General features: G+C 45.3%; 1 long non-coding RNA gene across 1 annotated transcript; it reads right to left on the bottom strand.

The window, feature by feature from the left end:
- Positions 1 to 44,876: 44,876 nt before the first annotated feature.
- Positions 44,877 to 105,145, bottom strand: LOC138680928 (uncharacterized). The gene is made up of 3 exons (XR_011321838.1): positions 105,024 to 105,145; positions 47,217 to 47,326; positions 44,877 to 45,817 (listed from the first exon to the last, which is right to left on the bottom strand). It is a non-coding gene; the product is annotated as an uncharacterized lncRNA (long non-coding RNA).
- Positions 105,146 to 144,179: the final 39,034 nt, after the last annotated feature.

Genomic DNA, 144,179 nt, shown 5'->3' with positions numbered 1-144,179 from the left:
AGGTATAGTACAATGCCAAAGATTTCACTTTTTTCTTACATTATATAATTGATAGCAATAGCTCAGAAATCTATCAGATAGTGCTCTATACAGAATAATGAGCCCCATATATTGCTCCATACAGTATTATTGGCACTACATAGTTCTCCGTACAGAATTATGTGCTCCATACAGTATAATGGACCCCATATATTTCTCTATACAGACTAATGGACCCCATATAATGCTCTATACAGTGTAATTAACCACATATATTGCTCCACACAGTATAATTAGCCTCATATATTGCTCCATACAGTATATGATAGGCCCCATGTAATGCTCCATGCAAAATAAGCCCCAAAGAATGTGCCATATGTAATTGGTCCCATAGGATGCTCCATATATAATTGGCCCCATAAAATTCTCCATATGTAATTGGCCAATAAGATGCTCTATATATGATAGGCATATTAGGCATATATAATAGGCCCCATATACCGTTCCATATATAATTGGTCTCATATATTGCTCCAAACATTAAAAAATGAAATACTCACCTCTCCTCGCCGGATACTGCTCTGCTCCGGACTCATTTGGTGTCTTTCGGCTCTCTGCATTGTGACTGCTTAGGAAAAAGGGCGCACAGATGAGATGACAAAGCGCCCTCTTGCCTGAATGCCACAGTCAGAGGAGGCGGAAGACGCTGCAGGAATGGAACAGGGAGAGGTGAGTATTGCAAGTACCGTACCCCTGAGCAAGCTTGTGGGGGGCCCACTAGCGGGTGCTGGGCCCCAAAAGCGCACCGGTGTCCCCAACAGCGAGTGGGACCCCCGCCCTGAGCACTTGCCCGGGTGCTGATGTGACACCCATGGAATTCGGCTGTCACAGTGGTATTGCCTTCCTCACGAGAAGGGTGATGCCATGCCTGAAAGTGAGGAAAAATCCCTTTAACAGGTAGCACATACATACAACACTGTTCTGACTCCAGGCCAGACGGGGGAGCTCTGATCCAGTTTGTGGGTGGCTTCCCTATATACTCTGACTGGAGGAAGAGTTAAGAGTTCAGTTAGGAAGAGAGCTGGAGCCGTGCAGACACGAGGTTCTGCAGCTCCTGAGAGGAAAGCTGGGGTCATGCAGACAAGTGGTTCTGCAGCTCCTGGAAAGAGAAGAGAGGAACAGAGCAGATTGTAGGAAACTGTGAAGGAGGAAGGAGCAAAGGAGAAATGAAGAGCTGGAGGGGAGCTGCGACTGAGCTTCCTCCATGCTGAAGTGCAAGAAACTGGTGGCCAGAAGACCGAGGATGTGGGGGTAACTGTATGCCCCATAGCAGAAACCATCGGACAGGAGATTGCAAGTCACCTGTCCACCATTACACTCGAAGGCACAGCAGTAGTTAGGGCCCGGAGTCATCCTAGAGACACCTGTAAAAAGGCTTGAGTTGCCTGCCATGTAGCGTCTTACCTAAAAGGACAGAGAGAAAGTGAGGACCTTGTCTGTTATGATTAGGTAATTCAGAACCACAATGGACCTGGTGGTTAAGAGCACACAAGTGACCTGATAGTTACAAACAAAATAGGACAAGCTCTGAGACGTGGGAACTCTGCTGACCGCAATCCCTAATCCTATCATACCACACTAGAGGTAGCCGTGGATTGCGCCTAACGCTCCCTATGCAACTCGGCACAGCCTGAGAAACTAGCTAGCCCTGAAAACAGAAAAATAAGCCTACCTTGCCTCAGAGAAATTCCCCAAAGGAAAAGGCAGCCCCCCACATATAATGACTGTGAGTTAAGATGAAAATACAAACACAGAGATGAAATAGATTTTAGCAAAGTGAGGCCCGACTTACTGAATAGACCGAGGATAGGAAAGAGAGCTTTGCGGTCAACACAAAAACCTACAAACAACCACGCAGAGGGGCAAAAAGACCCTCCGCACCGACTAACGGTACGGAGGTGCTCCCTCTGCGTCTCAGAGCTTCCAGCAAGCAAGAAAAACCAAAATAGCAAGCTGGACAGAAAATATAGCAACAAAAGTAACACAAGCAGAACTTAGCTTATGCTGGGCAGACAGGCCACAGGAACGATCCAGGAGAAAGCAAGACCAATACTGGAACATTGACTGGAGGCCAGGATCAAAGCACTAGGTGGAGTTAAATAGAGCAGCACCTAACGACTTAACCTCATCACCTGAGGAGGGAAACTCAGAAGCCGCAGCACCACTCACATCCACCAACGAAAGCCCAAAGACAGAATCAGCCGAAGTACCACTTATGACCACAGGAGGGAGCTTGACCACAGAATTCACAACAGTACCCCCCCTTGAGGAGGGGTCACCGAACCCTCACCAGAGCCCCCAGGCCGACCAGGATGAGCCATATGAAAGGCACGAACAAGATCAACCGCATGGACATCAGAGGCAAAGACCTAGGAATTATCTTCCTGACCATAACCCTTCCACTTAACCAGATACTGGAGTTTCCGTCTCGAAACACGAGAATCCAAAATATCTTCTCCACTATATACTCCAACTCCCCCTCCACCAAACCGGGGCAGGAGGATCAACAGATGGAACCATAGGTGCCACGTATCTCCGCAACAACGACCTATGGAATACGTTATGGATGGAAAAAGAATCTGGAAGGGTCAACCGAAAGGACACAGGATTAAGAACCTCAGAAATCCTATACGGACCAATGAAACGAGGCTTAAATTTAGGAGAGGAAACCTTCATAGGAATATAACGAGATGACAACCAAACCAAATCCCCAACACGAAGTCGGGGACCCACACAGCATCTGCGATTAGCGAAACGTTGAGCCTTCTCCTGGGACAAGGTCAAATTGTCCACTACATGAGTCCAAATCTGCTGCAACCTGTCCACCACAGTATCCACACCAGGACAGTCCGAAGATTCAACCTGCCCTGAAGAGAAACGAGGATGGAACCCAGAATTGCAGAAAAACGGTGAAACCAAGGTAGCAGAGCTGGCCCGATTATTAAGGGCGAACTCAGCCAACGGCAAAAAGGACACCCAATCATCCTGATCAGCGGAAACAAAGCATCTCAGATATGTTTCCAAGGTCTGATTGGTTCGTTCAGTCTGGCCATTTGTCTGAGGATGGAAAGCCGAGGAAAAAGACAAATCAATGCCCATCCTAGCACAAAAGGCTCGCCAAAACCTCGAAACAAACTGGGAACCTCTGTCAGAAACGATGTTCTTTGGAATGCCATGTAAACGAACCACATGCTGGAAGAACAATGGCACCAAATCAGAGGACGAAGGTAATTTAGACAAGGGTACCAAATGGACCATCTTAGAGAAGCGATCACATACCACCCAAATGACCGACATTTTTTGAGAGACGGGGAGATCCGAAATAAAATCCATAGAGATATGTGTCCAAGGCCTCTTCGGGACCGGCAAGGGCAAAAGCAACCCACTGGCACGAGAACAGCAGGGCTTAGCCCGAGCACAAATCCCACAGGACTGCACAAAAGAACGCACATCCCGCGACAGAGACAGCCACCAAAAGGATCTAGCCACTAAATCTCTGGTACCAAAGATTCCAGGATGACCAGCCAACACCGAACAATGAACCTCAGAGATAACCTTATTAGTCCACCTATCAGGGACAAAGAGTTTCTCCGCTGGGCAACGATCAGGTTTATTAGCCTGAAATTTTTGCAGCACCCGCCGCAAATCAGGGGAGATGGCAGACACAATTACTCCCTCTTTGAGAATACCCTCCGGCTCAGGCAAACCCGGAGAGTCGGGCACAAAACTCCTAGACAAGGCATCCGCCTTCACATTTTTAGAGTCCGGAAGGTACGAAACCACAAAGTCAAAACGGGAGAAAAACAGCGACCAACGAGCCTGTCTAGGATTCAACCGTTTGGCAGACTCGAGATAAGTCAAGTTCTTGTGATCAGTCAAGACCACCACGCGATGCTTAGCTCCTTCAAGCCAATGACGCCACTCTTCGAATGCCCACTTCATGGCCAGCAACTCTCGATTACCAACATCATAATTTCGCTCAGCAGGCAAAAACTTCCTGGAAAAGAAGGCGCATGGCTTCATCACCGAGCAATCAGAACCTCTTTGCGACAAAACAGCCCCCGCTCCAATTTCAGAAGCATCAACCTCGACCTGGAACGGAAGCGAAACATCTGGTTGACACAACACAGGGGCAGAAGAAAAATGACGCTTTAACTCTTGAAAAGCTTCCACAGCAGCAGAAGACCAATTGACCACATCAGCACCCTTCTTGGTCAAATCGGTCAATGGTTTAGCAATACTAGAAAAATCACAGATGAAGCGACGATAGAAATTAGCAAAGCCCAGGAACTTTTGCAGACTCTTCAGAGATGTCGGCTGAGTCCAATCATAAATGGCCTGTACCTTAACAGGGTCCATCTCGATAGTAGAAGGGGAAAAAATTAACCCCAAAAATGAAAGCTTCTGAACACAAAAGAGACACTTTGATCCCTTCACAAACAAAGAATTAGCACGCAGGACCTGGAACACCATTCTGACCTGTTTCACATGAGACTCCCAATCATACGAGAAGACCAAAATATCATCCAAGTATACAATCAGGAATTTATCCAGGTACTCTCGGAAGATGTCATGCATAAAGGACTGAAATACCGATGGAGCATTGGCAAGTCCGAATGGCATAACTAGGTACTCAAAATGGCCCTCGGGCGTATTAAATGCAGTTTTCCATTCATCGCCCCGTTTAATACGCACAAGATTATATGCACCACGAAGATCTATCTTGGTGAACCAACTAGCCCCCTTAATCTGAGCAAACAAATCAGATAGCAGCGGCAAGGGGTACTGAAATTTGACCGTGATTTTATTTAGAAGGCGGTAATCAATACAAGGTCTCAGCGAACCATCCTTCTTGGCCACAAAAAAGAACCCTGCTCCCAAAGGCGATGACGACGGGCGAATATGACCCTTCTCCAAGGATTCTTTTACGTAACTCCGCATAGCGGCGTGCTCAGGTACAGATAAATTAAACAGTCGACCCTTAGGAAACGTACTACCAGGAATCAAATCGATAGCACAATCACAATCCCTATGCGGAGGTAGGGCATTGGACTTGGGCTCATCGAATACATCCTGGTAATCAGACAAGAACTCTGGGACCTCAGAAGGGGTGGATGATGAGATAGACTGAAATAGAACATCACCATGTACCCCCTGACAACCCCAGCTGGACACAGACATTGATTTCCAATCTAATACTGGGTTATGGACTTGTAGCCATGGCAACCCCAACACGACCACATCATGCAAATTATGCAACACCAGAAAGCGAATATCCTCCTGGTGCGCAGGAGCCATGCACATGGTCAGCTGGGTCCAATACTGAGGCTTATTCTTGGCCAAAGGCGTAGCATCAATTCCTCTCAATGGAATAAGACACTGCAAGGGCTCCAAGACAAACCCACAGCGCCTAGCAAACTCCAAGTCCATCAAATTCAGGGCAGCGCCTGAATCCACAAATGCCATGACAGAGTAGGAAGACAAAGAGCAGATCAAAGTAACGGACAAAAGAAATTTCGACTGTACCGTACCAATGGTGGCAGACTTAGCGAACCGCTTAGTGCGCTTAGGACAATCGGAGATAGCATGAGTGGAATCACCACAGTAGAAACACAGCCCATTCCGACGTCTGTATTCCTGCCTTTCTGCTCTGGTCAAAGTCCTATCGCACTGCATAGGCTCAGGTTTATGCTCAGATAATACCGCCAAATGGTGCACAGATTTACGCTCATGCAAGCGTCGACCGATCTGAATGGCCAAAGACATAGACTCATTCAGACCAGCAGACATAGGAAATCCCACCATGACATCCTTAAGGGCTTCAGAGAGACCCTCTCTGAAAATAGCTGCCAGCGCACATTCATTCCATTGAGTGAGCATGGACCACTTTCTAAACTTCTGACAATAAATCTCAATCTCATCCTGACCCTGACACAGAGCCAGCAATTTTTTCTCTGCCTGATCCACTGAATTAGGCTCATCGTACAATAATCCGAGCGCCAGAAAAAACGCATCAATATTACACAATGCAGGATCTCCTGGCGCAAGGGAAAATGCCCAGTCTTGAGGGTCGCCACGTAACAAAGAAATAATAATCTTAACTTGTTGAACTGGGTCACCAGAGGAGCGAGCTTTCAAAGCCAGAAACAGTTTGCAATTATTTTTGAAACTCAGAAATTTAGCTCTATCTCCAGAAAACAAATCAGGAATAGGAATTCTTGGTTCTAACATAGAATTCTGAGCCACAAAGTCTTGAATAATTTGTACTCTTGCAGTGAGATGATCCACACATGAAGACAGACCTTTAAAGTCCATCACTACACCTGAGTCCTGAACCACCCAAATGTCTAGGGGAAAAAAAAGGCAAAACACAGTGCAAAGAAAAAAAAATGGTCTCAGAACTTCTTTTTTCCCTCTATTGAGATGCATTAGTACTATAGGCCTCCAGTACTGTTATGATTAGGTAATTCAGAACCACAATGGACCTGGTGGTTAAGAGCACACAAGTGACCTGATAGTTACAAACAAAATAGGACAAGCTCTGAGACGTGGGAACTCTGCTGACCGCAATCCCTAATCCTATCATACCACACTAGAGGTAGCCGTGGATTGCGCTTAACGCTCCCTATGCAACTCGGCACAGCCTGAGAAACTAGCTAGCCCTGAAAACAGAAAAATAAGCCTACCTTGCCTCAGAGAAATTCCCCAAAGGAAAAGGCAGCCCCCCACATATAATGACTGTGAGTTAAGATGAAAATACAAACACAGAGATGAAATAGATTTTAGCAAAGTGAGGCCCGACTTACTGAATAGACCGAGGATAGGAAAGAGAGCTTTGCGGTCAACACAAAAACCTACAAACAACCACGCAGAGGGGCAAAAAGACCCTCCGCACCGACTAACGGTACGGAGGTGCTCCCTCTGCGTCTCAGAGCTTCCAGCAAGCAAGAAAAACCAAAATAGCAAGCTGGACAGAAAATATAGCAACAAAAGTAACACAAGCAGAACTTAGCTTATGCTGGGCAGACAGGCCACAGGAACGATCCAGGAGAAAGCAAGACCAATACTGGAACATTGACTGGAGGCCAGGATCAAAGCACTAGGTGGAGTTAAATAGAGCAGCACCTAACGACTTAACCTCATCACCTGAGGAGGGAAACTCAGAAGCCGCAGTACCACTCACATCCACCAACGAAAGCCCAAAGACAGAATCAGCCGAAGTACCACTTATGACCACAGGAGGGAGCTTGACCACAGAATTCACAACACTTGTCTGAAGCCTTAGGCAGCAATGAACTACAGCACAGCACAGTAAGGAAGGCTTCCAACCCCACCTGGCTAGGGGGATCTCTGAATCGCTTCCAGGCTGGCTGGACTGCACCATCACCTGTGATCTGTACCCTGGACTGTGGCTGCCTACTACAAGTAAAAGGTAAAGAGACTGCAAACTTGTGTCCTCTAATTCTTTCCGGCACTACACCGTCTGTCAGCTGTACCCACTTCACCGGGAGCCCTCGGGACTAAGCTTCACCTATGGGAAGTCATACCATCCCTGCTGCAGTACCATCATCCCTAGTGGACCTTTTTAAGCAGTGTTGGTCACCCCTGACTGAATGCCACAGGTGGTGTCACAAACAAATAACTTTCATAAACTTTATTCCTCTTTTATTGGACGCACATGACCACGGACCGGGTCACTGCCACTGTGACCACCCCTTAAGAACCAGCCCGGTTTCAAGTACCCCACGGCCCTGGTGGGCGCTCCACTGATTCCGGCCCTGGGTTTATGTAACAAATTAAAGACAACTTTAAAGAGGACCTGTTACCGCCACAAAAGTGACCAGTCTTTGCTCTAGTTTTAATATTGCTGCTTTCTTGAGTATTCAGCTTTTTTCTTTTTTCAAATCAACCATACGGTTCCAGAGATATGGGAATTTTTATTTAGTGTCACTTCTTATGGTCTTTATCAACTGGGCGTGACTCACATGGTAATAATGCAGAGCAGTCTAAAGACATGCCCCCGAGGAATCCTGTGAGTCATACCTCTTTGTTAAGGCCATAAAAATTAGCACAAAATAATATCTCTGGACCTGTTTGGCAGATTTAAAATAACAAGAATCAGAATACTCAGGGGAGGAGAGGGAATAAAGCAAGAATAAAATAAAATGAGAGCAAAAAATGGATACTGTTGAACTGGTAACAGATCCTTGTTAAACAAAAGTACTACTACGATGCTCATGTATGGGTGTAAGTAATGAATGCAGAGATTACGCAGTTTCCAAAATCTGAGTTTAGGTTGTGTATATTGTGCCTGGCATCCATCAGAAAAGGACGTTTGATAGGAGGATAGGAGCATTGTGAAAAAGGTCTTACCTGACTGCCAATCAACATTGCTGGAAACACTCCTCCATGGAAGAGACGGAGACAACATGCAATCTCCATTTTACTAGGCTCCCGTTTCGGTAGCTAGTTTGATAGCTACTGTATAACGGCATCAAATGAATATATTGCAATGAAAATATTTTGCACTGTATGAGCCTGAGTGAGTGTTATCAGATAGCATCTTCGACAGGGAAAAGATCTACGCCCCCTAAAGTGAAAACTATCTGATAACACCCACTTGAACTTAACTAAAGTTAACTCATTATGTGCCAAAAATGCGCACCTTTGTTTTAGATTCTACCTGCAGTTGGGCAGAGCAAAGTGCGCAGGCACCAACTGGAGATGCCTCTGCGCAGGCGCTAGATTTCGTCCCGACATGTGGATGATGGTGGAGTCATCATCCACATCAATGAGATCAGGAGGACAGAGATCAGAAGCCAGGAGGAGAGATTGACACCTCAGCAAGGATGCCTATCGAACCAGACCAACAGGATTAACAAAGAGTGCGGAAGAGTTTCAAAAGGCTTGGGGGGATATCCAGGGGGAGTCAGGGGGTTATATACCCCTTTATGTAATGCAGCACAGGTGCTGATTAAGGTGCTAGTTTTAGTTCAGACATGAAAAAAATGGTTTCAGGTTCCTTTTAATATAGTGCACAGATATTGCTTAGCAGCAGTTCAAAGGAACTTCTAAAGGAGCATGAACCGGGCATTGAAACAGCACTACAGTTTAGTGTTTTGGAGAAAATAATATAATGAAGTATATTACATAAATCCATAGCTTTGTAATGCCTAGATGATAAATAAAATAAAAGTGTAGTTACTCTAACTTTCATGGACTGTAGTACTTTTCAGCACTCTTGTCCTCCTCTTGTTCTTTTAAGGAGCTACGAAAATATTAGGATAGGCCATTAATCTACTAGTTTTTCTAAGTTTGGTGAATTAACTTCCAATACGTAAGACGTGTTGGGAGCAATGTTCCCAAATATAAGCTATGCTTCATTTGTGTTAGTTGTCTATATTTATAAAACAGCAATAGAAACCATTTACCATTCCTCTTACCTTAAGGATCTTGGCGCTCTACGGTAACTTTTTCCAGCAGTGCTTGTCAGGATCAAGTTCTCCGCTATGAATGTGAACTTTTGCGATTGTATTTTTGTACAAAGACTTGCCATTTCTATATTTACCATTTCTTCAACCGAGTCTTTAATTGTCACAAATACTGGGGTCTGGTGCTACATAATTATTTTTTTGGCAGTTTAAGAGCTATTTGTCTATATTTGCCACAGACCCAGTGCATCTGTTCTTTAGAATATTGGCAGTTAGCAAGGAGGAACATGCAAAAAGTGTAGCTAGCACAAAGTTGAAGCTTGGAACGGGGATTTAAATAGAGTGGAAGCGGTAATGCTGCATCAACGATGATTTACAATTGATATTTCATATTTTTATACCGAGAACTTAACTCTTTCAGCATTGCAAGTATTATAAAAGTTATTGCATGTACTTGGTGCATGTGTAGTAGAATTTGGTTTCATTGTAGTATCCCAACTGGTACAATTGAAGGATCAAATCTACTCTCTTCTGTCTACAGCGCCAGTCATCTAGCTGCAAAGGGCACTTCAGGAGAGCGCTGGGAGCTCCAGACTGTTAAGGGTGTATTCACACTTCCATACAAATAGGTCTGAGATCGGACTGCAATGGATGGGTTGGCTGCGGCTTCCCGACCTGAGCATGACTGCTTATTGGATGCGATAAGCTAATGACTCTCGCTGGGCCGGATTTAAGAGGTGGGTGGCCCGGGGCACATTTTGAAGGGAGGCCCATTTTTCAAGGTGTTGCAATATGTCATGCAAAAACAAAAAAGTAAACGAACGCAAGTTAATTTACAAAATTCATTTACGCAGATTAATTCAGGTAAAATAATTATTTTTTTACAATCTAGGCACTTTCCTTGATTTTCGTGCTGCAAAATCACTAAAGTCCAATTCACGCAGTATATCTGACTCGATGCTCATGATAGCCAAATTTACAAGTCGTTCCTGCTTCATGGATGTCCTTAATCGGTTTTTCAACTAATTTGAGTTTTGGGAAGGAACGCTCACTCACCACTGCAGTTTGTTACCATCAAAATTAGATATATCCTAGAGCTATCTCAATATTTGGGAAAGTGTCCTGCACAGCCTTTTCCATGATAAGCTTGCACATGAAAAGTTCAGTGCTGATATCTTTTGGCTCCTCATCTGTGAATAAGTTGGTAAATGTTACAAACTGACTCAGTTCATCGATAAATGTAATGTCCAAGTCATCTGAATAAGATCTGACGAGTTGCTCTGCTGTGGCCTTAAGCTCGTCTGAAGACAATTTTTTCAGATGGCTAAAAAAGCTAAATTTGCTTGATATATCTTTATAGGCTTGAAGACATTGGTCAAGAGAAGCGGTAAACTGATCAATGATAGACAAGAAAGTTTCTGTTCTGCATTTTTCCGAAGGACTGAGTTGTACTTCTTCCGTATGGCCATAATCCAATGGATTGAGACACACGTTTCGGCGCCTGTGTCGAGTTATCGTCTGAACATACTCAGATGAACCAGACAGCTCTTCGCCTTGCTTCTCATAAATTTTGAAGGAGTCACGCTTTCATGCCACATAGTTTTTTAAGCTGGTCAGTGACGCCACAGCAGTGTTTAGATCGAGTTTTGCGTGTTGTAGATTTTTACTAGTAGCATCTGTTCTTTGCAGGATATCACTCCAGAAGCAGGTGTTAACCCATTATCCACCAATGTCCTTTTTTTGGGGACGCCTAATCTTTAGCTTCTAGCAACTAAGATTTTATAATTTTTATAATTAGGTCCAATTTTTTGCGTTGTGTTTGTAAAATGAATGTTTTCAAAATAGGAAATCATGTAATTGTCATTTTTAATTTAATATTGGGACGCCCTTTTCTGAAAAATCCGTACTTGAAAAATTTTTGCAAATAATGTTTCTGATTCATTAGGACCCAAATCATTAAAAATCTGTCATTTAAAAAAAAAAAAGAAAATTGCTAATTTGGCAAATAATGGGTTAATACTAGTGTTGAGCATTCCGATACCGCAAGTATCGGGTATCGGCCGATACTTGCGGTATCGGAATTCCGATACCGAATTCCGATACTTCCCGCGTATCGGATACCGGAATCGGAAGTTCCCAGAATTCAAACTGAACGCAGCAGCCAATGAGGAATGAATGGAAGTGTGGGCACATCCTGTTTAGCATGGTGGGCATGTAAGTACTGGCAAGGCTGTGATTGGCTGCTGAAATGATGTCACTCTGCACTATAAAAAACGCTGCCGCCATTTTGCGCTCACTCTGCTGTGATTTCAGTTAGGGACAGGACGCTGTGTTCTAACTGAGGGCCAGTTGAGATAGCTAATTGCTTTATTTTGCTTTTCCAAGGCTAATTTAGCAAACGCTGTGTTCACTGTTCAGTTCACCTTGCTCTTGCCTTGCAGCGCTGTTTTAACAGCGTTCTGCAAGGTCTCAGTGTGTGTGTGTGTGTGCAGCTCACTCTGTAGTCTGTGTGCAGCCATATACCCGGTTGTATTCAGCTCAGGGGGGGTTCACACTGCCTCACACAGTTCTATCCATTGTCCTTTTTGCTCATAGTGCAGCCTGCTGCACATTTTTTCTATAATTTCCTATTAGTGTCTTTCCACCCGTCTCCAGCCAAATAGTGGAAATCACTAGATAGGAGAACCTAGAGGAGGGTTTTTGGGCCTTGCAGCGCCGTTTACGGCTGTCTGCACGGTCTCCGTGTGAGCGCAGCTCGCCCTGTAGTCTGTGTGCAGCCACAGCCCGTTATATTCAGCTCAGGGTTTGTCACTGCCTCATACCGTTCAATAACTTGTCCTTTTTTTCAACTAGTGCAGCCTGTTTAAAAATTATTTAAACATTTCCTATTAGTGTCTTTCCACCCGTCTCCAGCAAAATAGTGGAAAAACACTACATAGGATAACCTAGAGGAGGGTTTTTGGGCCTTGCAGCGCCGTTTACGGCTGTCTGCACGGTCTCCGTGTGAGCGCAGCTCGCCCTGTAGTTTGTGTGCAGCCACAGCCCGTTGTATTCAGCTCAGGGTTTGTCACTGCCTCATACCGTTAAAAAACTTTTCCTTTTTTTGAAATAGTGCAGCCTGTTTAAAAATTATTTAAAAAATTCCTATTAGTGTCTTTCCACCCATCTCCAGCTAAATAGTGGAAAAACACTAGATAGGATAACCTAGAGGAGAATTTTTGGGCCTTGCAGCGCTGTTTACGGCTGTCTGCACGGTCTCCGTGTGAGCGCAGCTCGCCCTGTAGTCTGTGTGCAGCCACAGCCCGTTGTATTCAGCTCAGGGTTTGTCACTGCCTCATACCGTTAAATAACTTTTCCTTTTTTTTCAACTAGTGCAGCCTGTTGAAAATTTTGTAAACAATTTCCTATTAGTGTCTTTCCACCCGTCTCCAGCAAAATAGTGGAAAAACACTAGATAGGATAACCTAGAGGAGGGTTTTTGGGCCTTGCAGCGCCGTTTACGGCTGTCTGCACGGTCTCCGTGTGAGTTAAACTCGCTCTGTAGCCCGATCTGCAGAAAAAAAAAGTAAAGTTCACCAAAGACCACTTAACACTTGTGTAGGCCACATTTTATGGGCAGCACGGTGGCTCAGTGGTTAGCACAGCAGCCTTGCAGCGCTGGAGTACTGGGTTCTAATCCCACCCAGGACAACATCTGCAAAGAGTTTGTATGTTCTCTCCGTGTTTGCGTGGGTTTCCTCCTGGTTCTCCGGTTTCCTCCCACATTCCAAAGACATACTGATAGGGATTCTAGATTGTGAGCCCCATCGGGGACAGTGATGATAATGTGTGCAAACTGTAAAGCGCTGCGGAATATGTTAGCGCTATATAAAAATAAAGATTATTATTATTTTATCAATAATAAAGTCTAGTCCACACTTTACAACATTAGTGTTTCTTACACCTGTTAGGAGGAGCATTTCAGGAATAAGCACACTAAGGCCTTAGTACTTTTCTGCTTATCTTTATCTGTCAACCAAGATGAAGAGGGCAGGGAGTAAGGCACGTGGGCGTGGGCGCGGAGCAGGGAGAGGAGCAGGGAGAGGACGTGGTGATTCTGTGCCTGCTGCGGGCGCCGGTGACTCGTCGTCACTCAGTTTCAGCAGGGAACAGTCCTTCATGCGCAGCTTTGTCGGAGAGCGCCGTGCACCGCTGCTGCGTGAAGATCAAATTGAAGCCGTTGTCGGATGGATGGCAGCTAACGCCTCGACTTCAATTAGTGCCACATCCTCTCAGGCACAGACCACTGGAGCAGTCATCTGTCTCTTCACCACCTGCCAAATTGGCCAGGCAGTCAGAGAGCCCAGGACAGGAGCCGTCTCTACTTTTGTTCTCTGAATCTCTTGGCTTGGAAACAGGGGGCCAGCCAAGCAGTATTGGAGAAATGGAAGAAGAGGCAGTGTGCAGTGATGCCCAACAGCTTTGTCTCTCTGACTCTGAAGAGGTGGGTGGGTCAGTGCCTGCGGTGACCACAGCGCAGTACGCATCTGATGATGAAACTCAGGTGCCGCTTTCTGGTGCGTACTGTGCTGCCGAGACTACCCAGGAGGAGCAGTTGGTGGCAGAGGGTAGTGGAGATGATGAGGTCCTTGACCCATCGTGGCGTGAGGAACAGGAAGGTGGTAGGAGCAGCTCAGAGGAAGAGATTCCCCTAACGGGCCAAAGAGGGAGAGGGAGGGGGAAGACTGCGGAGCCTGTAGCCTCCACTTTGGCACCAGTTAGGAGCCTGTCTCTTTCAAAAGCCAAAAAGGGCGCTCCCAAGACTTGCAGTGCCTGGTCCTTTTTTGACACAGTTGCAGATGACATTTGTTTTGTCAAATGCAAGCTGTGTCATCAGAAAGTAAAAAGAGGTAAACGTGTCAGCAACCTCAATACCACAAATATGTGGAAACATGTGCGGACCAGGCACGCGGTGGAGTTCCAAAAACACACTGAAGACCTAGGCCAACCAACAGCGGCAGCTACCACCTCTTCAGCTTGTGTAGCTTCTTCCTCCAGCTCACGCACAGCTGGTTCGGCTTCCTCCTTGGATCGCCATGGAAGAACCTCTGGCACTGTTGTCCAGAGACCTAGTGTAATTCCACCCACAGCACCACGTTCCCAGTCATCCTCACACTCCCAGCCTAGTCTACAGCCATCGGTAGTACAGGCATGGGAGAAAAGGCGGGCATTCTCGGCAAACCACCCCCGAGCACAGGCTCTGAATGCAGGTATTGCCAAACTTCTGTCCCTGGAAATGCTCTCATTCAGGCTGGTGGAGACTGACAGCTTCCGTGACTTGATGGCATTGGCAGTCCCACAGTACAAGGTGCCCAGCCGCTTTTACTTCAGCAGGCAAGCTGTCCCTGCCCTGCACAAGCATGTGGAGGGACAAATCAAACATGCGCTACTGAACGCCGTCAGTAGCAAGGTCCACCTCACCACCGATGCGTGGACCAGTCAACATGGACAGGGGCGATACCTTTCCGTCACTGCCCATTGGGTTAATGTTGTTGAGCCGGGTACAGACCGTGCGAGTGGTGCAGGATGTGTCCTGCCCACTCCAAGGATTGCAGGAATCCAGTGTGTACGCATTGACTCCTCCTCTTACACCAGTTCCTCAGATTCCTCGCTGCAGGATCCGTCACAGTCCACCTCCACATGGACCCGTGAACGTTTACCTGTTACGACTGACATGAGCACAGCCGTGGCCAAACGTCAGCAGGCCGTCTTGAAATTAGTTTCTTTGGGGAATCGAAGCCACACAGCGCAGGAGCTCTGGAATGCCCTAAAGCAGGAGAGCGATGTGTGGTTTGTGCCAGCGAATCTCCAGCCAGGCATGGTAGTGTGTGACAATGGCCGAAATCTGGTGGCAGCTTTAGGCCTTGGCAACCTCACTCACATCCCATGTCTGGCACATGTGCTCAATTTGGTTGTGCAGAGTTTTCTGAGGGACTATCCGGATCTTGATGCACTTCTGCACAAGGCCCGCCTAGAGTGTGCTCACTTGCGGCGTTCCAGCTTGGCAAGATCCCGCATTGCTGCTCTGCAGCGTCGGTTTCGCCTTCCTGAACATCGCATCATATGTGACCTACCTACCAGGTGGAATTCCACGTTACATATGTTGGAGCGGTTGTGTGAGCAGCAGCAAGCAGTAATGGAGTACCAGCTGCATCAGGCGCAAAGAAGTCGCAGTCAGCGCCGCTCAGACTTCACAACCACAGAGTGGGCCACTATGAAGGACGTATGCCAGGTTTTGCGTCCTTTTGATTATTCCACGCGGATGGCAAGTGCAGATGATGCACTAGTCAGCATGACTGTCCCCCTTATCTGCTTGCTTCAAGAAACCCTGCAAGGGATAAGGGATGATGTGGAAGAGGTGGAGGATGAGGAGTCACCCTTTCCATCAGGTTCTGGACAGTCAGCGCCACGTGGTTCCTCACAAAGGGGTCGGCAGGAGACCCTTTGTGAGGAGGATGAGGAGGAGTCAATGGACGAGGAAGAGCTACGTCCAGAGGAGGGAGTTCCACCATTGTCCAGTGGTCAGTGTGTACAGCGAGGGTGGGGTGATGAAGAGCGGGCAGAGATCATGTCTCAAGCAGGGGACAGCGTTTCTGGGCCAGTTGGCAGTCTGCAGCACATGGTTGAGTTTATGTTGCAGTGCCTGAGAGACGACCGCCGCATCGACCACATTCTCAACGTGCCTGATTATTGGGTGTACGCCCTCCTCGATCCTCGCTACCGTGACAATGTCCAAAACCTCATCCCGGCGTTGACACGGGAGCGTAAAATGCGGGAGTACCACGACACACTGGTGAATTTCATCATCTTCTCCAGTCCAACTGAGAGGAGTGCTGCTAGTGCTTTACAAAGCAGCTCAGTGCGTCGAGGCAGTGGAGGAGGAGGCTCTGCACAAAGAGGGAGCAGAAGCAGTGCCTCTGCCCAAGGCAAGCCAAGTATGGCACAACTGTGGAAAACTTTTGTGTGCCCGCCCCAAATGTCTACACCATCACCGGCGGCTCCAGTCAGCAGGAGGCAACGGTTCCGTCAGATGGTGACAGACTACATGGCTTGCCCTCTTAGTGTACTCCCAGACGGCTCTTCCCCGTTCAAGTTTTGGGTCTCTAAGCTGGATACATGGCCAGAGCTAAGCCAGTATGCATTGGAGGTGCTGGCTTACCCTGCGGCTAGTGTCTTATCGGAACGTGTCTTTAGTGCCGCAGGTGGTGTACTAACAGACCTTCGCATGCGACTATCCTCCGATAACGTTGACCGGCTTACTTTCCTGAAAATGAACCAGGCCTGGATCTCGCAGGAATTTGCCACTCCTCTGCCTGATTAAGTAATTGGGTGTCATCCAGGTCTCCTGCTGTGTTCATCTTTCTACCACCTGAACTGCTATTCCTGGGCTCCAACACCGCCAGTTGCGGCTCAGAAGTGCAGGCTGCACAGTAAAAACATACGACCCAGTGTTATTGGGTTTCAGTAACGTCTGCTGATCCCCAGCTGTGTAGCCGGCAATGTGTCCTGCGACCGCCATGCTGGCACAACAACCTAAATGTAAGCTAACCTGTCCCCCCCCCTCGGCGTTTGTTACTGAAAGAGCCATCTTGTGCAGCAGTAATGTTGCACAAGGAAAAGGTAGCTCTTTTATTTTAGCTCCTTGCACACGCAGAACTTAACACTTATAAAATGTGTTCACTGATACCGTTATACCGTCCCGGAGCTGGGACTTTCCTTCATAATGTGATGCAGCACAGCCGTCATTCCTACCCCCTTGGTGCCATGCGCTGCCTCCTCAGCGTTGTTTTAAGCTGTCACGGAGCCTGCGCTGTTCTGTTATCCCTTGGCCATGTCCAGTTTGCGCTGCCTGTCTTCTGACATAATTTTGTGTCAGGATGGCTGCACCTGTGCGCCCGCGCTGCCCGAGAACCCGCCTCGCAGTGTCTTCTGATTGAATCACACTGCGAGCCTGGGATCCATGGGCATGCGCAGTGCATATCTTCACCTCGGGCTCTCGCCCATCTCCCTCCGCCTTCTTTAGACTGTGCGCCGTCAGCTGATCCCTAATAGCATGCCACGGCCGTGACGCCTCACAGTCTGAAGAAGAGGGAAGGAGGGGAGTGAGAGTCGAGGATATGCACTGTGCATGTCCATGGATCCAAGGCCCGCAGTGGGATTACAGTAGACGACACTGCGAGGTGAGACCTAGAGCAGCGTGGACGCACAGGCACTGGCAGCCTGACACCAATTTATGTCAGAAGACAGGCAGTGCTAATTGGGCATGGCCAAGGGATAACAGAACAGCGAAGGCTCCGTGACAGCTTAAAACAATGCTGAGGAGGCAGCGCACGGCACCAAGGGGATAGGAATGACAGCTGTGCTGCGTCCCATTACCAAGGAAATTCCCACCTCCGGGACGGTTTTACGGTATAAGGGGACACATTTTTAGTGATTACTTTTGTGTTTGCAAGGAGCATAATTAAAAGAGCAACCTTTTCCTTTTGCATCCTTAGTGCTGCACAAGATGGCTCTTTCAGCTACAAACGTCTTGGGGGGGGGTTAAAGGTTCCCTTTCAACTTGCTCCAATCAGGCTTCGGCCTACACTCTGTTCCTCTGCTCCTCCTGCTGTCCCTGGGCTCTAACACCGCCAGTTGGTGCCTGGAAGTGCTGTCTGCACAGTCAACAGTCGTTCCTCTGTTATTGGGTTCAGTAACGTCAGCTGATCACCAGCTGTGTGTGCGGCAATACCTCCAATCTGCTCCTCCTGCTGTCCCTGGGCTCTAACACCGCCAGTTGGTGCCTGGAAGTGCTGTCTGCACAGTCAACAGTCGCTCCTCTGTTATTGGGGTTCAGTAGCGTCAGCTGATCCCCAGCTGTGTGTGCGGTAATACCTCCAATCTGCTCCTCCTGCTGTCCCTGGGCTCTAACACCGCCAGTTGGTGCCTGGAAGTGCTGTCTGCACAGTCAACAGTCGCTCCTCTGTTATTGGGGTTCAGTAACGTCAGCTGATCCCCAGCTGTGTATCCGGCAACGTGTCATGCGACCGCCACGCTGGCACAACTAAAATGTAAGGGGACCTGTCCCCCCCCCCTAGGCGTTTGTTACTGAAAGAGCCACCTTGTGCAGCACTAATACTGCACAAGGAAAAGGTCGCTCTTGAAATTATGCTCCTTGCAAACGCTGAACTACACACTCATGTAATGTGTCCCCTCACACCGTCCAACCGTCCTGGAGGTGGGACTTTCCTTTGAAATGTGACGCAGCACAGCCGTCATTGCTACCCCCTTGGCACCGTGCGCTGCCTCCTTAGCGTTGTTTGATTCCGTCATGGACCCTGCGCTGTTATGTTATCCCTTGGCCATGCACAGTTTGTGCTGCCCGTCCTCTGACATAATTTGTTGTCGTCCTGGCTGCGCCTGTGCGTCCACGCTGCTCGAAATCCAACCTCGCAGTGTCGTCTAATGTGATCCCACAGTGGGCCTGGTATCCATGGCCATGCGCAGTGCATATACTAGCCTCTCACTCCCCTTCTTCACGCTTCTTCAGACTAGGCGGCGTCAGCTGATCCCTAATAGCATGCCACGGCCGTGACGCCACACAGTCTGAAGAAGCAGGAAGGAGGTGAGTGAGAGGCGATGATATGCACTGCGCATGCCCATGGATCCCTGGCCCGCAGTGGGATGACACTGCGAGGTTGGATCTCGGGCAGCTTGGACGCACAGGCACTGCCAGCCTGACACCTAAATGATGTCAGAAGACGGGCACCGCTAACTGTGCATGGCCAAGGGATAACATTACAGCGCGGGCTCCGTGACAGAACCAAACAACGTTAAGGAGGTGGCGCACAGCACCAAGGGGGTTGGAATGACGGCTGTGCTGTGTCACATTACAAAGGAAAGTCCCACTTCCGGGACGGTTTGACGGTGTGAGGGGACACATTATATGAGTGTGTACTTCAGCGTTTGCAAGGAGCATAATTTTAGGAGCCACCATTTTCCATGTGCAGTATTACTGCTGTAAAAGATGGCTCTTTCAGCAACAAATGCCTGGGGGGGGTTAAAGGTTCCCTTTCAACTTGCTCCACTGCAGGCTTCGGCCTACACTCTGCTCCTCTTTGATTCCCTGGGTTTCAACACTGTCAGTTGCCACCTGGAAGTGTTGTCTACACAGAAAAAACACTAGCTGATGTGTCAGTGGGATTCAGCACCGCCAGCTGTTCCCCTGCTGTGTAGTCGGCATCGTGTCCAGCACAAGCCACGCTGGCACAACAGACCAAAAGCTGCCACCAGTGTAGGCTTCGGCCTACACTCTGCTCCTCTCCTCCTCCTGCTGACCCTGGGCTCAAACACCGCTAGTTTTTGCCCGGAAGTGCTAGCTGCACAGAGAAAAACACCAGCCAATGTGTTAGTGGGGTTCAGCACCTCCAGCTGTTCCCCTGCTGTGTAGCCGGCAACGTGACCTGCAAACGCCACGCAGGCACATGAACTGAAATTGAAGGAAGCCTGCCCCCCACCCCCAGGTGTTTCTATGTATAACAGCCACCTTGTACAGCAGTACTGCTGCATTTGTACAAGGTGGCTGACTTTTTCTCCTTGCCCACGTGGAACTCAACACGTACAAAATGTGTCTCATTAGAGACCATTACAATGTCCCTGAGGTGTGACTTTCCTTTTTAATGACACGCAGCACCCCCATTGTTAGCGCTAGCCCGTCTTCTGACATCATTGGTTGGCTGGCTGTGCCTGTGCGTCCGCCCTGCCCGACACAATGCCCCTCGTTGTCTAATCTATTTTGACTGCGAGGGTGTGATTGATGGGCACGAGCAGTGCATATCTTCGCCTGTCTTCACTCCCCTCCTTCCGCCTTCTTCAGACTGTGCGGCCTCATGGCCGTGGCAGGCGATAAGGGATCAGATGAGGCCGCCCAGTCTGAATCAGGTGTAAGGACATGTGTGAGCGGCGAACATATTTACTGCACAAGGCCACGAATCCCAGCACCGCAGTGTGACTTTATGAAAAGGCACTGTGGGTCTGGGATTTATGGCCATCGTTAACCGCACCGGCCAACATGAAATGAGGTCATAAGACGGGCTGCGCTAACGGTATTGCCAAGGGATAACACAAGAGCGCAGACTACTGTACTGCAAATAACAACGCTCAGGAATCTGCGACCAGCACCTCGGTGTAAATTTTGACACCTGTGCTGCGTCTTCTTAAAAAGACAAGTCACGCCTCCACTACTGTTTGACAGTATAATGGGCTAAATAGTGTACGTGTTTTATTCAGCGTGTGCAAGGAGCAAAATTAAGAGAGCAACCTTTTACTTGTGCAGCATTAATGCTGCACAAGGTGTGGCTCTTGTACCTTGCAACACCTGAGGGGGGGTTAAAGGTTACCTTTGAAATTGGTTCACCTAGGCTTCGGCCTACACTCTGCTCCTCTCCTCCTCCTGCTGACCCTGGGCTCTAACACCGCTATTTTTTGCCCGGAAGTGCTAGCTGCACAGAGAAAAACACCAGCCAATGTGTTAGTGGAGTTCAGCACCGCCAGCTGTTCCCCTGCTGTGTAGCCGGCATCGTGTCCAGCACAAGCCACGCTGGCACAACAGACCAAAAGCTGCCACCAGTGTAGGCTTCGGCCTACACTCTGCTCCTCTCCTCCTCCTGCTGACCCTGGGCTCAAACACCGCTAGTTTTTGCCCGGAAGTGCTAGCTGCACAGAGAAAAACACCAGCCAATGTGTTAGTGGGGTTCAGCACCGCCAGCTGTTCCCCTGCTGTGTAGCCGGCATCGTGTCCAGCACAAGCCACGCTGGCACAACAGACCAAAAGCTGCCACCAGTGTAGGCTTCGGCCTACACTCTGCTCCTCTCCTCCTCCTGCTCCACCCTGGGCTCAAACACCGCTAGTTTTTGCCCGGAAGTGCTAGCTGCACAGAGAAAAACACCAGCCAATGTGTTAGTGGGGTTCAGCACCTCCAGCTGTTCCCCTGCTGTGTAGCCGGCAACGTGACCTGCAAACGCCACGCAGGCACATGAACTGAAATTGAAGGAAGCCTGCCCCCCACCCCCAGGTGTTTCTATGTATAACAGCCACCTTGTACAGCAGTACTGCTGCATTTGTACAAGGTGGCTGACTTTTTCTACTTGCCCACGTGGAACTCAACACGTACAAAATGTGTCTCATTGAGACCATTCCACTGTCCCTGAGGTGTGACTTTCCTTTCTAATGATACGCAGCACCCCCCTTGGTAGCGCTTCCCGTCTTTTGACATCATTGGTTAGCTGGCTGCGCCTGTGCGTCCGCCCTGCTCGAAACAACGCTCCTCGGTTTCTTATTTATTTTGTCAGCGAGGGTGTGGTTATTGGGCACGAGCAGTGCATATCTTCGCCTGTCTCCACTCCCCTCCTTCAGCCTTCTTCAGACTGTGCAGCCTCATGGCCGCGGCATGCGAGAAGGGATCAGCAGAGGCCGCCCAGTCTGAAGCAGGTGTAAGGACGTGTGTGAGCGGCGAAAATATTTACTGCTCAAGGCCACGAATCCCAGCACCGCAGTGTGACTTTATGAAAAGGCACTGTGGGTCTGGGATTTATGGCCATCGTTAACCGCACCGGCCAACATGAAATGAGGTCATAAGACGGGCAGCGCTAACAGGGCATTGCCAAGGGATAACACAAGAGCGCAGACTCCTGTACAGCAAATAACAATGCTCAGGAAGCTGCGCCAAGCACCAAGTCGTTATTTGGGACACCTGTGCTGCGTCTCCTTAAAAAGACAAGTCACGCCTCCACTACAGTTTGACTGTAGAATGGGCTAAATTGTGTACGTCTTTCATTCAGCGTGTGCAAGTAGACAAATTAATAGAGCAACCATTGACTTGTGCAGCATTAATACTGCACAAGGTGTGTCTCTTGTACTTTGTAACACCTGAGGGTGGGTTAAAGGTTTCCTTTGAAATTGGTTCAAATAGGCTTCGGCCTACACTCTGCTCCTCTCCTCCTCCTGCTGCCCCTGGGCTCTAACACCGCTAGTTTTTGCCCGGAAGTGCTAGCTGCACAGAGAAAAACACCTGCCATTGTGTCAGTGGGGTTCAGCAACGCCAGCTGTTCCCCCACTGTGTAGCCGGCAAAGTGTCCTGCAAACGCAACGCAAACACAAAGCTGCCTCCAGTGCAGGCTTCAGCCTACATTCTGCTCCCCCTGCTTACCCTTTGCTCCAACACCGCTAGTTGGGGCTCTAGGATGACAATCTTTAATAGGCAACGCATCCGGGTTCCAGCACCGCCAGCTGGTTCTCGGCAGTGTTTTTGTCACGGGTACTCCCTCGTGCCCAGCCTGGTTCCAGCACCGTCAGCTGTTTCCGGGTAGTGTCAAGCTCACTGAGACGCCTATGCTTGCCCCGTCGTGTTGTGGTCGGGTTAGCCAACTCCAAGGTGCCTCCAGTTTAGGAGCTTCCTATGTGGGCTGCATGAATTGGTAGTCAAGGCTGGTTCTGTAGTGCCAGTAGGCCAAGCTCCCCCTGTAGGACTGTTGGGGTTCGGTAACTGCGGCTGCCTCGCGGCCTAGCTGTTCTCTCCTCTCCTGTGGACCTTCGGGTCCACCACCTGGTTCCAGCACCGTCAGCTGGTTCCGGGCCGATCCTTTGGCTTAGGTGCCTCCTCCTGGGTATCCGAGTTCCGCCAACGTCAGGCGGTCCTTGGTAGTGCTTTTAAGCGCAGGCACCTACAGCTTAGTAACCGGGTTCCAGCACCGTCAGCTGGTCCTCGGTTGTGCCATTGGCTCTTGCACACTGGGGCGACGCATCCGGGTTCCAGCACCGCCAGCTGGTTCTCGGCAGTGTTTTTGTCACGGGTACTCCCTTGTGCCCAGCCTGGTTCCAGCACCGTCAGCTGTTTCCGGGTAGTGTCAAGCTCACTGAGACGCCTATGCTTGCCCAGTCGTGTTGTGGTCGAGTTAGCCAACTCCAGGGTGCCTCCAGTTTAGGCGCTTCCTATGTGGGCTGCATGAATTGGTAGTCAAGGCTGGTTCTGTAGTGCCAGTAGGCCAAGCTCCCCCTGTAGGACTGTTGGGGTTCGGTAACTGCGGCTGCCTCGCGGCCTAGCTGTTCTCTCCTCTCCTGTGGACCTTCGGGTCCACCACCTGGTTCCAGCACCGTCAGCTGGTTCCGGGCCGAGCCTTTGGCTTAGGTGCCTCCTCCTGGGTATCCGAGTTCCGCCAACGTCAGGCGGTCCTTGGTAGTGCTTTTAAGCGCAGGCACCTACAGCTTAGTAACCGGGTTCCAGCACCGTCAGCTGGTCCTCGGTCGTGCCATTGGCTCTTGCACACTGGGGCGACGCATCCGGGTTCCAGCACCGCCAGCTGGTTCTCGGCAGTGTTTTTGTCACGGGTACTCCCTCGTGCCCAGCCTGGTTCCAGCACCGTCAGCTGTTTCCGGGTAGTGTCAAGCTCACTGAGACGCCTATGCTTGCCCCGTCGTGTTGTGGTCGAGTTAGCCAACTCCAGGGTGCCTCCAGCTTAGGAGCTTCCTATGTGGGCTGCATGAATTGGTAGTCAAGGCTGGTTCTGTAGTGCCAGTAGGCCAAGCTCCCCCTGTAGGACTGTTGGGGTTCGGTAACTGCGGCTGCCTCGCGGCCTAGCTGTTCTCTCCTCTCCTGTGGACCTTCAGGTCCACCACCTGGTTCCAGCACCGTCAGCTGGTTCCGGGCCGAGCCTTTGGCTTAGGTGCCTCCTCCTGGGTATCCGAGTTCCGCCAACGTCAGGCGGTCCTTGGTAGTGCTTTTAAGCGCAGGCACATACAGCTTAGTAACCGGGTTCCAGCACCGTCAGCTGGTCCTCGGTCGTGCCATTGGCTCTTGCACACTGGGGCGACGCATCCGGGTTCCAGCACCGCCAGCTGGTTCTCGGCAGTGTTTTTGTCACGGGTACTCCCTTGTGCCCAGCCTGGTTCCAGCACCGTCAGCTGTTTCCGGGTAGTATCAAGCTCACTGAGACGCCTATGCTTGCCCCGTCGTGTTGTGGTCGGGTTAGCCAACTCCAGGGTGCCTCCAGTTTAGGAGCTTCCTATGTGGGCTGCATGAATTGGTAGTCAAGGCTGGTTCTGTAGTGCCAGTAGGCCAAGCTCCCCCTGTAGGACTGTTGGGGTTCGGTAACTGCGGCTGCCTCGCGGCCTAGCTGTTCTCTCCTCTCCTGTGAACCTTCAGGTCCACCACCTGGTTCCAGCACCGTCAGCTGGTTCCGGGCCGAGCCTTTGGCTTAGGTGCCTCCTCCTGGGTATCCGAGTTCCGCCAACGTCAGGCGGTCCTTGGTAGTGCTTTTAAGCGCAGGCACCTACAGCTTAGTAACCGGGTTCCAGCACCGTCAGCTGGTCCTCGGTCGTGCCATTGGCTCTTGCACACTGGGGCGACGCATCCGGGTTCCAGCACCGCCAGCTGGTTCTCGGCAGTGTTTTTGTCACGGGTACTCCCTTGTGCCCAGCCTGGTTCCAGCACTGTCAGCTGTTTCCGGGTAGTGTCAAGCTCACTGAGACGCCTATGCTTGCCCCGTCGTGTTGTGGTCGAGTTAGCCAACTCCAGGGTGCCTCCAGTTTAGGAGCTTCCTATGTGGGCGTCTTGGTATTCAAGGCTGGTTCTGTAGTGCCAGTAGGCCAAGCTCCCCCTGTAGGACTGTTGGGGTTCGGTAACTGCGGCTGCCTCGCGGCCTAGCTGTTCTCTCCTCTCCTGTGGACCTTCGGGTCCACCACCTGGTTCCAGCACCGTCAGCTGGTTCCGGGCCGAGCCTTTGGCTTAGGTGCCTCCTCCTGGGTATCCGAGTTCCGCCAACGTCAGGCGGTCCTTGGTAGTGCTTTTAAGCGCAGGCACATACAGCTTAGTAACCGGGTTCCAGCACCGTCAGCTGGTCCTCGGTCGTGCCATTGGCTCTTGCACACTGGGGCGACGCATCAGGGTTCCAGCACCGCCAGCTGGTTCTCGGCAGTGTTTTTGTCATGGGTACTCCCTCGTGCCCAGCCTGGTTCCAGCACCGTCAGCTGTTTCCGGGTACTGTCAAACTCACTGAGACACCTATGCGTTGCCCCGTCGTTTTGCGGTCGAGTTAGCCAACTCCAGGGTGCCTCCAGTTTAGGAGCTTCCTATGTGGGCTGCGTGAATTGGTAGTCAAGGCTGGTTCTGTAGTGCCAGTAGGCCAAGCTCCCCCTGTAGGACTGTTGGGGTTCGGTAACTGCGGCTGCCTCGCGGCCTAGCTGTTCTCTCCTCTCCTGTGGACCTTCGGGTCCACCACCTGGTTCCAGCACCATCAGCTGGTTCTCGGCAGTGTCTTTTGCTCTTGTACCTTCTGCTCCCCATCCTGGTTCCAGTACCGTCAGCTGGTTCCGGGCAGAGCCTTTGGCTTAGGTGCTCCTTCTGGGTATCCAAGTTCCACCAACGTCAGGTGGTCCTTGGTAGTGCTTTCAGGCACGGGTACCTCCTGCTTAGTAACCGGGTTCCAGTAACGTCAGCTGGTCCTCGGTAGTTCCATTGGCTCTTGGACCTTCGGCTACCCATCCGGGTTCCAGTACCGTCAGCTGGTTCTCGGCAGTGTCTTTTGCTCTTGTACCTTCTGCTCCCCATCCTGGTTCCAGTAACGTCAGCTGGTTCCGGGCAGAGCCTTTGGCTTAGGTGCCTCCTTCTGGGTATCCGAGTTCCGCCAACGTCAGGCGGTCCTTGGTAGTGCTTTTTAGCACGGGTACCTCCTGCTTAGTAACCGGGTTCCAGTAACGTCAGCTGGTCCTCGGTAGTTCCATAGGCTCTTGAACCTTCGGGTAGCCATCCGAGTTCCAGTTCCATCAGCTGGTTCTTGGCATTTTCTCAGCCTTCTTGTACCTTCTGCTACATTTCCAAGTTGAAGACCCTAAAGTCGACGACCCGGAAGACCACCCCGATGACGACGACGACGGCGGAGACGACGACGGCGTAGACGACGACCCTGGAGACGACGACCCTGGAGACGACGACATGGAAGGCCGAGAAGCAGAAAAACAAGAGGCTGCAGAACAAAGAGCAGAAGAACATTAAGCATAACACTTAATATCAGAGCAAAAGATATTATCTAAATTATATGCAGAAGAAGACTAAGCAGTGTATGGGGGTGAGTCCGTTCCTCCTCGTGTTGCCCCTGGATAAAGCCTGATGCTGCAGGCCAAACTGAACGCGGACAAATGTAACTTTTGTGACTGGCAGAACGGAAGGTGTAATCTTCAAACTTTTATAGATAACAACTACGGGAATGCCTGTCACAAATGAGAATATGATGAAAAAGTAGAATAGGAAGAATAATAATAGTTGAATAAAATGAATATGAAGAATGTAATAAAAAAAAAAATAGGTAGAAGATGAAGAAGAAGATGAATAAGGTGAAGAAGAAGTTGATGTCAAAGATGCTGATGATGATGAAGATGAAAGTGTGGGAAAAGTAAAAAAAAAGAAGGGGAAGGGCGTGGAATAGTGAAAAATCAATATTTGACAAAATAAAAAAAAATTTACATAGTCAATATCTTTGTCACTCCGAACGTCTCTAAAAAAAAAAAAAAATCATGCTATTCTATTTGATTGGGCTAAACCTCTATGACTTTAATGTCTCCGCCACCTCCCCAAATACATCCTGCATTATTGTTAGTTGTTTTCCTTCATGTAGAATGAACCTACAAGGAAAGAAAGGGTATATTTTAATTCCGATATTTTGGTCCCATTGACTTGCATTGGGATCGGGTATCAGTATCGGCGATATCCGATATTTTTTGAATATCGGCCGATCCTATCCGATACCGATACTTTCCGATATCGGAAGGTATCGCTCAACACTAGTTAATACCAATTTCAAGCTGATTCATTTGTCTTAACAGTCCTTCTGTTTCACACTGCTGGGCTGTATATGGCTATGTGCACACGTTGCAGATTGGCGTGCGGATTTTTCCACACTGTTTTTGCAAAATCCGCAGGAAAACTGCACTGCGGATTACCCGCGGATTTGCCGTGGATTCACCTCGGTGTTTGTGCGCATTACACCTGCAGTTTTACACCTGCGGATTCCTATTGAGGAGCAGGTGTAAACTGCTGCAGAATCCGCACAAAGAATTGACATGCTCCGGAAAAAACAACGCTACGTTTCCGAGCGTTTTTCTCTGCAGCATGTGCACTGCGGATTTTGTTTTCCATACGTTTACATGGTACTGTACAACGCATGGAAAACAGTTGCAGATCCACAGCATCAAATCCGCTGCGGATCCGCAGCAAAATCCGCAACGTGTGCGCATAGCCTATATATTCGGGGCTGCTGCTGGGCTGTATACATCAGAGGCTGTTTACCTGTATACATCAGAGGCTGTTGCTGTGCTGGCTGTATATAGAATAGAGGCTGAGGGGCTGTATAAAGTGTATACCCAGCACTATACTGTAAACAGGTCCACACTACATACAGTGCCTTGCAAAAGTATTCGGCTCCCTGGAACTTTTCCACCTTTTCCCACATATCATGCTTCACACAAAGTTACCCAATGTAAATTTTTGGTGAAGAATCAACAACAAGTGGAACACAGTTGTGAAGTTGAACAAAATGTATTGTTTATTTTAATTTTTTGTGGAAATTCAGGTGCATTTATACGGAGACTTGATTACACACAGGTATATTTATCATCATTATGAATTTAGGACAACATTGGATCATTCAGAGATCCACAATGAACTTCTGGACTGAGTTTGCTGAAAGGGGCCGAATAATATTGCACGCCCCACTTTTCAGTTTTTGAATTTCCACAAAAATTTAAAATAACTAAAAAATTTTGTTCAACTTCACTATTGTGTTCCACTTGTTGATTCTTCACCAAAAATTTACATTTGGTATCTTAATGTTTGAAGCAAGATATGTGGGAAAAGGTTGGAAAGTTCCAGGGAGTCGGCACTGTACGTACAGTATACACAGACGCACTGTAATGCAGGATATAGTGTGGACTTGTATATACAGTATGGTACTGTGTAGGACAGGAGCTGCAAGAAAGATACACAAACAGACAGACAGACACATGCAGACACACACACAGACAGACACACACACAGACAAACAGAGATCATACTCACCCACCGTGCAACTGTGAAGACTGAACCACTTCACCTCTGGATCTTCAGTGACTGAAGATCCAAAGTGAAGTCCTGCCGCACTCCGCTATGGAGAATCCTCTTCTCGCGGTGACATCGTTGCTCCACCTCCTTCCTCGAAGGTAGCTGAACAAACTCTCATCTGATCTAATCCGAGGGAGCGATCATATAGCTGAATAGATAATGCCTAGAAGCTTCTGTTGGGATCGGAGAAGGCTGCCGCATGCCATAAGCTAAGCATTAGGTACAGGGAGGGTAGTAAGGAAGTCTGGCTAGACTAGCCAGGTCAGTGGATGCTGACGCAGGTCAGGTGCCATGATTCTGCCGCTCTGCACCAGCCACTGAGATGTAGGACCGTAGCCAGGTCCCTACACGTTCAATAGTTTCTCTTTTGCTAAATGTTCCTTATCATTAGAAACGGTTCACAGAAAAGAGACGTGTATTTTACATGTTTTGAGATATTTATCCCTATATTGGTGGGAGGCCCTTGCTTGGTGGGTGGGCCTGGGCCGCCCTAAATCCGGGCCTGGACCGTCGGTTCCTGCGCTGTTGCGAGCGGGAGCTGAGTGTTATGCGTCTGTGCTCCGAGCCTCTTGCATAGAGATGACCGGAGCACAGCTGCGGAGGAGGTGGAGATATGAATTTCTCCATCTCCTAAATTGACGGAGTCAGCGTATATCCCAGTGATGTGCATTGTCTCACTCGCACACATAGGCTTATATGGGTGTGAGTGAGCCGAGACTTGACCGAGTGTCAGTGACCATCGCAGCATGCTGCGATTTTACCCTCACGTATAATACGGCCGAGCAAAAAGACGGTGATGTGAGCTGCCCCATAGAGGAATACCGTATTCATCGCTAGTATGACCCGGGCCTTAAAGTATTTTCCACAGATTCTCATAAGAATCAATGTCATTTTCAAAGTGTCTTTTAAACTTTTGATAACCTTTTGGGATATGGCCCCTTAATTCCTTCCTGACCAAGTGGTTTTCCATTTTTGCACTTTCCCTTTTTTCTTTCCTTTCTTTCAGCAGCCATAGCTTTTGTATTTTTCCGTTGACATATCTGTGTAATGAATTGTTTTCTGCAGGACAAGCTATTGTTTTGAATGACATAATTCAATTTATTATATAGTGCGCTGATAAATGAAAAAAAAAATCCAAGTGGGATGAAATGGAGAAAAAAATGTAATTTCACAACTTTTTTGTCTTCTTTTTTATGCATTGTATTGCAAAAATGACTTGGAAATGTTTCTCCAGTTCAGTATGATTAAGGCAATGCCAAAATTGTTGTATTTAAATTATTTAAAAAAAATATTATTATTAAAAAATTTGCTTTGTGCTGCCATTTTCTGAGACCTGTTACTTTCTATTTTTCCATCAATTGAGCTGTATGAGAACTTTTTTTTTCCGAGGTAAGCTAATGGTTTTAATGATACCAATCTGGTGAACATACAATGTTTTGATTGCTTTTAAGGGTATGTGTCCACGTGCAGTAAACGCTGCGTGTTTGACGCTGCATAGGGACGCAGCGTCAAACACGCAGCGTCCAGATGTTACAGCATAGTGGAGGGGATTTAATGAAATCCCGTCTCCACTATGCGTGGTAACACGCACGCGGCGGCCCTGCGACTCCAGACATGCTGCGCGTCTTTTCAGATCGCAGCATGTCCGTATATCTTGCGGCGACGCTGCGGCGCCGCAAGATATAGCACAGGGCCCTATGGTGGGGAGCGATGATCCCGGATGTGTGCTATGAACACATCCGGCATCATCGCGTCCCAGAAAGGGGGCGGAGCTTACCGCAGAGCGGGTTTGCCGCTTCGACGATACCGCCGGCCATCCTGAACGTGGACACGCAGCCTTATTGTATTTTTAAGGATGTATGGTACTAAAAAAATTACTATTTTTTTTTCTCCTTACAGTGTCATATGGTTTAACTAATTTTAGGTTTTGATAAATTAGACTTTTATTGGTGGGTAGATATCAAATATGTTTATTCTTATTTTATTATTTTTCACATAAAAAAAGAGGAGGATTCGACTTTTTATATTGTTTTTACTTTTAAACATTTTTAAAGACTTAGTACCTTATTTTTTTAGTCTTTTTATGGGAATTGAGCCTCAACTGTTTGATTGCATATTCTATATAATGAGATACCACAGTATTGCACTACATAGTAAAAGTAAGGTGGCCTGTGTCTAGGTTACACAGGATTACCAAGATGGCACCTTCAGCAGGCTACTTATCCATTTAAATGCAACTGTGAGAAATGGACTATGGCAGCTAAATGGTTATTTGGCAGCTATCGGAGTTTAGCTCTGGCGCTGCTGTTAGTGATAATTGCCAGCTATGCAACACAGTTGGCATCTATCACATGTGTAGGAAGCTAAATCCCTCGGCTCCCTTCCCACAAATGAGGACCCCAGTAAAGAGGTATATTTAGTGCCAAAGGATGGAAAGCCTTCTATATCATTGAGTATCTGGGTCCTAAGCACATACCCTGCTGTGCATGTGTTCATGCGGGAGCTGAGCTCTTCGGCCCTGCAGTTTGAGCATTTGTTGGACTTAAGATAGTGGAACCCCATTGATTTAAAGGTTTTTTAAAGAGTTACAATTTCCCCCCCAAAAAAATATTCAATGTTTTGTCTTACAGTATAAATAAATGAGAAGTCCTACCAAAACCAGAATTGGGAATGCGAGGTAGGCTCTGATAAATTAGGCAACTCCAAAGAGCCTTCAAAAAAGATCGTTTGACCTCGTTGATACAGTCATGGCCAAAAGTATTGACACCCCTGCAATTCTGTCAGATAATACTCAGTTTCTTCCTGAAAATGATTGCAAACACAAATTATTTGGTATTATTATCTTCATTTAATTTGTCTTAAACGAAAATAACACAAAAGAGAATGATTCAAAAAGCAAAACATTGATCATTTCACACAAAACTCCAAAAATGGGCCAGACAAAAGTATTGGCACCCTCAGCCTAATACTTGGTTGCACAACCTTTAGCCAAAATAACTGCGACCAACCGCTTCCGGTAACCATCAATGAGTTTCTTACAATGCTCTGCTGGAATTTTAGACCATTCTTCTTTGGCAAACTGCTCCAGGTCCCTGATATTTGAAGGGTGCCTTCTCCAAACTGCCATTTTTAGATCTCTCCACAGGTGTTCTATGAGATTCAGGTCTGGACTCATTGCTGGCCACCTTAGAAGTCTCCAGTGCTTTCTCTCAAACCATTTTCTAGTGCTTTTTGAAGTGTGTTTAGGGTCATTGTCCTGCTGGAAGACCCATGACCTCTGAGGGAGACCCAGCTTTCTCACACTGGGCCCTACATTATGCTGCAAAATTTGTTGGTAGTATTCAGACTTCATAATGCCATGCACACGGTCAAGCAGTCCAGTGCCAGAGGCAGCAAAGCAACCACAAAACAACAGGGAACCTCCGCCATGTTTGACTGTAGGGACCGTGTGCTTTTCTTTGAATGCCTTTTTTTTTCTCCTGTAAACTCTATGTTGATGCCTTTGCCCAAAAAGCTCTACTTTTGTCTCATCTGACCAGAGAACATTCTTCCAAAACGTTTTAGGCTTTTTCAGGTAGGTTTTGGCAAGCTCCAGCCTGGCTTTTTTAATGTCTCGGGGTAAGAAGTGGGGTCTTCCTGGGTCTCCTACCATACAGTCGCTTTTCATTCAGACGCCGACGGATAGTATGGGTTGACACTGTTGTACCCTTGGACTGCAGGGCAGCTTAAACTTGTTTGGATGTTAGTCAAGGTTCTTTATCCAACATCCGCACAATCTTGCATTGAAATCTCTTGTCAATTTTTCTTTTCCATCCACATCTAGGGAGGTTAGCCAGAGTGCCATGGGCTTTAAACTTCTTGATGACACTGCGCACGGTAGACACAGGAACATTCAGGTCTTTGGAGATGGACTTGTAGCCTTGAGATTGCTCATGCTTCCTCACAATTTGGTTTCTCAAGTCCTCAGACAGTTCTTTGGTCTTCTTTCTTTTCTCCATGCTCAATGTGGTACACACAAGAACACAGGACAGAGGTTGAGTCAACTTTAATCCATGTCAACTGGCTACAAGTGTGATTTATTTATTGCCAACACCTGTTAGGTGCCACAGGTAAGTTACAGGTGCTGTTAATTACACAAATTAGAGAAGCATCACATGATTTTTCGAACAGTGCCAATAATTTTGTCCACCCCCTTTTTATGTTTGGTGTGGAATTATATCCAATTTGGCTTTAGGACAATTCTTTTTGTGTTTTTTTTCATTTAAGACAAATTAAATGAAGATAATAATACCAAATAATTTATGTTTGCAATCATTTTCAGGAAGAAACTGAGTATTATCTGACAGAATTGCAGGGGTGTCAATACTTTTGGCCATGACTGTACATCTTGCATATGCAATGAATTGTAATCATTATATAATCTACATCGTTTGACCTCGTTGATACATCTTGCATATGCAATGAATTGTCATAATTATATCATCTACAGTTCACCAATCTTTTATATAATCTACAGTTCACCAATCTTTTATGGTGTGAAAGAAGCTACCAACATCTGTAGAGTCACTTGCAGGTGGTCTGAGTACCTGTGGCATCGAGGCTACTGGTCGGGAAATGGAGCTATAAATTAATGGGAAATTCTAGAATTTTGTTTCTATATAAAATCTATACATAAATTAAGTTAACTCTGTATATTTTGGTTTATTAAAAACTTGTTACAAATCATATATATAAAAGGATGCAGACAATACAAATGAATAAAGGAAAAACAAATACGAGAAACCCATAGGAGAACTGTGGTACTGAGAGCAACACAGTTACCGTATTTTTAAGGTTGACCGAGAAGCAGTAAGTACACAGACTTCTGTCTTACCCCGGTGTGTGGCCACCACTTGCTGTTCTAGAATGCTTATAAGAAACATATTTTTCTTTTTGTCAGTTTTCTTGTACTGCTCAGCTGTTCCCTCATAAATGTCATAAACAGTCCAAAAGTACATGCTTCAAGTGTAAGGAACCATGAAGGTCAAGGTAGTAGGAGATGTCTTTATCACAGCCGATCTGACAGTCACCCATATCAACAATATTGTTTATGTTAAACACTTGAATTTCCAGTTGTGCCATTTTTTTCCATGATTCTGTAAACTATCTGCACTTGACACCTGGTGGCTGAAAATGAAATACCGTATATTAAATTTACCTGATACTTAGAATCTTCAAAATTTCGCTTTTTTCATATTGTTCTTATCCATTCCTCACTTTCCTACCCCTAATAAAAGTCATAAAAGAAAAGTGGTCTGTAAATATTTCCTACTAATGATCCTTGAATAAAATGATTGTTACGCCGGAGGTATAGGGAAACAAGGAGTGGACCCACTGGACCGTGGAACCGAAGCTACCCCGAACGAGCACTCCAGAGAAACCAACCCCTATACAGGGACTGTTAGGAGGCAAGCGCGAGGACCTCAAGAACCACGGAGGCCAGGACCAGGGATCGGCTCAATGAAAGCGACAAAAGGGAAAGTTGAGGACCAGAAGGAACCGAAGACCAGAGGGAAAACACGGAAGCTGAACTGAGGAGAGACACAGAGACGGAGGGGAAGAACGGTACAGGAACTGAGGGGTAACACTGGGACGGAGGTACACGGGAGCAGGTACGGAGGAGGAACACTGGTACAGGCACAGAGGGGAGACACTGGAACGGAGGTACACAGAAGCTGGTACGGAGGAGGAACACTGGTACAGGCACAGAGGGGAGACACTGGAACGGAGGTACACGGGAGCTGAGGAAAGACAAGAGAGGAACCAGGGTTAATGCGCGATAAACCAGAGGATCAAAGGCAAATATGCGGCCTAACTACAGCGAAGAAACTCAATAATCAGGCACCTCCAAGCAGGAAGGAGGGCCTGAAGTACCTGACGCTGAACTCCGATTGGAAGGAAGGACTTCCGGGTCAGGTCACGCAGGAAGAGAAGAGGAAGGAGATGCGCGCGCACAGTCAGACCTGGCAGAGCCCGTGCAAGCCACTGGCGCGCGCACCCAGACGGAGGGAGGACGCACGCCGGGACCCCGGGACCGACCCCCGGAGAGAAGAGGACGCCAAGCGCGATGCCTGGGCCGAGCCCCGGGAAGAAGAGGACGCAGCGAGGAGAGCGAGCGAGCCGGCGGCAGGAGGCGGAGCCACAGAAGCCGAGGTAACAGTACCCCCCCTCTTACATCCCCCCCCTCTGTTTTTAGACAAAAACCTCTTGAGAATGCGAGAAGCGTTAATGTTCTCCCTAGGTTCCCAAGACCTCTCCTCAGGACCGAAACCCTTCCAATCAACCAAAAAGAATGTCTTGCCCCTGACTCTTTTGGATGCTAGAATGTCCTCCACTTCAAAAACATCATCTGCAGAAACAGGAGGAGGAGAAGAACAGGGAGTAGAATGAAACCGATTAAGAATAACAGGCTTTAGGAGAGAAACGTGGAAAACATTAGGAATTCGGAGAGAGACAGGCAACCTGAGCTTGTAGGCGACATTGTTGATGCGCCGGAGGACTTCAAAAGGGCCAATATAACGAGGTCCAAGTTTGTAAGAAGGGATCTTCAATCTAATGTATCTTGAAGACAGCCATACCTTCTCGCCCGGAAGAATAGACAGAGCATCCAAGCGCCTCTTGTCAGCATGTCTCTTCATGCGTTCGCCCGTTCTCACCAAGGCTTCTTTAGTCTCCAGCCAGATCTTGGAGAAGTCCGCAGTCTCAGCGTCGGCTGCAGGAACACCGGTGGTGACAGAGATGGGCAGAGGAACCCTGGGATGCATACCATAGACCACAAAAAACAGAGACTTGCCAGAGGATTCGCTAGGATGGTTATTATAGGCGAACTCAGCCCAAGGCAGAAGACTTGACCAATTATCATGATGAGCATTAGAAAAATGGCGAAGATAGGATGCCAAGACCTGATTGACACGTTCCACTTGGCCGTTGGTTTGAGGGTGATAAGCGGAGGAAAAATCCAACTTGACCTCCAGAAGTTCACACAGAGTCCTCCAGAACCATGAGGTAAACTGCACACCTCGATCCGACACCATGTGAGAAGGAAATCCATGAAGACTGAAAACGTGTCGGACAAAGACCTTAGCCAATTCTTGAGCAGAAGGAAGTTGCTGCAACGGAACAAAGTGTGCCATCTTGGAGAAGCGGTCAACCACTACCAGGATGGTAGTGAAACCGGCAGAATTAGGCAAATCCGTGATGAAATCCAAGGCGATGTGTTGCCAGGGAGCAGAAGGAACAGGTAAAGGAAGCAGAAGTCCAGAAGGCAATCGTCTGGGTACCTTGACCTTGGCGCAGGAAGGACAGGAAGCCGAGAAGTCAACCACATCTTGACGGAGAGTGGGCCACCAGTAAAACCGAGAGAGAAGTTCAAGAGTCTTCTTAACCCCGACATGGCCTGAGATTTTGGAGGAATGACCCCAGCGCAACACTTGAGTCCTTTTGGATTCTGGAACAAAGGTCTTGCCAGGTGGTGGAGAAATCAACCTCACGGGAGCCACGGGGATGACCTTGACCGGCTCAATGACGTGAGAGAGATCCTCTTCAAAATCCTGGGGTTGAAGGGATCGGGATAAGGCGTCTGCTTTAAAGTTCTTCGGACCAGGACGAAAATGTAACTCGAAATCAAAGCGAGCGAAGAATAGAGACCACCTGGCCTGTCGAGGATTCAGCCTCCGGGCTGACTGGATGTAGGCCAGATTCTTATGGTCAGTAAAAATAGTAAATGGATATACCGCTCCCTCGAACAAATGGCGCCACTCCTCTAGGGCATCTTGATGGCTAGCAGCTCTCTATCCCCAATTGAATAGTTGCACTCTGCAGAAGAGAAGGCCTTAGAAAAGAACCCGCAGGGAACCAAGCGGCCAGAGGAAGATCCTTGAGATAACACAGCGCCAGCTCCGGTGGAAGAAGCGTCCACCTCCAGGACGAACGGCTTGTTAGCCACAGGCCGATGCAGTACAGGTGGGGAAGAAAAAGCCCGTTTAAGACTTAAATAAGCCTCTTCAGCCTCAGGAGACCACACGATAGACCTGGATCCCTTCCGAGTGAGGTTGGAAATAGGCTTGATGATGGACGAAAAGTGTGAGATAAACTGTCGGTAGTAATTAGCAAAACCGAGGAAGCGTTGGATAGCTTTCACCCCGACCGGACGTGGCCACTGAAGGATAGCAGACAACTTCTCAGGGTCCATCTCCAGCCCATTCTCAGAGACAATATATCCCAAAAAGGGCAAAGAAGATCGCTCGAAGAGACATTTCTCCATCTTAGCATAGAGGCGATTCTCCCGGAGACGTTGCAGAACAAGGTGGACGCTCCTTCTATGGGAAGACAAATCCGGAGAGAAAATGAGGATATCATCCAGGTATACCACAACGCAGGAGTAGAGCAAATCCCGAAAGATGTCGTTGACGAATTCCTGAAAAACCGCGGGAGCATTACACAGTCCAAAAGGCATGACGAGATATTCATAATGACCGTCCCGGGTGTTAAAGGCCGTCTTCCACTCATCTCCCGAGCGAATTCGCACAAGGTTATAGGCTCCACGAAGATCCAACTTCGAGAAAATCCGCGCTCCTCTCAAACGATCAAAGAGCTCCGGGATTAAAGGCAACGGGTACTTATTTTTTATAATGATGTTGTTCAACCCCCGGTAATTGATGCAAGGACGTAAAGAACCGTCTTTCTTCTTAACAAAGAAAAAACCGGCCCCAGCAGGCGAGGAAGATTTTCTTATAAAACCTTTAGCGAGGTTCTCCTGGATGTATTCAGACATGGCAGATGTCTCAGCAGGAGACAAGGGATAGATCCGACCTCTAGGTGGCATGGTCCCAGGACGTAATTCGACAGGGCAGTCGTAAGGCCGATGCGGAGGAAGAGTCTCAGCTTCTTTCTTGTCGAAAACGTCAGCGAAAGGCCAATAGGCAGAAGGCAAGCCTTCAGGACCCGAAGAGGGTTGAGAAACCGTAACCAGGCGAACTGAAGCTAAGCACCTCTCTTGGCATGGATGTCCCCAACGAAGGATCTCCCCAGAACGCCAATCCAGGACTGGTTCGTGAGTCCGGAGCCAAGGAAGGCCGAGGAGAAGAGGATGAGATAAGTTGGGTAAAACATAAAGAGCAATCCTCTCCTGGTGCATAGCACCTACTTGAAGAGTTACCTCCTCGGTAACCATAGAGACGGACTCTTGTAGAAGCTTGCCATCCACGGAAGCGATCATACGTGGAGAACTCAGGGCGACCACAGGAATCCGGTATTTCTTCACCTCCTTAAGCCGTATAAAGTTACCTGCCGCTCCCGAATCCAAATAAGCAAGTTCTGAGCCACGTTTCGACCCCTGAATTATAAGGACAGAAAGAGTAAGAGGTGGAGAGGGTTCTGACACACTTAGGGAGGCCTCTCTTACCTGTCCTAAGCGGAGGCGTTTCCCGGCCTCTCTGGACATGAGCGTAGAAAATGAGACGAACCACCACAATACAAGCAGAGGCCTTGTGCCAGCCTCTCTCTTCTGCGCTGATCCGCCATCTTGACCCGATCTACCTGCATAGGTTCAGGGGCTGCAGAAGCGGAAGCAGAAGACCGAGAAGTAGGAGTATACTGTCCAGAAGAAGAAGAAGGGCGCATAGGCCTCCTCTCCCTAGCAGTCTCTCTAGAACGCTCCTGGAAGCGAAAGTCGATGCGTGTAGCGAGAGAAATGAGCTCCTCCAAGGTAGTGGGAGTATCCCTACCTGCAAGCTCATCTTTAATATTTCCAGACAACCCCCGCCAAAATGCTCCTACCAACGCCTCGTTATTCCACCCAAGTTCCGATGACAGGGTACGAAAGCGTATGGCATATTGCCCCACAGAGAGGGAGCCCTGATGGAGGTTAAAGAGAGCCTCAGTTGTGGAAGCGAGCTTTCCGGGCTCATCAAACACCCTCCTGAAAGTGTCCAAAAAGGTGGCAACACTGGTCACTATAGGGTCGTCCCGCTCCCAGAGAGGATTCACCCAGGAAAGAGCCTCACCCTCTAAATGGGACACAATAAAAGCGACCTTAGCCCGATCGGTAGGATACTGCTGAGGTAGCAACTCAAAGTGTAAACGACACTGATTGAGGAAACCCCGACACAGTTTAGGGTCACCGCTATAGCGAGGCGGCTTACCCAAACGAGGAGGAGGCGCAGGGGAATTATCTGGAGACCGGGAGGAAGCTGTCTGCAAAGAAAGCAAGCGACCATCCACGGAAGCCATATAGGACAAGATGTGCGCCTGCGTATCACGCTGCTGAACCAGCTCTTGCTGGAGACTGGCTAACTGAGTGGCATTCCCGGGATCTGCGGCTTGTAAGGCAGACAAACGAGAATCCATGGTCTTCATAAAAGACATGATTCGGGTCTGGTTCTCTCGTAAGAAAACCAACTCTTTTAAAGCAGTGGCCCCGGCGGGATCCATGGCCTGATTATTCTGTTACGCCGGAGGTATAGGGAAACAAGGAGTGGACCCACTGGACCGTGGAACTGAAGCTACCCCGAACGAGCACTCCAGAGAAACCAACCCCTATACAGGGACTGTTAGGAGGCAAGCGCGAGGACCTCAAGAACCACGGAGGCCAGGACCAGGGATGAAAGCGACAAAAGGGAAAGTTGAGGACCAGAAGGAACCGAAGACCAGAGGGAAAACACGGAAGCTGGAACTGAGGAGAGACACAGAGACGGAGGGGAAGAACGGTACAGGAACTGAGGGGTAACACTGGGACGGAGGTACACGGGAGCAGGTACGGATGAGGAACACTGGTACAGGCACAGAGGGGAGACACTGGAACGGAGGTACACAGAAGCTGGTACGGAGGAGGAACACTGGTACAGGCACAGAGGGGAGACACTGGAACGGAGGTACACGGGAGCTGAGGAAAGACAAGAGAGGAACCAGGGTTAATGCGCGATAAACCAGAGGATCAAAGGCAAATATGCGGCCTAACTACAGCGAAGAAACTCAATAATCAGGCACCTCCAAGCAGGAAGGAGGGCCTGAAGTACCTGACGCTGAACTCCGATTGGAAGGAAGGACTTCCGGGTCAGATCACGCAGGAAGAGAAGAGGAAGGAGATGCGCGTGCACAGTCAGACCTGGCAGAGCCCGCGCAAGCCACTGGCGCGCGCACCCAGACGGAGGGAGGACGCACGCCGGGACGCCAGGACCGACCCCCGGAGAGAAGAGGACGCCAAGCGCGACGTCCGGGCCGAGCCCCGGGAAGAAGAGGACGCAGCGAGGAGAGCGAGCGAGCCGGCGGCAGGAGGCGGAGCCACAGAAGCCGAGGTAACAATGATTGGGTGACTGGAAGGTATTTATTACCAATTAGTCCAATTTGGTATCTATTTATGGGTCCAATTTATAACATCTTTCTATTAAAACAGTTGCCCATCTAAATATAGTTTTCACCTATTCACATGATCAGTAGGACCCTTTTTGTTGGGACGATGTAGTCTCCATGATTTGGACTTTCAGTGATCATGTGTTTGTTATCTATCCCGTGGATGAGTAAAAAATGTATTTAGTGAGAAAATTCCTTTAAATCGGACTTTGAAACTGCATTTTCCAAAACAGAGCTAACTTTCAATACACATGATTATTAGAGATAAGCGGATCAGGCAACAATCGTATTTGCCTATTTGAGCAGATTTTGCCGGGAAATTCATTTACGGTAGTCATTTTCCTTAAATTGAATGTCCCTTACTATGCTCTTGGGTTTCTCTTCAGAGCAAAATAAATATAAGATGTAAATAATACAAAAAATACTTAAACTCACCTTACCGCTCACCTGGTCCGCTGCTCCCTGCCCGTTGTCTGATCCTCCAGACCTCGGTTGTTTTGCAGCTCCAGCCCGCTGCTCACTCTAGGATGTGGCTTATGGCCGTGAGTAGGGCACAGTGTACTCCGGGACCTACTTGCGGTTGGAGGGTTAGAGTGAACACCCAGCTGGAGATACGATGGGGATCGGATATCGGGCAGGGAGCAATGGGGGCAGTAGGAGAAGTGAATGAAAAGCAAAATGTTAAGAGGTAAAAACAAAACAAAACTCTCGCCTCACCGCTCGCCTTTCTAACTGTACCCGTGGCTCCCTGACCACTGTCCGGTTGTCTGTTCCCCCATCTCGTCGCATCTCCAGCCCGGTGTTCACCAAAGGCCAGGACTTCCAGTTGACAGTAGGCCTCTGACCCAGCACAGCACCAACAAAAGCTGTTTTAGGACAGAACTTTTTAACATGTTCATTCTGTCTCCGTGTAGCGCGCATGTTGTCAGAAGCACATCTCTGTTTACACAGGGCAATACACTTATGACAATAATGATTTAACGAGAACGAGGTTGCCCAGTGAAAGCAAGTCATCACCTATCTCCATGGTGCACTGATAGGCAGAAAGGGGCACTTTTATCCCAGTTGGAATTGAACATGCTCTAATGCTGTGCCATTCATTCCCTATGGATCTAGTGAACGCTGTGCTCGGCTTTTTCTGACAACCTCATAGAGAATGAATGGCGCTGCATTAGAGCATGTTCTATTCCAAAGGGGATAAAAGTTCCCCTTTCTGCCTTTCGCTGCAGGTCCCAATGGTCAGACCCCTATTGATCAATAAGTTATCACTTACCATGGAGCAGCAATCATGTGTCTGACCTGCTGCTCCATTTTGGGATAAAAATGCCCCATTGAAAATATAAAAATTTCCCATTCGGTGACGGTCCCAGTGATTGGACACCTGCGGTTTGGCGATAACTTTATTTTTACTATTAATGGCCAGCATAAGTGATCCGGTTAGCTAGTGATTGGCAGCATGCATACATCGGCCAGTGATCGGGAGTAAGTGTCATCATGATAGCTCATTTGCAGCTCCTTTGTTGAAGGGAGTCTTGTACAAGCTCTATTAGGAGCAGAAATGGAAGGGACCATGCTGGGAATTTTTTTTACAGGAGCCCCACAGAAGCCACCTGCCCTGCCTGTGTAATGCATACGCTTTTGTAGGTTGTCATTTAGGAAGGTGAAAACATCTCAATATGCAATTATCACCAAACTAGAAATTCAGGCACTAGTAGCAGAACAGGTAAAAATCAAAGCAAAACAGCTCAAAACATGGTTTCCCGCTAGCAACAATTCTGCTGGTTGTTATTGAAAGCAGTTGACAATGTGCAGACTGACATACCCCCAACAGCCAAGATAAACTGTTATCCTACAACGCACTTTTATTCCGCATTACATTTTTGAAGAACTTGTTTTTTTTTTTTACAAAATTACTGTACAGCATCTAATATGAAGACTAAGGTTTTTTTAGTTTATCAATCCTCTTATCTATTTTTTTTATCTTGTGGTATTCACTGATGTTATTTTAATGTGCCAAATTCATCAAAATGGCACAACCGATTTATGGATTTTGCTCAAAGTCAAAAACAGTCTTTTTCTCTCTTTAACCATTTTTGTTACCTTTCAACACAAAAAATTGCACGTTTCGCAAAATGTTGCCTGAAAATTTTGCATCTTCTTGGAAAAGATGAATCAAGCTTAAACATCTACAAACTCTTAATCCAGTCCATACTGCCAAACAAAAAAAAAACACAAAACAGGCAAACACATAAAAAACACACTTCAAATAAAGTGCAAATGGAAACATGAATTTGATGCAAGCAAAAAAAAAAAAAAAACAGCACAAAAGACTAAAATTAGGCACAAATACAATAATGAATTGGGCCCTAAGCTTCCACAAATAATAATCAGCAGAAGATGTGTTAATGCACAGAGCTATTTTCATTGTAGAGAACAGGTAAGAAGAATATAAAAGTCATGGGAAACCTTGTGGCAACCTGATATTAAGCTCACCCACAGACCAAGCATCTTCTGTAAATGGAAGGTCTTTTAGGATGGCAAAAAATATACGTCCTTAGAAGTGATGAGCGAGTATACTCGTTACTCGAGATTTCCCGAGTATGCTCGGGTGGTCCCCGAGTATTTCGGCGTGCTCGGAGATTTCATTTTTGTCACCACAGCTGCATGATTTGCGGCTGCTAGACAGATTGAATACATGTGGGGATTCCTTAACAAACAGGCAACCCCACACATGTATTCAATCTGTCTAGCAGCCGCAAATCATGCAGTTGTGTCGACATAAACTAAATCTCGGAGCACGCCGAAATACTCGGAGACCACCTGAGCATGCTCGGAAATCTCGAGTAACGAGTATACTCGCTCATCACTAATCCTTAGTCATTGCATACAAGATTGTATTGCATTTTGTATCCTCCAGTGGGCCTGTGTATTGGAGTGGGCTCCTATCCTTATGCATAATCAATCGCACAGTAGGTTCGATGATCTATATACGGACTGGGTGAGTATACAGAATTTCATCATTTGTTTAATAGACAATGTATTGTTAATGATATAAATACATTGGCTGGCTGAGATGACATAAATGAGCAGTAGCAGTTTACACACTACCCCCCATACCTGAGCCCTGCCTTCTAAACATTGCTAGAGTGGCCCCTTCCCTACCAGTCATCTTGCAGCTTCTTGCTTAAAGGAGTTGCCCAGAACACATATTGGACATAAATATCAGTAATGTGGTGGTCCGATATCTGACATCCCCAATGGTCTTCAGCATGTCCCTCAGCAGCCAGAAGTGGACAGAAAACAGTGTGTGGAGCCGAAACACCACAGTTCCATACACTGTGCGGTGGCCATTCTTGGGTACTGCAGCTCGGCTCTTATTTAAGTGAATAGGAACTGAGTTTTAGTCCCCCCAGAACTACACAATACACAGAGCTGTGGTGTTTCAGATACATTCACTATGTACTGTTCACATTTGTCTCCTAGAGGGTATAATAATATCGTAACAGTTTTATGATCAAAACTGCTCTTTATCTAGAAAAAAAAGACGGATTGTAAATGAAGATCAGCTTGCAATCTATGCAGAACATGTTAATTTCCACTTTTAATTTCATTGTGCACTTTGCATCAGTAAAGTACTACAGGTTGCTTGTGGTAACTGATTGGGTTGTCTTCTCCTGGATTTTTGGGGACCATTTCTATGCCAGAGCATGGGCTTACCGGGCCATTAATTTGATATTTTATTAGACCAATCTACGATGTGATACGATATGATACAATACTGATCCCGGGGGGAAATTATTGAATCTGACCTGATTTAAAAGGGTTCTTCACAGGATAGGTGATAAATTATTAATCATGGGGGTCTGACCTCTAGATCCTGTACTAATCAACATATCCCACACCGTCTGTCTGCTATCTCGGAAATTGTTTCTGCTCACTATCTAAAACTGAACATGAACAAAACAGAATTCATCATCTTTCCCCATCTCACTCTATCACTCTACCCCTCCACCAGGCCTATCCATCAATGTCAATGGCTGCTCACTTTCCCCAGTCCCACATGCCCGGTGCCTCGGGGTGATCTTCGACTCTGCCCTCTGTTTCAAGCCACATATCCAAGCTCTTGCCTCCTCCTGCCGTCTCAAACTCAAAAATATTTCCAGGATCTGCGCATTCCATGACCACGACACCACAAAAACACTAATGCACACCCTTATCATATCCCGCCTTGACTACTGCAACCTACTACTCTCTGGCTTCCCCTCTAGCACTCTGGCACCACTCCAATCCATCCTACACTCTGCTGCCTGACTAATCTACCTGCCTCCTCGCTATTCCCCAGCCTCTCCCCTATGCCAAGCCCTTCACTGGCTTCTTATCACCCAGAGACTCCAGTTCAAAACCCGTACTATGACATACAAAGCCATCCATAACCTGTCTCCTCCATAAATCTGTGACATGGTCAACCGGTACTTACCTACACGCAACCTACAATGCTCTCAAGATCTCCTTCTGTACTCCCCTCTCATCTCTTCTTCCCACAACCACATCCAAGACTTCTCCCGTGCTTCCCCCATACTCTGGAACTCTCTACCCCAACACATCAGACTATCGCCTACCATAGAAACCTTCAAAAAGAACCTGAAAACTCACCTCTTCCGACAAGCCTACAGCCTGCAGTAATCCTGAACATACTGAACCACCGCACAACCAGCTCTACCCTCTCCTAGTGTATCCTCACCCATCCCCTGCAGACTGTGAGCCCTCGCGGGCAGGGTCCTCCCTTCTTCTGTACCTGTTAGTGCCTTGTTTTTTGCTCATGTTTAATGTATTTGTCTATATTTGCCTGCTTTTCACATGTAAAGCGCCATGGAATAAATGGCGCTATAAAAATGTATACGGTAATAATAATAATATTGGGGCACTTTTATTCCTATTGAAAATCAGTAGGAGTGCACATGCTTGATTGCAGATTCATTGATTCCTATGGGACTGTCGAAAGCTATGCTTGGCTTTTTCCAACAGTCCTATAGAGAATGAATGGAGCATTGTTCAGTATCCATAATGGATAAAAGTCCCCTGACAGGGATAAAAAAATCCCTGTTAGGAATAATAAATTGCTGTTCTACCAATCGGCTTGGTTCCCTGTGGTCTGACCCCATAAATCAGTAAGTTATCACCTATCCTCTGGAGGGATTACTTGTTTTCACAGGAGAGCCAATTGAATCCTTCACAACTTTATTAATTATGACAAGAGAACATGAAAGGTTCACTTATTTGGTAAAATTGGTTGAAAATCTTATCACTTGGCACATTAGTGAACTGAGAGGATCAAACGAAATAATCATTTGAATGTTACTCAGACAAGTTGCTAGAAAATTTGGAATCTGATAACTGAACGATCTCTGACAAATTAATCACACCGATGTTGGCTGATGAAGTGTGCTGAGGGTTGTTGCCCTGTGACATCCAAAAGACCAAATCTATGAATTGTTCAAATTTCCAAAAAAACAATTATCTAAAGGCTAAAAATTGTGACATTGGCTTCCAATTCATCTTAAACTTCAAACACATTTTCTTTGAGGTGTTTACAAAAGACCAGCAAAATTCTGTCCAACGATATTGTTGAAAATTGACCTTGAAGCCTCTTATCATAGTAACCTAAACAAGACATCACTAGATTCTCAGTAGTGCAGGAATGAAAATGCTCTTCAAAGGTCATGGTTCCCGCTTGAAGATTGGCCCATTATCTGTGATTTAAGTAATTTCCTTCACATTCAAAGCATCCATTGTCTAAATAAAAGTAGAGATAACAAGGTGTTAACAGTCATTTGACTTTAAGCACAGTGTTCAACCCAATCTATAAAAGCCATACAACAAAGCTTAGGTAATCACTGATCCCTAGTTAATTTGTAACTAAACAGTGCAGAAAGTGTAAAACCAGTGTTTAATAAAACTTGGACAATTCAGTGGGCGGCCATGTTATTTGTTTCCGTTACACTAAAGGTGCATTTAGACGAGTCTACATCAGTGATTTCGCGTTTGTTGTAACTAGGGATGAGTGAGTGGACTCGTTGCTTGGGTTTTCCCCAAGCACTCTCGGGTTACCTCCGAGTATTTATGACTGCTTGGAGATTTAGTTTTCATCGGCAGCTGAATGATTTACAGCTACTAGCCTGCTTGATTACATGTGGGGATTCCTTAGCAACCAGGCAACCCCCACATGTACTCAGCCTGGCTAATAGCAGTAAATCATTCAGCTGCCGCGATGAAAACTAAATCTTCGAACACTAACAAATACTTGGAGACCACCCGAGCATGCTCAGGAAAACCCGAGCAACGAGTATACTCTCTCATCACTAGTTGTAACTCTTGTTCCAAAATATCACCAATTAACAATTAATCTGCCAACAATCACCCGACTAAAGAGCTAAACATTCGATCATCAGATAATCAGATAATTCATGCCGGCATAAAAATTATTTATTCAGCACATGGCATGGTGTAAACGTAGAAGGTGTTGTCAACAGCAAGGTGACGAATGTGAAAAAAGCATTCATAATAATGAACTTTTCGTTCCCAACGATTCTCATGGATCTGTGTAAATGATGAGTAAACAAGCTGTAATCAACTTGTTTCGATTGGTTCTCATTAGTGGTCTGAGATTGTCCCTTCTATGAAGGATTGTTTAGAGTTTATATAGAATTTTATCATATAATTTTATAGTGTCCAATCCATTGTCCAAGTAGGGCATTATGCTAGATACATCAGGGTAGCTGTCTGTTGACACACGTGTATGACATTGTGCCACAATATTTTCCACGAGGGGGGCACTCTGATAATACTGTTTATGGGGACCTTGAAAATGGTCACTGTTACCAGGGTGTAACTACAAGGAATGCTGAGGTCGTGGTTGAATCATTGGCAAAAAGGTCCCTCTGTCTCAAACAAGGAGACCAGTAATTTATCAGAGTTTGGGTAATATTAAGGATTTAATGATTTTGAATTGGGGCACAGAAATGGAGATGAGCAAATTGATTCGTAACAAATCAAATTTTCTATGAATTTTCATCAAAATAATTTTTTCCTCTTGAGTCAAACATATCTAGTAAAAAGACTGGTAGTCAGTCACCACTATGATGGATCCTTTATAGATGCGGGAAGGGGTTAAAAAATAATAACATATACTCACCTGTCCTATACTGCTTCTGACATGTCCTGCAGCTGCAGCTCCCTGCTTGTTCCTCTGCACGCTTCAGATTAGTCTTCTTAGAGCACTGATTGGGACTAAATACCTAACACCTAAGAAGATGAATACAAAAACGTTTGATCAGAAGACCATTCTAGTGGTGGGAGGACTGGGTGGTCAGGTGAGGTGGCAGGACAGGTGAAGGTAAGCCTAAGACAGGTAAGTAACTTATTTTATTATTTTTACACCTGTGAAGGATATTGGAGATTTAATTCGATGTCAATCATTGGGCATGGAATGGAATAAAACCCCTTTAGCATGTGCAGTCACACACAGAGGGACCACAAGCCTCCCATGAGGCAGCCCCACCCCCGCAAGCCAGGCCTTTCATCTAACTGGTAACTGACTATATGTTCTGCTTATACCTTTTGTCCTACCACTATTGTATTTTCATTTGCACATCTGACCATTATATACAGTATGTATAAGCATTGTGTATATATAGTGTATTGTCTAGAGTACCCTTTAAGGCTATTAAATATATAATTTAACCTTGGGTTACTCTTTTATCTCAATCCACAAATCCACACTTCCATTTCTCGACCTAATATCACATGCTACTGGGCCTGGTTCCAGGCCTAATATAACCCTGTCAACGGACCAGACATATATCAAACAAGGAACTGGTGGCAGTCCTACCGGGCTGATAAGGTTCTGTTTCACTGGTGCTAGTGAAAGTGCCTTTCAGCATGTCAGGGTTGTGGGCGAGGGTGATGCCAGGTCAGTGACTGCATGGGCCACCTTCTCACACTCCCCGTGCCTCCCTGGGCCCGTTAGGAAAGGGGGTGTCTGTGTAAAACTGTGCCAAGCTGACCATATGTGTCCCTAGGGAGTGCAAAATGTCATGCAGGTACAAGCGGGATACCTTATCACTTGATCCCGCTGACGTAATATTGACATCAGGTGGGGTGGCGAGCTGCGGCTCTTCACGTTCCTCAAACACTCATTCCATTTCTAATGTTTTGTGGTCTGCAGAGACTTCAGAACTTAATAAATATCTTTTCGTGACAGATTCCATTTAGACTGAATCAAGTTAAAAGTAAATCCGCCCAAAACAAATTCTGGAAAATTCTTTACCCATGCATCTAAATTAAAACCACTCCTAGCTCTTACTTGAAAAAGGCATGGATGACTCAAGATCTCTGATTGTGTCCTGAGGTTTCTGGCAGAAAGTCATTACCAACAAATCTGTTATTTCTAGTAACTTGTGACGTGTGGCCTCCATGGGTCCTTCTAATTTTTCTGTCACATCTTACTGGTTAATTGTGTTCTGTGTATTTTGGAGTCCTAGTCAACAACTTTAAGAGAACCTGTCACCAGAAAAATGCTTTTAACCTGCACATATAGGGTAAAATCTGCAGGTTAATAATATTACTAACTTGTCTGGCGCTCACACCTACCCAAACGCTGCAGGGAGAAAATAAACTTGATTCCTCCTCAGCATTCCGGTTTCTGTCATGAGGCGGCACCGAAACTAGTTCAGTCACTGCTTTGAGTGTACAGAGCGGAGGCTGTAACCGCACTCCCGACCCTGACTGACAGCCAGCCCCAATGCAGAGTGAATGTCAGTCAGGTTACAGTTACCGCTCTGTATACTCACTGTATAATCTGGAGAGCACTGGAGAGGAAGTAGTAATGACACTTCAACCCAGCACAAAAAAATGCCCATAGAAGGACGTAACACTAAAGTGGAACGTCGGCAACTGCAGTTCGCAGGCGCTGGATTTCTGAACAAGACCTAGATGTCACAGGGACATTGTGACTCTGATGAGAGGCAATAGCTAGGGTAATCAAGTGAAAAGGCAACATTATCTTTCAGGCAGCGTCTGCCTCATAGCCTAGAAGAACACATTAACACAAAGGGATAAAAGATGATTTTTCCACAAGAGGGAATCATCAATGAGGTATACAGGTATGACTATTTTCAGTACCGTACAATCTGTATGACCATATAAATAGGTTAGATACGACAAACATGGTGACAGATTTCCTTTAAAGAGGCCATTACCATTAGGGAATACCGCTGCCGTATACAGTGGCTTGAGAAAGCATTCACCCCCATGGTGTTTTTCATGTTTTGCTACCTTATAACCTGGAATTTCACTGTTTTTTTGATGGTTTGCATCAGATCATGTAAAGAATATGCCTACAACTGTGAACATTTGGTTTTCTTTTTATTATGAAGCATATCACAAATAGGACAAACTAACTAAAAACTTCAGTGTGCATAACTATTCATCCACCTAAAGTCAGTACTTTGTAGAGCCTCCTTTTGTGGTAATTACAGCTGCAAGTGGCTTTGAACAAGTCTCTATGAGCTTCCCACATCCTGTCACTGGGATTTTTGTCCTCAAGGCAAGACTGCTCCAGCTCCTTCAAGGTTGATGGTTTCCTCTCGTGAACAACAATCTTCAAGCCTGATGGTATTGTTGGGGTGATGAGCTGTGTTGCTTTGGCGCCAGACATAGTGTTTACCTTGGTGGCCAAAAAATGCAAATGTTTTTTTGGCAAGCTGAAAATGAGCCTTACAATTTTTGTGCGTAAGTAAAGACTTTTTTCTGCCCACTCTTCCATAAAGGCCACCTGTATGGAGTGTACGGCTTATTGTGGTAGTATGGGCAGATACTCCAGTCTCTGCTTGGGTACTCTGCATCTCTTGAGGGTTGCCTTCCGTCTTCATGCTGCCACTCTGATTAATGCCCTCTTCTTCCAGGCTGAGAGTTTTGATAGGCGCTCTCTTTTGGCAGGTTTGTTGTGATATCATGTTCTTTCCATTTCATGATAATGGATTTGCTGGTGCTGTGGGGGAGCATCAGAGATTCTGGGGAGCATCAGAGATTCCAGGGGATCATCAATAACTTATAATCTTACTCTTATTTGTACTTCTCAAGAACATTGTCCGTGACTTGTTTGGAGATCTCCTTGGTCTTCATGGTGTTGTTTAGAGATCTCCTTGGTCTTCATGGTGTTGTTTGGAGATCTCCTTGGTCTTCATGGTGTTTTTTAGAGATCTCCTTGGTCTTCATTTTTAGCTTTTTGATGCCATAAATTTAATTTTTGCCTATATTTTTCTTACTTCACTTCTCCAATTTAGACTATTTAGTGCTGATACATCACACACAAAGCGGATTACAAAAATATATAAACATAGGTTGTAATGTAACAAAATGGGTAAAAAGGTGGTATGTATCAAATTAACATCAACTTGAATGTCAGGACCAAAGGCTTCCCAGTAGAGCATTGCCCAAAGCTTACACACTGCTTGTACATATATGTAAATTCAGTCATGATCCATCTGGAGTTTTCTAGTCTGTGTACTTTTTTAACAAGTTAGAATTCTGACAATTAGCAATAAAGGGGTTGTAGCAAGATTTATGACCATGGGCCTGCCGAGGAGAGCCAAGTGCCCAATAGAAAGAAAAAAATCAAAACGTTATGGATCTTGTCAAAGGACGACATAAACCCTATTTATTTACAATCTTACATTTTTCCACCACTTAAATAAATAAATAAATAATGGAAAAAAAACAATGCAACTTTGATGTCAACGTAATGACTCGAACATCTTATTTGCGTCATTTTTACCCTACAATGAAAGCTGCACCCCCCCCCCCAAAATGGCAGAATTTCATTTTTTTTTCACAATTTCTTTCTATTTTTTCAATACCTTCTCAGATAAAATGAATGACTTTTAGCTTTTATACGGCTATATTGATGGATTTTAGGGAAAGCGGAGAAAAAAACAAAAAAAGCAAAAGCAATACAAAAAATCACTTGGGAGTTAAGAAGTTAATAAGTACCACAAACCAATGCTGCTAACAATTTATTTTTTTTTTTTAAAGGGAACCTGTCAGGCAATTCATGCTGTCCAAACTATGGGGAGCATGATTGCAGCTTGGTATATTATTCTATGAAATGATCCGCTGTTTCAAAGGTGGTACACTTTGAAGATCTGGTTGGAGGCCATAGCCAGAGACCAGACTGGTCTGACGCTGGCCAGCTTCTCCCAGTGCTGCAGCAGGTGATTGACAGGTCTCTACCTTGCATGTACATAAGGAGATACAGTTAGGTCCATATATATTTGGACAGAGAAAACATTTTTCTAATTTTGGTTATAGACCATTATCACAATGAATTTTAAACAAAACAATTCAGATGCAGTTGAAGTTCAGACTTTCAGCTTTCATTTGAGGGTATCCACATTAAAATTGGATGAAGGGTTTAGGAGTTTCAGCTCCTTAACATGTGCCCCCCTGTTTTTAAAGGGACCAAAAGTAATTGGACAGATTCAATAATTTTAAATAAAATGTTCATTTTTAGTACTTGGTTGAAAACCCTTTGTTGGCAATGACTGCCTGAAGTCTGGAACTCATGGAAATCACCAGACGCTGTGTTTCTTCCTTTTTGATGCTCTGCCAGGCCTTCACTGCGGTGGTTTTCAGTTGCTGTTTGTTTGTGGGCCTTTCTGTCTGAAGTTTAGTCTTTTTAGCAAGTGAAATGCTGCTCAATTGGGTTGAGATCAGGTGACTGACTTGGCCATTCAAGAATATTCCACTTCTTTGCTTTAATAAACTCCTGGGTTGCTTTGGATTTATGTTTTGGGTCATTGTCCATCTGTAGTATGAAATGACGACCAATCAGTTTGGCTGCATTTGTCTGGATCTGAGCACACAATATGGCGGTTCTGAATACCTCAGAATTCATTCGGCTGCTTCTGTCCTGTGTCACATCATCAATAAACACTAGTGACCCAGTGCCACTGGCAGCCATGCATGCCCAAGCCATCACACTGCCTCCGCCGGGTATTACAGATGATGTGGTATGCTTTGGATCATGACCTGTACCACACCTTCGCCATACTTTTCTCTTTCCATCATTCTGGTAGAGGTTGGTCTTGGTTTCATCTGTCCAAAGAATGTTCTTCCAGAACTGTGCTGGCTTTTTTAGATGTTTTTTAGCCTTTTTATTCTTGATGCTTATGAGTGGCTTGCACCGTGCAGTGAACCCTCTGTATTTACTTTCATGCAGTCTTCTCTTTATGGTAGATTTGGATATTGATACGCCGACCTCCTGGAGAGTGTTGTTCACTTGGTTGGCTGTTGTGAAGTGGTTTCTCTTCACCATGGAGATTATTCTGCGATCATCTACCACTGTTGTCTTCCGTGGGTGCCCAGGTCTTTTTGCATTGATTAGTTCTTTAGTGCTTTCTTTCTTTCTCAGGATGTACCAAACTGTAGAGTTTGTCACTCCTAATATTGTAGCAATTTCTCGGATGGTTTTTTCTGTTTTCGCAGCTTAAGGATGGCTTGTTTTCACCTGCATGGAGAGCTCCTTTGACCGCATGTTTACTTCACAGCAAAACCTTCCAAATGCAAGCATCACACCTCAAATCAACTCCAAGCCTTTTATCTGCTTAATTGAGAATGACATAACAAAGGGATTGCCCACACCTGTCCATGAAAACGCCTTGGAGTCAATTGTCCAATTACTTTTGGTCCCTTTAAAAACAGGGTGGCACATGTTAAGGAGCTGAAACTCCTAAACCCTTAATCCAATTTTAATGTGCATACCCTCAAATAAAAGCTGAAAGTCTAAAGTTTAAAATTCATTGTGGTAATGTCTATAACCAAAATTAGAAAAATGTTGTCTTTGTCCAAATATATATGGACCTATCTGTATCTGCCACTCATTTGATGACGCACTGGGAAGGGCTTGATGGGAGCCGTATCAGAAGGTTATTGCTTCGAATTTTGCAGCCAGCCTGAAAATTCGTGCTGCACGTGGTTCACTTTAACAGGTTCGCTTTAAAGGAATCTGTAACAATGCAATTCATGGATGGTTCCAGTTCATTTAATTGATTTGTGATCTTCATATTCCCTATAGAGAAAACACTTTTTATTTCATATCTACCACTGATATTCTGGTCCACACAGAAGGATAGAAAAGTAGGCTGCATTCCAGTATAGACAGTGAAATAATCCGACATTTCTCCCATGTTCTCTATAGATCAATTGGAAAACCTGACTACTATATGATCCGTCTTGTAATGAAAAGTCTAAGCTTCTTGGCATTGCTGTTGAGGACGTTCTTGGTTAATAATCTGCACAGACCTGGCTGTGAATTTATTTATGTTCCATATGCTCTCTGCAAGGAGCTGACTATTCCTGCAGGGCTGAATGAGCAGAGCCTCCTACCTCTGGTGAACTTGTTCAGGCGAGTACATAGGAGCAGGGACTTGCCTGAACAGGTTGGATAGTCTGAGCAGGTGTCTGCGATTACTCACCACACAACGGAGGGGGAAGCGAGCACTCAGGGACGGTCCCTTGCAAACTGTTTCTTCTGTTGTCATTTGGAAATAGTCAGAAGGATGTGTGTAACTCGTTACTAATGCAGCAATCACCGATGACATTTATTCATACGGCACTTGTGGTTGTCTACATTGAGGTCACTGTATTTTTCCGTCATTTTCATTGTAACATCTGGGCTTTTTTGCTATTAAACATGAAACTTCGGTTTAGGCTGAATCACCATTAACTCTTATTAATGTCAAGTCAACTGTATTAAAGAGTGAGGTGGAAAGTACAAGGTTGAAAAAAAATCTATTCCAAGCAATATTAGATGTGAAAGTGAATGTGGTACTGTATACTTAAATTCTCATTGGATATAAAGGTTATGGATTGAGGCCTCCATTATTATGGGCCACCATGATCCCACCATGATGATCCCTTCCTAATTACTTTCTAAGTTGCAAACTTATGCCAATGTGTTATCTGTAGTTTTATCAAAGCACTGTATGGTGGCATTAAACTGAAAGCATACAATGTATCACAGGATACATAAAAGAATAAAAAAATGTGAGCTGCCAGTGGATAAAGAATGTCCAAAGTCAGGTAGATGAAGAGTTTTCATGGTGTGACGCATTTCAGATTTGATCCAAAAACTTCATCAGATTTATTAAAACAGGAAGGAGTTGGGTCAACTCTGAAATGTGTCATCATAACATACAAAACTTTCCATCTACCTGACTTTGATCATTTTTCATCCACTGGCAGCACCCGAAATGTCTTGGAAGTTTTTTCTGAATCTCAAAAATAGTCATTCCAGTTCCGACAGTACCATGAACCAGTGGTCGGAGCAGCAGCAGTCACTAGTGGACACACCCTCTCCAGTGTTGAGTCTGCTTTGCACAACCTTCTCAGGTGAGCAGTTCATGATCTGGTATTGAAACTAGATCCATAGATTTACACAAGGAGTGTGTTCCCTATTTTCGCATTTCATGTATCACTGGGTGGCACTACTAAGTACGCACTCAATGGCAAAACTATGTGAGTACTCATATTTATGCTCACCTAGAGAGAGCCAATGTCAGACTCCTTTGGTATTGGCTTATCTCACCAAGAATAAAAGGATTGGCAGTCTGAAATTGCACAAGACGGAACCTTATCATCTGTTTGGAAAGAGTAAAGGTACCGTCACACTCAGCAACTTTGCAAAGAGAACGACAACAATCCATGACGTTGCAGCGTCCTGGATAGCAATCTCGTTGTGTTTGACATGCAGCAGCGATCTGGATCCCGCTGTGCCATCGCTGGTCGGAGCTAGGAGTCGAGAACTTTATTTCGTCGCCAGGTCGGCGTGTATCGTCATGTTTGACATCAAAAGCAATGACGCCAGCAACGTTTTACATGGAGCTAACAACCAGCGAGAATGAGAAGTGAGTCACTGTTACGTCACTGGATCGCTCCTGCATCGTTCTGGAGTTGCTGTGCTTGACGTCTTTACAGCGACCTAAACAGGGACGCTGCAGGGATCGGCTCGTTGTCTATATGGCTGCAGCAGTCGCTGAGTGTGACGGTACCTTTGAGGTACCGTCACACTGAGCAACTTTAGAACGATAACGATAGCGATCCGTGACGTTGCAGCATCCTGGATAGCGATATCGTTGTGTTTGACACGCAGCAGCGATCAGGATCCTGCTGTGACATCGCTGGTCAGAGCTAGAAGGCCAGAACTTTATTTTGTCGCTGGATCACCCGCTGACATCGCTGAATCGGCATGTGTGACACCGATTCAGCGATGTCTTCACTTGTAACCAGGGTAAACATCGTGTTACTAAGCGCAGGGCCGCGCTTAGTAACCCGATGTTTACCCTGGTTACCATAGTAAATGTAAAAAAAAACACTACATACTTACATTCCGGTGTCTGACTACTCCACACTGATGAGGGGCAAAAACCCCGAAACAGCTGTCTGTGGATGGATACCATGCTTGGCATAGGTGGTTTTCCTTTATTGGATGTTTTCCTTTATTGTATGCTGCCCTTCCCTTGGTTGTTCCTTCCCGGTGAAAAGCCTGGCTATTCACTGCCTGCGTTGAGAAACACGTGATGGTGTCTCCGCAGCTCCTCTACTTGCATTTGCATATTTGGGGGTAGTGTTCTGGATCACTGCGTTGATAAACACGTGATGGTGTCTCCGCGGTGTTGGATGTTTTGGTCTCCACGAGGTCAATCATCCATGCCTTTATAGACTTTCTACTAGGCACTGCTCCTGATAGCCAGTTTCCTACTCCACACTGATGAGGGGCAAAAACCCCGAAACAGCTGTCTGTGGATGGATACCATGCTTGGCATAGGTGGTTTTCCTTTATTGGATGTTTTCCTTTATTGGATGCTGCCCTTCCCTTGGTTGTTCCTTCCTGGTGAAAGGCCTGGCTATTCACTGCCTGCGTTGAGAAACACGTAATTGTGTCTCCGCAGCTCCTCTACTATCATCTGGGAAGAGTCAGGAGGCACCCAAACACATAAAGGTACCTTCACACTCAGCGACGCTGCAGCGATACCGACAACGATGTCGATCGCTGCAGCGTCCCTGTTTGGTCGCTGGAGAGCTGTCACACAGACAGCTCTCCAGCGACCAACGATGCCGGTAACCAGGGTAAACATCGGGTTACTAAGCGCATGGCTGCGCTTAGTAACCCGATGTTTACCCTGGTTACCATCATAAAAGTAAAAAAAACAAACACTACATACTTACCTTCCGCTGTCTGTCCCCGGCGCTGTGCTTTCCTGCACTGACTGAGCACAGCGGCCGGAAAGCAGAGCGGTGACGTCACCGCTGTGCTTTCCGGCTGGCCGGCGCTGTGCTTCTCTGCACTGGCTGTGAGCGCCGGCCAGCTGGAAAGCAGCGGAAGGTAAGTATGTAGTGTTTGTTTTTTTTAACTTTTACGCTGGTAACCAGGGTAAACATCGGGTTACTAAGCGCGGCCCTGCGCTTAGTAACCCGATGTTTACCCTGGTTACCAGTGAAGACATCACTGAATCGGCGTCACACACGCCGATTCAGCGATGTCTGCAGGGAATCCAGCGACGAAATAAAGTGCTGGACTTTCTGCAGCGACCAACGACATCACAGCAGGATCCTGATCGCTGCTGCATGTCAAACTGAACAATATCGCTAGCGAGGACGCTGCAACGTCACAGATCGCTAGCGATATCGTTCAGTGTGACGGTACCTTAAGACTAAGGGTATGTGCACACGTCAAGATTTCTTGCAGAAATTTCCTGAAGAAAACCGGAAATTTTGTGCAAGAAATCCGCATTTTTTTTTGCGTTTTATTCCTGTTTTTTTTCTCGTTTTTTTTAGCATTTTGCAAGCGAAATTAGCTTGCAGAATGCTAAAGTTTTCCAAGCGATCTGTAGCATCGCTTGGAAAACTGACTGACAGGTTGGTCACACTTGTCAAACATAGTGTTTGACAAGTGTGACCAACTTTTTACTATAGATGCTGCTTAAGTAGCATCTATAGTAAAAGATAGAATGTTTAAAAATAATAAAAAAAATAAAAAAAATGGTTATACTTACCTGGAAACAGCCGATCTCCTCAGCGGCGTCCGTTCCTATAGATGGTGTGTGTGTGCAGGACCTTCGATGACGTCGCGGTCACATGAGCGGTCACGCGACCAATCACAAGATGGCGACGTCATCGCAGGTCCTTCACACAGAGCATCTATAGGAATGGAAGCGGCAGCGTGCACCGATGGGAGGCGGGAGGACTCCGGGGCCATCAGAGGGTGAGTATATCACTATTTTTTATTTTAATTCTTTTTTTTTACCAATTATATGGTGCCCAGTCCGTGGAGGAGAGTCTCCTCTCCCCCACCCTGGGTACCAACCGCACATAATCTGCTTACTTCCCGCATGGTCTGCACAGCCTCGTGCGGGAAGTAAGCAGATCAATGCACTCCTAGGTGTGCGGAATCCCCGCAATTCCGCAAATTTAATGAACATGTTGCTTTTTTTTCCCCAATGCGATTTTTTAGCGGAAAAAAATGCAACATTTGCACTAGAAATGCGGAATACATTGTAAATAATAGGAGGCATATGTAAGCGTTTTTTCGCGTTTTTATCACGTTTTTATAGCGAAAAAATGCGAAAAAAACCCGAAAAATACTGAACGTGTGCATGGGCCTTATGCAGCAAAAACCTTTGATATTGGAGGGGATTGTTTGACAGTCTAATGTTCATGGGGACTTCCAGGCTTTTCCCTTACAAATTATTTTGGGAGAAATAAGGACCTGGCATGTACAATTTAGCCTGACAATCTTTTTGTTCTCGGTCAGATAATGCATTACCAGACATGACTGAAGACTTGCAATGTTTTTTCATGGAGATAACCAGAGCGCTATTGTGTATGAAGGAGTAATGAAAGATAGTTGTCCGCTGAATCATTGTTTCAACCATCACTGACAGCTAATTGTTGCGTTTGGCGCCCCTTACTCCAAGGTATGAGTCCCACATGTATACATCTTGAACCCTGGCCATGGTGGGTACGAGATGTAATTGCTTTATCATTATAGATCTTTTTTTTATGTATTTATTATTCATATAAGAAATAATTACCCCGTATATTTATATTGGGTGGATCTGTGATTAATGCAATCTTATTAGGGTATGTTCACGCAGGTTTTTTTATGTGGATCCACTCCAAAATCCACATCTCAGAGTGTTTAAAGGAATTGTCCTAGTAGGAGTGAAGTTCCAATGCTGACTCATGCAGAGAAAAGAGACTTCCTGTTTTTTCAAAGAACTTCGAAGGATTCAGCTAATTAGTTATTAATCATGTGATATCATAGACTGAATGGAAAAGAGAAGAATTAGCTGCGTAGAAGGGCAAAATGAGCAATTGGAAGTACACAGTGCTATATAATGTGACTGCAATATAATTAGAGGATGGAAAGTTTGATAGGAGAAATTCTTTAATATGTAATATTTCAAAAATTCTTCATACAGTATATGGGATACTGTTTTGCCTTGGGTAGACTGCTGGCTGTAAGGCTCCTCCTAGAGGACTAAGAAATTTGGCTCTTTTGTGCCACCTAACCAATAGGTAGCAATGGAGCGCTAGCTGTCTTCTGAGCGCTCATTCTGTATATGATATAATTTACACTAGTAGTTATGGAATTAAGATGAAAATTGAGAGTATAAATGTTTTACTGGGATTTAGAAGATAGTAGTGCACTCTTACTACTCGTTTACAATGTAGAACGTTATCTTCTCGCAAATCTGATTTAGCTGTATAAAAGGAGAATGAAGACAAAGATGGAAAAATAGTAAACTTTTCTCCCAATGATATCAGAATATTTAGAAATGCCAAAATAATTTTCGGCTCCAACTGCCATGTATAAAAATATTCTGCTGGAGATGAAAACAGGTTTTTTTCTTCATCAGAAAATTGACAATTGAGCAGATTTTTATAGCCCCACTGTTAAGAAAATACCTCGTTGTGATTACGTTCAGACTTGCAACTTGAGGGACAGATGTGACAGGCAGGCATGAGTAACCGCAAGAGGACAGCAGGACAGATGTCAAGAAACTTTTTTTTTTCTCTTTTTTAAAAGATTGCCAAACAACCTGCGTAGTGCACATATGCTTCAGTATGCAAAGCCAAATATATCACAGCCAAGTCAACATAATGCTGCTGAATGCGTATGCCTCCAAGCCGTGAATTAGCACAAGTGCGCTTTCCTGCATAGAACTTCTTTGGAAGAGAGAAACTATTTTTGATGGAGCAAATCAGATAACAGTTTTTTTCAGCAAATACTAGATATCGCCCCATATTCTATTATATTGCAATCTGATTCCTGTAGATACATACAATATATTCCTTCACATTGCCTTGTATATATTTGAAACCATCTAGGTTTACGTGACTAGTAAGAGTTGACTATCTGCAAATAATAATTTGTCACTAAGTGCAGGAGAGTCACAATTATTAGAATATTTTTAGAGCAAAAAAATTTAAATCAGTTTCCAATTCTTTAAGATAATGTTTTTAAAATTGCATGACCTGCTCTCAGGAAAGTCTTCAGGATTTTCCATCTATCCTCTAATGATTATGGCTACCATCAGAGTAGCAGCAATCATTGGTTCTCAGACTCAAATTTAATATTGTATCAAAATACTCTTATGCTTTTTCAACCCAATGTTCTAAACAGTAGGTGTGTAGATTACCGCTATAAGTTCTATGTATATTTTTGGCGCTGATCATAGTAAATCTGAAGGTCATGGATCGCTCAGTTCTTCAAGTGAACCCTGCATTTTGTTTGGAAAAGTCGCAAGAGCAAAATAAAGGGCAGAAAAACTCATTTTACCCTACTAACATCTTTTAGCCTCTTAAATTGGCCTCAGTTGGGGCACATTGAGACGTCCATGCAAGATGGTCCAAGATCATACCGAAATGCATGTACTGGTCGCGGGTCTTCTGACCTGAGCATGACAGATTCATATATTTTTATGAAGCTTTCACGCTTGGTTCTGGAGACCTGTGGCCATTCCGTGCATTGCGGTCCAGTTTAGAACCGATTTCCATGGACGTCTTAATGAGCCCTAAGATACATACATCCCTCATCACCTGCCAATAGAAGATCTCAAGGTACCACAAGCACCACTTTCTCTGCCCCATTATATCATCAGTCACTTCTCTACCTTACATTCTTAGAATTGAATTCCATCATGTTGCCATGTCACTTATCAGAGAGGGCTCAATTATACTGCTCTGTCGCTGCAAATCCTTGAGGCCTTTCTTTGAAACATAAGAATGGTAGAAGTGTCCACACACTCTCCAGGCACTGAGCACCACGTTCATGTTGGTATAGTTGTTTTAAAATGTGGTACAGTCAAATTGAGAATGTGCACTATGCAGGCAGCATGTGTTACTTTGTTTAAACACATGGCATCCATGATGTTTCTGGCATTGTCACTTACTAAATTGCCCAATTACAGCTGACTAGGAGCCATCCTGTAGGACATTGAATATATTGTTGTGCCCTATGGCTGCTGTGGATATACAATGAGGAAGATGTGGAGAATGTGACAAAGGTGTGTTAACACTTAACACTGCCAGTATCACTGCTACTACCACCACCAACACAGTTAAATCATTCCACTGATAGTCTGTTCTCCCTTTACCATTGGCATAGTACTACTAAGACAACACAAGGTGAGGGTAAAGCAGTGTAGCAATACTTTATTGAACCACGAACAGACAATAATACATAGAACAGTCCCAGTAAAATACCCAAGATGGTGCTAAATTACAGGGTCTAACCCTTCCGCTGTCTCTCCAAGATAATAGCAGCTGCAACTTTGGAGCTTCCAGAGTTGACTAACCCCACTTATGGAAAGCACAGAGAGAAGATCACGACAAGCATAGGAAACTGACCAAGAACAGAGAGGTGTGTGGCTAGTTGACCTGATTTTCCCAACCTGGATTCTTCAAGACATCGCTGAGGTTTCAGCGATGGTCAATAGAGTAGATCTGTCTTCTTCAAAAAGGTGTCGTAGTCCCCGAAGCTAATATCCTGTAGAATCTTCCTGGCTGAGGTTTTGTAAATACTCTGGACTCTCCTTTATATAGTTCACAACTGTTATCTGTCAAGCCATCATCCAGAAGTAAAGAGGAAGGTGTGATGAGATTAATATTTAATCAATCTGCATAGTTTGTTCTTCTCTGTCTTGCAGGTCAACAAGCCACAGGACCCACGCAATGGTCAATCAACAAAATAAGCAAATGTCCATTGTTCAATGACTCTGTGTCCCTTCCTTGCAAAGATAGCTATCAGTATCAGTATTCCGGGTTTTCCAAATCACCTTGTGAATGATCTTTCCCTTTGTTAAGATGGAGTTTGCTGTTTTTGTCTGCCCTACTTCCTGTTCGTTTGTTTAAAACCCGGTTCAGGTGTCTGCAGGGCCGTATTTGCCACTAGGCACTTGAGGGCACGTGCCTAGGGCGGGGACAGGCGAGGGGGCGGCAACTCAGCAAGGTTTTTTTTTTTTTTTTTTTTAAATACTAGTCCTGTGCGTCCCTCCTGAAGAGTAGACAGGGGGCGGCAGAGCGGCAGCCAGAACACGTGGTGCTGGTGCCGACTCTCCCTACTTCCCCTGCTGAGACACAGTGACCCCCTGCTCACAGCCTCACTGGTGCCAGGCAGAATGTGACTGCTGAGGTGGAGCAGCGGCGCCCTCTGTCCCGACCCTGGGTCCTGTCCTGGAGAACTCGCGGTAGAGCAGTACATACACAGTAAGTAGTGTACTGTCTCTGTAATGATCTCCCTCCTAGCTCCTGCCCGCACGCTGCCTGCTGCAATGCACGGCTCTGTCTGTGACTCACCTCACGGTCCTCACCCCTTCCCTTACATTCCGACAGCCTCATTTCTGACTGTACTAGTGCCTGAGGCTGGAGGAGCCGTGCAAACATAGCAGCCCTTGAATGTTTGATCTTTGCTCCCGGCAGACGGATCCAGAGAGTGAGTGGTGGGGGTGGGGTATAATACACCCCCACTCACTCTATCTGGGTCCTAGGAGCAAACATTGCCAGTGCTGGTGTGTGTTGTTGTGAGTTCTGTTTTTGGGCTCCCTCTGGTGGTTACTGATGGTACTGGGTGACTTGTCTTTCCTGGGTTTCTGGGTTCCACCTGTTCCATCAGCATATGGGAGTTTCCTATTTAACCTGGCTTTGCTGGCATTTCCTCGCCGGTTATCAATGTATCCAGTGTGTCTTGTTACCTCTGCTCCCTGCTCCTAGAACCTTCTGGACTAGCTAAGTTTGGATTTTCCTGTTTTGTGTTTTGCTTAATTTGGTTTTTAGTCCAGCCTGCAGATATGTGATTCTCTGCTGCTGGTTGCTCTAGTGGGCTGAAATTGCTTTTCATGTACCATGAGTTGGCACATGAGTTCAAGTAATTTCAGGATGGTTTTTTGAAGGGTTTTTCGCTGACCGCGCAGTTCACTTTTGTATCCTCTGCTATCTAGCTTTAGCGGGCCTCATTTTGCTGAAACTGTTTTCATACTACGTATGTGCTTTCCTCTCATTTCACCGTCATTATATGTGGGGGGCTGCTATTTGCTGTGGGGTATTTCTCTGGAGGCAAGAGAGGTCTGTGTTTCTTCTGATAGGGGAAGTTAGATCTTCGGCTGGAGCGAGACGTCTAGGATCATCGTAGGCACGTTCCCCGGCTACTTTTATTTGTGTGTTAGGTTCAGGGTCGCGGTCAGCTCAGGTTCCATCGCCCTAGAGCTTGTTTGTATCTGTGCTTGTCCTTTTTGTGATCCCCTGCCATTGGGATCATGACAGTATAACCGGCCCACAAAGTGTTAATTGTATTGGCTGAAGTAGGAGGATAAGTAGTCTGAGGAAGTTTTTTTTTTTTTTCCCCTCAGAGTTTGCTGCCTAGCCTTATTGCAGCCTGGCTACTTCCTCCTCCTCTTAATCTTTGAATGGCTCTGATCTCAGCTGTTTATCATGGACGTCCAGAGTTTGGCTTCCAGCCTGAATAATCTTGCCACTAAGGTTCAAAATATACAGGATTTTGTTGTACATGCTCCTATGTCTGAACCTAGAATTCCTGTCCCAGAGTTTTTTTCTGGAGATAGATCTCGTTTTCTGAATTTTAGGAACAATTGCAAGTTGTTTCTTTCTTTGAAATCTCGCTCCTCTGGAGACCCTGCTCAGCAAGTCAAGATAATTATATCTTTCCTGCGGGGTGACCCTCAGGATTGGGCATTTGCATTGGCACCAGGGGACCCTGCGTTGCTTAATGCAGATGCGTTTTTTCTGGCATTGGGTTTGCTCTATGAGGAACCTAACCAAGAGATTCAGGCTGAAAAAGCTTTGTTGGCCCTCTCTCAGGGGCAAGATGAAGCAGAAATTTATTGTCAAAAATTTCGGAAGTGGTCGGTACTTACTCAGTGGAATGAGTGCGCTCTGGCTGCAAAGTTTAGAGATGGCCTTTCTGAGGCCATTAAAGATGTTATGGTGGGGTTCCCTGCGCCTGCTGGTCTGAATGAGTCTATGACTAGGGCTGTTCAGATTGATCGGCGTTTACGGGAGCGCAAACCTGTGCATCATTTGGCGGTGTCGTCTGAACCGTCACCTGAGATAATGCAATGTGATAGAATTCAGTCCAGAAGTGAACGGCAAAAGTATAGGCGGAAAAAAGGGTTGTGCTTTTATTGTGGTGATTCAGCTCATGTTATATCAGCATGCTCTAAACGCACAAAAAAGGTTGATAAGTCTGTTGCCATTAGTACTTTACAGTCTAAGTTCATTCTGTCTGTGACTCTGATTTGTTCATTATCATCCATTTCCGTCGATGCCTATGTGGATTCAGGCGCTGCCCTGAGTCTTATGGATTGGTCATTTGCCAATCGCTGTGGGTTTAGTCTGGAGCCTCTGGAAGTCCCTATTCCTTTGAAGGGAATTGACTCTACACCTTTGGCTATGAATAAACCTCAGTACTGGACACAAGTGACCATGCGTATGACTCCCGTTCATCAGGAGGTGATTCGCTTCCTGGTACTGTATAATTTGCATGATGTTCTAGTACTTGGTCTGCCATGGTTACAAACTCATAATCCAGTCCTTGACTGGAAATCAGTGTCTGTGTTAAGCTGGGGTTGTCAGGGGGTTCATGATGATGCACCTCCGATTTCTATCGCTTCATCTACTCCTTCTGAGATTCCTGTGTTTTTGTCTGACTATCGGGATGTTTTTGAGGAGCCTAAGCTCAGTTCGCTTCCTCCTCACAGGGATTGCGATTGTGCTATAAATTTAATTCCGGGCAGTAAATTTCCTAAAGGTCGTTTGTTCAATCTGTCAGTGCCAGAGCATACTGCTATGCGGGATTATGTTAAGGAGTCCTTGGAAAAGGGACATATCCGTCCATCTTTGTCCCCTTTGGGAGCAGGTTTTTTTTTCGTGGCCAAGAAAGATGGTTCCTTGAGGCCTTGTATAGATTATCGTCTTTTGAATAAGATTACCATAAAATATCAGTATCCTTTGCCATTGTTGACTGATTTGTTTGCTCGCATTAAGGGGGCTAAATGGTTCACTAAGATTGATCTTCGGGGTGCGTATAATCTTATACGAATAAAGCAAGGTGATGAGTGGAAAACCGCATTTAATACGCCTGAGGGCCATTTTGAGTATTTGGTAATGCCTTTTGGACTTTCTAATGCTCCTTCAGTCTTCCAGTCCTTTATGCACGATATTTTCCGTGAATATCTGGATAAATTTATGATTGTGTATTTGGATGATATTTTGGTTTTTTCTGATGACTGGGAGTCTCATGTTCAGCAGGTCAGGAAGGTGTTTCAGGTCCTGCGGGCCAATTCCTTGTTTGTAAAAGGCTCAAAGTGTCTCTTTGGAGTCCAGAAGATTTCTTTCTTGGGGTATATTTTTTCCCCTTCTACTATTGAGATGGATCCCGTCAAGGTTCAGGCTATTTGTGACTGGACGCAGCCTACATCTCTTAAGAGTCTACAGAAGTTCTTGGGCTTTGCTAATTTCTATCGTCAATTTATAACTAATTTTTCTAGTGTTGTTAAGCCTTTGACGGATTTGACTAAGAAGGGTGCTGATGTTGCTAATTGGTCTCCTGCGGCTGTGGAGGCCTTTCAGGAACTTAAGCGCCGGTTTTCTTCTGCTCCTGTGTTGCGTCAGCCAGATGTTTCGCTCCCTTTTCAGGTTGAGGTTGATGCTTCCGAGATTGGAGCGGGGGCGGTTTTGTCACAGAGAAGCTCCGATGGCTCAGTGATGAAGCCATGCGCGTTTTTTTCTAGAAAGTTTTCGCCGGCTGAGCGGAATTATGATGTTGGTAATCGGGAACTTTTGGCCATGAAGTGGGCATTTGAGGAGTGGCGTCATTGGCTAGAGGGTGCTAGACATCGTGTGGTGGTCTTCACTGATCACAAAAATTTGATTTACCTTGAGTCTGCCAGGCGTCTGAATCCTAGACAGGCTCGTTGGTCACTGTTTTTCTCTCGTTTCAATTTTGTGGTTTCATACCTGCCAGGTTCAAAGAATGTGAAGGCGGATGCTCTTTCTAGGAGTTTTGTGCCTGACTCCCTTGGAAATTCTGAGCCCTCTGGTATCCTTAGGGATGGGGGTGATTTTGTCTGCTGTCTCCCCAGACTTGCGACGTGCTTTGCAGGAGTTTCAGGTGGCTAAACCTGATCGTTGTCCGCCTGAGAGACTGTTTGTTCCGGATAATTGGACCAGTAGAGTCATCTCCGAGGTCCATTCTTCTGCGTTGGCAGGTCATCCTGGAATATTTGGTACTAGAGACTTGGTGGCCAGGTCTTTTTGGTGGCCTTCCTTGTCGAGGGATGTGCGTTCTTTTGTGCAGTCTTGTGAGGTTTGTGCTCGGGCTAAGCCTTGCTGTTCTCGGGCCAGTGGATTGTTGTCACCTTTGCCTATCCCGAAGAGGCCTTGGACGCACATTTCCATGGACTTTATTTCGGATCTCCCTGTCTCTCAAAAAATGTCCGTCATCTGGGTTGTGTGTGATCGCTTTTCTAAAATGGTTCATCTGGTACCCTTGCCTAAGTTGCCTTCCTCCTCTGAGTTGGTCCCTCTGTTTTTTCAGAATGTGGTTCGTTTGCATGGGAATCCTGAGAACATCGTTTCTGACAGGGGATCCCAGTTTGTGTCTAGATTTTGGCGGACTTTCTGTGCTAAGATGGGCATTGATTTGTCCTTTTCGTCTGCATTCCATCCTCAGACGAATGGCCAGACTGAACGAACTAATCAGACCTTGGAAACTTATTTAAGGTGTTTTGTTTCTGCTGATCAGGATGACTGGGTTACCTTTTTGCCGGTGGCCGAGTTTGCGCTTAATAATCGGGCTAGTTCTGCTACCTTGGTTTCTCCTTTCTTTTGTAATTCGGGGTTTCATCCTCGTTTTTCCTCTGGTCAGGTGGAACCTTCTGATTGTCCTGGAGTGGACATGGTGGTGGATAGGTTGCATCGGATTTGGAGTCATGTGGTGGACAATTTGAAGTTGTCCCAGGAGAAGGCTCAGCAGTTTGCTAATCGCCGTCGCCGCGTGGGTCCTCGACTTCTTGTTGGTGACTTGGTGTGGTTGTCTTCTCGTTTTGTTCCTATGAAGGTCTCTTCTCCTAAGTTCAAGCCTCGGTTCATCGGTCCCTATAGGATCTTGGAAATTCTTAACCCTGTGTCGTTTCGTTTGGATCTCCCGGCATCGTTTGCTATTCATAATGTGTTTCATCGGTCGTTGTTGCGGAAGTATGAGGTACCTGTTGTTCCTTCTCTTGAGCCTCCTGCTCCAGTGCTGGTGGAGGGAGAATTGGAGTATGTTGTGGAGAAGATCTTGGATTCTCGTGTTTCCAGACGGAAACTCCAGTATTTGGTCAAGTGGAAGGGTTATGGTCAGGAGGATAATTCTTGGGTGGTTGCCTCGGATGTTCATGCTGATGATTTGGTTCGCGCTTTTCATAGGGCTCATCCTGGTCGCCCTGGTGGTTCTCGTGAGGGTTCGGTGACCCCTCCTCAAGGGGGGGGTACTGTTGTGAGTTCTGTTTTTGGGCTCCCTCTGGTGGTTACTGATGGTACTGGGTGACTTGTCTTTCCTGGGTTTCTGGGTTCCACCTGTTCCATCAGCATATGGGAGTTTCCTATTTAACCTGGCTTTGCTGGCATTTCCTCGCCGGTTATCAATGTATCCAGTGTGTCTTGTTACCTCTGCTCCCTGCTCCTAGAACCTTCTGGACTAGCTAAGTTTGGATTTTCCTGTTTTGTGTTTTGCTTAATTTGGTTTTTAGTCCAGCCTGCAGATATGTGATTCTCTGCTGCTGGTTGCTCTAGTGGGCTGAAATTGCTTTTCATGTACCATGAGTTGGCACATGAGTTCAAGTAATTTCAGGATGGTTTTTTGAAGGGTTTTTCGCTGACCGCGCAGTTCACTTTTGTATCCTCTGCTATCTAGCTTTAGCGGGCCTCATTTTGCTGAAACTGTTTTCATACTACGTATGTGCTTTCCTCTCATTTCACCGTCATTATATGTGGGGGGCTGCTATTTGCTGTGGGGTATTTCTCTGGAGGCAAGAGAGGTCTGTTTCTTCTGATAGGGGAAGTTAGATCTTCGGCTGGAGCGAGACGTCTAGGATCATCGTAGGCACGTTCCCCGGCTACTTTTATTTGTGTGTTAGGTTCAGGGTCGCGGTCAGCTCAGGTTCCATCGCCCTAGAGCTTGTTTGTATCTGTGCTTGTCCTTTTTGTGATCCCCTGCCATTGGGATCATGACAGTGTGTGTGCCTGTATGTATGTGTGTGTCTGTGCGGTGATGTATGTGTGTGTGCGGGCAGCAGAGCTGTGTGTGTGGGCAGCAGAGCTGTATGTGTGTGTGTGCGGGCAGCAGAGCTGAATGTGTGTGCAGGCAGCAGAGCTGTATGTGTGTGCGGGCAGCAGAGCTGTATGTGTGTGCGGGCAGCAGAGCTGTATGTGTGTGCGGGCAGCAGAGCTGTATGTGTGTGCGGGCAGCAGAGCTGTATGTGTGTGCGGGCAGCAGAGCTGTATGTGTGTGCGGGCAGCAGAGCTGTATGTGTGTGCGGGCAGCAGAGCTGTATGTGTGTGCGGGCAGCAGAGCTGTATGTGTGTGCGGGCAGCAGAGCTGTATGTGTGTGCGGACAGCAGAGCTGTATGTGTGAGTGTGCGGGCAGCAGAGCTGTATGTGTGAGTGTGCGGGCAGCATAGCTGTATGTGTGAGTGTGCGGGCAGCATAGCTGTATGTGTGAGTGTGCGCGCGGAGCTGTATGAATGTGTGTGTCTGTGCGGTGCTGTATGTGTGTGTGTGTGCGGGCAGCAGAGCTATATGTGTGTGCGGGCAGCAGAGCTGTATGTGTGTGCGTGCACGGGCAGCGGAGCTATATGTGTGTGTGTGCGCACGGAGCTGTATATATGTGTGTATCTGTGCGGTGCTGTATGTGTTTGTGTGTGCGGGCAGCAGAGCTGTTTGTGTGTGCGGGCAGCAGAGCTGTATGTGTGTGCGTGCACGGGCAGCAGAGCTGTATGTGTGTGCATGCACGGGCAGTGGAGCTGTGTGTGTATGTGCGCGCGGAGCTGTATGTATGTATGTGTTTATCTGTGCAGTGCTGTATGTGTGTGTGCGGGCAGCAGAGCTGTATGTGTGTGCGGGCAGCAGAGCTGTATGTGTCTGCGTGCACGGACAGCGGAGCTGTATGTGTGTGTGTGTGTGTGTGCGCGTGGAGCTGTATGTATGCGTGTGTCTGTGCGGTGCTGTATGTGTGCGTGCACGGGCAGCAGAGCTGTATGTGTGTGCGTGCACGGGCAGCAGAGCTGTATGTGTGTGCATGCACGGGCAGTGGAGCTGTGTGTGTATGTGCGCGCGGAGCTGTATGTATGTATGTGTTTATCTGTGCAGTGCTGTATGTGTGTGTGCGGGCAGCAGAGCTGTATGTGTGTGCGGGCAGCAGAGCTGTATGTGTCTGCGTGCACGGACAGCGGAGCTGTATGTGTGTGTGTGTGTGTGTGCGCGTGGAGCTGTATGTATGCGTGTGTCTGTGCGGTGCTGTATGTGTGTGTGCGGGCAGCAGAGCTGTATGTGTGTGTGTGCACGGGCAGCGGAGCTGTGTGTGTGCGCGCGGAGCTGTATGTATGTGTGTGTGTGCGGGCAGCAGAGCTGTATGTGTGTGCGTGCACGGGCAGCGGAGCTATGTGTGTGTGTGCGCGGAGCTGTATGTATGTGTGTGTGTGGGCAGCAGAGCTGTATGTGTCTGCGTGCACGGGCAGCGGAGCTGTAAGTGTGTGTGCGTGGGCAGCGGAACTGTATGTATGCTTGTGGAGCTGTGTGTGTATGCGGAGCTGTATGTATGTGTGTGTGTCTGTGGGGTGCTGTGTGTGTGTGTGTGTGTGTGTGTGTGTGTGTGTGTGTGTGTGTGTGTGGAGCTCTATGTGTGTGCGGAGCTGTCAGTGCCAGTGTGTCGCCCCATCCCGGACCAACTTTTTACTATTGATGCTGCCTATGCAGCATCAATAGTAAAAAGATAAAATGTTAAAAATAATTCCAAAAAATAAAAAATTGTGCTATTCTCACCTTCCTCCGTCCACCGATGCGCGATGCTGCCACCAGCTTCCGTTCCCAGTGATGCATTGCGAAAGTACCCAGATGACTTAGCGGTCTAGACCGCTAAGTCATATGGGTAATTTCGCAATGCATCACTGGGAACGGAAGCTGGCGGCAGACCGCTAAGTCATCTGGGTAATTTCACAATACATCACTGGAAACGGAATCTGGCGGCAGCATTGCGTGCATCGGTACAGCTTCGGTGGACGCCGGGGGGTGAGTATATAACTATTTTTTATTTTAATTCCTTTTTTAACAGGGATATGGTGCCCACACTGCTATATACTGCGTGGGCTGTGTTATATACTGCGTGGGCTGTGTTATATACTGCGTGGGCTGAGTTATATACTGCGTGGGCTGTGCTATATACTACGTGGCTGCTATATACTACGTGGCTGCTATATACTATGTGGCTGCAGTATACTATGTGGCTGTGCTATGTACTATGTGGCTGTGTTATATACTATATAATATGGTACTGAGGGGGTATAGAGCTGGAGTAACAGATCTACTCCCTCATTTGTATGCAAACCGATTTCAGATGAATTGACTGAACATGTAAAAATATTGCTGGAATTGTCTTTGAAAGAGCTACATGGACATATACATAGATTTGGACCCCTTACTGATTCCCTATGGGACTTGCGAACATGTGCAGCACTTGCGGTTTTACACTTAAAGGAAACCTGTCACCCTGCTTTTTCAGTATGAGATAAAAATACTGTTAAATAGGGCCTGAGCTGTGCTTTACAATAGTGTATTTTGTGTACCCTGATTCCCCACCTATGCTGCCGAAATACCTTACCAAAGTCGACGTTTTCGCCTGTCAATCAGGCTGGTCTGGTCATATGGGCGTGGTGACATCGCTGTTTCTTCCCCCAGATCTTGCATATCTTTCCGTTGGTGGCGTAGTGGTTTGCGCATGCCCAACTGCTGAATCCACTGCGCAGGTGAAGAAAAAATGCGTGATCAGCTCTATTTCCCTGATGATCGGTGGGGGAGGCCATCTTCCTTAGGCTGCGCGTGCGCAGATCAAGTCCTCTGCTGCCCGGGGCTTCAGGAAAATGGCCGCGGGATGCTGCGCGTGCGCAGATGGAGATCGCGGCGGCCATTTTCCTGAAGCTGAGTTCGGGGTACACAAAATACACTATTGTAACGCACAGCTCAGGCCCTATTTAACAGTATTTTTATCGGGGTGACAGGTTCCCTTTAAGATGAGACAAAAAAACACTGCTAGCAGCGTTTTTTTCCGTTGCTGCAAGTACCGCATTTACCGCTGCAAAACCGCAAGTGCGGCACATGTCTGCAAGTCCCACAAGGAATGAATGTTGCCGTAAGTGATGTGTTACATGGCAGATGCAGAAAAACTGCCCGATCTGCCGCGAATGATAAAAATCGCTGATGTGAAAGTAGCCTAAGGAAATTCCGACGCTAGCGTTTGCTGCATTGCACAATGGAGGCAGCGGATGCATTTCTCCGACGCATCCGCTGCCCCATTGTAAGGTGCGGGGAGGTGGGGGCGGAGTTCCGGCCGCGCATGCGCGGTCGGAAAATGCGGTCCGTCAGGAGCAAAAAACGTTACATGTACCGTTTTTTGCTCCCGACGGTCCGCAGAAGCACGACGCATCCGTCGCTCGACGGATGCGACGTGTGGCAATCCGTCGCAAATGCGTCGTCAATACAAGTCTATGGGGAAAAAAAACGCATCCTGCAAGCACTTTTGCAGGATGCGTTTTTTCTGCAAAATGACGCATTGTGACGGATTGCAGAAAACGCTAGTGTGAAAGTAGCCTAAGTCACTGCTGACAGTGTCTGCATTAGTCATAGTCACCAATGGGGGAGGCAGCACGAAAAGTGCCTAGGGCAGCAAAAACTCTAAATACGGCCCTGGGTGTCTGCTTCCTTGCTGGAGTATTTTGCTTCTGTTCCCCTTCAGCTCAGCTGCTTGTTCTGAGTGTGCCTCTACCTTTGGCTCTGGATATTCTCTGCATATGTAAGCTACACTCTCTACGTTATCACTAGTCTGTTAACTTTGGAACTTAACCCTTGGTTCACTCCTCCTGGTAAGAATTGTGTTTCTGAATTTTGTTTCTGGACTATGTTTCTGGACTGTGTGTTGCTACTTAATCCTTCATTTAGTACATGGAGTACTGTGTCCAGTTTTGGGCACCGGTGCTCAGGAAGGATATAATGGAACTAGAGAGAGTACAAAGGAGGGCAACAAAATTAATAAAGGGGATGGGAGAACTACAATACCCAGATAGATTAGCGAAATTAGGATTATTTAGTCTAGAAAAAAGATGACTGAGGGGCGATCTAATAACCATGTATAAGTATATAAGGGGACAATACAAATATCTCGCTGAGGATCTGTTTATACCAAGGAAGGTGACGGGCACAAGGGGGCTTTCTTTGCGTCTGGAGGAGAGAAGGTTTTTCCACCAACATAGAAGAGGATTCTTTACTGTTAGGGCAGTGAGAATCTGGAATTGCTTGCCTGAGGAGGTGGTGATGGCGAACTCAGTTGAGGGGTTCAAGAGAGGCCTGGATGTCTTCCTGGAGCAGAACAATATTGTATCATACAATTATTAGGTTCTGTAGAAGGACGTAGATCTGGGGATTTATTATGATGGAATATAGGCTGAACTGGATGGTCAAATGTCTTTTTTCGGCCTTACTAACTATGTTACTATGTTACTATGTTACTATGTTCATTTACTCCCCACCGGTGGGAGCTGTTGGAAACAACACCAGTATAATACTTTAATGTGAACTAGTTTCTGGACTTATCCGTGTTCATGCCACACCTGGGATTAACTTGTGGACTTGTTCTGGACTATCCTGTGTTTACTTCATACCTGGATTTGACTCTTTCTGCACCGACAGTGTTTTGGATCTGCACCACGTCACCTGTCACACTCACCTTTTGATTACCTTGCTGAGGACTCTGCCTTAAGAACTCTGCCGATTTGCTGTATATGTTTCAAGGACTTGTTTCATTGCAGGTCACTGCGGGTTATCAGTATATTGTTTTGGGTGTTATTGCTGTTGTACAAATACACTATTTGCACTAAAGAAGCCCGTCTCTGTCTGTTCATTGCCCCATGCTATCAGAATCCTCGAGTTCCTACAATAGTATTACAGGATACTCCAGCCAAAAAAGGATTCTTCTGGGGCAAAGACAGAGACATGGGTAGACAAGATGTTTGCTATGATTAGCTCCTTGCAGCAGGAGATGGAGGCTGTACAAAATAAGATTAGAAACATGGGCTTGCCAAACTGTACAGGTGTTTGGTCAGGCTCTCCAAGATTTACATACCTTGATAAAAGCTCAGGATACACCACCTGCTCAGCATACACCACCCACCAGAATGCCTAAATTGCCTCTTTTCTGGTTTAATGATAACCGAAGTCAATTCCGCAGGTATGTTAGTCAATGTATATTAGTCTTTGATGTACATGCCTCCTACTATCAGTCTGATACATCTAAGGTATTATGTATTATTATGTTGTTGATATCATGGGCACTAGCTTGGGCAAATCCTATGGTTGAAAGTCGCGATGTCTGTCTAAATAGTTTGGATGATTTTCTGGCAGATGTGGTGCAAATGATAGATGATCCCAACCGCCGTGCCACCGCTGAAACTGCCTTGCTTTCCTTACGCCAGGGGAAACGTTCAGTCATAAAATATATTACTGAATTTAAGAGGTTAGTGGTGGATACCAACTGGGATAACAATGCATTATTGCCAATTTTTAGGAAAGGGTTGTCCAGTACAATCAAGGATGAGCTAGCTCTAGGGTTGAGCGACTTTGAGTTTTTTAGGGTCGAGTCGGGTTTTGCGAAACCCGACTATCTCAAAAGTCGAGTCGAGTGGAATCGGCCGATTATTGCGAAAAGTCGGGGATCGACCGAAACACGAAACCCAATGCAAGTCAATGGGGGAGCATAGTTGGCAGTGAGTGGAGGCCAGGAAAACACCTACAGTGCCCATTTTAATGGCAAAAACATCCATTCTTGTTACCGAAGCTTGTCAATCTTAATTTACCCTATAATAATAGTAAGGCATTGGAAATTGGGGGTCATTTGGCTAAAGTTGTGGGGGGTAGGGCTGGTTCAAGTATTTAGTGGGCCCAGGAAATCTGGACCACGTCATGGCAGTGGAGCAGGGAGAGATAAGTATTTAAACTTTGCAAGTGCTGTGATCCTGAGCAAGCAGGGGGGCCCACTCGTTGGCATTGGCACTGGCACAGGGCCCCTCAAAGTACGGCGGTGTGTTTGCACGGCGGGGGCGCCTCCCACCGGCAGCGACACTTTTGCATACTATGAGGGGCCCTGTGCCAGTGACGTCGCCAACGAGTATTGCCCCCCACCTGATGAAGGAACCTGCACTTTCATCTGCACCTTCCTCTTTGTCCCCGTGTAAGGTGGTATGGTATGCGGGAAGAAGAACCTGACTTTCAGCAGGGTCACATTCTGGCTGTGTAGCGTGCACGGGGAATGTAGCGTTCTGGGTCAATGTACCAGCAGACTCATCTATCACTGGCTGGGCAATGGGCAGGATGAGGAGGAAACACAGATATAGGCCCAAATAATAAAGTGGGCTAAATGCAGTTCAAAATTGGTAACAGGACTAACCAGGGGGCATTGCTTTGTTCAGTGGAGTACAACTGTAATGAGAGGCTGACACAGTGTGTAGGCCCAAATCAGTAAGTAGGCTAAATGAAGTTCAAAATTGGTAACAGAAGTAAACAGGCGGCACTGGTTTGTTCAGTGTAGGAGACCATCAAGGAGCGGCAGACACCGTTAGTAGGGCCAACAAACAAGTAGGCCAAATGCAGTGTTATATTAAAAACAATTTAACGAGAGCCTGAAGATAAAAGCTAGGGAAAGGCAATCTGGAGAACACCTTGGAGCGGAAGACACCGTTTGTAGAACCCAGACCCAACTTGTAGGCCTAATGCAATGTTGTTTCAACAACTACTTAACGAGAGCTTCAAAGATAGAAGCTAGGGAGAGGTAACCAGGAGAACACCTTGGAGTGGCAGACACCGTCCCTACAACCCAGACCCAACTTGTAGGCCAAATGCAGTGTTGTTTCAACAACTACTTAACAAGAGCTTGAAGATAGAAGCTAGGGAGAGGCAACCTGGAGATCACCTTGGAGCGGCAGACACCGTCCCTACAACCCAGACCCAACTTGTAGGCCAAATGCAGTGTTGTTTCAACAACTACTTAACAAGAGCTTGAAGATAGAATCTAGGGAGAGGCACCCTGGAGAACACCTTGGAGCAGCAGACACCGTCTCTAGAACCCAGACCCAACTTGTAGGCCAAATGCAGTGTTGTTTCAACAACTACTTAACAAGAGCTTGAAGATAGAAGCTAGGGAGAGGCAACCTGGAGAACATCTTGGAGCGGCAGACACCGTCTCTACAACCCAGACCCAACTTGTAGGCCTAATGCAGTGTTGTTTCAACAACTACTTAACGAGAGCCTGAAAATGGAATTTCAGGACAGGAAACCTGGAGAACAGCACGGAGCGGCATACACCATTAGTAGGCCCCAACCAAACTAGTAGCCCCACTGCAGTTGTTCGATTAAAAAACTATTTAACAAGAGCCTGAAGATTGAAGCTCAGGAAAGGCAACCAGGAGAACACCTTGGAGCGGCAGACACTGTTAGTAGGCCCCAACCAAACTAGTAGCCCCACTGCAGTTCGATTAAAAAACTATTTAACAAGAGCCTGAAGATTGAAGCTCAGGAAAGGCAACCAGGAGAACACCTTGGAGCGGCAGACACTGTTAGTAGGCCCCAACCAAACTAGTAGCCCCACTGCAGTTGTTTGATTAAAAAACTATTTAACAAGAGCCTGAAGATTGAAGCTCAGGAAAGGCAACCAGGAGAACACCTTGGAGCGGCAGACACTGTTAGTAGGCCCCAATCAAACTTGTAGCCCCACTGCAGTTGTTTGATTAAAAAACTATTTAACAAGAGCCTGAAGATTGAAGCTCAGGAAAGGCAACCAGGAGAACACCTTGGAGCGGCAGACTCCGTCTCTACAACCCAGACCCAACTTGTAGGCCTAATGCAGTGTTGTTTCAACAACTACTTAATGAGAGCCTGAAAATGGAATTTCAGGACAGGAAACCTGGAGAACAGCACGGAGTGGCATACACCGTTAGTAGGCCCCAACCAAACTAGTAGCCCCACTGCAGTTGTTCGATTAAAAAACTATTTAACAAGAGCCTGAAGATTGAAGCTCAGGAAAGGCAACCAGGAGAACACCTTGGAGCGGCAGACACCGTCTCTACAACCCAGACCCAACTTGTAGGCCTAATGCAGTGTTGTTTCAACAACTACTTAACAAGAGCTTCAAGATAGAAGCGAGGGAGAGGCAACAGAGAGAACACCTTGGAGCGGAAGACTCAGTTTGTAGACCACAACGAAACTTGTGGCCACAATGCAGTTTTATAATTCTGACAAGCTGAAAATCAGCCTTTTTTTTTTTTTTTTTAGAGGAGGACAGCTGTATTAAGTGGTGCAGACAGACACTGCTAGTAGGCCTTACACCACAAAGTAGGCTTACTGCAGGATGAAAAAAAGTTACATGGGTACATTGGTGTGCTCATCAGAGGACAAATGGAAGGAGGGACCGCAGACAGACTTAGTAGGCCTAAAATTTGAAAAAATAGGCTCAAAGCAGTTTGAATTATCTTGCAGGGGTACACAGGCAGCATTGGTGTGGTCAGCGGATGACGATTGGAAGGAGTGTCTGACACAGTTAGTACTCCCAAAAAATAAATAGATATTAATGTCTTGTAAAACAACAAAACCAAAAAACAAAAGGGTGGCATACTTAGGTACAGGGGTGGGCTCCTCTGCTGAGTTTCAGACATAGTAATTTGGCGCTAAGTATTTACTGGTGTCAATATAGGACACTGACCCTGACTATTTTAACTAGCATCATACATGTCAACAAATTGGTATTGTCAGTGACAGGCATTGAAGGATGTCAGCGCATAGACTAAACATTGGTGGAGCTGTGAGAGATAATTTTGCAAGTGGTAGAACAGTGTTTGAGCTGGGGGGGAAACTCTCTTGTGGCCGGCGGTACAGGCCCTGGGCCCCTCATGTTACAACGGTGTGTCTGACGTTGGTTGCGTGCCACCACCGCCAGAGACACTTTATTGTACTATGAGGGACCCAGTGGCAGTGCCGTCGACCAAAAACGGGCACACCCACCTCTTGAGACAAACGGCACTCTCACGGCCCCATGGGGGGAGTTAGCCCATTTAGGGAGGTGTAAACATGTCGTATGCTGGACAAACAGCTGCTGCAAATTAACACATTGGAACAGTCAGTAAGACCAGTCCACAAGTGAGACCTTTTTATAGGAAAGCTAGGTGTCAGCCGGGAAAGGTGGGGCAAAATAATTCGAAATCCATGAGTGGTTCATTTTAATGAAGGTTAGATCATCAACATTTTGGGTAGCCAGACGAGTCCTTTTTCGGTCAATATTGAACCAGCAGCACTGAATACTCTTTCTGATAGCACACTAGCTGAGATAAGGGATGAAAAATAGTTAGTAACCATACTGGACAAATGTTGTCTCCTGTCACTTTGAATTGATGCTGCAGTACCTGTACTGTCTGCGGTCATTGCGAAATCACTCCACAACCTGGTCAGAAAACCCCTCTGTCCAACGCCACTTCTGATTTGTGCAACTCTAACACCTCTGCCCTGTTGCCCCCTGCAGCTCGTGTGAGAACCATCACCGGCGCTGTGTGCTGGGAATGCCTGAATCAAACGGTCTACAAGAGTTGCTTGTTTGGTTGCTAATATTTGTTCGAGGTTCTCATGTGGTATGATATTTTGCAATTTGCCTTTATAGCGAGGATCAAGGAGGCAGGCCAACAAGTAATCGTCATCGGTAGGGTTGAGCGACTTTTCTTTTTATAGGGTCGGTTTTCACAAAACCCGACTTTTTCAAAAGTCGGGTCGAGTGAAATCGTCCAATCCTATAGAAAAGTCGGGGTCGGGGTCGGCCGAAACACGAAACCCAATGCAGTGCATTGGGTTTCTAATGGCTCCCAGGGTCTGAAGGAGAGGAAACTGAGTCAGCAAGGAAAGCCAAAACTTGTTCTTGCTGCTCTGGCTTTAAAGGCGGTTTTCCTACTCCCGAAAAGGGAGCGTTCGAGGCCTTGTGTAGCCAGACGACGAACATGGCTCAACAACTCGAGACTTAGGTGCTATATTGTTGTTCCCACGACCACCTGATGCTCCACCACCACTACCATCATTACCAGCTGGCAATGACTGCCCACGGCCACGACCTCTTCCACCAGACTTCCTCATTGTTTGAAAAACGTAACCAAACTAACGGTATTTGTTACTGTAAAACCAGTTACAAGGTGAACTCAAACTTTTGTTGGATTTACATATCCCTTTATAGGTGGGTGAGACTGCAGGGAAAATCAGGCCCAATGTATAACAGTGCACAGCTTCTGTGGCAGACAGATATGCCACTAACAGGACTGACGCTGATGCAGACACTACCAATAAAAATCTCCCCCTTTTTATTTTTTCTGGGAAAATATTGAAGAAATGTGGCCCACTCTTATACAGTGTATGTTCTGTGGCACAAAATTAGAGACAAATGCCACACACAGCACTGGCAATGAGGCAGAATTGCCAATCTTAATCTCCCACTATTTTTTTTTCAGGGAGAATTGAAAAGAAATCTGGGCCAGTATTACACACTAGGTTTAATGTGGCACAAAATTTGAGACAGCTGGCACACACAGGACTGGCACTGGAGCAGAAATGCCAATCTTAATCTCCCACTATTTTTTTTTTCAGGGAGAATTGAAAAGAAATCTGGGCCAGTATTACACACTAGGTTTAATGTGGCACAAAATTTGAGACAGCTGGCACACACAGGACTGGCACTGGAGCAGAAATGCCAATCTTAATCTCCCACTATTTTTTTTCCAGGGAGAATTTAAAAGAAATCTGGCCCAGTATTACACACTAGGTTTAATGTGGCACAAAATTTGAGACAGGTGGCACACACAGCACTGGCAATGAGGCAGAATTGCCAATCTTAATCTCCCACTGTTTTTTTTTTTCAGGGAGAATTTAAAAGAAATCTGGCCCAGTATTACACACTAGGTTTAATGTGGCACAAAATTAGAGACAGATGCCACACACAGCACCGGCACTGAGGCAAAATTGCCAATCTTAATCTCCCACTTTTTTTTTTTATTTATGGGAGAATTGGCAAGAAATCAGGCCCACTGTTAGACTGTATGTTTTCTGTGCCAGAAAATGAGACACATGTGCACTAACCAGCCATGTGCATTCCTCAAAACACTGAAGGACTTGACACAGGTCTTGTACCTTCGACCACTGCACACCTGACAACTCCATGTCTGCCATCCAACTGCCTGCCCGTGTATGTGTATCCTCCTACAAATACATAACAACACGCCTCTGTTCGCACAGTCTCTGAAGCATGTGCAGTGTGGAGTTCCACCTTGTTGCAACGTCGATGATTAGGCGATGCTGGGGAAGGTTCAAAGACCGCTGATGGTTCTGCATATGGCTGGAGTGTACGGGCGAACTGCGGATATGCGTGCAAAGTCTGCGCACTTTGAAGAGCAGAGCGAAAGAGCTAGAGGCTGAGTCAGCAAGGAAAGCCAAAACTTGTTCTTGCTGCTCTGGCTTTAAAGGCGGTTTTCCTACTCCCGAAAAGGGAGCGTTCGAGGCCTTGTGTAGCCAGACGACGAACATGGCTCAACAACTCGAGACTTAGGTGCTATATTGTTGTTCCCACGACCACCTGATGCTCCACCACCACTACCATCATTACCAGCTGGCAATGACTGCCCACGGCCACGACCTCTTCCACCAGACTTCCTCATTGTTTGAAAAACGTAACCAAACTAACGGTATTTGTTACTGTAAAACCAGTTACAAGGTGAACTCAAACTTTTGTTGGATTTACATATCCCTTTATAGGTGGGTGAGACTGCAGGGAAAATCAGGCCCAATGTATAACAGTGCACAGCTTCTGTGGCAGACAGATATGCCACTAACAGGACTGACGCTGATGCAGACACTACCAATAAAAATCTCCCCCTTTTTATTTTTTCTGGGAAAATATTGAAGAAATGTGGCCCACTCTTATACAGTGTATGTTCTGTGGCACAAAATTAGAGACAAATGCCACACACAGCACTGGCAATGAGGCAGAATTGCCAATCTTAATCTCCCACTATTTTTTTTTTTCAGGGAGAATTGAAAAGAAATCTGGGCCAGTATTACACACTAGGTTTAATGTGGCACAAAATTTGAGACAGTTGGCACACACAGGACTGGCACTGGAGCAGAAATGCCAATCTTAATCTCCCACTATTTTTTTTCCCAGGGAGAATTTAAAAGAAATCTGGCCCAGTATTACACACTAGGTTTAATGTGGCACAAAATTTGAGACAGGTGGCACACACAGCACTGGCAATGAGGCAGAATTGCCAATCTTAATCTCCCACTGTTTTTTTTTTTTTCAGGGAGAATTTAAAAGAAATCTGGCCCAGTATTACACACTAGGTTTAATGTGGCACAAAATTAGAGACAGATGCCACACACAGCACTGGCAATGAGGCAGAATTGCCAATCTTAATCTCCCACTATTTTTTTTTTCAGGGAGAATTGAAAAGAAATCTGGGCCAGTATTACACACTAGGTTTAATGTGGCACAAAATTTGAGACAGCTGGCACACACAGGACTGGCACTGGAGCAGAAATGCCAATCTTAATCTCCCACTATTTTTTTTTTCAGGGAGAATTGAAAAGAAATCTGGGCCAGTATTACACACTAGGTTTAATGTGGCACAAAATTTGAGACAGCTGGCACACACAGGACTGGCACTGGAGCAGAAATGCCAATCTTAATCTCCCACTATTTTTTTTCCAGGGAGAATTTAAAAGAAATCTGGCCCAGTATTACACACTAGGTTTAATGTGGCACAAAATTTGAGACAGGTGGCACACACAGCACTGGCAATGAGGCAGAATTGCCAATCTTAATCTCCCACTGTTTTTTTTTTTTTTCAGGGAGAATTTAAAAGAAATCTGGCCCAGTATTACACACTAGGTTTAATGTGGCACAAAATTAGAGACAGATGCCACACACAGCACCGGCACTGAGGCAAAATTGCCAATCTTAATCTCCCACTTTTTTTTTTTATTTATGGGAGAATTGGCAAGAAATCAGGCCCACTGTTAGACTGTATGTTTTCTGTGCCAGAAAATGAGACACATATGCCACACACAGGACTGCCACTGATACAGATTTGCCAATTTTAATCTGCACCCTTTTTTTTTTCTTCTTCAGGGAGACTAGTGAATAAATCTGGGCCACTGTATTAGAGTATATTTTCTGTGGCAGAAAGTGGCTTGAAGAGATATAATGAAACAAACAAAAAAAAAAAGGGACTGTCCTACAATTACTATCTCCCTGCAGTAATCTCAGCAAAGTATGGCAGGCAGCAATAACAAGGAGTGGACTGCTGCACAAAAAAGTCAAAAGTGTGGACAAACAAACAAGATAGCTGTGCAGAAAGGAAGGAGCAACAGGATTTGTGCTTTGAAAAAAGCAGTTGGTTTGCACAGCGGTGTACAAACAGCAATGCAGCTATCAGGGAGCCTCCTAGGGCAGCCCAATGAGCTACAGCGCTGAGGAAAAAAATGTAGCCTCCACTGTCCCTGCAAACAAAAGGTGGTGTTGGACAGTGGAAATCGCTACAGCACAAGCGGTTTGGGGGTTAATGTACCCTGCCTAATGCTATCCCTGCTTCTGATGAAGCGGCAGCAACGTCTCCCTATGCTCAGATCAGCAGCAGTAAGATGGCGGTCGGCGGGAATGCCCCTTTATAGCCCCTGTGACGCCGCAGAAAGCAAGCCAATCACTGCAATGCCCTTCTCTAAGATGGTGGGGACTGATACCTATGTCATCACGCTGCCTACACTCTGCGTCCACCTTCATTGGCTGAGAAATGGCGCTTTTCACATAATTGAAACGCGACTTTGGTGCGAAAGTCGCGTACCGCATGGCCGACCCCACACAGGGATAGGGTCGGGTTTCATGAAACCCGACTTTGCCAAAAGTCGGCGAGATATGAAAATGATCGACCCGTTTCTCTCAACCCTAGCTAGCTTGCTCAGAGTCTCCACAGGAGTTTGAGTTATTTTTACAACACTGTGTGCGTATTGATATCCGCCTAACTGAACACAGACAAGAGAAATGGGCAGCTTTAAATTGCATTACTAATTTTGCTCTTCCGGGAACCTACCAGCAAGAACCCACGGGAGACTGAGGGAGTGCCTATGCAAGTGGACTCACTACAAAAACGTGAGAGTAATGAACGCCGTGAATATCGTTTTGTGAGCGCTTATGTTTTTACTGCGGTCAATCAGATAATTTCCTCATTAATTGTCCTAAATGTCCCAGGGGACCTAACAAGGTGTTGGCACCAATAGAGGATTGTGACAATACGGACACTGAGTCAGAAGTTTCGGAGACCAGTTTACATCTAGATGCTGTGGTTCCCCTAACAGTGATGTCAACTTCCCCTAAAGATCAAGGAGAGAAATACATTGTTCTCTTCCTACTCAGATTCTGTGGGAGGGACAGTGGATACCAAATTCTGCTATGATAGACTCTGGAGCAGGTGGGAATTTCATGGATTCTTCTTTTGCCAGGGAACATGGTATTAAGACACAACTAAGAGCCTCATCAGTCACCATGGAAACGGTGGATGGTTCTTCATTAGTTTCCAGGCCAGTAGACCGGGAGACGGTGCTTCTGAAGTGTAAGATGGAACCAGACCATCAGGAAACCCTTTCATTTATGTTAATATCTTCTCCTAATTTTCCTGTAATTTTAGGAATTCCCTGGTTACAGTCACAAAATCCAAACATCAATTGGGAAACCAAGGAGATATCCTTCCTCCCGAAGTGTAGTCCTACCATCAGTCCAACGGTAACGGCTCCAGTTACCCAGAATTTGGAAGAAATAATACAGGTATCTACTCTCCCTCTGATTTACCAGGAATTCTCGGACGTTTGTGACAAGAGGAAGGCAGACCAACTCCCTCCACATAGACCATTGATAGACTGCCCCATAGAACTGCTTCTTGTGGCAGCGATTCCTTTTGGCCATGTTTACCCGTTGGCAGCTCCAGAATTAAAGACATTACGAGAATACATAGATGAGAATTTAGCCAAGGGGTTTATCCGACCATCTTCTTCACCAGCGGAAGCCCCCATATTCTTTGTAGAGAAGAAAGATGGGACTCTAAGACCTTGTATTGACTACCGGGAGCTAAATAAGGTAACCATTCATAGCAGATACCTGTTGCCGCTAATTCCTGAATTGTTGGAGAGAGTTCGTCAAGCTAAAATATTTACCAAATTAGATCTTCGCGGGGCATATAATTTACTCCGTATACATCCCAGAGACGAATGGAAGACAGCTTTCAGATGCCGGTATGGACATTTTGAATATTTAGTGATGCCATTCGGACTCTGTAACGCTCCTGCTAATTTCCAACACGTAGCCAACGATATTTTCAGGGATTGACTGGATCATTATGTAGTAATTTTCCTGGATGACATCTTGATTTTCTCTGATTCCCTACAGGAACATCAGGAACATGTTAAGGCCGTGCTCAGACGTTTGAGAGATAATCATTTGTACATCAAACTCGAAAAGTGTGAATTTCATTGCTCCAAAATTCAATTTTTAGGCTCTGTTATTTCTCCCCTGGGATTGAATATGGAGTCCAGCAAGATCCAGGCAACCATAGATTGGCCGGTACCAGGAAACATTAAAGAGGTACAACGATTCATTGGTTTTGCTAACTTTTGTAGAATTTTTCGGAAATTGTCTGTCCCATCACTCTCCTCACTAAAAGGGGAAGAAGTTTGTATCGTCTTCGCAAGCCAAGGGAGCCTTTGATCGCCTCAAGGTTTGTTTTACCACGGATGCAATATTGACGCATCCAGATCCTGCACTGCCTTCTGTCGTGGAGGTGGACTCTTCTGACTGTGCACTGGGAGCAATCCTCTCACAACGAACCGGAGACAAAGGTTTGCAGCAACCGTGTGCCTTCTTTTCTCACAGTTCTGCTGAACTGAACTATGACATTGCAGATAAGGAACTTTTGACAATCATTTCTGCCTTTAAGGAATGGAGACACCTTTTGCAGGGAGCAACTCAACAGGTAGTAGTGCTCACTGATCACGGTAATTTGGAATTCCTTAAGTCCGCCAGATGTCTCTCTCCTCGACAAGCTAGATGGAGTTTGTTCTTGAACCAGTTTGATTTTATTATCTCGTACTGCCCAGGTTCACGTAATGGGAAAGCTGATGTATTATCCTGGAACCACATGATGGACTCAGCTCCTGGGACCCCGTCTGAGATTATCTTGTCTGATGTCAATTTCATAGGAGTGCTCCAGGACTGGGACTTGTGGGATGAGATCAAGCTGGCCTATGATGGTGACGTATTTCTTGCTGTCCCACCTGACAATGTGAATCTTGTCTTTCAGAATGATGTATGGCTTAGAGATCGATGCATTTATGTCCCAGAGGCTGTGAGACCTCAAATTCTCAAAGTGGTCCACAACTCTGTTTTGGCTGGTCATAGGGGGGTACAGAAGAGGCAGGACTTTTTAAGTCATTTTTTTCTGGTGGCCTACCTGCTTGAAAGATGTGAATGACTATGTCCGCTCTTGTGAGGTTTGTGCTCGGCACAAAGTTCCCCGTGTTTCACCTACTGGCCTTCTTAAGCCTCTGCCAGTACTATCTCACCCTTGGGGGTCTATTTCGATGGACTTTATTGTAGAGTTACCTACCTCTGGCGGTAAAAATTCTATTCTGGTGGTAGTGGACAGTTTAATGAAGGCTGCTCATTTTATTCCTTGCACGGGTCTTCCCTCAGCTACAGAGACAGTGGATCTGGTTATCTAGAATGTTTTCTGATTGCATGGGATACCAGATGAGATCATCTCTGACCATGGAATACAATTTACCTCTAGGTTTTGGAAAGGATATTGTTCTGCGCTCCTCATTAATGTTTGCTTGTCTTCTGCATACCACCCTCAGACCAACGGGCAGACCGAAAGGACTAATCAAACCTTGGAGCAGTATCTACGCTGTTACGTCAGTCATTTGCAGGATGATTAGAGAAAAAAAAAAAAAAAGAGAAAAAGGAGCCACTATATATATATGCACACCACGGACATATGAAACAACAATAACTCATATAAAGTAACAAGAATTTTATTGGCAAACCACACAAAGAAAATTTAAAACATAATTAAAAACAATGCATATAAACAACTTGGTCCCTCCGTTATTATAAACATATAGTGTTATAGTATACAATCATATGCCTGCAAAACAATGTAAAGGGAAAACCTATCCCCTGGCTCATGAGGTCAAAATGGGGACATACCCAAAACCTGGACACAAATACTGACTGCCCTGAGCCACCAAACTGATGGAAAAGTGCATGCAAAAGAGCGGAAAACAGTAGCTAACTGCACAATAACATAGTGACCTACAAGCGATCACTCATAACGGACGCATGGGGGAAAAACCCCAAACAAGAAATAGGCAGTAAGACAGTGCCCAGTACGATTAGCGGGTTAAATAACTCATAATAGAGCCAAGAGGTGCAGTATTACCCAGAGGAGTAACAGAGGACAAAATCCCCTTGTATTTTTTAACACAATTCCTCATTTCCTAAAAAGGACCAAGGAAAGATAGATAAATGCTATAATTACCACCGGCAACAGGTCACAGTATTGGTGTTGTTGTTATGTATGTCAAAACTGTCTAATATACTAGATATGGAAAAAATCAGTACTTTGTGACATGCACACTTTGTGAGGCAGTTGCAGAGTTAAATGTTTTTTTCTTTCTGCTATATTGGTGACCTGTGTGATGCTAGTCACTACTCATGGCAGGATAGTCAAGAGGTCCGAGTCAGCACCAATAGGGCTCATAATAAACAAAGGAAAAAGACAAAAGCATAGTCATGATACAGTCCGAGGTCATGCTATCAGGAAAATAGCAGATCAAGACAAAAAGGTAAGTCAAATAGATCGTCAAGGTAAATCCAAGTTCAGCAGCAGTGATCAGAATACAACTCAGAGCACAGAGGAAGGACAGACCACTTGAGCAAAGCTACAATTGGCAATGATCTGGCCATTGCCAGAGAGCTAAATAGCCCTGTAATTAGCCAGAATGGATGACACCCGAAGGATATCCCACAGTCCTAACCAGATAGGATGGCTGAGCTGTTATTCACAATACTTATCCCTCTGCTTCAGCTTGGGTGGCTCAGCTGTCATTCAGCAATCCTGACAGCTCAGCAAGCCCTTGATCCCATAAAGCTGAAGAGCTGTCATTCATAGCGTCCCAAGGACTCAGTGAGTGGTGGAATCATGACAGCCTGTTTCTGTATGAATGCAAAAAAATGGGTAAGTGAACTGCAGTGACAGAAATACAACCATCACCACTCCAGAGTTCATGTAAGCCTTCTCTGTCTGATGCAATCCTCTGCAATGCATAAAATGGTGGTGATCATTTAAGGTGATCCACAAAAAGTGAATAAAAATGTTTTCAAATTTGCCAGGTCCAGTGAATTTCTAATAATTCCACATTAATCCGATTTGCATCAAATTGATTTGCTTATGTCTAAATGTTATTCATTGTATAATAATAAAGTTCCCCAACTTTTCAAAAAAAAACTTTATGCATCAATTCCTTTTGGGATTCAGGACCTCTTCTTGCTGTCATTCAATGGGAACTTTCATAACTTACTTCCTGTGGATAAAACTCTGCCCTGGTCATATGATGGACACTGGGGTGTAAAACTTAAAAAAAAAAATAGCTCCATTATCTGTACATGTGTCCATCAGATGACCAGAAATTATTTCAAGCAGAACTCTTAAAAACTGCGAAAAACTGAGATAAGGCAAATTTTTATGTAACATCCTCTTTTAAAGATCTAAAATTTAAATAATGGCTAACATTTTTTTTTTTTTTTTTGTCTATTTATTTGGATTTGTTTTTAGTTTTGTAAAAGCTTCATTCCATAAAATCTGTTGGAGTTTCATAATTCTCTGATTAGGCAATTAGATTTTTCTTGTTAATTCATTAACTTCAGATGTGATGTCATCCAAATTGATGCAATGCATCTATAGAAATAGTCCTAGTCCTTCTCCTTCCTTCCTTAAAATCTCAGACTGTAAGGGTACCGTCACACAGTGCCATTTTGATCGCTACGACGGTACGATTCGTGACGTTCCAGCGATATCCATCTGATATCGCTGTGTCTGACACGCAGCAGCGATCAGGGATCCTGCTGAGAATCGTACGTCGTAGCAGATCATTTGGTACATTCTTTCGTCGCTGGATCTCCCGCTGTCATCGCTAGATCGGTGTGTGTGACACCGATCTAGCGATGCGTTCGCTTGTAACCAGGGTAAACATCGGGTTACTAAGTGCAGGACCGCGCTTAGTAAACCGATGTTTACCCTGGTTACCAGCGTAAATGTAAAAAAAAACAAACACTACATACTTACATTCCGGTGTCCGTCAGGTCCCTTGCCGTCTGCTTCCCGCACTCACTGACTGCCGGCCGTAAAGTGAAAGCAGAGCACAGCGGAGACGTCACCGCTGTGCTGCGCTTTCACTTTACGGCCGGCAGTCAGTGAGTGCGGGAAGCAGGCGGCAAGGGACAGACACCAGAATGTAAGTATGTAGTGTTTTTTTTTTTTACGCTGGTAACCAGGGTAAACATCGGGTTACTAAGCGCGGCCCTGCGCTTAGTAACCTGATGTTTACCCTGGTTACCAGGGGACTTCAGCATCGTTGGTTGCTGGAGAGCTGTCTGTGTGACAGCTCTCCAGCGACCACACTACGACTTACCAACGATCACGGCCAGGTCGTATCGCTGGTCGTGATCGTTGGTAAATCGTACAGTGTGACGGTACCCTTAATTGCGTCTTACAATTTGTCTGCATTGTGTCACTTCCCACAACAGAGTCAATCAATTCCAACTGGATTACATGGACACCTGGGATGAAAGACAACCAAGTTCACACAATGTGTTTTGATCCAGGAAACTCATTGTTATTAGTCTTACCAGAATTGCAACACAACCATGAACTCCTTAATGACCGGTAGAGATGAGCAAACTTGTTATTATACTCGATTATACAAAAAAAATCAACATTTTTTAAAACACAGATTTTAGTTAATGCACTCTATATGGATTTAGTAAAATGGCAGTTTTTGTTTTTTGCATTTTCATATATTTCTCCCTATTTCTCAAGAGCTATAACTTTTTAAAATTTTTGTCATATGAGGGACAATTTTTGATTGAGGCGGGTTGTCTACTACTAGGACAACCCCTTCTTGATCTAAATGTTTGGCCCATAAAATAAAAAAGCCTATACTCACCTCCTGTGTTGGCGCTCTTCCAATAGTGTTGGCACATGCGCTCCTGATGCTCTTGTGCGGGTGTTGTGACATGTGAGTCTGGCACCCAATCAGCGCTGAGGTCACTGTCCTTGCCTTCGTAAGAAATGAACGTGAAGAGGAAGACAGGGCTGCAGCTGATCTCTGACTTCCTCTTCATGCTCATCTCATATAAAGGCGGGGAAAATTATGCCAGCGCAGGGCTCACATTTCACAGCAACTGCACGGAAGAATGCGAGTGCCGACACCGCTGGAACAGTGCTGGCATGGGAGGGTAGTATAAACTAAACATTTAGATAAAGAAGGGCTTGTCCTAGTAGTGGACATGGACACCCTTTCAACAAGGTGAGCTGTAATTTTGAATGCTAGCATACAATGTACTGATAATGGATAGCATTATTTTCTAGGTCAGTATGATTAGAAATTTGTATCATTTTTTTTAATTTTTTTTTATATTTTAGTGGCTACGAAAAAAATGCCCAATATCATAAACATTTTCTGAAATTAGTAACTTTTTATCATTGGGGCTATGTTTGGCCTTGTTTTCAAGGGGTGAGACAAGTTTTTCATTGATACCATTTTCGGGTTTTGATAGCTCTTTATTTCAATTTTAGTTAGGTGTTTGAAGAATCGCAAGTCTAGTTTTTTATTTATTTTGTTCTTCTAACGACATTGACCATATCGGTTAATTTCTTTTTTATTTTGAGATATCAGACTTTTTCTAGCAATAACAAATTTGTTTGTTTTTCATTTTTTTAAACTTGTGAAAAAACGGTTATTCTAAAATGTAACGTGCTGAGGAATATGTTGCCGCTATAGAAATAAAATTATTATTGTTATTCAAACTTTTCGATATTTCTATTTATTTCACTTTTCAGTTATTTTAAAGTACTGCTTGTAATATTACAGTTAGCCTATCATACTTATATGTACCAATATAACTCTTGATATATCCTTACATAAGGAGTTGCTAAATTTTTGGATTTGTGAAATTTACATGAAATAGTCAAAAGGACGTGTTTTCTTTAGTATATGTTTTTGTGAGTTTTTAGATATGGGGAGTGGATGGTATTACATTCCTAAGTTACATTTGCAGGTTAATATGTGACCGCGGTGTTCTCACACATGCCTTGAATACATCAGATTTCTCCCTACAAGACCTTTACTCATCCACCTGCACGTTACAGCAGTAATAAATGTGTTATCTGCTCGTTAACATTGTGGTAAACATATAAGTTCATTTGATAAAGTGATATAATGCTCCACATAAAAACTCCTGTTAACAATCTGGTTTCGTTCACATGAGTCAAGTCATCATTTTCGGCAATCATATCTATCTATTGTCCACGTTACCTCATCTATTAAGCTCAATGGGATTTTTAGCAATATATTTTCTGCAGGTGTGCTGGATGGAAAGTGCCCCTGACCTCTAGCAAGGTAACATGTGATAAGAATGCCTACTCTCAGATTACAGATATGGGAATGGTTATGTAGAAATTTGACCTGCCATAATAGCACTGATAATATAAGGAAGAGTGCACAATTTTTTTTTTAAACTAAGACCTATATTGTCCGTTTTACAGCTTTAAACTTAAGATCTATTGTACATGCACTACATTGTGGTAATTCCTGCTGCAAGGACACTGTGGAACTTGTTAATTATAAAGGAAACCTGAAATCATTTACAGACTTGCCAGACTGCAAGCCACTGTGCCGTCATTTCTTAATAAATAACTAAAAATATAACTTTGATGCACGGTGTAGGTGTCACACTGTGACGGTTTTTGGTAAGGGAGAGGGGCCTCAAACTGTCCCTGGAACTGGGGCCTTAACTTTCCCTGTCCCGGGGGTACACTTGAAGGTAGAGAGGCCTGGGTCTCTAACCTTGCTATGCTCCTGTTAAACCCTAATCTGTCACCTCCCCCACCCCATGATGCATGGGATTAAAAAGTGAGGTAAACAAGACACAAAGACATAACAGGGATAACAAAAAACCTCTATCATACAAAAGCACAAAGCAACAATAGGGCACAGGACATGGACAGGGAGGAATAAACTAAATGGGAATAGGGCCTAGGAGATAAACACAAATGTGGTGTAGAAAACTACAGATCACAACAAGAACAACTCCACTGGACTTATATAAATCACAGAAAAGATAAATACTGTATATTAATGATGTGTAAATAATGGAAAAATGGAAATAAAATTTTGCAAACATCTGCATTCATTCAGCCTTTAGTATGAGTGCCACACACATAAATCCTGGCACTTCCTGCCTTTACTGCTGTAAATGAAGTGATTAATGGTTATGACTGTTTGAGGAATGTACATGGGAAAATCATCAAGATCCATTGCTGGCAGCTCCCTTTCCAGTGATGTCCCATATGTGCTAGAGACAAGTTTGGAGAATCTGCAGACTGTGTTATCATGTTTACACCACACAGGCTGTTTGCAATAGCACGTGCAACATGTAGCTTAATGTTGTCGTGTTGATAGGGACAGATTGGAAAAATGGAAAAATGACCGTACCACTGATTCCAAGATTGATATATTCTGTACTACAAGTGAAATTGAACATCACATACAAAAACTAAGCATCACACTGTGTCTCACAAATCATCTAAAGTCATTTGCTAAATATAAGACTACAAGCCTGATGTCCAGCTACCGATTTTCTATTAATATCACACCACCACTTTCAAAGGCTATCACTGCGTGGAGCAAGACAGCGATGGAAACTGGGATGAAGGGCTATCCTCTTTATTGACGAGTCCCACTTTTATCTTAGATGCAATGATAGGTGAAGAATGGGCTGCAGACCTCGGGGGTAAATTTATAAAAAGGCTTCACGAGGGAACATTAAACATTTTCTACTACCTGGGGTAATGTGTGGAGTGGTACAATGCTCGGCATTAGGCCACATTCACACATTCAGTATTTGGTCAGTATTTTACATCAGTATTTGTAAGCCAAAGGTGAATGGAGAGGATAACATTTGAAAGGTTAAAATGCAGGACACAAATTATGTAATATCCCCAAATTGTGTAATTCTTCATGCACATGAAAGGAGGAGAGCCAGACTCAACGTGCCTTGTCCTTTATGAATCTGGAACCATCAGTGCTGTCACCCAAGTTGCATGGGGAAGAGATTAGTGCCCCGAACAGACCTTTGAACTTGAGATCAGGGGGCATGAAGGGTATAAGAGGGGAACAGTGTACGGGAACGTGGACTCGGTTGGTGGGAAGCTGTAGTGTGCGGAGGCAGAGTGAGAGCCCTCCCGTGCTGAACAGTAGGACAAATTAGGCTTAAGTCAGAGAGGCCTACGGAGACTTACCGGAGACTGTAGGAAGAAATGTCTACTAAGGATGTCCACTAAGAATCCTGACATCCACTCTCACAGAGTCACCTAGCGTGAGTGAGCCCTCCCCATGACAAGACCACAGGGGGTGCAGTTCTAGACTCGAGATCCTGGCCGTGAACCGAGTGCAGCCATCATACAGTACATAGACTCTCCTGCATGTATTGGCGTTGTGCAGACGCTTAAAAAGAAAGGGCTGTTCTCTCTCCATCGTGACCCATAGTGGAACCAGGACCCGCAGAAGGACATTCCAGAACCCTTGCTGACACTGGAACCCAGAACCGATCTCTGACCAGGGCAACGCTGGATTCTTCAAGCGTTCAGGCTGGAACACCACCTCTATCTTCACAGAGACTGATCCTCAACACCGCCAGACTAAGTTTGATACCTTTGTACGTTCCTCAACCCTGTATTGCCCCTGCTATACCTATGTCTACCAAACACCGTTTTATTATCCTTATCCCCCATTTGCCCTCTCCATGCGTGGAGTAACTCTGCTTCAATAAAATCCCTTGTTAACCCTTGTTCTGCCTCCAACCGTTACTGCATCCTGGTACCTGCTCACACACACACAAATATGACAGTTCAGTTGAAAATTTACATGAAACATTTGGTATATTATATATTTGAAGGTAGAATTTTTTCATAACAGCATGACATGTCCTTCCATCCAGTAAAACAGTCCCCTCAAGCTATCAATAATTTGTAATGTTCTGCTGATAGCAATAAACCTCTTCTCTGCAAATGTGTGTATATTATTCACTAGTCTAATATATTTTTATATTAGTAATGTGCAACTTACATGTTGTCCAGTTGGCCGAAACAGAATGACACGTCACCCATATTTTGCTGTGTTTGGTATCCTTTGCTGTGCATCTGATAATGTGCTTCAACCTCTGTAAGACATCCTTCGTACACTATGAAAATTGCTCAAAATGAAAAGTGTCTGAATATACACTTTGAAGACATTAGCACCTCAAGGCTTTATTTTTTTTATTTTACTCACTTTTATAGCACCATTAATTCCCCAATGCTTTACAGACATTATCAAAGTCCCCTTTGGGGCTCACAATCTAAATTCCCTATCAGTATGTCTTTGGCGCGTGGGAGGAAACCGGAGAACTCAGAGGAAACCCATGCAAACACGGAGAGAATATAGAAACTCCTTGCAGATATTGTCTTTGGTGGGATTTGAACCCAGGGCTTCAAAGCTAAAATGTTAACCACGGAGCTACCAGGTTGCCCACTCATTTTAATATGTTTGTGTAGGTTTGCTGTATGTCCGGTGACCCTGATCCAGTGCAGTCCCACTTCTGAGACTCACAACACACATCTCCTTTCTTTTTGTCTTACCTATCTTAGTACTATTGTTCCTATTTATTAATTTTCTCTTTTTTACTGCATTAACTGCTAAACACTGATATACCTTAGCCTTTGCGTTCACCTCTAGTCTCTTTGAAAGTTGTTCAGTTTGCCAATATACCTGTGGACCGCTGCAGAAGTTCAAATGAGAGTTACTGAAATCATTTGTTTGCAGTGATTAACTCCAAAGGTTGTGCAGCAAAAAAATAAGTTAATAGTAGCCTAATTTTTGTTCAGGCCAGTTTCAATAACTTTTTTTTCTGTTGAACACCATTGTTTTTTTCAAACAATGACAGATTTTCAATAGTTGATATTTAAATTGAAAATTCTTTTGACAGTTTCAAGTTATTTCAGTGACTATTTTGGGTTCTTCTTGACAAAGGGTATAGGTAATTACTACCCACAGGCCCACCAAGGCCCCTTTATGCAGGAGTTCCACTACTCACCATGACCAAATTGTGTCCACCTTGGGGGTCCTGAACAATTGCCGGCTCCCTCAACCATCCCATATGAACAGTATCTTCAACTTTGATGAGTTTTCAAGTCCCTCCCACTGCCATGAAAAAGTTAATAACAATTCCATAATTACCAAAACAACACATCTCAGCTGAAAAACACTCTAAAAAATACCTCCTTATTTTTCACAAATACCCAAGATATTTAAATTAGGGAAGGGAGGGTGAGAGCTTCTGTAGTGGTTGTATCAAATATGGCTGCCTCATTCTTAATGGTTCCCTGCTTTTATAAACCCCTACTTGCCCCCACCTTATTAAACCTAAGGCTGACCCTATCATCCACCCACACTATTTCCTCAAGTCCTACACATATTTTAACCCCTTATATTCCTGCACAAAACCTGTCATGATGGCCTCTCTCCTAGGCTTGCAGCCGTCATTTGGCCTTACTTTCTTTAACAGGAGGGCACCAACAATTTAGTCCATGTGTGTATGTACAGAATGGTACTGGCATCAATGACCAAACAAACTAGTGCAGTACCAGCCTTTGCACTACTACATCTACAGCTATACTTTCAGATACCATCAGGGATGTTGCTAGGGTTTTAAAAGATCGGATGCATTTGTCATTACTATAATTATAATCCCGTAAAATGCAGAGAGACACAGTCCCTGAAAGCGATTGTGCCAGGTAAATAGTGCAAAACAGATGATAGTAGCACACTGTGCAGTAAAATAGCCAACTTTTGTATCGTAAACTGTAAAAGTGCTAATTTTTGTGAACCGCACACTAATAGTGAATTTGTCAGTTAAAATTTCCTTCCTGAAAACAATAATAGTGCTCCAGTCCCACCGTCCGCTTCTGCACCACGTCCTCACCAATCACACGTTAACAGTTCCCATTGAATACCAGATCACACACATAGTTATCAGCTTTTGTTTAAGCCAAAAGATTTTTTAAGCCTGACACCACAACAAGGTAGACTCTTTGGCAGCGACCTACTCTACTCTAACCTATTAAATGAATAAATGAGCTCGCGAAAACAATCAGCATAGCTGTCAGCTATATAAATCAAATTGATACAGATAAATATCCGCTGATATCAATACAGGATAAAGCATAAGGACGCTATTTACCAAAAGCAAAAAGGGGAGTGGGAAAACCCACAAAAATTACCATAAAGTACAAAGTCGAGCTGCAGAGTGCTGCGTGGTTCCTAACTTAAGCCCCGCCCACTGCCGCACCTCTTCTATTCAGCTCCCCTATGTCGGCATGCGTCCTCCACAGCTCGGCCCAACGCAAGTGTGAAAATAGCCTATGCAGCGGTGAGAAAATTAACTTTATTCCCACCAGCATTTGGTCTCAGTCGAGGGTGCGGGGGGTGGGGCCGGTTCAGTCACTGTTCTGAGTATACAGAGCAGCGACTGTAACTGCACCCCTGGCCCTGACTGACAGCTGAGCCTCAATGTAGAGCCAGTGTCAGTCAGGGTCGGAGGTGCGGTTACAGCGGCTGCACTGTATACTCCGAGCGGTGACTGAACTGGCTCTGGCCCTGTGACTGAAACCCAGTGCTGGTGGAGATAATAAAGCTCATAGTCAACTATGCCCACTGTGTGCGCACTGTTGACGGTGCATTTGAATGCTTCACAAAATAGTCTCTCTCTCTAGCTCCTTCTCTTTCTCTTTTCTCCCATCCAGGTGATGCAGCAGGGCACATCTCCAGTTATATTATAGATACTCCTCTACCAGAGTGCCTTTTGTACTTCATATTTTTCCTGCTTTTAAAACCACTCTAGAAGTATGTGCTCACGACATCTTTTAGACCTGGCACACACACCTTCCAAGTTTTCCGTAGCAAAGACACTTCGGCAAAATGCAAACATTTTTGTGAAGCATCTTTTGTGACTTATTTTTGATGACTTTTGCTACCACCTACTGGCGTCTTTTTCCTGCACTCTACATATAAAATAGTAGTGACTTCCAAGCACAAACTGCCGGAAGAATTTCAAAGCCCGAAGCTGTTTAAATAAAGTGAAAAGAGACAGCATATGTATGTGCACAGCCAGTTGTGTTGACATTGCTGTGAATTATGTTCATTCTTTGCAGTGTTTTCTTAGTACTTTTTCACATGGGTTCAAAGCGGAATCTGCCTTAAAAAGATGCCGTGTGCACGGACTCTAATATAGCACAAATCTGATTTCCTACTGAGACATAAGGAGGTATAAAAAGGCCACATGTACGTTTGTGAGTGCCCTATGGTTAATCTGTGCAAATGTATGGATGAGCTCTAAGTAGTCTAAATTTTTTTACATTTCATTTTTTAACAAATGCCGTTGAACACCCGTTCAGCTAGATCACCCCACGTTCTAAAGTTTTATTTCTCAAATTGGTTCAATTATTTAAGCAAAGGTAATGTTAAAAGACCTTGATAAATAAATACACAGGACACCTTTCTAATTGGTATCTGTAATTTTCCACTCAATTCATGCTCCGGTCTGTCACTGGGAGATAATTCTATGGCTTGCCAATCTCCAGCCAAATATTTAGCAGCTCTGTATTCATTTGACCATTTGCAGCTGACTGCAATAAGAAACCTAATGTACTTTCCATTCACATCCATGTACTTTCCATTACACCTGTTCCTTTGTTAATTTTCTCCTCCGCTCTTCCTCCCCACCTATCTGCCAGCTAAATCTACAGCGGCTCAGACCTTTCCACAGCCTTCCAATATATCCACTCTCTCGTTTTTTCGGTTTAATCTTGCTCCTATTGTAGCTTTTCAAGCAATGCGCTACCAATGTCAACGGCATAAAATGGGATTTCAAAAAGTAAAAATTAGCAATTGAAGTCTTGATAACAAAAAAGTTGATAACATGAAATAAAAATAATAAGAATGATAGTTGTTATTATTTTTATGTTCGGTACTTTAACCGTTTGGCATCAAAACCAGTTTTAGTCTTTATGATTAACCTTTTTTTTTTCATTCTTTTATTGTTACGTTCCTGGAGTCATAATATTTTTTTCAGCGGCATAGTAATAAACTTTTTTCAGGATGGTTTAATTTTTGTAGGAGGAGTTGTAGTTGTAAGAAGCATCATTTTTCATTATATGTAACTCATTAGCAAACTTTTATTAACTCTTTATGGGATAGGAACAGATTCGGACTGGGCCACAGGAGAACAGGAGAATCCTCTGGTGGGTCCCTGTGCAGGAATGGGTCATCACCCTCTTATATGATCAGTACTTGGCATAATATATTTGATTTACCATATACAGACCAAAACAGCATCTTATTCATTTAACAATCTACCCAGTTTATTGCTATAGAATTTTATGAATGAAGATAAAGTCACATTTGCATGTAACTGTAAAGTGGAGCCCTGGAATTGATGTTACCGGTGGGTCCTTGGGACCTCAGTCCGACACTGGTTAGAAATATAAACAAATGGGTAATTCCGTCATTTTTTATTTTGTATTGAAAATTTTACTCCATTTATCCTGCTGCATAAATAGTTTATTCTGTGGATCAGAAAAATTATAGCAATACCAAATTTCTATGGTTTAATTTATTTCACTTTATCACTTTTGCATATTTAATACACTCTGTGAAAAAAAATGCTTTTTAGTCCCCATATTCTGAGAGCCAAAAGTTTTACAATTTTTCATCATTGGGCTAATTTTTTTTGCATGACAAGCAGGAGTTTTAATTGGTGCCATTTTGTGGTACATGAGACTTTTTGATTTTTTTTATTAACTCTTTGGAATTCAAAATTAACAAAAAAAACAGCAATTCTACATTTTATTTATTTTTTCTAAACACTTTTTACCATTAAGTATAATTGGTGTATTATATTCTGTATTATATTCTGTAGGTCGATGCAATTCCAACAATACAAATTTCAAATAGTTTTTATTTTATGTTTTGCTACTTTTGCATTAAAAAATGACTTGTTAAAAAAAAATGTTGGGGTGTTGTTTTTTGGTCACCATATTTTGATACCCATTGCTTTCTTACTTTTCAGTAGATGGAGCAATTTTTTTTATAGGATAAACTGTACTTTATCCTGTTCCTTTTTTTGGGGGTACAAACAACTTTTTAATAACTTTTTTGAAGTAATAGGCATGGACAAAAAGCATTAAGTCTGGAATTGTTTAGAAATGTTCTTTTTTACAGCATTCACTGTGTAATGTGATGTTAACTTTGCTCTGCATGGTGAAACCCAGTTTATACCTTGTTTTATCTTTTACTGCTTTTTTACACGAAAGATAATATAAAAAAATAACTTTTTTTGGTTGTTATATCATATTGGAAAAGTCATAAATTTTTAGTTTTCTGTTTGCCGAACAGCATGAAAGCTTATTGATGCTATATATTGGGATACTTTATAGTGGGATATTTTTTATTTTGCTGTTATCTGAGATTAACAAAAACAGCAATTATGGCACAGTTTTATATTATTTACAGTCGTTCACTGCACAGGATGAAAACTAATATAGTTTTTATAGTATCTATCATTATGAACACTCTGTAAGATGTTATCACAGCCCCTCACTCAGCATGATGTCCCCCACAACCAGCCCTCCACTCAATATGATGTCCCCCATTAATCCCACTCAGCACAAGGTTCCTTGCAGCTACTGGCATTAAATAAAATAAAAATACTACTCACCTCACCCAGTTCTTCCGCATGCTACGCTGGTCTGTGTAGTGTGAGTACTAAGGCTTTGCGCTGCAGGCGCAACGCAACGACATCATCGAGCCTGCAGTGCATAGAGTCTCAGACTCACAGGCACAGACTGAATGGTGGATCGTGGAGGCATCGGCTCCCTGATCTACCATATTAATCAACGGTAGCCGCGGATACTGCTGAAATGACCTCCTGCTTACGGGCCCCATGGCAGGCGTGCGGTCACCTCTATGGGAGGTATACCACATCTTTTAAAGGATCACTTTCTAAGAAGTTGTATGCCCTTTTTGGCTTTGTTCACATAGGCTATGTGCACAAAGAGTTTTTGATGAATTAATAAACCTTGAATTCTGCAGAAATGCCTTAGGTAAACTTTCCTATTTTGTGCAGTTTCTTAACCCCTTCATAACAGAGCCCTTTTTCATTTTTGCATTTGCTAAAACTGACCTGCCATTATTATTGAGGGCAGCACGGTGGCGCAGTGGTTAGCACTGCAGCGCTGGGGTCCTGGGTTCTAATCCCACCCAGGACAACATCTGCAAAGAGTTTGTATGTTCTCTCCATGTTTTCGTGGGTTTCCTCTGGGTTCTCCAGTTTCCTCCCACACTCCAAAGACATACTGATAGGGAATTAAGATTGTGGGCATCCCCCAGCGATGATAATGTGTGCAAACTGTAAAGCGCTGCGGAATATGTTAGCGCTATATAAAAATAAAGATTATTATTATTATTATCATTCTCCAGGTCATTACAAGTTCATAGATGCTCAGGAAGGATATAATGGAACTAGGGAGAGTACAAAGGAGGGCAACAAAATAAATAAAGGGGATGGGAGAACTACAATACCCAGATAGATTAGCGAAATTAGGATTATTTAGTCTAGAAAAAAGACGACTGAGGGGCGATCTAATAACCATGTATAAGTATATAAGGGGACAATACAAATATCTCGCTGAGGATCTGTTTATACCAAGGAAGGTGACGGGCACAAGGGGGCATTCTTTGCGTCTGGAGGAGAGAAGGTTTTTCCACCAACATAGAAGAGGATTCTTTACTGTTAGGGCAGTGAGAATCTGGAATTGCTTGCCTGAGGAGGTGGTGATGGCGAACTCAGTCGAGGGGTTCAAGAGAGGCCTGGATGTCTTCCTGGAGCAGAACAATATTGTATCATACAATTATTAGGTTCTGTAGAAGGACGTAGATCTGGGGATTTATTATGATGGAATATAGGCTGAACTGGATGGACAAATGTCTTTTTTCGGCCTTACTAACTATGTTACTATGTTACTATGTTAGATAACATGTCCAGGTTTCTTTTTATTTAAGTGGTGAAAAAAAATTCAAAGTTTGTTAAAAAAAGTGTCTCCATTTTTCAGGATCTAGGGCTGGGTGAGGGGTTATTTTTTGCATGCCGAGCTGATGTTTTTAATGATGCCATTTTGGTATGTATATGATCTTTTGATCGCCCGTTATTGCATTTTAATGCAATGTTGTGGCAACCAAAAAAAGTAATTCTGGCATTTTGACCTTTTTTCTCGATATGCCGTTTACAGATTGGGTTATTTTTTTTTTGTTGATAGATCAGGTTATTCTGATCGCGACAATACCAAATGTGGGTATATTTGATTTTTTTATTGTTTTGTTCTGAATACGGCGAAAGGGGGTGATTTGAACTTTTATATTTATTCCATTTTTTTATATTTTTAAAAACTTTTTTTAACTTTTTGCATGCTTCAATAAACTTCGTGGGAGACTAGAAGCTCCAGTTGTCTGATCGGCTCTACTGCATACAGGCGATGATCAGATCAGCAGAGTTGCTCACTTGCTATAAGTGCCGACCACCAGCAATCGGGCAGTGACAACCATAGAGGTTTGCTAGAGACCTCTGGTTGTCATGCCGACCCATCGGTGACCATGATCACGTGGTGGGGTCACCAATGGGCCGGATTTCCGGAACGCTTGCTGGAAGCACGCGTTAAATGCCACTGTCAGAGACTGACAATGATCGTGATTCCACCCGCGGCTGTTAGAGACACATGTTAGCTGTTCAAAACAGCTGACATGTGCCGGAAAAGATATGTGCTCAGCATCAGAACCCACATCAAAGGGGGAGACACGACATGCGCTGTACTAATACGGCGCATGTCGTGAAGGAAGGAATTTTTTTTTTTCTGAAACATTTCTTGAAGCATTTTGAAGAGGTTTTGAAGACATTTGTAGGAGTATTTTTCCTCAAGAGCACAGATAAAAAGCATTTAAAAAACTTTAGAAAGAATGAACCCATGCACAGCAATGTAAAAATGACTTGCTGTGCAAAATTACAAAAAAACCTCCTATGGAATAGCTATTTGGATTTACATTAAAAATGAAGAATATGATTTTTTTACGCAGTTTTTGAGGTAGGGATTCACTCCAAAACATTTTTTTTTAAATGTATAAACATACGCAAAGAGCTTTTTTGGAATTTTTGAAAGCAAATCTTCAAAAGCTTAGAAAACTATATTCATTTGTATGGGAAACTCTCTTTGTTGTTTTTTTCCTTAAAAGTTTTTCAAAAATTCCTGGTGGAAAAAAAGTGTATGCCAAGTTCAAAATACTGAACATATGAATAGGAAATAAGTTTTTCCATAAAAATGGATGGGAAGATTCTTTGGAGTATTTTGTGGGCACTTTTTCAGGAGCTGACCGGCCTAAAATATGTAGTAAAAAGACCGTAAGTCCAGATTATAATAGAGCAAAATTTGAGTCTTAAAGCTCTTAATAATTTGACCCTATTTGCACTTCTTTTAACATAATAGCCAAGAGCTTGCTGGGACAGTCACATGAACCAGATCACAAAGGCAATCTGCTTAGCAAAACTACCTCTAGAGGTGCAAATGTAAGGTGCCAGAGGATCACAGCTGTGGTCAAGCTGCTTTTCCATTATGCCCTCGTGCTTTACAGAAAATTCTTGTCCCTGGTCCAGAGTGCTCTCTTGTGTAGGGTGCGTTACACTCACTTGCAGGACACTGGCCTCAGCTGTCTTCAGGTCTCCATTAGAGATGAGCGGTGTTCGAGTCGAACTGTTCGCCAATTTCAAATTCGAGCTGTTTTGGGCGGTGTTTGAGTCGTTCGACGAACTCGAACAATTTGCGTAAAATTCGGCTGTTCGAGTTTCTGTTCGATAACTGTTCGTTCACCAAAAGCCTAGCTTGATTTGCACATTAAAACTTTTTGTCATTGTTAATAGACTGTTTCAGTGTATAGTGGGCGTGGGGGCGGGGGATAGATCTGTGCCGAAATAACGCCGATCTCCATTTTTTTCCAGCATTTACAGTGGGGCGGTGCAGTCTCTCAGCCTATTAGCAGTGCACACACACAGCAATGTGCATGTGATGCACACAAGTAAGGGCATGTGTCATTGGCTGTGTATGTCACATGTCCTTGCCCTATAAGAACCAGCCATTTGCCCCATCGCCACCATTTCCTCACTGCTGCAGCTTAGTGTTAGACGGCACCGCTGCTGCTGTGGGCGCTATACAGTCTAAGAGTGTTTTTTTTTAGCGAATTTTCAGAGAGATAGGTTTAGGGAGTCGGGAGGAGTCAGACTAGTTGTAATATCAGCCCTTTTCAGGGTAGATTACAGCAGTCCATAGCACTGTTTGCAAGGCAGGTCTGTGCCAGTGCTGTGCAAGTGTTTGTCACAGCATTTGGTGTAATCTATATCAGCCAATCCTTTTTGGCTAGTTGCATTGTCTGATAGTCATCTGAGTAGCCTGCCTGTGAAGCTAGCTACACCGCCTGTGTATCTCAATTTTTACTGCATCGAACCCAGTTAATAGTTTTGGGCCTAGGAGCAGTGTCTGCACGTCAGCAGAGTAGCCCGCCTGTGAAACTAACTACACCGCCTGTGTATCTCTATTTTTACTGCATCTAATCCAGTTAATAGTTTTGGGCCTAGGAGCAGTGTCTGCATGTCAGCAGAGTAGCCCGCCTGTGAAACTAACTACACCGCCTGTGTATCTCTATTTTTACTGCATCTAATCCAGTTAATAGTTTTGGGCCTAGGAGCAGTGTCTGCATGTCAGCAGAGTAGCCCGTGCAGACTCTGCCTACAGTCCCACCCCGGAGCACGAGCACATTGTTAGCTGCAAACTTTTAACATTAATTACACAAGAACCACAAGACGGATTTCATCACCTCGGGTATCCTTTTAATCAGTATAATGGCGCCAACCTGACATTTTCTGTAGGTTACTTAGCAAAATCCTGCTGACAGGTTCGCTTTAATCTACAGCAGTGCCCTGAACGTGGGGTAATCAACACAGGGAATCAGAAGAACTATACTACAAACACAAACCATTTACTATGACCATTTTACAACTCCAAAGTTTGGGTTCACATTGACTTCTATGGGGTTTAGGTTCTGGTTGAGGCTTGAGTAGAGTTCTGGTACCCAAACTGAAATTCCCTTGGTCCGCTCATCTCTAATTATTATTATTACATCTACTACATATTGGAATATGATCTTGGAGATAGGAATTCCCTTTTAATGCAGAGTTGTGCGCTCTGAGGTCTTCTCTATAGCTTTCAGTGGCTGCTGAATTCCCTACCTTAGCTTTTATAGTGGCTCTGATTATCACTCCCTATTGACTGAGCTACACCAGGCTGAAGGGGAAGTCCACATGTCCACACCTGGGGTTCTGTTAGCTCTCTCTGGCTGATGAAAATCTTTGGCAACATGTTAAATGGTGCAAAGCATTTCTTTCAAATTCATGTAAATCGAACCCCAAATTGTGTTAGTGCCCAGAGATCTGTGAATGTAATTAAATTTCACGCAAGGTCGATTCACATCTAGTCAATTCATTTCTTAACTAGTACATATAAATAGCAGGCTGCTACAGCACCCAGTCACTATGCAGACTAAAACATGGAGATGCACGTGGAGCCAGACACATCTGCAATTTGATGACTTGACTGTGCTCATCTGAGCTTAGCCTTATAGAAAGGTGTTCGTTGGGTGAACTCTCAGTATTAAACTGGTTAGTATGATGTCTTGTTTCCTGCTGAGATGGTTGCAAAATAGAATAATGAAATCTTCACAAATCTTATTGTGCAATTTATTTGATTGATATGATAATTACCTTCCTTGCTGGCCCCTCCCCATCAGTATCATAAAATCATCAGTCAGATGAGGTTATGACTAGATAATTCTCTGAACACAGATATGTTTTTATCAGAAAACAATAGCACCTGTCCTCACTTCCCACAATTCACATCTGATAGGAAGAGCAATGTTTCCTGAAAGGCCTTTCACTCGTATACAGTAAACTATAGCCATCGCCACACATATAAAACAAAAGATTACTATCACTGTATCCTGCTTATTGTGATATAACACCTGTGCTCTGTTTGCACATTCCTATGCTGCTTTTCGGCGCGTGCTCTAGAAAATGCAAAAAAAAATAAAGTTTATATTGAAGGGGCACAAAGACCAAAGTCATCAGCTTATGGAATGGCATTTTATCGAAAAAATGGCTAATATCCATCACACATTCTATATAACATATTTTTCTAGGTTGTTAGAACTGGACTAGTTAGTAAATTATTATAATTTATTAGTATTGATGTCAAGTGGATAACTAACATGCCACACCATGGTACACTTCATGGCTACTTCACAGAATCACAGAATGTTAGAGTTGGAAGGGACCTCCAGGGTTATAGTGTCCAACCCCTTCTCAATGCAGGATTTTTGAAAGGATTGTTAAGAAAAAGCCATTCAAAAATTTGGGGGAAAATTCACAAGGAGTGGACTGCTGCTGGAGTCATCATTACTTCAAGAGCCACCACAAACAAACATATCCAGGACATGGGCTACAAGTGTCGCATTCCTTGTGTCAAGCCACTCATGACCAACAGAAAACACCAGAAGTGTCTTACCTGGGCCAAGGAGAAAAAGAACTGGACTGTTGCTCAGTGGTCCAAGGTGTTGCTTTCAGATGAAAGTGAATTTTGCATTTCATTTGGAAATCAAGGTCCCAGAGTCTGGAGAAAGAGTGGAGAGGCCACAATCCAAGCTGCTGGAGGTCTAGTGTGAAGTTTCCACAATCAGTGATGGTTTGGGGAGCCATGTCATCTGCTGGTGTAGGTCCACTGTGTTTTATCAAGACCAAAGTCAGTGCAGCCGTCTACCAGGGAATTTTAGAGCACTTCATGCTTTCCTCTGCCGACAAGCTTTTTGGAGATGGAAATTTCATTCTCCAGCAGGACTTGGCACCTGTCCACACTGCCAAAAGTACCAATACCTGGTTTATAAACAACAGTATCACTGTGCTTGATTGGCCAACATACTTGCCTGACCTTAACCCCATAGAGAGTCTATGGGGTATTGTCTAGAGGAAGATGAGAGACACCAGACCCAACAATGCAGATGAGCTGAAGGCTGTTATCAAAGCAACCTGGGCTTCCATAACACCTCAGGAGTGTCACAGGCTGATCGCCTCAATGCCAAGCCTCACTGATGCAGTAATTTATGCAAAAGGAGCTCCGACCTATTGAGTAAATTTCCTTAACATACATTTCAGTAGGACAACATTTCGGATTTTAATATAATTTTTCAAGCTGGTGTTATAATGTATTCTAAATTACTGAGATAATGACATTTTACATTGGCTGTAAGCCATAATCATCAACAATAACAGAAACAAACACTTGAAATAGATCACTCTGTTTGTAATGACTCTACATAATATATGAGTTTCACTTTTTGTGTTGAAGAACTGAAATAAATTAACTTTTTGATGATATTCTAATTTTGTGAGAAGCAACTGTAATTACCTCACCTCTTCGTAACCCAACCCTTTCCTCTTGCTCTATAAACAGCACCCCTGAAATTATATGCTACCTGTAACAGGTGTCCAACTGGCCTTTATCCACGATTGGTGGTGACACCTAGTTCCTTTTGTTATTGTGGAGTGTCAGTTCCTGACAAATTGGTACCAGCCAGGAGATCTGCATGATTCCCTGGCTGTGTTCTTGTGACAAAAAGGTGACTGCAGTGGGATCTGCGTGGTCACCCTGTTTTTTCCTTGACATATTATCAAAACAGAATAAAGTTTATTGTGCTTCATAAACTTTACAGCTTCAAAATGTTATCAGCCATTCTTTAGCATAAATGAATAACAAAACAGTCCTTTCTCTGTGTAAACCAAAGTAAATAACATGGTCTCACCCACTTGGTATTACAGCAACCTCTCAGGCTTCAGTACAGACTACACATCAGCTCTGTATTTCTCCAGCCTCAGCACACTACTACTTGAACCAGACCAGGTGCATTTTATTAGGCCAGTAAGATCTGGACTGGAGTGTGGGAGCGATCTTTCCCACCCAGGTTCTTCCGGTTGCTCAAAAATTCTGGAACCAGAATTCAGTAAAAACTAAAACCATATCAGTCACACTTCCTGCCATCCAAGACCTTACCTCCTGCTTTGTTACATACCCTCCAAACTGCCCAAATCTGGGACTGGGCCACAACTGCCAGCAAAAAGTGTACTTGACAGAATATCCACATTTCCATGTAACTTACCGGGTCTGATTTATAATTAAGTAATTTTCTCAAATGGTGAAAGCCTTCTACTAGAGATGGGTGAACCCGAACAGTAAAGTTCGGCGTCTGTACGGCAGACCTACTGTTAAGGCATGGATATCATACACAGAATTCTCCAGGAAGTCTGTGTTACTGTTCAGGTTCGGCCCCTCAAACACCAGATGTTTCTCTCGCTGTCATGTGCATGACAGCGAAGCAAAAACTGCTTCTGATTGGCGGTAAAATTGTTACCACCAGTCAGACAGCCGTGGCTCCCACACTGTCAAATAACAGCGTGAGCTCATAGCTGCAATAGGAGGTAAAATGTTTACCTCCAGTCACTGGCATCGGCCCATGGGACTACTGCTAATAACAGCGAGAGCAGGCAGCGACTGTTGGGAGTATTTATCAGCCAGAGCCTGCGTTTTAAATAAATAATTAAATAAATAGAGGGCATGGGTTTGTGACGCCCCAGGGTCCTAGTCGTCACAGTGGCATTGCTTTCCTCAAGGGGAGAGTGATTTCACGCTTGGACGCAATGAAAGATCTCTATCAGGCAATCACATACACATAATATTGTTGAAAGTAGATAGTGTTATAAACAGATACCGTAGTGTTGAAGGAAGTATAGTAAGAGATAGTAAATTTTAGAAAAGCTAATGTTGGTTTTTGCACTTTGAATAAAGAGAATTTAAAGTAGTATATCCATAAGTGTAATTGCCATTTATAAGATAAGGTCTATTTTTGAAAGTATGCATACTATGTATATATGTTCCAGCAACGTTCAAGCATCAATTACCTCCCATAAAAGGGAAGCCAAAGTTTACATTAATTAACCTGTTTTACATGCTTACAGCATTTAAAAATTTGTATATCTTTTTGCTAATTTGTATTGTTGTTCTTCTTTTCCCAGTCCGGGAGTACTGGATTTAACGGGGGGAGTGTGATGCCCCAGGGTCCTGGTCATCACAGTGGCATTGCTTATCTCACGGGGAGAGTGATGTCACGCTTGGAAGCGATGAAAGATCTCTTTTATCAGGTAATCACATACACACAACATGTTCATACTCCAGGCCAGAAGGGGGAGCTCTGAACCCGGATTAAGAGTGAACTCCCCTATAAATGCATTCTGGTCTGGAGAGAAAGGGAGTTTTCAGGCAGTTTGTCAGAGGACAGAGAAGAGAGCAGTCAGACATTGAGTGTCGGAAAGACTGAAGGAGCCGTGCAGCGAAAGGTGCTACAGCTCCTGGAGAAATAGAAGGAATACGAAAGGAAGAATATTGTTTAGTGAGCGTGAAGGAGAGCGAAACACAGGAGAGTGACATTTGGGGAGAACAGCTGGGAAGGAGCTATTTCCCTGTGAAGTGCAGATTACTGGTAGCCGGAAGACTGAGGTTGTGAGGGACTCTAAGACTTACAGCAGAAACCAGCAGGACAGCTGGATTACACATTACCTGTCTGCCCTAATACCCAGGAGGCACAGAGGCACATAGAGCCCGGGTCATGATAGGGACCCTGTAAAAAGGCTCGAGTCACCTGCCATACGGGTTTGTGTCCCACCTTTATGGAGGACTGAGAGAACTGTGAGGACCTTATCAGAAGCCATAGGCAGTAAGGGACTACAACACCACCGCACTATGAGGAAGGCTTTTAACTCCACTTGGTAAAGGGGACTCTGAATTTGATTCCAAGCCGGCCGGACCGTGCCTGTACCTGTGATCTGGTGCCCTGGACTGTGGCTGCCTGAAGTCTTCAGTAAACCAGGTAAAGAAACTGCAAAACTGTGTCCTCATTCTCTACTGCACCATTCACCATCTCCATCTACACCCGGGAGCCTTGGGGACCTACTTTACCTGTGGGAAGTTATACTATCTCAACTGCCATAACATCACCCCAGAGGACCCTTTTAAGCAGCGTCGGTCCTCACTGACCAAATACCACAGGTGGCATCACGAACATAAACTTTAATCAATTCCCTTTTACATGGGCGCCCAGGGCCACGGACCGGGTCACCGCCATGACACGTCTCCTTAAGTACTGGACCCGGTACTGAGTATCCCCACGGCACTGGCGGGCGACTCAGGTTCCCCTGTATTTTTGTAAACCAGCCAGGCAAAACTGACAACTGGGGGCTGCAACAGTCAGCTGTCAGCGTTAGTAATGTGATTATTCAAGAATAGAAGGGTTCCCACGCTGTTTTTTTTAAATTGACAATGAGGCTGCGTGGGATGGAGGGATGTCTAGATGGATGAGGGATGGATGGCTGGATGGATGGTTGAGGGATGTATGGAGGGATGGATGAGGGATGAATGGATAAGGGATGGATGGATGAGGGGTTGCTGGATGGATGGATCCTGTAGAACAGTGTTCCCAAGTCCGGTCCTCAAGAGCTACCAGCAGGTCATGTTTTCAGTATTTCCTTAATATTGCACAGGTGATAATTGCATCACCTTCACAGGCAATAATTCCATCACCTGTGCAATGCTAAGGAAATCCTGAAAACATGCTCTGTTGGTGGCTCTTGAGGATCGGAGTTGGGGAACACTGCTGAAGAATGTAAGCCCGTAAGGGCAGGATCATCGCCTATCTGTATCAGTCTGTGATTGTTAGTTTACTTACTGCAAGTGATGTCTGTAATTTGTATGAAACCCCTTCTCATGTACAACACCATGGAATCAATGGTGCTATATAAATAAATAATAATAATAGTGGAGGGATGGCTGGATGGATGGATGGATGAGGGATGGATGGAGGGACGTGTGGAGGTGTGGCTGGATGGAAGTAGGGCCAGAAATCTTTGGCATTAGGAGAGCATTCGCCATGCCAGAGTGTGAAACGGGCCCCAGCCCAGTGTGCCTTCAGGGAAATGTAGCATCCCTGTCCACAAACATTTGTCGACATGTTGGACGTTAACTGAACAATGCCAGTAAGTTCATTGGTAAGGGCATGGGTGATGTTCCTTTCCACGTGCTGTTACAAGGCAGGGATGCCACACAGAGAAAAAGTGGCAGCTTGGGACTGAGTACCGAGTGATGGCTGCTGCCATGAGTCGGCAGACTCATGAATGCTGTGCTTGGACAAAGATTTGGAAATGCCTGATGATGGTAAGTCAGAATGTGCAAGGGTAGCTGCAGGGCAGGAAGAATCTGCACCAGTGTTTTGGACAGGGGTTTGGGAAGCACCTAGCACAGGGGAAGAGGGAATGGTGTCACCCGATGGAAAGAATCATAAACCCAGGACTTTGGCCCAACAAGTCGAATGATTAGATGATATACGCCTGATCATGATCGTGGTGTTTAAGTTCTTATTGGTCAGGCTCCTGCTTATCTTGGCATGGCACAGGTTGCAAATGGCCATTTTGTTTTTTTCAGAACTATCTTTAAAAAAGTCCAAGACTGAGGAATACCTAATTCTTTGATGGAGAAATTCAGGAGTGTCGGTCCTCTGCGGAACAGTTGCCTGCCATCTCCCTCTGTTCACCCCATTGTGTATCCTCTCTGTTTGGGTACTGTCAATCTCTTCCCCTCAGCAATGCTGGCCACGCTCTGCATGCCAGATTTCCAGGTTAGGTTGATGCCTTCGTCATCTGCACAACCTCATCTACCACCAATGCCGCAGTAACTACAATAGGCAGAGAAGCCACCACAAAAGTGGCACAGACTGCAATAACGCAAGATCAATACATGACACCAAAAACTACACCATTGACTAGTCTGCCCAGTCAGCGACAAAAGTCTGTGGAGATCCACGACTTGTTCATTTTGATGAAAGTTAGGCAGTCAGAATCGATCTCCCTGCTCTGCCGCTATGGGGCCCCTGAGCAGGCAGGGGGCCTGGTGCCAGCAATGGGCCCCCCGCCTGTCATCGCAAGGTCAGCTGTACCGGCATTTAGCTGATACAGCTGACCACAATGATGAGGGAAGAAGCACTGCGCCACGCTCCTTCCCCCATCATCCCCCTGTCAGTGACTGACGTCAGCGTCTGATGTCGGCGATGCTGACAGGGGGCGCGATGAGTCACTGCCTGATGCCCGCTGTCAGGAGACGAGCAGGAGCTCAGAGCAGTGCAGGAGCCAGGAAGGTGAGTACTTATCTATTTTTTTAAGGGGTGCTGTCTTATACTAGAAATGAAGAAAAAATTCCAGCTCAACGAGGAGTGAAAAGTAAAAACTAAATACTTTATTCACTTCAATCAGAAGCAGAGGATGAAACATCAGCACAATACAATAAAAACACTATCTACGCGTTTCAGGTGACAGGGCACCCTTAATCATGATGTCATCATGATTAAGGGTGCCCTGTCACCTGAAACGCGTAGATAGTGTTTTTATTGTATTGTGCTGATGTTTCATCCTCTGCTTCTGATTGAAGTGAATAAAGTATTTAGTTTTTACTTTTCACTCCTCGTTGAGCTGGAATTTTTTCTTCATTTCTGGTCTTCTCACGCTTGACATAGCGTCTCCGTGCTCCGAGCCTTCTGGGATTACTACTAGGGTGAGCTGGACTTCCTCTTTTTTTCCCTGCTGTCTTATACTACAGAATCTGCCTATGGGGGGTGCTGTCTTATACTACAGGGTCTGCCTATGGGGGGGTCTGCTTAATACTACTGGGTCTGCCTATGGGTAGTCTGCCTAAGACTACAGGAATAAAAGAATTAACATCATATGCAGAGTGGAGAATAATACTAGAGAAAAAAGCTCCAAATTATTAAAGCCAGATGGACACCACAATGCATATATGGACGTATCCAGGACAAACTGCAAATTACGCTTAGAAAAATAACACACCAGAAACAGTCTATAGTCCAAAGTAACAAATATAATTTATTGTAATTGAATCACAAACAGGTGCAAGGTAAAAGCAGGAGATAGACATGCCACACTGCAGCACAGAAAATGCACCAAAGAGCGGTGGACAGCGCAAGGGGTTAATCACAGACCCCTGTTCGTCTGACAGGAGGAGGTCCCTCTCCCACAGCCCCAGGATGTTGAGGGTATGGTACAGACAGATATTTATAGGAAAATGACTGCCACCAACACACTCCTTCATGCATCCTCTGGTCATCCATCCCACATGATCAGGTCTATCCCTATCGGACAATTCTTAAGGTTACGGCGGATTTGTTCTACCGACCTAGATTTTGAGAAGAGGGCCTCTGAATTAAGGGAGCGGTTTTTGTCACGTGGATACAGTGGTAGGGCGATTAAAAGGGCTTACCATAGGGCAAAATACACGTCTCACCATAATTTACTTTATGGGGTCAAACCCGATTCAAGGCATCAAAGTGAGAAAGTGAGATTTATTACATCTTTTAACTCACAATCTAATAAGATGAGATCTGCATTGGAAAAGGCATGGCCTATCCTTAGGGTTGACCCCATCTTAAGTAAATTTCTCCCTGACAAACCGTCCATTACCTTCCGTCGGGCAAAAAATCTGAGAGATTATCTCACACGTGGTCATTACATTGGTTCACGTCCACCTACGTTTTTGGATGGTTTTTCCATTGGGGGTAGTTGTGTTCCCTGTGGCAGATGCATTGCCTGTTCTAACATAGATAGATGTGCCTCCTTCACGGACTCCAGTGGTAATAAAACCTTTAAGATCAGACAGCGTATTACATGCACTACGAGATACATTATATATCATGCCACGTGCCCATGTGGCCTAATACAGTATATGTTGGTCTGACAACATGCCAGCTGAAGGTCCATGTTAGGGAGCACGTACTGGGCATACAGGCGGCATCTGCACATGTGGTCACTTCCACCCTTAAGACACTACCACACGGTTTTAAGAGTTTTCATGCCTGTGATGGCTCGTTGCTTAGGGTACGTGGCATTGATGCCCTCCATATTAATATCCGGGGGGGGACAATTATCTAAACGCCTTGGTATGTTGGAAGCACGTTGGATTTGGACCTTAGAGACGGTCCATCCATATGGCCTAAACGAGAGTCTCTCTTACGCTCCATTCCTGTGATCGCCTTTCTGTTGTGCATTTTGCTGTGTTGCGGCTACCGCATAGATTGTTTTTTTATCTGATTTTAACTTTATGCCTTTGTCTTTTGTCTAGTATTACTGATTGTGGATAACGAATCGTTTCCTGCACATGAACATCCATGAGGACAGCAATTTTATTATCTACAACATCTGATGTAGCCGTTTTTGCTTAGGACTTCCATTTCTCACAATTGCACTTATGTGTACCTTTGTCATCTATGTGCTGATATCTCAGTTATTATATTGATAGAATTACTGACTCCTTGGTGTTTTGTACACGCTATATGATTTGTATTTTCAATACTGGGATATTATGTATTATACTATCTATACACATATACAGTTGTGGAGTATTTCCGTATGTTTGTACATGTTGCATATTCAGTATTGGCAATATATGGTGTGTGTATTGCTTGTAATGTATTATATTGCGGTTCTGTTCGCATTGCACAAATTATATTGGGGTTCATTTGTTAGCATCCACGATTGTTTATTTATCTGGCTTTTATCACACAATGTAGTATTGTTTGTTATATGCCCATTTCAATATGTCCCTTTTGTCTGCGCAAGCTCCGCTCCCCTTTGTTTTCGTCTCCCGCAGTCAGTCTGCTGTCCGGTCACGTGGGGCCCCATGTGTTCCGGCATCAGCTGACTTTGTGGCGATGCATTCAGTCGTCACTATGGCGACGCTACTTCATTTCCTGTTGCGGCCGCCCACTATATATTTCTGAGCACATGGGACTAAGCCACGCCCCCTGAGGAAGGTTTCATTCCGAAACGCGCATCGGGGTGGGCTGTGGACGGCGCGGTGGTTGGAGCCTGCATCAAGGGTATGGGTATTGACAATTCCCATGTGTATACTTGATCCCTTTTGACTATGGAGGTGTTACTTAGCCTGGGATGATGGCTCATTGCCGGTTACACCATCCATCAGCCTTACTATGGCTTTGTTATGTGGAATTGACCCCTTACATCTGTGATTAACCCCTTGCACTGTCCACCGCTCTTTGGTGCATTTTCTGTGCTGCAGTGTGGCATGTCTCTCTCCTGCTTTCACCGTGCACCTGTTTGTGATTCAATTACAATAAATTATATTTGTTACTTTGGACTATAGACTGTTTCTGGTGTGTTGTTTTCCTAATACTACAGGGTCTGCCTATGGGGGGGTCTGCCTAATACTACTGGGTCTGCCTATGGGGGGGTCTGCCCAATACTACTGGGTCTGCCTATGGGGGTCTGCCTAATGTTACTGGGTCTGCCTTTGGGGGGGTCTGCCTAATACTACAGGGTCTGCCTATGGGGGGTTGGCCTAATACTACAGGGTATGCCTATGGGGGTCTGCCTAACACTACTGGATCTGCCTATGGGGGTCTGCCTAATACTACAGGGTCTACCTATGGGGGGGTCTGCCTAATACTACAGGGTCTGCCTATGGGGGATCTGCCTTATACTACAGGGTCTGCCTATGGGGGGTCTGCCTAATACTACAGAGTCGGCCTATGGGAGGGTCTGCCTAATACTACAGGGTCTGCCTATGGGGGTTTGCCTAATACTACAGGGTCTGCCTATGGGGGGTCTGCCTAATACTACAGGGTCTGCCTATGGGGGGTCTGCGTTATACTACAGGGTCTGCCTATGGGGGTGCTGCCTTATACTATAGGGTCTGTCTATGGAGGTGCTGCCTTATACTATAAGGTCTGCCTATAGGGGTGCTGCCTTATAGTACAGGGTCTGCCTATGGGAGTGCTGTCTAATACTACAGGGTCTGCCTATAGGGGTGCTGCCTTATAGTACAGGGTCTGCCTATGGGGGTGCTGTCTTATACTACAGGGTCTGCCTATGGAGGTGCTGCCTTATACTACAGGGTCTGCCCATGGGGTGCTGCCTTGTGCTATAGACTCTGCCTATGGGGGGTGCATTATACAATATAGAGTAGGTCTATGGGGAGTGCATTATACTATATTGAGGACTATTTGGTACATTATACTATATTGAGGACGATCTGGTGCATTATACTATATGGAGGCTATCTAGAGGGGCATCATACAGGGTGGGGATTACAGTGTTGCAGCCATCAAACAGTTTTGAGGCTACTAAGGGGTCAGTATACTGTTTATAAGAGAGCATGATACTGTGTATAGAGGAGCTGTACAGGGGGAGACTCGGGACATTATTAAATGTAAAGTGGGGACTTCTTGTTATAGGGGAATTCAGGTTGCTGTGACTATCAAAGGGGCATACAGGACAATATTACTCTCTAGGGGGCAAAATATGGGCACTGTTTTCTAGGGTACTTGTACTCGGCATTACTATATTATAGAGGGGTGCTTTAGAATTTAGAGGGCACAGAGAATCACACAGCCGGTGCAGTAATAGGGACACATGCAGCAGCAGTGGCTCAGTATTGGGGTATCAAGTGCAGTAATAGGGACACATACGGCAGCAGCGGCTCAGTATTGGGGTATCAGGTGTTGTGAATTCTGCTTTTGGGCTCCCTCCGATGGCTGTAGGTGGTAATGCAGTTGTCCCTGGCCTGCAGTTCTGGACAGGTGTATCTCGATTTTTCCAAAGCGTTTGATACCGTGCCGCACAAGAGGTTGGTACACAAAATGAGAATGCTTGGTCTGGGGGAAAATGTGTGTAAATGGGTTAGTAACTGGCTTAGTGATAGAAAGCAGAGGGTGGTTATAAATGGTATAGTCTCTAACTGGGTCGCTGTGACCAGTGGGGTACCGCAGGGGTCAGTATTGGGACCTGTTCTCTTCAACATATTCATTAATGATCTGGTAGAAGGTTTACACAGTAAAATATCGATATTTGCAGATGATACAAAACTATGTAAAGCAGTTAATACAAGAGAAGATAGTATTCTGCTACAGATGGATCTGGATAAGTTGGAAACTTGGGCTGAAAGGTGGCAGATGAGGTTTAACAATGATAAATGTAAAGTTATACACATGGGAAGAGGGAATCAATATCACCATTACACACTGAATGGGAAACCACTGGGTAAATCTGACAGGGAGAAGGACTTGGGGATCCTAGTTAATGATAAACTTACCTGGAGCAGCCAGTGCCAGGCAGCAGCTGCCAAGGCAAACAGGATCATGGGGTGCATTAAAAGAGGTCTGGATACACATGATGAGAGCATTATACTGCCTCTGTACAAATCCCTAGTTAGACCGCACATGGAGTACTGTGTCCAGTTTTGGGCACCGGTGCTCAGGAAGGATATAATGGAACTAGAGAGAGTACAAAGGAGGGCAACAAAATTAATAAAGGGGATGGGAGAACTACAATACCCAGATAGATTAGCGAAATTAGGATTATTTAGTCTAGAAAAAAGACGACTGAGGGGCGATCTAATAACCATGTATAAGTATATAAGGGGACAATACAAATATCTCGCTGAGGATCTGTTTATACCAAGGAAGGTGACGGGCACAAGGGGGCATTCTTTGCGTCTGGAGGAGAGAAGGTTTTTCCACCAACATAGAAGAGGATTCTTTACTGTTAGGGCAGTGAGAATCTGGAATTGCTTGCCTGAGGAGGTGGTGATGGCGAACTCAGTCGAGGGGTTCAAGAGAGGCCTGGATGTCTTCCTGGAGCAGAACAATATTGTATCATACAATTATTAGGTTCTGTAGAAGGACGTAGATCTGGGGATTTATTATGATGGAATATAGGCTGAACTGGATGGACAAATGTCTTTTTTCGGCCTTACTAACTATGTTACTATGTATGTTACTATGCTGATTGCAAATCTGACTGGGGTATTTAGGTTTGCAGGACTCATTAGTCCTTTCCAGTTGTCAATGTTTCTTGTGAAGTGTTGGATCACTTTCTGGCTCTACTGCTTAGCTGCCAATTCAGCAAAAGATAAGTGTCTGTTACTTTTTCTTGGCACACATGCGGTGTGCTTGTATTTTGTGCTATTCATTTGTTTTTCTCTTGTCCAGCTTAGACTGTGTCAGTGTTTTCTCAGTCTTGTTGGATTCTCTGGAGTTGCAGATATACACTCCACATCTTTAGTTAGATGGTGGAGTTTTTGTATTTTCTGCTGTGGATTTTTTGGAAGGATTTTTAATACTGACCGCTTAGTATCCTGTCCTATTCTTTCCTATTTAGCTAGTGTGGCCTCATTTGCTAAATTCTGTTTTCTGCCTACGTGTGTCATTTCCTCTACTGCTCACAGTCATTATTTGTGGGGGGCTGCCTATTCTTTGGGGTTCTGCTCTGAGGCAAGATAGTATTCCTATTTCCATCTATAGGGGTATTTAGTCCTCCGGCTGTGTCGAGGTGTCTAGGTTTTGTTAGGCACACCCCACGGCTACTTCTAGTTGCGGTGTTAAGATCAGGGTTTGCGGTCTGTATAGTTACCACCTACTCCAGGGAAAGTTTTCATGCTGCTCCAAGGTCACCTGATCATAACATCAGGTGGAGTAATAGGGACACATACGGCAGTAGCGGCTCAGTATTGGGGTATCAGGTGCAGTAATAGGGAAACATAGGGCAGCAGCGTCTCAGTATTGGGGTATCAGGTGGAGTAATAGGGACACATACGGCAGCAGTGGCTCAGTATTGGGGTATCAGGTGCAGTAATAGGGTCACATACAGCAGCAGCGGCTCAGTATTGGGGTATCAGGTGTAGTAATAGGGACACATACGGCAGCAGCGGCTCAGTATTGTGGTATCAGGGGCAGTAATAGGGACACATACGGCAGCAGCGGCTCAGTATTGGGGTATCAGGGGCAGTAATATGGACACATATGGCAGCAGTGGCTCAGTATTGGGGTATCAGCAGGATGAGGAGTTTGTGCAGGTTGAGAATAGATGGTGATGGGGCTGGAATATGTGAAGTGAAACATGTCTTTGTTGGATTCTCTGCAGCCGAGTCATGGCTAGAAGAAGTTCTCATGTCGGTCTGGGCCAGATGGAAAAGACAGGAAAAGTGACAATTCCATCAGAAAGAACATCAGCGGTAAGACATGATCTGTAACTGTGCTGTGACCTATGTTCTGTAGGACTGATATCTACCACTGACCATATGGCGGTAATTTCCATATTGGTCTTTATATAGAGATTATCTTCAGTAACTGCGCTGTCATCTGCTAAGTTTCTCCTCTGTTATTAGGGGGCGTCACCCAGCTGTAATCAAGGCTACCTGGTTATGGGCCCACTCAGAAGCTTTGCCACCACGGAACCAAAACCCTAGCTACGCCTCTGGTTTAAAATCATGAAGTCTGCTTGAACTGTGGGTAAGAAGCTGGATCAACTTCTTCCTTGCCTTCCCTGTGACTAAATAAACAATCACTATTTATTTTCATAGATAGTGTTCATGAACAACACTATTTTACCTAACAATTTTTAAGATGAAATCTTGCCTTCTGATTTCTCAATGAAACACAGTTTTATCACAAACAATTTTGATTAGCAAATAGGGCTCCCTGGCTGCACCCAAATATTAGGCCAAATGATTTTTAAGTTGAAATCTGGCCTTCTGATTTGTCACTGAGACACAGTTTTATCACAAACGATTTGGATTAGCAACTTGGGCCTCCTAGCTACACCCCAATATTAAGTGAAAAAGTTGGCACTCAATTGATGATGTGATGAATTAAAGTTCCTCTTATTGTTGCAGTCACAAGTAAATGTTTTTGGTCTTGCATCAGACCTTCATCAGAGCGATGCAAGGTCAGTGAAAATTGTGTAGCGCGATCTGCGTTGCTTGGGAATGCGGCTTCCCAAGTGACACAGATCGCACCACACAAGCGCAGTCTCACTGTGGTTCCTCCTTCCAGAGCATTCAGGTTTTCATCCCTCCTTCCTTCTGAGTCTTCTGTTCTCATGGCTTCACTGAATTTTCACCGACCTTGCATTGTTCAGATGAAGGTTTGATGCAAGACCGAAAACGTTTAACTGTGAATGCAACAATATAAAAGGAACTTTAATTCATCACCTCATCAATTGAGTGCCAAATTTTTCACTTGATTACTGCGTACGGGCTGGATACCCTACTTGTGCATCGTCACCATTTATCACAGGAGTGCCATATATATATCCCATACACCCCAATATTAGGCCTAAAGATTTCTAAGCGGAACGCAGTTTTATCACAAACTATTTGGATTAGCAAATTGGGCGTCCTCGCTGCACCCAAATATTAGACCTAAAGATGTTTAAGTGGAAATCTGGCCTTCTGATTTCTCATTGAAACACAGTTTTATCACAAATGGTTTGGATTAGCAAACAGGGCCTCCTGAGACTGCAACACCGTTTTAGCAGAATCTAGTTAGATGCTGGAACATTGATTTCACAAAGGACAGAACCCTATCTAGCTAACTGACAAGTCTGCTTTCAGCAGCAGCACACATTAAGTTATTACAGAAAAAAAATTACACTCCGCAGCTCCTCTGACCGAGACACCTCACCTCATCAAACATGTCCCCCCTGTGCACCAGCTCATCATACAGCACCACTATCTTATCCAAAGTCGTAACATAAACATTTATGGAAATGCAGTGATTTACCAAACTGTGACCAAATTTTGCTGACTTTGAGTGAAAATGCTTGGGAAATCAAACACAATTTCGAATGTGCTATGGTTGCATCAACTTTGAGATTGGCGAATGTTTTCTGAACAATTTTAACATAGTAACATAGTTATTAAGGTTGAAGGAAGACTTTAAGTCCATCTAGTTCAACCCATAGCCTATCCTAACATGCCCTAACAATTTTGCTCAGCTCTACTCATTATCTAAAATTTGCCATTCCGCACTGTCACGTTCTTGTGGCCGCGGCTGCTCTAAGGCTTGTGCCTCACTAAACAGTATGTCCTCCTGTCCCTCTTGGAGCATGCAAGTTGACAGGTCACAATCAAGAAATTATGTTGTAAAGAGCTCCTCTGAGTGTCCTATCACTAGTCTCCTGGGAGTCAACATGTTGGGAAGAAAGAGGATCAAGGTGAGGGATTAAGTAATACAGATTCTAGGCTGGTGACACTGGATCATGTGGAAGACTGTGTGGTGCTGCAAAGCCTGCTGAAAGCATTATCTGCTATCCAACTGAACACCTTTTCACACTACTCTGGTTTCATAAGTGGTGTACCGTGCCTCCCTGCAAAGAGGACAGGGATCTATGTGTCGTGGAATGACATGTTTCTTGTGCTACCACAACAGGTTTAGTCACACCTGTCCCACGTCCTCAGCATCTGCGTGTACCATCATCAGCACTTCCACTTCCCTTTGCCGTCATGCACGCCTTACGCATTTTGTAATTGCTAGGTCTCTAATAAATTAAGATTATTTTTAATAAAATTTTTAAAAATGGTCACCTGGAGCAGTTAAAGCATTTTTGTGAGTTTAAGTCACCATAATGTAATAGAAAGAACACAAAAATGTATGCATGGCAATCAAATTCAATCCAGATAAATGTTTCAATGCTTTTTCTTAGTTTTGAAGACCACAGAAATATTCACAGACCATGTAACACTGTACGGCTGAGAAATGAAAGCCTACAAAATTTTTAGATGCCTTTTAGCAGTTTTACAGGACACAGAAATGTTCACAGACCACGTAGCACTGTATGTCTTGAATTGGAAGCCTATAAAATCTTAAAAGCTTTTGCTCATTTTAGAGATCGCAGAATTGTTCACTGACCAGGCAACATTGTATGTCTGAGAAATGGAAGACTATATAATTTTTTAAAGCTTTTGTTCACTTTTAGAAATCACAAAAATCTTTTCAGACCATGTAACATTGTATGTGTTAGGTCTCGAGTTCCCGCTTACGGTCAGCATCCGCGTGTTCCTGTGCCCATGCCTGTGTCTTCTGCTGACTCCAGGGTGGCAGACTAGGCTGTGGAGGCACGGGACATTTGGGACCACACGCAGGATGCCATTCGGGCCTCCAAGGAGAGAATGAGGTCCTCCGCCGATGTTCATCGGCGCCCCGCTCCGACCTTTGCTCCTAGCGACTTGGTGTGGCTCTCCGCCCGTAACATCAGGCTGCGAGTTGAGTCCACTAAGTTTGCTCCTCGCTACTTGGGTCCCTTCAAGGTTCTCGAACAGGTTAATCCTGTGGTCTACCGTTTGGCTCTTCCTCCACGCTTGGGTATCACCGACACCTTTCATGTGTCCCTCTTGAAACCCGTATACATGTCCCGGTTTTCCGAGTCATCTGCCGGGACATTGGGTTCGTCTACGGACGATTACGAGGTGAACGCTATTTTGGGGTGCAAGGTGGTACGCGACAAAAAGTTCTATCTGGTGGATTGGCAGGGTTATGGCCCAGAGGACAGGTCATGGGAGCCTGCTGAAAACATTCGGGCCCCACAGCTCATTGCTGCCTTCGAGCGTAGCGAGGCCCAAGGAGGGGGGGGGGCCCTAGGAGGGGGCGGTAATGTTAGGTCTCGAGTTCCCGCTTCTGCACAGGGGGAATCTCGAGCCATCTCCGCTGCGGTCTTCCATTCTTATCCAGCCGCAGTGGAGTCTGCTCAGCAGGGACGTCGGTCCCAGCGTCTTGCTCACTCTCACTCTGTACAGAGAGTTACTGCTGCTTCTTCAGCTTCTGCCATTAAAGCCAGTGCTGGTCAGCAGCGAGCGGACTTCTCAGGGACTAAGTCCTTGTCTGCACACACTGAGCATGCCCAGGGCAAGATCTCCCGTTGGAGATCGAGGGTCATGTGCTCAGGCCCTGCAGCACATTCCATTGGTCCTCTTGGCAGGTCTTGGAAGGGCAAAGTTTCTGTGGCCACTTCCTGTGCTGCAACTATATAAACTGCGCATGACCGCACGGCCATGCGCTAGTGTACATTTGCATACGTGTGTTTGTTGTGAGTGCAAGTCGTCCTTGGATACCCCTTCCCTATTGAATGTCTGTTCGCAGAAGGTGTATGGTAGCTATCTAGCGCCCGACTTATCCTACAGCACGAATCACACATTACAGCGTCCAGTTGCTGTGACCGCCAGTACGGCGCCGTGCACTTCCTCTGCGCTTTCCTTACCCAAGCCTGGGTGGTTAGTGGCGTTCGTCAGTGCGGCACCGCATGCACTCTTGTGCCCTAATATTGTTATGTAGCTTTCTTACACACCCAGTTGCGGTGGTCTAATCGGACTTCAATCCTAGTTGGGGTTGAGTTCGCTGACTACTTGCTCGCGCTCTATGTGCGGTACCGCGATCCTGTGACGCAACAGGATCGCTTCCTTCACGCTGGGTGAAGTTTAACCCACGTGTGTATACTTATGAGTACCGCCATATAGTCCGTCATTACTTGGCAGCAGGTTCCATCTCTGCACGGTGGACCCCGGGCTGCGAACGCACCATACTCTATCTGTCTTATTATTTGGTGCGTTCCGCTAGCCCTAACAGTATGTCTGAGAAATAGAAGCCTACAACATTTATAAAAGCTTTTTCTCAGTTTTACAGATCACATAAATGTACTATACAGAATACTGTATGGCTGAGAAATGTAGACCAGGAAAGTGTTTCAATGATTTTTGGGTATGTTACATAATTCAAAAAAGAACCTGAAAGCATGTAATACTTGATGAATCAAAATGTATTCGATTTTTTCAACCTCTACAAAAAAACTGCAACTAGATATTTGTCAATGGACTGCACAGGGCTAATCCCTGTATACAGACTGGATTTAGTTTCTCTCCCTGGTTCTTGAACTTTCCTGCTCTAGGCTAAATGCAGATTGTATGTGATACAAATGATTATCCCTTAGAAGTGCTGTTAGTATGATTGCTCAGGTTCAGTACCAGTATCAACACTACAGGCCTCTGATTCATTATATACTGTTCACATATTCCTAGACAAGCTCTCTCCCTCTAATATGAAGTGTAACAGAGCTGTGCAATGGCGTTAATGTGCCGATGTGGGCGGCACCTGTCCTTTTGTAATCCCTGATGATGTCACGTGGTCAGCCAATCACAATAATGCCACAACCAAGATGGCTATGCCATTATAGTGACTCACAAGCTTATTAACTGTGTTACAGGCGCCAAAGATGCGGGTGGAAATTCGAGTTTTACATCGAGCACCGCCCATTACTCGTCAAGTACCGATCACACCCCATGATTGTGATCCTCTAGTGATAACTGAGTATCACAGAGCTCGTCCGCTCATCCCTAGTGATTTCCCATTCGCATGGGGCAAACGATGGATTTCACATGATTTGGCAGTCTGCATTTATGTAGAGTGACTGCACACTTCTCATTTCAGAATGGAAATCCCCTAAAGGAGCACTGGCTATACTACCTGCATGTGGCTGTCACCAGAATAATCATTGGGCAGGTGGGCGAAAATCAAAGAGTGTCTGCAAAAAGTTTGCAGCAAGATTTGGTGTTAGCAGGCACTAAGGTTTCAGTGTGGACAATAATTCACATATAAAATACTGAAGGTTTCTATGCCCATACTCCAAAACATTACGTCTATTGACTCAAATGCACAAGAAAAGTCAGCCCAATTATGCTAAATAAGCCAAATAAATTTGGGATTCTATTTTAGCCTATGCATCTGGTCATCCATGAACAATGTCTGGAAAAGGATGATTGAAGCATAAGCTGAAAACAACACTGTGTCTATTGTGAAGCATGGGAAGTAACATGCTTTCTAGGTAGAAGATGAAGCTTGGGCTTGGTTGTAGAAGGAACCAAAGGTCAAGATTATGTCAAGTGCAAAGGTGCAATAGTAGAACTCTAAGCACAAGGCACACACAGCACTGAGCAAAGCCATGACTGGTAATAGTCTGTCCATTGTCAGGCTACTAAATAGCCAGGCAGTCACCCTGAATGGCTGACACCTGGAAGAAAGGTGGAGACTGGACCAGATTAGTTGGCTTGGCTGTCACTCACAATACTGATAGGACGGCATGATTTTATAGATCGGCTGTCACTCACTTCATCCCTAGGACATCTTGAGTGATGGAATCCTGACAAATATTAGTGCTCTCAAGGCCCCTACACATTAAGGATTGCATGGTAGATTTCAACTGAAATCCATGGCAAATCATCAGCAAACTGCCTTTGTTTGCTTCAGATTTATAGTGGCTTTCACTGCTATCTACTTTGAAAATGCAGACTGCCTCATTAGAGAGGAAGATGAATTGAACTCTAGTACCACATACTGGAAATAGCAATCCTTTAACCTCTTTACCCCCAAGGGTGGTTTGCACGTCATGGACCGGGCCAATTTTTACAATTCTGACCACTGTCCCTTTATGAGGTTATAACTCTGGAACGCTTCAACGGATCCCTGTGATTCTGACATTGTTTTCTTGGGACATATTGTACTTCATGATAGTGGTAAAATTTCTTTGATATTACCTGCGTTTATTTGTGAAAAAAATGGAAATTTGGCGAAAATTTTGAAAATTTCACAATTTTCCAAGTTTGAATTTTTATGCAATTAAATTATAGAGATATGTCACACAAAATACTTAATAAGTAACATTTCCCACATGTCTACTTTACATCAGCACAATTTTGGAACCACATTTTTTTTTGTTAGGGAGTTATAAGGGTTAAAAGTTGACCAGCAATTTCTCATTTTTCCAACACCATTTTATTTTAGGGACCACATCTCATTTGAAGTCATTTTGAGGTGTCTATATGATAGAAAATACTCAAGTGTGACACCATTCTAAAAACTGTACCCCTCAAGGTTCTCAAAACCACATTCAAGAAGTTTATTAACCCTTCAGGTGTTTCACAGGAATTATTGGAATGTTTAAATAAAAATTAACATTTAACTTTTTTTCACAAAAAATTGACTTCAGCTCCAATTTGTTTTATTTTACCAAGGGTAACAGGAGAAAATGGACCCCAAACATTGTTGTACAATTTGCACTGAGTACGCTGATACCCCATATGTGGGAGTAAACCACTGTTTGGGTGCATGCGAGAGCTCGGAAGGGAAGGAGCGCCGTTTGACTTTTCAATGCAAAATTGACAGGAATTGAGATGGGACGCCATGTTGCGTTTCGAGAGCCACTGATGTGCCTAAACATTGAAACCCCCCACAAGTGACACCATTTTGGAAAGTAGATCCCCCTAAAGAACTTATCTAGAGGTGTGGTGAGCACTTTGACCCACTGTTAGGAGTCGAGTTTCCTCTGCTGCACAGGGGGAATCTCGATCCGTGTCTGCTGCGGTCTCCCATTCAGAATCGGCCGCAGTGGGGTCTGCTCAGCGGAGACGTCGCTCCCAGCGTCTCGCTGAGGCTGATTCGGTGCATAGGGTCACTACTGCCCTTTCTGGCTTTCCTATGGTACCCTGCACTGATCTGCGGCGAAGCAGGCCTCTCTGGGACTAAGTCCTTATTTACACACACTGAGCATGCCCAGGGCAAGGTCTCCCATTGGAGGTCGAGGGTCACATGTTCAGTCACATTTTCAGGTACTGCAGCGCATCCCATTGGTCCTCCAGGAAGGTCCTGAAAGGGCAAAACTTTGGTAGCAGCTTCCTGTGCTGTAACTATATAAACTGCGCATAACCGCACGGCCATGCACTAGTATCGTCTTTTGTCATATGCTTTGCGCCAATGTGGTCGTGCGTTTGTATGTGTTCAGGGACCCGGCTGAAATAAGCCCCTAGAATGCTGGCACCTCCGGCGAGGAGATTGTGTATAAGTGTGTTCAGGGACCCGGCTGAAATAAGCCCCTAGAATGCTGGCTCCTCCGGCGAGGAGATTGTGTATGCATGCATGACCACTCACTGCTCACATCTGGGTAGTTGGCCTGTGCCTCTGTGAAAGTCTAACAGGGCACAGAGCCTGCCTCTCGCGGTTACTCTGTGAAGCTAACAGAGTTGGTATATACCTGTTATGAAAGGTAATTCAGTACCACAATGGACATAGAGGTCAGCGCACATACAGTGACCTGGCAATAACCCAAAAAACAAGAACGAGCTCTGAGACATGGGAACTCTGTTGACCGCAATCCCTAATCCTCTCCAACCACACTAAAGGCAGCCGTGGATTGCGCCTAACGCTCCCTATGCAACCCGGCACGGCCTGAGAAACTAGCTAGCCTGAAGATAGAAAATAAGCCTACCTTGCCTCAGAGAAATACCCCAAAGGAAAAGGCAGCCCCCACATATAATGACTGTGAGTAAGATGAAAAGACAAACGTAGAGATGAAATAGATTTAGCAAAGTGAGGCCCAACTTACTGAACAGAGCGAGGATAGGAAAGGTAACTTTGCGGTCAACACAAAACCCTACAAAAACCACGCAAAGGGGGCAAAAAGACCCTCCGTACCGAACTAACGGCACGGAGGTACACCCTCTGCGTCCCAGAGCTTCCAGCAAGCAGTAAAAAACAAATTGACAAGCTGGACAGAAAAAAACAGCAAACAAATAGCAAAGAGGAACTTAGCTATGCTTAGAAGCAGGCCACAGGAACGATCCAGGAGGAAACAGGTCCAATACTAGAACATTGACTGGAGGCCAGGATCAAAGCACTAGGTGGAGTTAAATAGAGCAGCACCTAACGACTTCACCACATCACCTGAGGAAGGAAACTCAGAAGCCGCAGTACCACTTTCCTCCACCAACGGAAGCTCACAGAGAGAACCAGCCTAAGTACCACTTGTGACCACAGGAGGGAGCTCTGCCACAGAATTCAGAACAGTACCCCCCCCTTGAGGAGGGGTCACCGAACCCTCACCAGAGCTCCCAGGACGACCAGGATGAGCCATATGAAAGGCACGAACAAGATCGGGAGCATGGACATCAGAGGCAAAGACCCAGGAATTATCTTCCTGAGCATAACCCTTCCACTTAACCAGATACTGGAGTTTCCGCCTTGAAACACGAGAATCCAAAATCTTCTCCACAATATACTCCAACTCCCCCTCCACCAAAACCGCGGCAGGAAGATCAACAGATGGAACCATAGGTGCCACGTATCTCCGCAACAATGACCTATGGAATACGTTATGTATGGAAAAAGAATCTGGAAGGGTCAGACGAAAAGACACAGGATTAAGAACCTCAGAAATCCTATACGGACCAATAAAACGAGGTTTAAACTTAGGAGAGGAAACCTTCATAGGAATATTACGAGAAGATAACCAAACCAAGTCCCCAACCCGAAGTCAGGGACCCACACAGCGTCTGCGATTAGCGAAACATTGAGCCTTCTCCTGGGACAAAGTCAAATTGTCCACTACATGAGTCCAAATCTGCTGCAACCTGTCCACCACAGTATCCACACCAGGACAGTCCGAAGACTCAACCTGCCCTGAAGAGAAACGAGGATGGAACCCAGAGTTGCAGAAAAACGGTGAAACCAAGGTAGCCAAGCTGGCCCGATTATTAAGGGAGAAACTCAGCCAAAGGCAAAAAGGCCACCCAGTCATCCTGATCAGCAGAAACAAAGCATCTCAGATATGTTTCCAAGGTCTGATTGGTTCGTTCGGTCTGGCCATTAGTCTGAGGATGGAAAGCCGAGGAAAAAGACAAGTCAATGCCCATCCTACCACAAAAGGCTCGCCAAAACCTCGAAACAAACTGGGAACCTCTGTCAGAAACGATATTCTCTGGAATGCCATGTAAACGAACCACATGCTGGAAAAACAATGGCACCAAATCAGAGGAGGAAGGCAATTTAGACAAGGGTACCAAATGGACCATCTTAGAGAAGCGATCACAGACCACCCAAATGACTGACATCTTTTAAGAGACGGGAAGATCTAAAATAAAATCCATAGAGATATGTGTCCAAGGCCTCTTCGGGACTGGCAAGGGCAAAAGCAACCCACTGGCACGAGAACAGCAGGGCTTAGCCCGAGCACAAATCCCACAGGACTGCACAAAAGTACGCACATCCCGCGACAGAGATGGCCACCAAAAGGATCTAGCCACTAACTCTCTGGTACCAAAGATTCCAGGATGACCAGCCAACACCGAACAATGAACCTCAGAGATAACTTTATTCGTCCACCTATCAGGGACAAAGAGTTTCTCCGCTGGGCAACGATCAGGTTTATTAGCCTGAAATTTTTGCAGCACCCGCCGCAAGTCAGGGGAGATGGCAGACACAATTACTCCCTCTTTGAGGAAACCGGCCGGCTCAGATACACCCGGAGAGTCGGGCACAAAACTCCTAGACAGAGCATCCGCCTTCACATTTTTAGAGCCCGGAAGGTATGAAATCACAAAGTCAAAACGGGCAAAAAACAACGACCAACGAGCTTGTCTAGGATTCAACCGCTTGGCGGACTCGAGATAAGTCAAGTTCTTATGATCAGTCAAGACCACCATGCGATGCTTAGCTCCCTCAAGCCAATGACGCAACTCCTCGAATGCCCACTTCATGGCCAGCAACTCTCGATTGCCCACATCATAATTTCGCTCAGCAGGCGAAAACTTCCTGGAAAAGAAGGCGCATGGTTTCATCACCGAGCAGTCAGAACTTCTCTGCGACAAAACAGCCCCTGCTCCAATCTCAGAAGCATCAACCTCGACCTGGAATGGAAGCGAAACATCTGGTTGACACAACACAGGGGCAGAAGAAAAACGACGCTTCAACTCTTGAAAAGCTTCCACAACAGCAGAAGACCAATTGACCAATTCAGCACCTTTCTTGGTCAAATCGGTCAATGGTTTAGCAATACTAGAAAAATTGCAGATGAAGCGACGATAAAAATTAGCAAAGCCCAGGAACTTTTGCAGACTTTTCAGAGATGTCGGCTGAGTCCAATTATGGATGGCTTGGACCTTAACAGGGTCCATCTCGATAGTAGAAGGGGAAAAGATGAACCCCAAAAATGAAACCTTCTGAACACCAAAGAGACACTTTGATCCCTTCACAAACAAAGAATTAGCACGCAGGACCTGAAACACCATTCTGACCTGCTTCACATGAGACTCCCAATCATCCGAGAAGATCAAAATGTCATCTAAGTACACAATCAGGAATTTGTCCAGGTACTCTCGGAAGATGTCATGCATAAAGGACTGAAACACTGATGGAGCATTGGCAAGTCCGAATGGCATTACTAGATACTCAAAATGGCCCTCGGGCGTATTAAATGCAGTTTTCCACTCATCGCCTCGCTTAATACGCACAAGATTATACGCACCACGAAGATCTATCTTGGTGAACCAACTAGCCCCCTTAATCCGAGCAAACAAATCAGATAACAATGGCAAGGGGTACTGAAATTTAACCGTGATCTTATTTAGAAGGCGGTAATCTATACAAGGTCTCAGCGAACCATCCTTCTTGGCCACAAAAAAGAACCCTGCTCCTAATGGCGACGATGACGGGCGAATATGCCCCTTCTCCAAAGACTCCTTCACATACAGTGGGGCAAAAAAGTATTTAGTCAGTCAGCAATAGTGCAAGTTTCACCACTTAAAAAGATGAGAGGCGTCTGTAATTTACATCATACGTAGACCTCAACTATGGGAGACAAACTGAAAAAAAAATCCAGAAAATCACATTGTCTGTTTTTTTAACATTTTATTTGCATATTCTGGTGGAAAATAAGTATTTGGTCAGAAACAAAATTTTATCTCAATACTTTGTAATATATCCTTTGTTGGCAATGACAGAGGTCAAACGTTTTCTGTAAGTCTTCACAAGGTTGCCACACACTGTTGTTGGTATGTTGGCCCATTCCTCCATGCAGATCTCCTCTAGAGCAGTGATGTTTTTGGCTTTTCGCTTGGCAACACGGACTTTCATCTCCCTCCAAAGGTTTTCTATAGGGTTGAGATCTGGAGACTGGCTAGGCCACTCCAGGACCTTGAAATGCTTCTTACGAAGCCACTCCTTCGTTGCCCTGGCGGTGTGCTTTGGATCATTGTCATGTTGAAAGACCCAGCCACGTTTCATCTTCAATGCCCTTGCTGATGGAAGGAGGTTTGCACTCAAAATCTCACGATACATGGCCCCATTCATTCTTTCATGTACCCAGATCAGTCGTCCTGGCCCCTTTGCAGAGAAACAGCCCCAAAGCATGATGTTTCCACCACCATGCTTTACAGTAGGTATGGTGTTTGATGGATGCAACTCAGTATTCTTTTTCCTCCAAACACGACAAGTTGTGTTTCTACCAAACAGTTCCAGTTTGGTTTCATCAGACCATAGGACATTCTCCCAAAACTCCTCTGGATCATCCAAATGCTCTCTAGCAAAGTTCAGACGGGCCCGGACATGTACTGGCTTAAGCAGTGGGACACGTCTGGCACTGCAGGATCTGAGTCCATGGTGGCGTAGTGTGTTACTTATGGTAGGCCTTGTTACATTGGTCCCAGCTCTCTGCAGTTCATTCACTAGGTCCCCCCGCGTGGTTCTGGGATTTTTGCTCACCGTTCTTGTGATCATTCTGACCCCACGGGGTGGGATTTTGCGTGGAGCCCCAGATCGAGGGAGATTATCAGTGGTCTTGTATGTCTTCCATTTTCTAATTATTGCTCCCACTGTTGATTTCTTCACTCCAAGCTGGTTGGCTATTGCAGATTCAGTCTTCCCAGCCTGGTGCAGGGCTACAATTTTGTTTCTGGTGTCCTTTGACAGTTCTTTGGTCTTCACCATAGTGGAGTTTGGAGTCAGACTGTTTGAGGGTGTGCACAGGTGTCTTTTTATACTGATAAGTTTAAACAGGTGCCATTACTACAGGTAATGAGTGGAGGAAAGAGGAGACTCTTAAAGAAGAATTTACAGGTCTGTGAGAGCCAGAAATCTTGATTGTTTGTTTCTGACCAAATACTTATTTTCCACCATAATATGCAAATAAAATGTTAAAAAAACAGACAATGTGATTTTCTGGATTTTTTTTCTCAGTTTGTCTCCCATAGTTGAGGTCTACCTATGATGTAAATTACAGACACCTCTCATCTTTTTAAGTGGTGGAACTTGCACTATTGCTGACTGACCAAATACTTTTTTGCCCCACTGTAACTCCGCATAGCGGCGTGCTCAGGCACAGATAAAATAAACAGTCGACCTTTTGGGAATTTACTACCAGGAATCAAATCGATAGCACAATCACAATCCCTATGCGGAGGTAGGGTATCGGACTTGGGCTCATCAAATAAATCCCGGTAATCAGACAAGAACTCAGGAACCTCAGAAGGGGTGGATGACGAAATAGTCAGAAATGGGACATCAGCATGTACCCCCTGACAACCCCAGCTGGACACAGACATGGATTTCCAATCTAATACTGGATTATGGACTTGTAGCCATGGCAACCCCAACACGACCACATCATGCAGATTATGCAACACCAGAAAGCGAATAACCTCCTGATGTGCAGGAGCCATGCACATGGTCAGCTGGGTCCAGTACTGAGGCTTATTCTTGGCCAAAGGCGTAACATCAATTCCTCTCAATGGAATAGGACACTGCAAGGGCTCCAAGAAAAACCCACAATGCCTAGCATACTCCAAGTCCATCAAATTCAGAGCAGCGCCTGAGTCCACAAATGCCATGACAGAATACGATGACAAAGAGCAGATCAAGGTAACAGACAAAAGAAATTTTGACTGTACCGTACCAATGGTGGCAGACCTAGCGAACCGCTTAGTGCGCTTAGGACAATCAGAGATAGCATGAGTGGAATCACCACAGTAGAAACACAGCCCATTCAGACATCTGTGTTCTTGCCGTTCAACTCTGGTCAAAGTCCTATCGCACTGCATAGGCTCAGGTTTAAGCTCAGGTAATACCGCCAAATGGTGCACAGATTTACGGTCGCGCAAGCGTCGACCGATCTGAATGGCCAAAGACATAGACTCATTCAGACCAGCAGGCATAGGAAATCCCACCATGACATCCTTAAGGGCTTCAGAGAGACCCTTTCTGAAAATAGCTGCGAGCGCACCTTCATTCCACTGAGTGAGTACGGACCACTTTCTAAATTTCTGACAATATATCTCTATTTCATCCTGACCCTGACACAGAGCCAGCAAATTCTTCTCTGCCTGATCCACAGAATTAGGCTCATCGTACAGCAATCCGAGCGCCAGGAAAAATGCATCGATATTACTTAATGCAGGATCTCCTGACGCAAGAGAAAATGCCCAGTCCTGAGGGTCGCCGCGCAAAAAAGAAATAACGATCCTAACTTGTTGAACTGGGTCACCAGAGGAGCGAGGTTTCAAAGCCAGAAATAGTTTACAATTATTTTTGAAACTCAGAAATTTAGTTCTATCTCCAAAAAACAAATCAGGAATAGGAATTCTCGGTTCTAACATAGAATTCTCAACCACAAAGTCTTGAATACTTTGTACTCTTGCCGTGAGCTGATCCACACATGAAGACAGACCTTTAATGTCCATTGCTACACCTGTGTCCTGAACCACCCAAATGTCTAGGGGAAAAAAAAGGCAAAACACAGTGCGAAGAAAAAAAAATGGTCTCAGAACTTCTTTTTTCCCTCTATTGGGAATCATTAGTACTTTGGCCTCCAGTACTGTTATGAAAGGTAATTCAGTACCACAATGGACATAGAGGTCAGCGCACATACAGTGACCTGGCAATAACCCAAAAAACAAGAACGAGCTCTGAGACGTGGGAACTCTGTTGACCGCAATCCCTAATCCTCTCCAACCACACTAAAGGCAGCCGTGGATTGCGCCTAACGCTCCCTATGCAACTCGGCACGGCCTGAGAAACTAGCTAGCCTGAAGATAGAAAATAAGCCTACCTTGCCTCAGAGAAATACCCCAAAGGAAAAGGCAGCCCCCACATATAATGACTGTGAGTAAGATGAAAAGACAAACGTAGAGATGAAATAGATTTAGCAAAGTGAGGCCCAACTTACTGAACAGAGCGAGGATAGGAAAGGTAACTTTGCGGTCAACACAAAACCGTACAAAAACCATGCAAAGGGGGCAAAAAGACCCTCCGTACCGAACTAACGGCACGGAGGTACACCCTCTGCGTCCCAGAGCTTCCAGCAAGCAGTAAAAAACAAATTGACAAGCTGGACAGAAAAAAACAGCAAACAAATAGCAAAGAGGAACTTAGCTATGCAGAGCAGCAGGCCACAGGAACGATCCAGGAGGAAACAGGTCCAATACTAGAACATTGACTGGAGGCCAGGATCAAAGCACTAGGTGGAGTTAAATAGAGCAGCACCTAACGACTTCACCACATCACCTGAGGAAGGAAACTCAGAAGCCGCAGTACCACTTTCCTCCACCAACGGAAGCTCACAGAGAGAACCAGCCGAAGTACCACTTGTGACCACAGGAGGGAGCTCTGCCACAGAATTCACAACATATACCGCCATATAGAGCCGCCATTATTTAGCAGCAGGTACTTTTCTGCACGGTGGATCCCGGGTTGCGAACGCACCAATTCCATTTAATAAACAATATATTTGTTGCGTTCCGCCAACCCTAACAGTATACTAGCGCCAGGATCTGGCTAAGTAATGGCGGATAAACAGCGATTGCAGGGGTACATCCAGCTGCTGGAGGGCCGGTTGGCGTCTCTTGAGCGTGCAACCTCGGCGGTGGATGTTACCGCAATAGCTGTTCAGGCTGCTAGCGTGGCTGCAGCAGCTTTACCCACTGCCACCTCTGTTCCGACCCTATCTCACCTTCCTTTGCCTGAGAGATACTCTGGGGACAGTAAGTCCTGTAGGGGTTTCGTGAGCCATTGTGGTATACACCTCGAGCTCCTGGCTGCACGTTTCCCTACTGAGCGGGCAAAGGTGGGATTCATAATCTCCCTCTTGTCGGACAGAGCGTTGGAGGGGGCTACGCCGCTGTGGGAGCGCAACGATCATGTGGTGCGGAGTGTTCCTCGGTTTCAGGACTCTCTGAAACAGGTCTTTTTAGGACCTCAAGTCACCCATGATACAGCGCTCCAACTGCTGGCTTTGACTCAGGGTTCAACCATGGTCAGCCAATTTGCTGTTCTCTTCCGGACATTAGCGTCTGAGTTGGAATGGCCAGATAAAACCCTCATTCCCGTATTTTGGAGGGGGCTGGCTGACCATGTGAAGGACGCTTTGGCCACTAGGGAGATTCCCGCCACACTGGAGGAGCTCATAGCCATATCTACTCGCATAGACCTTCGTTTTCACGAGCGAAGGTTGGAGCGAGCCCAGTGTAGGCAGAGGTTTCGGCTGGCTCCCACCTTCGCCAAACCTTTGGAATCTCCAGTCCAGGCGTCCGAGTCATATGAGGCCTTAGAGGTAACACGAGCGGGATCCAAGTCTCAGTCCGCCCGTGCACATAAGGTCCGTCATGTTTGCCGGCAGTCAGGACATCTTGCCTCCAAGGGTCCTCAGCGGTCGGGGAAACGTCAGCGTCTCATGGCAGTTGGAGGAGGTACACTAGACATGGCGACGTTTGCCTCAAAGTTGTCCTTCAAGGGGACAATTACCATAGGCCCATCCACTCTTATAGCCGAGCTATGCGTGGATTCTGGGGCAGAGGGTAATTTTATGTCTTCCTCTTTTGCCCAGCGTCACGCAATACCCTTGGTGATGCTCGCCAAGCCTGTAACCGTTCGAGTGGTAAATGGGTCAACACTACCCTCACAGATTACCCACCAAACCATTCCTTTCACGCTTTCTGTGTCTCCATCACATCAGGAGATAATCTCCCTATTAGTCATTCCTGAGGGAATTGATGAGGTCCTGTTGGGGATACCATGGCTCCGCTACCATTCTCCTCATATTGAGTGGTCCTCTGGGAGAATTTTGGGATGGAGTAAATCCTGCGAGGGTAGATGTCAGAGGGAGTGCGTTCAGGTTGCTACTACACAGGTACCCGCAGATCTTTCCTCTCTCCCAAAGCACTATTGCCCCTTTGCAGACGTGTTCTCCAAAAGAGCTGCGGAGACCCTTCCGCCTCACCGCCCCTATGACTGTCCTATTGACCTCTTGCCTGGTGCTGAGCCTCCCCGGGGTCGAGTCTATCCGTTATCTCTCCCGGAGACGGAGGCAATGTCTCTGTACATCCAAGAAAATCTGGCAAGAGGATTCATTAGGAAGTCAGTGTCACCGGCAGGGGCTGGATTCTTCTTCGTACAGAAGAAGACTGGAGACTTACGTCCATGCATAGACTACAGGGGTCTTAACGCCATCACCGTTAAGAACAAGTACCCATTACCCCTGATATCTGAGCTGTTTGATAGCCTACGGTGAGGGTATTTACGAAGTTAGATCTGCGGGGTGCTTACAACCTGATTCGCATCCGTGAGGGGGATGAATGGAAGACGGCTTTTAACACCAGGGATGAGCACTATGAATATCTGGTGATGCCCTTTGGGCTCTGTAATGCCCCAGCCGTTTTCCAAGACTTTGTGAACGACATCTTCCGGGATATGCTCACCACCTCGGTCGTAGTCTATCTGGATGATATTCTCATCTTCTCTCCAGATATTGACTCCCATCAGAGAGATGTTCGCAAAGTCTTCGACCTCTTACGGGCAAACTCCCTCTACGCCAAGTTGGAGAAGTGTGTGTTTGAGCAGGAGTCCTTGCCTTTCCTTGGTTACATCATCTCTGCCCAGGGTTTGGTTATGTATCCTGCCAAGCTACAGGCTGTAATGGACTGGCAGGAACCCCATTCTCTTAAAGCGGTGCAGCGCTTTATGGGGTTCATTAATTACTATCGCCAGTTCATTCCACACTTCTCAACTTTGGTAGCTCCTTTGGTTGCCCTCGCCAAAAAGGGAGCAAATCCCAAGTTGTGGTCAGAGGAGGTCTCCAAAGCCTTTCTCTCGATCAAGTCACACTTCGCTAGCGCTCCCATCCTACATCGCCCCGATGTTGATAAACCATTTATCTTGGAGGTGGATGCCTCATCCGTTGGTGCTGGAGCAGTCCTTTTCCAAAAGGATGCTCAAGGTCGGAAGCATCCTTGCTTCTTCTTCTCCAAGACCTTCACACCAGCGGAGAGGAATTATTCCATCGGGGACAGGGAGTTGCTAGCCATGAAGTTGGCTTTTTCAGAGTGGAGACATCTCTTGGAGGGAGCTCGCTTTCCCTTCCAAGTCTTCACTGACCACAAGAACTTGGTATATCTACAAACGGCCCAGCGGCTGAATTCTCGCCAGGCTAGATGGTCTCTGTTCTTCTCCCGGTTCCATTTTACTCTCCATTTCCTCTCCGGGGAGAAGAACGTTCGTGCTGACGCTCTCTCCCGCTCCGTAGTGTCATCGGAGGAGAAGGAGGAGCCTCGGCTTATTGTCCCTTCTGAGAGCCTGAGAACTGTAGCTCCGGTTTCGCTTGAGTCTGTGCCCCCGGGCAAGACTTTCGTGCCAGCTAACTTGCGACCGGAGGTTCTCTCTTGGGCTCACTCCTCCAGAGTGGGTGGGCATTTTGGGACCAAGAGGACATCTGAGCTTTTGGCGAGAACATACTGGTGGCCGCATATGGCCCGAGATGTCAGGGACTATATTCAGGCATGCGTCTCTTGCGCCCAGAATCGGTCTCCTCGGCAACGGCCGCTGGGTTGCTTTACCCTCTACCGGTGGCAGACAGGCCCTGGGAGATGGTCGGGATGGACTTTGTGGTGGGTCTACCCAAGTCGCGCGGCTGCTCCATTATTTGGGTTGTCACCGACCATTTCTCTAAGATGGTGCATTTGGTGCTGCTTCCTCGGTTACCCTCAGCAGGGCCTTGGCGGTGTTGTTCATTAAGCACGTTTTCCGATTGCATGGTATGCCTGATAAGATTGTCAGTGATCGGGGTCCCCAGTTCGCGTCTCGGTTCTGGAGAGAGCTCTGCCGTTTACTCAGCATAGAGTTAAACCTCTCCTCTGCATACCATCCCGAGACGAATGGGTTGGTGGAGAGAACCAACCAGACTCTGGTGACATATTTGCGACATTTCGTCTCTGCTAGGCAGGATGACTGGGCATCTTTGCTACCTTGGGCGGAATTTGCCTTGAACAACGCCGTAGCCGATTCCACTAGTCAAACTCATTTTCTCCTTAATTTCGGCCAGCATCCGCGTGTCCCTGTGCCCATGCCCGTGTCATCCACCGATTCTAGGGTGACAGACTGGGCGGTGGAGGCACGTGACATCTGGGACTGCACACAGGATGCCATCCGGGCCTCCAAGGAGAGAATGAGGGTTTCGGCTGATACACACCGGCGCCCCGCTCCGGTTTTTGCTCCTGGTGACTTAGTGTGGCTCTCCGCCCGTAACATCAGGCTGCGAGTTGAGTCCACTAAGTTTGCTCCTCGCTACATTGGCCCGTTTAAGGTTCTGGAACAGGTCAACCCTGTGGTCTACCGTTTGGCTATTCCTCCACGCCTTGGTATCACCGATACTTTTCACGTTTCCCTCTTAAAGCCCGTTCATTTGTCCCGGTTTTCTGAGTCATCTGCTGGGACATCGGGTTCATCCACGGATGAGTTTGAGGTGAATGCTATTGTGGGGTGCAAGGTGGTACGTGGCAAGAAATTTTACCTGGTGGACTGGAAGGGTCACGGTCCAGAGGATAGAACCTGGGAGCCTGTGGAGCACATTCGGGGTCCGCTGCTTATTGCAGCTTTTGAGCCTAGTGAGGCTCAAGGAGGGGGGGGCCCTAGGAGGGGGGGGTAATGTTAGGAGTCGAGTTTCCTCTGCTGCACAGGGGGAATCTCTATCCGTGTCTGCTGCGGTCTCCCATTCAGCATCGGCCGCAGTGGGGTCTGCTCAGCGGAGACGTCGCTCCCAGCATCTCGCTGAGGCTGATTCGGTGCATAGGGTCACTACTGCCTTTTCTGGCTTTCCTATGGTACTCTGCACTGATCTGCGGCGAAGCAGGCCTCTCTGGGACTAAGTCCTTATTTACACACACTGAGCATGCCCAGGGCAAGGTCTCCCATTGGAGGTCGAGGGTCACATGTTCAGTCACATGTTCAGGTACTGCAGCGCATCCCATTGGTCCTCCAGGAAGGTCCTGAAAGGGCAAAACTTTGGTAGCAGCTTCCTGTGCTGTAACTATATAAACTGCGCATGACCGCACGGCCATGCGCTAGTATCGTCTTTTGTCATATGCTTTGCGCCAATGTGGTCATGCGTTTGTATGTGTTCAGGGACCCGGCTGAAATAAGCCCCTAGAATGCTGGAACCTCCGGCGAGGAGATTGTTTATAAGTGTGTTCAGGGACCTGGCTGAAATAAGCCCCTAGAATGCTGGCTCCTCCGGCGAGGAGATTGTGTATGCATGCATGACCACTCACTGCTCACATCTGGGTAGTTGGCCTGTGCCTCTGTGAAAGTCTAACAGGGCACAGAGCTCATCTCTCGCGGTTACTCTGTGAAGCTAACAGAGTTGGCATATACCGCCATATAGAGCCGCCATTATTTAGCAGCAGGTACTTTCCTGCACGGTGGATCCCGGGTTGCGAACCCACCAATTCCTTTTAATAAACAATATATTTGGTGCGTTCCACCAACCCTAACACCCACCAAGTGCTTTTCAGAAGTTTATAATGCAGAACCGTAAAAATAAAAAATCATTTTTTTCACAAAAATTATTTTTCGCCCCAATTTTTTATTTTCCCAAGGGTAAGAGAAGAAATTGGACCCTAAAAATTGTTGTACAATTTGTCCTGAGTACGCTGATACCCCATATATGAGGGTAAACCACTGTTTGGGCGCATGGGAGAGCTCGGAAGGGAAAGAGCGCCATTTGCATTTTCAATGCAAAATTGACAGGAATTGAGATGGGACGCCATGTTGCGTTTGGAGAGCCACTGATGTGCCTAAACATTGAAGCCCCCCACAAGTGACACCATTTTGGAAAGTAGACCCCCTAAGGAACGTATCTAGATGTGTGGTGAGCACTTTGACCCACCAAGGGCTTCACAGAAGTTTATAATGCAGAGCCGTAAAAATAAAACAAAGATTTTTTCCCACAAAAATTATTTTTTAGCCCCCAGTTTTGTATTTTTCCAAGGGAAACAGGAGAAATTGGACCCCAAAAGTTGTTGTCCAATTTGTCCTGAGTGCGCTGATACACCATATGTGGGGGGAACCACCGTTTGGGCGCATGGGAGGGCTCAGAAGGGAAGGAGCGCCATTTGGAATGCAGACTTAGCTGGAATGGTATGCAGGCGTCACATTGCGTTTGCAGAACCCCTAATGTACCTAAACAGTAGAAACCCCTGACAAGTGACCCCATATTGGAAACTAGACCCCCGAAGGAACTTATCTAGATGTGTTGTGAGAACTTTGAGCCCCCAAGTGTTTCACTACAGTTTATAATGCAGAGCCGTGAAAATAAAAAATCTTTTTTTTTCCCACAAAAATTATTTTTTAGCCCCCAGTTTTGTATTTTCCCAAGGGTAACAGAAGAAATTGGACCTCAAAAGTTGTTGTCCAATTAGTCCTGAGTACGCTGGTACCCCATATGTTGGGGTAAACCCCTGTTTGGGTGCATGGGAGAGCTCGGAAGGGAAGGAGCACTGTTTTAATTTTTCAACGCAGAATTAGCTGGAATTTAGATCGGATGCCATGTCGCGTTTGGAGAGCCTCTGATGTGCTTAAACAGTGGAAACCCCCTAATTATAACTGAAAGCCTAATCCAAACACACCCCTAACCCTAATCCCAACGGTAACCCTAACCACACCTCTAACCCAGACACTCCCCTAACCCTAATCCCAACCCTATTCCCAACCATAAATGTAATCCAAACCCTAACTGTAACTTTAGCCCCAACCCTAACCCTAACTTTAGCCCCAACCCTAACTGTAGCCTTAACCCTAACCCCAACCCTAACCCTAGCCCTAACCCTAGCCCTAACCCTAACCCTAGCCCTAACCCTAGCCCTAACCCTAGCCCTAACCCTAGCCCTAACCCTAATCCTAGCCCTAACCCTAGCCCTAACCCTAACCCTAGCCCTAACCCTAACCCTAGCCCTAACCCTAACCCTAGCCCTAACCCTAACCCTAGCCCTAACCCTAGCCCTAGCCCTAACCCTAGCCCTAACCCTAGCCCTAGCCCTAACCCTGCACGATGCTTCCATGTACCGCCGGCACACCGCGATCATGTTTGATCGCGGTGTGCCGCAGGTTATTGTGCCGGGGGCAGTCCGTGACCGCTCCTGGCACATAGCGCCGGATGTCAGCTGCGATAGGCAGCTGACACCCGGGCGCGATCGGCCGCGCTCCCCCCGTGAGCTTGACCGATCGCCCTGGACGTACTATTCCATCCATGGGAATTAAGGCCCACCCCACATGGACGGAATAGTACGTCGGATGGCAGAAAGGGGTTAATCAGCCTTGCCACATGACTTAACATAAAAGACAAACCAGAATCTCAATTTGCAGAAACGTGTTTCAGGGTGATGCCCCTCCTCAGCGCAAAGCATGAGATTTGATCTTAAAAGTCTACATATAGACCATATCATCTGCATTAAAATAGTCAAAATCCAATGTTCAATCTACAGATTTAAAAAAAATACTCCACAAGTCAATTGCCAAATGAAAATATACTACAGTGTGGTTCTGTGTTAGATTTTCTGTTGTGCGGATCAGAATCAGTGCGAAATATCTGCTACTATTATACTAAGTATACAGAAAGCTTTCTGCACTTGAACCCCACCAAACTTTAAATTGATCACTTTGATAGTACCCTGATATAGCCGCGATATAAAACCATTTGCATATATTGCTAAGATTGAGAAATACTCCCTACCTAGTGAAATACAGAAACTTAAGAGGTATCGGTAAGGTTAATACTGTTTTTAAATGAACAGATTTTATGTTTCCCACATCTTTAGATGATAAGATTTTATTTTATATAAAACCCCGCACACTAGAGCTATGATCCTTTCATCTGCAGATAATGAGAAAAAACAACGCTCTGAACAGCTGTGCAACTGTAGCCGATATGTCCAAACAAACAATGAATTGTAAAAGTCTGCTTGAAAGTTTAGAACAAACCCCTCTGCGCCCCTTTCACCAAAACATCTGCATCATTGCAAATGAAGAGCTTTCAGAGCAAGAGACATTAAAAAAATACAGGGAAATAAACAGAATGCAAATTGCACTGCAATGGTTCTCTGAAAATGTAGGATTAAATGTTAGTGTCAAATTTAAAAAAATTGTGATATTGTAATATATAAAGATGAAAAATGTAATGCATCATAGAAAAAACTGACCTCGGAACGACAACGATCACAGTAACTATAAGGCCGGGGGTCACACTAGAGAGGAATACGGATGAGGGAGAGGCGGAAAAACAACGCATTGCACACGGACCAATGTTTCTCTATGGGGCAGCTCCTATCTGGCGTATATTTCTCGGCTGTATTTTACGGGCTGAGAAAATCTCAGCATGCTACGTTTGTAAGCATATTGCACAAAAAATCCGCCAATGAAAGTCTATGGGGGCGAGAAAAATACGGGAATATGGGAATTTTTCTGAATATTTTCCCACGCTAGAGTTCATATGAGTTTATGCCAGCAGGGGGCGCAGCACCGCAAGTCTAGGAAGCTACATTCCATTCATTCCCAGTTTTTACAGCCAGGGGCAGCTGCATTAGCAGGCTTCTGGATGTAAATTTATTAAACCCCTTCAGATGGATTTACAGCGTGGGACATGACTGTACCTGCAGAGAGGTATGGGATATTGTTGCTTTTTTATTTTGCCTTTTTTTCCGAAGACAAGGGTCATCATTTGGATTGAGCGTATAATAAAGATATTACAACAGCATGTGTATTTATTTCATTAAAATACATTATTCATAATGAGTGTTTGTTTTTTTAACCCTTTATTACTATTGGATTAACCCCTTTACCCCCAAGGGTGGTTTGCATGTTAATGACCGGGCCAATTTTTACAATTCTGACCACTGTCCCTTTGTGAGGTTATAACTCTGGAACGCTTCAACGGATCCCAGTGATTCTGACATTGTTTTCTCGTGACATATTGTACTTCATGACAATGGTAAAATTTCTTTGATATTACCTGCGTTTATTTGTGAAAAAAACGGAAATATGGCGAAAATTTTGAAAATTTCGCAATTTTCCAACTTTAAATTTTTATGCAATTAAATCACAGAGATATGTCACACAAAATACTTAATAAGTAACATTTCCCACATGTCTACTTTACATCAGCACAATTTTGGAACCAAAATTTTTTTTTGTTAGGGAGTTATAAGGGTTAAAAGTTGACCAGCAATTTCTCATTTCTACAACACCATTTTATATTAGGGACCACATCTCATTTGAAGTCATTTTGAGGGGTCTATATGAAAGAAAATACCCAAGTGTGACACCATTCTAAAAACTACACCCCTGAAGGTGCTCAAAACCATATTCAAGAAGTTTATTAACCCTTCTGGTGCTTCACAGGAATTTTTTGAATGTTTAAATAAAAATGAACATTTAACTTTTTTTCACAAAAAATTTAATTCAGCTCCAATTTGTTTAATTTTACCAAGGGTAACAGGAGAAAATAGACCCCAAACATTGTTGTACAATTTGTCCTGAGCACGACAATACCCCACATGTGGGGGTAAACCACTGTTTGGGCGCATGGCAGAGCTCGGAAGCGAAGGAGCGCCCTTTGACTTTTCAATGCAAACTTGACTGGAATTGAGATGGGACGCCATGTTTTGTTTGGAGAGCCCCTGATGTGCCTAAACATTGAAACCCCCCACAAGTGACACCATTTTGGAAAGTAGACCCCTTAAGAAACTTATCTAGATGTGTGGTGAGCACTTTGACCCACCAAGTGCTTCACAGAAGTTTATAATGTAGAACCGTAAAAATAAAAAATCATATTTTTTCACAAAAATTAACTTTCCGCCCCCAATTTTTTATTTTCCCAAGGGTAAGAGAAGAAATTGGACCCCAAAAGTTGTTGTACAATTTGTCCTGAGTACGCTGATACCCCATATGTGGGGGTAAACCACTGTTTGGGCGGATGGGAGAGCTCGGAAGGGAAGGAGCGCCGTTTGACTTTTCAATGCAAAATTGACAGGAATTGAGATGGGACGCCATGTTGCGTTTGGAGAGCCACTGATGTGCCTAAACATTGAAACCCCCCACAAGTGACACCATTTTGGAAAGTAGACCCACTAAGGAACTTATCTAGATGTGTGGTGAGCACTTTGACCCACCAAGTGCTTCACAGAAGTTAATAATGCAGAACCGTAAAAATAAAACAAAAAATTTTTCCCACAAAAATTATTTTTTTAGCCCCCAGTTTTGTATTTTCCCGAGGGTAACAGGAGAAAGTGGACCCCAAAATGTGTGGCCCAATTTGTCCTGAGTGCGATGATACACCATATGTGGGGGGAACCACTGTTTGGGCGCATGGGAGGGTTCGGAAGGGAAGGAGTGCCATTTGAATGCAGACTTAGATGGAATGGTCTGCAGGTGTCACATTGCGTTTGCAGAGCCCCTAATGTACCTAAACAGTAGAAACCCCCCACAAGTGACACCATTTTGGAAAGTAGACCCCCTAAGGAACTTATCTACATGTGTGGTGAGCACTTTGACCCACCAAGGGCTTCACAGAAGATTATAATGGAGAGCCGTAAAAATAAAACAAAAATTTTTTCCCACAAAAATTATTTTTTAGCCCCCAGTTTTGTATTTTCCCGAGGGTAACAGGAGAAATTGGACCCCAAAATTTGTTGTCCAATTTGTTCTGAGTGCACTGATACCCCATATGTGGGGGGGAACCACTGTTTGGGCGCATGGGAGGGCTCGGAAGGGAGGGAGCTCCATTTGGAATGCAGGCTTATATGGAATGGTCTGCAGGTGTCACTTGCATTTGCAGAGCCCCTAATGTACCGAAACAGTAGAAACCCCCCACAAGTGACACCATTTTGGAAACTAGACCCCCTAAGGAACTCATCTAGATGTGTTGTGAGAGCTTTGAACCCCCAAGTGTTTTTGACTACAGTTTGTAACGCAGAGCCGTGAAAATTGAAAAAAAAAATCTTTCCCCCAAAAATTATTTTTTAGCCCCCAGTTTTGTATTTTCCCGAGGGTAAGAGGAGAAATTTGACCCCAAAAGTTGTTGTCCAATTTGTCCTGAGTACGCTGATACCCCATATGTTGGGGGGAACCACCGTTTGGGCGCATGGGAGGGCTCGGAAGGGAAGGAGTGCCATTTGGAATGCAGACTTAGATGGAATGGTCTGCAGGCATCACATTGCGTTTGCAGAACCCCTAATGTACCTAAACAGTACAAATCCCCCACAATTGACCCCATATTGGAAACTAGACCCCCATGGAACTTATCTAGATGTGTTGTGAGAACTTTGAACCCCCAAGTGTTTCACTACAGTTTATAACGCAGAGCCGTGAAACTAAAAAATCTTTTTTTTTCCCAAAAAAATTATATTTTAGCCCCCACTTTTGTATTTTCCCAAGGGTAACAGGAGAAATTGGACCCCAAAAGTTGTTGTCCTATTTGTTCTGAGTACGCTGATACCCCATATGTTGGGGTAAACCCCTGTTTAGGCACACGGGAGAGCTCGGAAGGGAAGGAGCACTGTTTTACTTTTTCAATGCAGAATTGGCTGGAATTGAGATCGGACGCCATGTCGCGTTTGGAGAGCCCCTGATGTGCCTAAACAGTGGAAACCCCCCAATTATAACTGAAACCCTAATCCAAACACACCCCTAACCCTAATCCCAACAGTAACCCTAACCACACCTCTAACCCTGACACACACCTAACCCTAATCCCAACCCTATTCCCAACTGTAAATGTAATTTAAACCCTAACCGTAACTTTAGCCCCAACCCTAACTGTAGCCTTAACCCTAGCCCCAACCCTAACTTTAGCCCCAACCCAAACTGTAGCCCTAACCCTAGCCCTAACCATAGCCCTAACCCTAACTTTACCCCCAACCCTAACTGTAGCCTTAACCCTAGCCCTAACCATAGCCCTAACCCTAGCCCTAGCCCTAACCCTAGCCCTAACCCTAGCCCTAACCCTAGCCCTAACCCTAACCCTAGCCCTAACCCTAGCCCTAACTGTAACCCTAACCATAGCCCTAACCCTAGCCCTAACCCTAGCCCTAACCCTAACCCTAGCCCTAACCCTAGCCCTAACCCTAACCCTAGCCCTAACCCTAGCCCAAACCCTAACCCTAGCCCTAGCCCTAACCCTAATGGAAAAATGGAAATAAATACATTTTTTTAATTTTTCCCTAACTAAGGTGGTGATGAAGGGGGGTTTGATTTACTTTTATAGCGGATTTTTTAGCGGATTTTTATGATTGGCAGCCGTCACACACTGAAAGACGCTTTTTATTGCAAAAAATATTTTTTGCGTTACCACATTTTGAGAGCTATAATTTTTCCATATTTTGGCCCACAGAGTCATGTGAGGTCTTGTTTTTTGCGGGACGAGTTGACGTTTTTATTGGTACCATTTTCGGGCACGTTACATTTTTGATCGCTTTTTATTCCGATTTTTGCGAGGCAGAATGACCAAAAACCAGCTATTCATGAATTTCTTTTGGGGGAGGCGTTTATACCGTTCCGCGTTTGGTAAAATTGATAAAGCAGTTTTATTCTTCGGGTCAG

This window comes from Ranitomeya imitator, chromosome 5 (genome assembly GCF_032444005.1).
Source record: "Ranitomeya imitator isolate aRanImi1 chromosome 5, aRanImi1.pri, whole genome shotgun sequence".
NCBI lineage: Eukaryota > Metazoa > Chordata > Amphibia > Anura > Dendrobatidae > Ranitomeya > Ranitomeya imitator.
The sequence above is the reverse complement of the archived record's forward strand: the minus strand, read 5'-3'. Positions and strand labels throughout refer to the sequence as shown.